Source organism: Labeo rohita, chromosome 13 (assembly GCF_022985175.1).
Source record: "Labeo rohita strain BAU-BD-2019 chromosome 13, IGBB_LRoh.1.0, whole genome shotgun sequence".
Lineage (NCBI taxonomy): Eukaryota > Metazoa > Chordata > Actinopteri > Cypriniformes > Cyprinidae > Labeo > Labeo rohita.
In genome coordinates this window covers 2,449,285-2,593,463 of record NC_066881.1, presented here as the reverse complement: position 1 = coordinate 2,593,463, position 144,179 = coordinate 2,449,285, and the positions used below count along the sequence as shown (strand labels likewise).

The 144,179-nt window shown below is 36.5% G+C and overlaps 9 protein-coding genes across 12 annotated transcripts in view; 3 read left to right on the top strand and 6 right to left on the bottom strand.

Moving 5' to 3' along the window:
• Window positions 1-4,102, bottom strand: part of plpp4 (phospholipid phosphatase 4) — a 230,496-nt gene extending 226,394 nt beyond the window's left edge. The window contains exons 1-2 of the mRNA XM_051126733.1: window positions 3,937-4,102; window positions 3,698-3,810 (exon numbers count right to left, since the gene is read on the bottom strand). Coding sequence (XP_050982690.1) covers window positions 3,698-3,786 — 89 coding nt within the window. The 5' untranslated portion in view covers window positions 3,787-3,810; window positions 3,937-4,102. The remainder of the gene's footprint in view (window positions 1-3,697; window positions 3,811-3,936) is intronic.
• Window positions 4,103-18,820: 14,718 nt separating this feature from the next.
• Window positions 18,821-19,739, bottom strand: lhb (luteinizing hormone subunit beta). Its single transcript, XM_051126735.1, has 3 exons — window positions 19,627-19,739; window positions 19,342-19,528; window positions 18,821-19,198 (listed from the first exon to the last, which is right to left on the bottom strand). The coding sequence occupies exons 1-3, from the start codon at window positions 19,641-19,643 to the stop codon at window positions 18,959-18,961; spliced, it is 444 nt and encodes a 147-aa protein (XP_050982692.1). The 5' UTR covers window positions 19,644-19,739; the 3' UTR covers window positions 18,821-18,958.
• A 635-nt stretch (window positions 19,740-20,374) lies between these two features.
• LOC127175584 (cytochrome c oxidase assembly protein COX20, mitochondrial) lies at window positions 20,375-22,067 on the top strand. 3 transcript variants are annotated; one of them, XM_051126736.1, is made up of 4 exons: window positions 20,375-20,456; window positions 21,183-21,297; window positions 21,411-21,474; window positions 21,831-22,065. In XM_051126736.1, exons 1-4 carry the CDS (start codon window positions 20,430-20,432, stop codon window positions 21,958-21,960), a joined length of 336 nt encoding a protein of 111 aa, XP_050982693.1. In that variant the 5' UTR covers window positions 20,375-20,429; the 3' UTR covers window positions 21,961-22,065. The 3 variants fall into 3 exon arrangements, with proteins under 3 accessions (XP_050982693.1, XP_050982695.1, XP_050982694.1); XM_051126738.1 differs by having other exon boundaries at window positions 20,378-20,445; window positions 21,831-22,067; XM_051126737.1 differs by having other exon boundaries at window positions 20,384-20,472; window positions 21,831-22,067.
• A 10,895-nt stretch (window positions 22,068-32,962) lies between these two features.
• On the bottom strand, window positions 32,963-83,070 carry arfgef3 (ARFGEF family member 3). Its single transcript, XM_051126740.1, has 35 exons — window positions 82,666-83,070; window positions 81,231-81,286; window positions 80,747-80,824; window positions 79,444-79,575; window positions 79,042-79,110; window positions 70,848-70,970; window positions 70,477-70,522; window positions 68,958-69,042; window positions 67,876-67,980; window positions 64,353-64,680; window positions 64,109-64,221; window positions 62,842-63,821; window positions 62,125-62,291; window positions 61,863-62,028; window positions 59,670-59,777; window positions 58,634-58,849; window positions 58,376-58,486; window positions 57,671-57,821; window positions 55,973-56,272; window positions 53,819-53,952; window positions 53,482-53,627; window positions 53,168-53,347; window positions 52,871-53,012; window positions 51,380-51,502; window positions 51,091-51,194; window positions 50,836-50,980; window positions 50,556-50,684; window positions 50,283-50,459; window positions 48,788-48,902; window positions 48,164-48,266; window positions 46,559-46,690; window positions 43,989-44,119; window positions 42,982-43,324; window positions 37,799-38,683; window positions 32,963-35,569 (listed from the first exon to the last, which is right to left on the bottom strand). The coding sequence occupies exons 1-35, from the start codon at window positions 82,748-82,750 to the stop codon at window positions 35,378-35,380; spliced, it is 6,600 nt and encodes a 2,199-aa protein (XP_050982697.1). The 5' UTR covers window positions 82,751-83,070; the 3' UTR covers window positions 32,963-35,377.
• Window positions 83,071-83,712: 642 nt separating this feature from the next.
• fbxo9 (F-box protein 9) lies at window positions 83,713-91,438 on the top strand. 2 transcript variants are annotated; one of them, XM_051126503.1, is made up of 13 exons: window positions 83,713-83,892; window positions 84,499-84,573; window positions 85,673-85,795; window positions 85,934-85,991; window positions 86,903-86,999; window positions 87,634-87,764; window positions 87,847-87,961; window positions 88,102-88,220; window positions 89,192-89,282; window positions 89,867-89,962; window positions 90,081-90,174; window positions 90,271-90,422; window positions 90,972-91,438. In XM_051126503.1, the coding sequence occupies exons 1-13, from the start codon at window positions 83,890-83,892 to the stop codon at window positions 91,078-91,080; spliced, it is 1,263 nt and encodes a 420-aa protein (XP_050982460.1). In that variant the 5' UTR covers window positions 83,713-83,889; the 3' UTR covers window positions 91,081-91,438. The 2 variants fall into 2 exon arrangements, with proteins under 2 accessions (XP_050982460.1, XP_050982459.1); XM_051126502.1 differs by having other exon boundaries at window positions 83,714-83,892; window positions 90,268-90,422.
• Window positions 91,439-95,359: 3,921 nt separating this feature from the next.
• elovl5 (ELOVL fatty acid elongase 5) lies at window positions 95,360-110,296 on the bottom strand. The gene is made up of 8 exons (XM_051125369.1): window positions 110,115-110,296; window positions 108,780-108,846; window positions 107,826-108,013; window positions 101,277-101,354; window positions 99,438-99,609; window positions 98,858-98,982; window positions 97,473-97,607; window positions 95,360-97,384 (listed from the first exon to the last, which is right to left on the bottom strand). The coding sequence occupies exons 2-8, from the start codon at window positions 108,835-108,837 to the stop codon at window positions 97,265-97,267; spliced, it is 876 nt and encodes a 291-aa protein (XP_050981326.1). The 5' UTR covers window positions 108,838-108,846; window positions 110,115-110,296; the 3' UTR covers window positions 95,360-97,264.
• Window positions 110,297-112,221: 1,925 nt separating this feature from the next.
• Window positions 112,222-129,046, bottom strand: gclc (glutamate-cysteine ligase, catalytic subunit). Its single transcript, XM_051125368.1, has 16 exons — window positions 128,546-129,046; window positions 127,261-127,373; window positions 125,794-125,976; window positions 124,076-124,189; window positions 123,568-123,626; window positions 121,874-122,010; window positions 121,681-121,755; window positions 121,163-121,279; window positions 119,065-119,203; window positions 118,666-118,778; window positions 118,415-118,507; window positions 117,975-118,079; window positions 116,941-117,022; window positions 116,681-116,793; window positions 116,438-116,558; window positions 112,222-113,316 (listed from the first exon to the last, which is right to left on the bottom strand). The coding sequence occupies exons 1-16, from the start codon at window positions 128,693-128,695 to the stop codon at window positions 113,135-113,137; spliced, it is 1,896 nt and encodes a 631-aa protein (XP_050981325.1). The 5' UTR covers window positions 128,696-129,046; the 3' UTR covers window positions 112,222-113,134.
• A 1,541-nt stretch (window positions 129,047-130,587) lies between these two features.
• On the bottom strand, window positions 130,588-135,025 carry klhl31 (kelch-like family member 31). Its single transcript, XM_051126606.1, has 3 exons — window positions 134,888-135,025; window positions 132,459-133,661; window positions 130,588-132,381 (listed from the first exon to the last, which is right to left on the bottom strand). The coding sequence occupies exons 2-3, from the start codon at window positions 133,631-133,633 to the stop codon at window positions 131,649-131,651; spliced, it is 1,908 nt and encodes a 635-aa protein (XP_050982563.1). The 5' UTR covers window positions 133,634-133,661; window positions 134,888-135,025; the 3' UTR covers window positions 130,588-131,648.
• A 696-nt stretch (window positions 135,026-135,721) lies between these two features.
• Window positions 135,722-143,326, top strand: eloal (elongin A, like). The gene is made up of 11 exons (XM_051125370.1): window positions 135,722-135,864; window positions 136,880-136,936; window positions 137,055-137,167; window positions 137,316-138,015; window positions 138,362-138,464; window positions 138,581-138,742; window positions 138,829-138,926; window positions 139,379-139,559; window positions 141,525-141,648; window positions 142,748-142,842; window positions 143,207-143,326. The coding sequence occupies exons 1-11, from the start codon at window positions 135,793-135,795 to the stop codon at window positions 143,266-143,268; spliced, it is 1,767 nt and encodes a 588-aa protein (XP_050981327.1). The 5' UTR covers window positions 135,722-135,792; the 3' UTR covers window positions 143,269-143,326.
• The last annotated feature ends 853 nt before the right edge of the window (window positions 143,327-144,179 follow it).

Sequence of the window (144,179 nt, the reverse complement as noted above, 5' to 3'; positions counted from 1 at the left end):
GTGACATCTGTCCAGAATTGAAGAACGGGTGGACATAACCAGAGGGCAAGAAGGTAATAGCCTTGTGTATTTAGATTGCAGTTGGTACATCTGTTAGAAATTCCTAGGCCCATTTCAAGCATCTTAAGTTCTATCTTCTTGTTCTACGTACAATTTTATACTGAATTAATTGGATATCTGTGTTTGTATTAAAAATAAACATATTTCTGCAAACTGTTTTCCAGAATTTCTCACCTATGTTGATATTGAGGCCTTTCTCCCATTGTTTAACTGGTGCTGCAGTATTGGTATTTATAGATAATATTAAAGTGTATAGTTTTGTAATTATTACTAATTACTAATTGTTTTAATATGTTTAAGAATTGGGGGAGGTTATGCAATATCTTTTTAATAGAATTGAGTGAGAGAGTGATGGAAGATCAGATATATAGTTATATTATTGATCCTTCCCCTGATGTTTGTTTTGATTCCCCAAACCCCTTTAATAAGAAAATGCTGCACATTGTATTCTGTGTTATTTGAAATGGTCAGTTACTAGTTACAGCATTTTCTGCAGCAATTCAGGGCCCCTCTCTGACTGTCAAAGTGAAAAAGGGTTTGCTGCTATTTTATTGGATCTTGGTGGGCTAACAAACAAATGTCCATCAGATAAGGCTGCTAGGACAACTGCCAGTTGCCCTGTAGAGGGCAAGAAGAAGACCTCTAGTAACAGGAGCGGAAAGGACATGACTTTTCTTCTAAGGAACTAACGGCCCTTCACCCATTATAAAACTCATTCCTAAGGGACTGCCCTAAAAATGATTTCTGGATGCAGCAGTAATGGGATCCAGTGATAAAACAAAGAAGGGTCACAAAGATCTATCCAAATCTACTCATAGCAATTTTTGGAACCCTAGATAGAAACTGCAACACCTCCACCTTATACTTAATCAGAGAAATAAGTATTCCCAATGACAGCCATGCGATGTTTAACAGTCTACACAAATGCAACTGTTAACATACAAATGGATATAACATGATAGTTCAGTCTTTTGTCTATCATGTTTAGTTAGCTTTCAGATCATTGCTAAAGGTATTTTGATGGTTGTTTGGGAAGTGAATAATGCACAGATGAAACTTTAAAGACACTGTTCTAATGGCATTCTTTAGACTAGTATACATGAATTTCAAATGGGGAAGATTGGGCCCCACCTGTAACAACACCACTGATGCCAACAGCTAATCACAACACTGCAAACTCCACCTCATCAGAAAGGGATAAATCTACCCTTTTAACAGATACTCCTCAGAGTCTCAAGCATGTAAGAGGAGAAACATTACAACTGAGTTCTGAGTTGATCAAGTATGGGTCAGAAGACATAGACCCATTTGCAATCAGGTTTAGCTCCAGCAAGCAAACCTTCAGGTCTACTTTCATCTGTTTGTTCCAGATTGCTTTGTTCCAGTTCGTTATACGCAAGTGGAACAGATTCCAGCTTGTTTCCCACTGCACTGTTACCTAGAACAACCAGTGAAAGATGTCAGCCAGTGAAATAATGACTTTCAACATATAGACACTTTAAGTGTAAGAAGTTTGTGAGATTTCATAGAGGTCTAAATATGCAATATTAGATCCATTACAGCAGAATTAGTCATAAGTAGGAATATTCCAGGATCTGTAATACACTTTCTTGTGCTTCAAAAAAAAAAAAAAAAAACTTCTCAAAAATCTTTTCACTATGGATCAGCATTCAGAAAGCATGCTGTCTCCTGATGGCTAGTATTTCAGGGCACATCAAATCTGGGCCAGGTCATGGAATTACTGACAGGCAGCAGATGTTTTGCTGGGAGGCCAGTTTTTCTATTCATGGACTCATATTATAAAGACATTTTACTGGAATCTTGTTGCAGCAGACAACACCTGGCAGTTACAAAATAATCAAGTGTCAGAAAAGAGAGCAGATATTGTACAAATGCGCTAACGTTTACTATACTGGGTTACACATCAAGAACATAACAATTAGACCTGAATATCAGTACACCACAGTAACAACTTGAAGAAAATGAGAGTGGCACTTGCCACAAAAATAAGAGTGTTATAAGTGGTCGTCAGGGTATTGCCTTGCAGTTGCTAAGGTGGTTTGAGTAGTTATGCTATAGTGTGTTCTAGGTGGTTACTAGGTGGTTACTTACTGTCTCAAGTCACATGATTTTCTGGTTTCTGGAGATGACTTGGGTTTTTCCTTTATTTAATCCTCAAAGTGTCATTTACAGCACAAATGTTGCAGGATGAGTCATAAGTAGTAATAGTGATGTTTGCTTTAGTAAACACTACTGGCAATCAACATCAGCATGAGGCAGCAGGGCTGCTCTTTATTCAACCCTGAAACTTCTGTCTTTTTTCTGGTCCTTCTAGGCAAAATATTATATTTCTGTGTAATGTTTCTTTGTTCAAGACAAAATTAAGATCCCAGTCCTAAATGTACAAATAAGGGTGACCAGACTTCCTCTGGTCTAAGACATCACATTTATTCCCTGTGTGCTGACTACAGCATAGACACTTGCATGCACATCCAAATTTTCCTTTTCAAATTGCAACATCACAGTTAATTCCAGGAGACATGCACACATTGCTTAGGTTTATCTGAACACATATCTGCAGCTATTTCAATCAAACCATGGAATAAACTGAAAAATACAGCTGATCATATTTCTGTGAGCAGCCAGTACTGTTCTAGGGACTGAAAATGATGTAGCATTGCAGGACATTAGGCCATTTACCCAAAAGATTAATGAAACTACAGCAAATCGTCGTTATGTCTTAAACACCTCACCCAAACCATCTAATTTCATTATTGCCAACATATTATAACAGTAAGTCATCTTCATAGGATATCAGCTCTAGATATAGTAACAGCCTAATTAAAAGAAAATCAATAAAAAGGTTGCTTATATGTCTAAGAAATCCTTGAATTAAGAACCCCATCAACCTGTTTGTACACAAAGCACAAGACTGTTTCTTTCTATAGACAGAATTTCTCATCTTATTCTTTCTGCAGGTTATGTTGATGCTTGCCTTTGTACAGTGCATTTCAAGAAATCTCCTTGGTAACACTTACTTGAAGCCTGTATGTAGGCATTATAATGATTTGATAATCTTAGAATATAAAATGTAATCCCTTAGATGGTTCCATGTTTATAAATAATTGTAATAATCCGTATTACCACACTTCCAGTTTTGTTTTATTTTTTATAAATAAATAAGCATGTTATAACTGTGGGTATAGTAATTTACAATTACAGCTTATAAGGTGCATTATAAAGTATTATCAACGCATTAAGAATGCTTTAAAATCCATTAAATTAAATACAATCTGCATATAAAGTGTTACCTTCTACCCTATTCTTCGCCTTGGTTTTTCAAAATACATTTGATAAAAAACTTTGAAACACTTGATTAATCAGATATACCATTGAGTAAAGAAAACAAGTATTACATTTTAATATGAAAAAAAAAAATCATGCTGTTATATATACGATTTTAATGTTATTTGTTTACAATTATACCAGTTTAATCGTATGGATGTCTTGGTTGATTAAGCCACGTTTCGACTATCGCGTGATATTTTTTACCATATATTGCACATCTTGCACATGACATTGCATTATAATGTGCACGCATGAATGCTTGTCTGGCAAATGCAGGTAGCCTACTTACACAAAAACTCCAAAGAGCAGCACTCTTATGGCAATCTCCAGCGCCAGATCACGCACGTATTTCCTTCGGTCTGGGGGAGACATCTTCATGTTGTTCACACAATCGAATTTTGACTGAAAGAAATCAAAAGCAGAAACCAAAGAAGTCGGTGGTAGTCCACTATTGTCCTAAATACGCGACACACTTTGGCGTCTGGCACCTGAAGCTGTTTGTCGCTTCGTGTTCATTTAAAAAAATACCCGGTACTGATGAAATGCTCTTGTTGCACTACAGTTGTAGTATGTACAGTACGGAAGTTCTATTCCTTTTAAGGGTGCAGACGAATCCTGTAGTGCGATGAGTGAACGCTGACGCGTCTGTGAGCTGGACCGAACCAGACAACAGCATCTAAGCCAGGTGATGCTCTCTGATGAAAGTGTCTAAGATGAAGTGCGTTCGCTCTCTCTCTCTCTCTCGCTCTCTCTCTCTCTCTCTCTCTCTCTCTCTCCCTCCCTCTCTCCCTCCCTGAGATTTACATTACCATGGCTAATGAATTTTTCGTTCCTCGCCTTTGGATCTTCAGATATTTGTATCAAAAGTATCTGAGTCTAGACTGTTAGTGTACCATTGTAGGAACTGTGGAAATACTATTCTATAGTGACGATCTCAGATGGCAATAGCTACTGAAATATTACCGTGTTCGTGATTAGACATTAGTTTACAGTGCTCCGTATTTATCCATTCACAGTCATGCATAATATTGCACAGTATATAGGGTTAATTTTGCATATGCATTACCTTTTGAAAATAAATCCATCAGTCACTGCTGTTTTGTCAGAGCCAGATGCAGTTTTATTCTCTTATTCAGTGTTCGAATTGTTTCAAAGCTCTTGGGGGGTCCCCCTAACCAAACAAGTTTAAAGTGATTTTTTACCGTTTGTGGGCACTTTTTTAACCTTTATAAAGCCATTCTTTTTTCTGAAAGTGTGCATTATCTTTTGTGTCAAATTCTTAGATTTAATCAATAAAGTCACTTAGAATAATAAGACATTTTAGGCTGTTATCACACAAATAAAATCACTATCAACAAAACTCACCTTTTCAATATAGAGGAAACACAAACGCTGCATCTGAATTGGCATTTAGATGTATTTACCCACTGTTTAATGCAGAACATGAATGCATTTAACCTGCAGTTACAAATGCATGAAAATGTTTTAATTTTTTAATCCTAAAACGTTTGAATGCTGATATTTCAAATAATTAAAAAAAAAAAATGAAAAGGTACTTTAAATGTGGAATTACAACCGCCAGTAGGTGTCAGAAAGTCACATTTAATAAGTGAATCATTGCGATTGAACCGAATCATTTAAACGGTTGATTCATTCAGGAACGAAACACCGTCATGTTGTTTAGAGACGCAAAACAGTGCAGTGGCTGTGTTTGGAATGATTTTTGTTGGCGAAACACAGCAAAAATAGGCAATATGGTGTCTAAAACGTAAGTCTCTTTAATATTAACTTCTAGCTTATTGAACTGAATAAAATCAATATCACATTTGTGCTTTTTGAAAAAAAAAGGCACTCTTCGTGTGATATTGATTAACTATATGAAATTATATAAATATACATTTTCTGCTCCCATAGCCTGAATTTTTGGGAAAATGCATTTTATTAGACTGAATCACGAAGTGAAAGAACGCACTCGAAATGAGCACAGTCAGTTTAGCGAGTGTTTAAGCACTCATAACTTCTCTTATAATCAGTAAAGCTGTCCATACACTGTATGATTAATAAATCTCTTACTTACATAGTTCGTACATCTGCACTTTGTTGCTTTTAATGAGGGAATTCGCGAGTTCAATCTGAACAAACAACTGTTCTGAACGCCTCTGATTGGCCACTGCATTCTAAACTCAACAGAGTCGTGTGTGATTGGTTATAATGCGCAACGCTGTGAAAACGCGTAAAAAAAAGATGATTTAACGTGAGCAGGTCTAAATTTAATATAGCAATCGAATTTTTTCATTTTAATTTTCACCATTTTTATGTTTGAAGTATTATATTTTTATTGAAAAACCAGGGGACCCCCCAAGTATATTTATTTGGGTGTTATGGGAGGTCCCTCAGATTCCATATATTCCAATAGTTGTACCTTGGTTAAATATTGTCCTATCCTAACAAACCAAACATCAGTTGAAAGCTTATTTGTTCAGCTTTCAGATGATGTATAAATCTCAATTTTGAAAAATTGACCCTTATGACTGGTTTTGTGGTCCAGGGTCACATATATATATTTTAGGATTTAGGATGTTGTAATTGTGTTTTTTCTTTCTTTTTTTTTTTAAATCAATGAACAATAATTTCATTAAGATATGTATGAAGGACAAGGTTCTTTCAAAAAAAAATTCATGTTTTGATGCATTTGCATAACTACTGTGTAATAACAACATGTACTGTATAAGGAATTATTGGTCCCACTTTATATTAGGTGACTTTAAATACAACATACTTTATAATGAAATAATAAATTGTTTGTTACAATGTACCTATTGTTTTCATGTTGAATTGCAAAACACTTTTGCTGCTACTGAAATGGAGAACAAGTAAAGTTAGAAGTGGGTTTGGTGGTCTGGGGCTTGTACCATGATGGTTGCTTAACAAACTCAGGGTTACAGGATTAGTTTTAAGTTGACAAATCCAAACCAGAAAAGAAATATTATGCATGGTTAATAAGTTTTGTGAATCATCCTGCTTACTCATTCATAAAACAATATATTGACATGTTTTGTGATAGAAAGCCATATGCGACGGAGTGACAATGGCCATGAATATTTATTGATTCACACCTGAGAGACAAAGGGCCATTTTTTTTTTTTTTTTTTTTTTTTTTGAGGCAGCTGCAGCAAGGAATGTGAGGAGAGTAAAATAATGGGGTGGGGGGGGGTTGATAATTTGTATAATCACAGTATAATCAAAACATACATAATGAAGGTCAAAGACACATTATTTTACACACTGATCTAACCACAGAGATGTGAACAAACCTTTTGTCATTCCTGAACACTGAATCTGTTCAGCAAGTTAAACAAGTATACCACCTTATTTTTTAGTGTTTGCTGATTGGAAAAAAAAAAACATCATCAGTAGTCATGGAGCTTACTTTACCATAGAATATCAGTGTTTTTGAACATCTGATGTTGGTACAGTGCTCTCAAACAGTTTGAAGAGACTCAAATGAAAGTCTGTTGATTCTGATTTTGTCTTTATGAAAGCTATTGATTCTGAAACTTCTTTATATATTTATATAAATGAAAATAAATGTTTAACAATTATTAAACTAAACTGGCTTGTGTAATGGATTAATGGCATAACAATTATATAAATCATATAGCATAATTATAACAAATAATCATCTCTAAAAGCCAGACGATTTTATCTTATCCGAGTCTTTTTGGAATTTCATTTTGAACACACCACTTGCATTACATATTCTATAAAACAGCATAGAATAATGTATATATTTGCGAACTGGGGCGCACCTATTGTAACTTATTTATTGTAAGCAAAAACGCTATATTAACACCACTTTTAAATTAGTCCTGCTTGCTATTTACCCATGCACCTAATGGTCATAAACCACTGTAACAGATGCAGGTGGAGACCACAGATCCCTGTGCATTTCTTCATGTTGCCTATTAGTGAAAGAATAAAGTACAGGAACTACTGCATGGAGACAATGATGGAGAAGCCCAGCAGATCTGAGAACCAAACCTGCAGGCAACAGCACAGCTTTGTTCCCACTTCATACAACCTCATGAATATTTTATGCAATGTTAAAACAGACTGCCTGTCTCCTTCCTGCTTCACTACAAAAGATAAAGAACTTCTCAGGGACATTTTATTGCAAAGATTCCATCAAAAGATTTTCAGTGGTGGCAAAATACATGTTAGAATGTGATCGTTTATCAGGTTCATGCATAATTTTGTATCCTCATGTTTAATTGGTGAAGGCTAATGTCAGCTCCAGTGCTTTTTACTCCCCCAGATTCTCACATTTCACTCTGCTGGGCCCATTTTCTGTCACCTTTAAATTTTAATGTGCAATCTCTCATTATCTACCTGTTTTTGTAGAGGCGTACTAATAAGAAATGGGTCAACACTTGGTACAAAACAAATCAAAGTGCAAGAAAAAAATATAACCTACTTTAGAGGATGTATACAGTTATGGTAAGTTGTATGGTAAGATAAAAATGACACATTAAAAGTCTTATTATTGACACTTTAAGATGCTTAATGAGTTTAATGACGTTAAGCAGTTGCAAGGACATGTGAAAATATGCTAATAGAACAGTTTTTGTGATCAGTCATCAGGTTATAGTAATGTAAATATTTACAATACACTGTTTTTGTGACTTTACCTGCATTTTTGTGTTTAGCAGCAAAAGCCTGACTGTCTAACCAGAGTAGCCAGAGTATATTTTGAAAAGCATTGCTATATTCCTCATGCTGTTTCTTTCTCAAATTAGTTTGGGTTATGGATACACAAAGCAAAAAAAAAAAAAAAGATATGTTGTCAATTGTGTGACAACTATTAATTTACCAGGTTTCACTAGGGTCATCTTTTACAGTAAGATTCCAAACACAAATACTACAAAAGCTTGATTTTGTCTTTTCACTGGTGTGTTCCAACAACTGTCATACCACAATTTTTGACTTTTGCATTGCAAAGCATAAAAAGTTGTAAAAAACAACGTTTATTTATAGAGCACATTTAAACACAACCAAGGTTGACCAAAGTGCTTTACAAAGAAGAAAACACAAATAAAAGGAAAACCAGAGAATCAACAGACAAATAAGATCACTGGAATACTACAGGAAACATACTAAGAAGTGTTATAAGCCATGGTAAAAAAAAAAAAAAAATGTCTTAAAATAGGATTTAAAAACACTAATAGAGGGAGCACATCTGATAAAAGGAGGAAGGCTATTCCACAGTTTCAGTCCCGCAGTAGCAAATATTTGAAGGTTTTTTATGACCACAGAAACGTAAGAAAGCACATTTAGTATGTTCAAAAGGACAACAGTGCTGGCAAAGCAAAGTTTGTCTATTTGTGTACATTATGTATGTTGGTTATGTACATAATGTTATTTAAAAATGATTTGTTTTCATCAACATCCAAATAATTCCTTGTTCAGTACCATATGAATGTAAAAAAGACCTCTTTTATGACCTATAAAGAAAGAATTTGCCTACGGTTTGGAAATGCTAAGCCTTGTTTACATTTTTAACAGAATGCTGATTGTAGCAGCCATAATATCAGTTATATCGTTCATGAATTTTATATATAGACCATGCTCTTATTGCACTTTCAGCTGTCTGGATATTCCCAGTTGAAAAGCTATCTATGTGGAATATAAAATATTCACACATGCTTGAAGCGTCAGTTCCTGAACATTTCTTCTTCCAACTCAGACACCTACTCACATCAGATTAGCTCGCTTTCTTCCACGCTGTATCTGCAGATGGATTCATTCACTGTCTTTACTTAGAGTCCTAGAAATAGCCTCCGATTTGAAGCCAACAAAGGATGTCCCATGTGCTAGAGAACACTTAAAACAGGGACTTTCTCTACAGACAGTGTTAAAAATGGCAAGCAACAATGTGATAGTTATCCCACACATTTGTACATAAACAATCAAGTGTAAACCTGAGCTCCATACAAGCGAAAGTCCAGTGGTGGACGAAGTACACAAGTTGAGTACTTGAGTAAAAGTACAGATACGTATAATAAAATATTACTCCAGTAAAAGTAAAAGTGCTCCTCTTTCAATTTTACTCGAGTGAAAGTACAAAAGTACCCGATTTTTTATGTACTTAAGTAAAAAAGTACTGATAGATTAATTTTGCAATTTTAAATAGGCTACTTAATTGAATTTTATATTAGCACATATTTGTTTTTATAATCCTACTGCTCAAAAAACCTGGGATTTTCCCAAAAAATACATTTTTGTTGTTGATATGGACTATGTTGACGAAAGTGATATAGTAATATTCAATGTGTAGCTTACACTGCAATGTACCGAGACAAAACAGATTTGACAATCATATTTTCAACAGTAAGAAAAAAAAAAGTGTTTTAAAGCTTGTTTTGCATAACGTCACGGTTATATATGACATGAGAATAAGGCCTAAAGTTAGGGAGAACATTTTAAGGAAATATTTACATAATGATTATTTCCTTTCCTTTGATAATTACTGTAGTTACCATGATCTGAACATCACATCCTTTCTTTTTCCCTCGGATGTAATCTATCTAGGTGGTTGAATAAAAATATGTGGACTTTATATCTAAAAATGATCTCAACTTAGCACCAGCAAGCAGCTAGACAGTTAGCATCAGCTAACAATATTTACTTATTTTCAGTATAGTTAAATAAACATTATATCTGTCTACTCTAGCTGATCCAAACAATATAAACATTTATACTGTTGCAAAACAATATATAAACAGACGTCACGTAGGGCTAGCATTTTAATAAAACTGCTAACGTTACATCAGCGAGGAATATGAACGTGCATGAGTTATTTTATTTAAGCTGTTATTACAATTTTTCGTTTTTGATGTGTCTGAATTCAAGCATTTCAGTGCGCTTAAACAGATCACCTTTTACAGCAGATGTAATTCACAAACAACGGACAGCTTTGACCTAAATATGATTTTCAGTTATAATAATTAATACGAAACAGAGATGCTCACAAGTCTCTGAGCTAGAGTCCAAGTCAAGTCTCAAGTCTCTGAGCTAGAGTCCAAATCAAGTCTCAAGTCTTTCAGCTAGAGTCCAAGTCAAGTCTCAAGTCTCTTTATTATATTAAGTCTCTGGTTATAATAAGTGTTGCATCACGTACAGCGACCCATCCAACACTGCATAGCTATATATAAGGAACTCAAAGCATGTAATATGTTATAATGACTCCTTTATCTATTAGCATACAGTATCCGCTTTGATTTTGGTATATAATCAGTGTAAACAGGCTATTGCAACATGACAAAAACACCAAGAATGCTTTACTTTTAAGTTAATATCTATATTTTGCCTTGTAGCATGAACACACAGTACAGTACAGACCAAAAATTAAGAAAGACCAAATATGGTCAAACATCACATTGTGCTCCTAATTAAAAAAATTAGTAGCACAATCAAAATTTTAGGAGCACATTCTAAACAATAATCCAAAAATCTGATAAAAAAATTTGCCTTCCCATTATGAGGTGATATTTGACTCCTTAAAGTGATTTACAAGGGAATTTAACTTTTGTTTTTACCTTTTCATATGTTTAATGAGGCTCAGAGGTGGCAGAAGTGCAATCATATTCCTAAATTCATTGTTGAGATTAATGTTTTAAATCAAATTGTTTTAATACAGAAATGTTAAATGATTTAAATAACTGCCAGCAGGTGGCGGCAAGAGACTGATTTAATTACTGAATCATATCATTCATTTGATTCGTTCGAACTGCTGCTTCATTTAGGAATAAAGAGTGACTGTCTTTATGAATGGGAAATTGAATCATTTCACTAGAAACGAGTTCATTCATAAACGAAACACCGCTGTGTTTGAATGGAGATGCGCAGCGGCTCAGTTGTGACTTGTTTCAGACTACTTCTGACGACGAAATAGAGCAAAATCAGGCAACAGTGTTACAGTCAGACAATGAAAGTCACTTAATAATAACATCTTGTTTATTTAACTGCTGTATTAAATCAGTATCTCATTTACAAACTCCCTTAAAATTAGTAAAAGCTTAGTTCGCGATATCACAAAGCTCTATTATAATCAATGACGCTGTCTATACTGAATCTTTTATCCTCATATCACATATTTTGCATTGAGCACTTCTTCTGTTTGGGCCGTCTTGTTTGAAGTTTTAAAATCCAAAGCTAACGATGAATGGCACAGCAGTCGACATGTTTGTTCGTTGTCCTCTCATGTGTGGCGGCCGCGCCTAAAATAAAAAAATAAAAAATGTGTGGCGCGCGCGCGCCCGCGCGCAGCAGATACACGTCGCGTGTTACATGGGCAGGTTATAGGTAATGGAGGGAGTTGAATAACAGCGAGCTCATCAGTTGTTTCCTAAAAATAAACATTGTTCACGAGTCCCGCAGCTCGAGTCCGAGTCGAGTCTGAAGTCTTTCGAGGACGAGTCTCAAGTCGAGTCTGAAGTCACTGTGTGTGCGACTTAAGTCGCACTCGAGTCCGAGTCTCAAACTCGAGTCCCCATCTCTGATACGAAAATTCGACCTTGGTAACTTACTTTTCGCAGCATCGGTCGCGCGCACAAAAGATCTCCCGGTTTTTACTTGTGAATTCATTTGACTGGAGACTCGCTCTAAACGGATCACTTGAATCAATGAGTTGTCGATTCGAGAACAGCTGCAATCGGATCATTCCAATTCGTGAATGAATCGTTTGGTGCGATTGGGGAATCAGTTTAACAGGTTCATTGAAAAGAATCAGTTTGTTCATGAATCAGACACCGCTTGTGCGTCTCAGAGCACGTGATATATTATAAGGAGTAACGATAAGTTTATGAAATGTAGTAAAGTAAAAAGTACGATATTACGCTTTGGAATGTAGTGAAGTAAAAATGAAAGTTACTCAAAATAAAACTACTCCAGTAAAGTACAGATACTTGAAAAATGTACTTAAGTACAGTAACGAATTACAACTACTTCGTTACTGTCCACCACTGCGAAAGTCACATTTATTTTGCCAAGCTAAAGGTGAAAAAGTATATTGCTTCCAGAAGTCATACAATAGTTTTGTGCACAAAACAGCCTCAAAGTTTAAGTTGTTGTCGCTGATAAGTTTTCATTTCACCATAGTGCTCAGATCTCATTTGTGGCCATGTTTGTTAAAACGTATCACAATACAGTCTTTCACGTGACACACAAGTAACATTTGGCTTTAGTGACATCAAATCTGGTGGGCACATCTTAAGTGGGCACATTTTACATTTGAGATCTAATGCTATCCACTTTCCTTAGTTTTTCTGAGTGCAGACTTTCTGACATCTCATTTTGTGCTTAAAAAAATACCATAAATAATACAGGGGAAAAAATGACATGAGTATGAGAACATTCAAATTTTTTGCTGAATCCTTTAAATCAAGTTTAGAAATGATTTATGACTCGGGGAAGCAGCAGGCTGGTATGTGGATACTGAAGTAAAAGTGAATGCTTCAGAGAAATTCAAAGATGGCATTGGCTCATGAGCTTTTGTTTTGTGCAAGCATGTGTTGGAAATAGGAAATGCAGATCTGTGGTCTGCAGTAAGAATTTTTTTCTGCAAAGGAAAGAAACAGAATAATAAAGGTTCTGCCCCGAAAAACATTTGTTATAATATAAAACTAATTTCCTGCAAATTCACAAAATTATTAATTAAAGGCACAGCTGTAAAGCAATAATGGGATGACAGTTGTAATTACCAGGTGGTCAGTGCATTTATAAGCTCTGTTATAAAGGTCAGCTTGACAACGCTGCAGTTCTTTTCATTCCTGTATATGTAAACCACAGCTAACTATGAAAGTCTGACAGGCCTGCCAGCTACATAACAGCAGTGCAGAGTGATTCCTATTAATCATAGAAAATCATTTTCAAAAACATTCTGGCTGCAAGTCACATGGGCCTTATTCCAAAACCTAGCAACAAAACCTCAGAGGCAAAAAGACACTTTCTTATATCGATTGTCTAACACAAAGTGGAGTGATTACTGCAGAGAATTCCACAATGCAATGAGAAATATTGATTACAAACATTTGTTTAGTACTAAAATGTATCAATAACAGTTGCTCAATTTGATTTAAAACTATTTAACATCTTTTTATTAGGGGCCAAGCACTGAAGGTGCAAAGGCACCTATTGTATCCGTTGGCGTTCTTCTTCTTCTTCTTCTTCTTCTGTTGAGTCTATGGCAGCCCATAGAACCGCTTGCGGGAAAGTTGTACAATTTGGCACACAGATAGAGGAAAGTCCCAACATTAACCATAGCAAGTTTGGAGTCTCTAACTCAAAATTCTTTTTTCCTCTGATTCCTTGGCTCATGCCAAGTCAAATGGACACCAAAATTTAAAAATCAAAAAATTTTCGCTATTTTTAATTGTTCATAAAACCTACTTTTTCAAACTCGTCCTAGACAGTTTGTCTGATTTTCACCAAAACTGGCTCAGATCATCTTGAGGCCAAGCTGGCCAAAAGTCGAGACTAAACTTCGTTTGTGTTATAACAAGCATGGCCTGAGGCTATCTGCAGAGTTTTGGTGCAGTGCCACCTAGTGGTCAGGAGATATGAAAAATGGCTATTTTTGCTCATAACTTCTGAATGGTTTGGCCAAAAACTGTTCTCTTTAGATTCGGTGCATCATGCTGAGTCCAGTCATACATAATTTTCCTATGTCAGCCATTTTGGGGCGTCAACCATTTTGAATTTTGTCAAAAAATGCAATATTTTACTAACGCATTGGTGTATCACTTTGAAACTCAGTATGTGTCTTCGGCACCATGCCCTGACAGTATTCAAAAAGTTTGGGGGCAGCTCCACCTTGTGGCCAAAAGTTATAAAGAAATTTGTAAAAAGGCTAATAACTTTTGTTTAAATTAGCCTATTGTAATGAAAAAGTGGTCTTGATCCTTAGATCATGCCGGCAACATTGATACCAATTATGCCATAATTGGATGAACTTCCTGTCCGCCATTTTGATTAATGTTGAAAACCTACTTTTTCTAACTACTCCTAGACCATTGGTCTGATTTTCACCAGACTTGACTCGGATCATCTTCAGACCATGGTGGCAAAAAGTTATGGATTTCATGTCGATATATAAAATGGTTTTCGTTTAACACATCAACGAATTTGCTGGAAAGATGCCAAACTGCATCTGAGGCTGTGTCTCTGCAATGCTTTGACATATTTACACCAAACTTTGTATGTGCCATTGTCACCTCACACTGACCACATCACATCAATTTGGTAACAGCACCACCTATTGGTCATAAGTAATAAACCAAGCATTAAACATTAATAATGAAATTTCCAAAAATGCTAACTTTTGTTTGCATTAGCCTATTGTAACGAAACTCAAAATATTCCTTAGGTCATGACAACACCATACCAATTATTTGTAACGCCAAGCCAGCAAAGGGAGCCCTCACCCTAGGACTGCCTGCACGCTCCCTCTGCTGCTTCTACTGCTACTCCCTGTTTGTCACTATTTAAAGACTGGCCATGTGCTTAAGACTTGGCGAAGTATTGCCAGTTTAACCTGCCTTACCGAGCGTTTACATTACTCTGTTGGATTACCTGTTGCTATCTTGCTTTGTTTATGGACTATTGAGTTTACGGATTACCCCTGTTGGATTGTTTGCTATTTCTGGACTGACTTTACGGTATTCGACCCACTGCCTGCTTTATCTCTCTGCTGCTTGGATTACGATTGTGTTGTGTATGCTATTGGACTGCCTTTCCGGTATTGACCCTCTGCCTGTTTTCCTGTACTCTGTCAACTTTAATAAACAACCGCAAATGGATTCTACTTCTGCCTCAGCGTCCACGTTACATTATTCCATAATCGGCCATACTTGATTTATGTTGAAAACCTACTTTTTCGAATTCCTCCATGACTGTTAGTCCGATTTTCACCGAAATTAAGTCAGATCATCTTCAGACTGTGACACAACGTTATAGATTTTGTGTTGATAGATGAAAGCGTTTTTGTATAGCAATGCAACAAATTTAAGCCATGATGCCAAAATGAATCTGAGGCTTTATCTCTGCAAAGCTTTGACATATTGACACCAAACTTTGTGGATGTAACTGTCACCTCACACTAAAACACACCACATTGATTTGATAACAGTGCCACCTGTCTGTCAAAAGTGATGCGCCATTAAATCACATAACTAGGAGTTCTACATTGTTTTTCTGCCACTTTGACTGAAATCTTCTCAAAGTGGCTTCCTTAACTCATTGCTGCAGTTGGTCTAATGATTCCTTGCCTAGTGCTTGGCCCCGCAATTGCTGCTTGCAGCTATATTTTTATTTGCACTTGTGCATGCTATATATTTTTATATATTTTATATTTTCATATCATGTTATCTTGCAACACGCTAACACAAGCAGCTTTAATAAGAGCTGCACAGTATTAAATAGAAAAATAATGTGTCAGTAATGCAAAAGGACAACACACGCTTTTCAGTTAAAGGCAGTTCATCATTGAATTCAGTGATGTCATCATCCAGCTCAGTTCAGGTCAAATAGTATACGGTATTACTGGAAATTAAGTGTCCCCAACTAAGCAAGCTAGAGGCGACAGCGGCAAGGAAACAAAACTCCACTGGTGACAAAAATGGAGAAAAAAAAACCTTGGGAGAAACCAGGCTCAGTCGAGGGTCCAGTTCTCCTCTGGCCAGACCAGACCAGCAGTTCGTTCCATGCTGCAGCAAAGTCAGTTTGTGCAGAGGACTCATCAGGTTCCCGTGGTGTTATGCCAATGGCCGTCTAGGTGACGAGGTCCTCACTGGGGATCTGTCTCTGGAGCTCATCTAGTTGACGTGGTCTCCGCTGACATTCAGGGCTGTAGATGTCGTCTCTAGGTGCAGATCCACCATCTGGGCTGGGTACGGACTGGATTCGGGGGACTGCAGTGACCATCTGATCTGGATACAGACTGGATCTGGTGGCTACGGTGACCTCGTAATAAGAACAAAACAGGCTAATATTAGCGTAGATGCCATTCTTCTTATGATGCAACAAGTACATCAGCTGTTATACAAAGTGTTCCCAGTTCCAGTTGACCTAATTAATGCAGCCTAGCAATCCAACAATCAAACAGATTTGATTTATAGAAATGTGTTGGTGTGTTATGTGTAAGCCAGGTTAAAGCCAGGTTGATCTAGATTTAAACTGACAGAGTTAGGTAGGTTAGGTAGATCTTGAGTTTGGGCACTAAATAAGAAAATCATCTGCCGCCCGCAGTCGATTTTGATATTCTAGGTATTATCAAATTGCCAGAGTTTTGAGAACACAGCGGATGTGAGGGACTGTACTGAGGTGCTAAAAAGCATAAGCTAAAAAAAAGGATCTAGGGATCCTTGTATGGAAATGTGTGTTGCATCAAGAGCATTTTCTTGTTTTTATTCATTTATAATCCTTTATTCATATAATCGTATAATCATTTTTTTTATCATTAGCCATTTATATAATTTATCATTTGATTATTTTTTTTATAATTTATTAATTTATCCACTTATTTTATTATGCTTTTATATTTTATATTTCTAATTATTTTCTTGCTTATGCATTTCTATTATTGTTCAGTCTCACAATTGTGGGGATTCATGAAAAGTTTTGTCTGTATAAATAACAGATAAGAAGGAATGTTTATGAAAATTCAAGGTTTATGGGATGTTGTTGTGAATCACTTTGGTATAATACTACTTGTTGAATTTGTTTTCATTGGACGAAGTCTGAGCATTGAGACATACACAACTAAGACTCTGCTCCTTTTTTACCATCATCACTTTCTCTTTCTGCTTCAACTTCTTGGCTGATAGAAGACTGTTAAACACTCGTTTTGGGTACCAGACAAGCCTTGCTATCAACAGGTTTTGTATCGACAGCTCTTCTGACTTCATGTTCTGTTGCCAGACAAAACTGATCTTTTCCGACAGGATCTGGCATCCGGGGCTGGATCTTAATTATCAGGCGTGGAGACTTGATCAAACATACAATACCATTAACGTTGGTATCTGTCATGCCATCATTACGAAACTAACATAATTACTGTAATAAGACAATGAAAAGCATAATATTACCACAAGTGGAACTGATTATTAATTATGTAAATAACAGGATAATTAGTGTGAGATGGCACAATTTTCTACAAATTTTCTCAATATTAATCTTTCCTGCCATCTTCTGGCTAGACAGCATTATTGATGCAGTCCTCCAGACTTTTATGCTCCATCTGGTCTCGTGTACTTGAGCTATAGCAATATTTTGCCTCCTTTAATGGGAAATGGGAAATCCTCTCTGGAGTGTTTGGGGGAAATTACTATAGGATCTAATGTTTGATTAATTTAAAGTGCATTACTATAATGACATTAGTGGTATACAGTATTACATCGCTTGCCAAATATTTTGTGAAGTCAGAATTCATGTTCACTTCTGAATGACCTTCAGCAATGCCTTTAGCATAAGCCTTTTATTTGTTTTTTAAGTTTTTTATATCTCAAAAAGTGGTGCAGTTATTTTAATTCATCATGGTGATGACCAGCGTTGGGGAAAGTTACTTTTAAAAGTAATGCATTACAATATTGAGTTACTCCCTAAAAAAGTAACTAATTACATTACTTAGCTACTTTTTATGGAAAGTAATGTGTTACTTCACTTTTGCATTACTTTTTAAATCTGGGCAGGGCTTGCTTGTTTGTTTTTAATATAAAAAGTTAGGATATTTGAACGATAATACGATTGTATTATTTAACATATTTAATTATTGCAGGTTTGCGTCATATTCTGAGTTGAATTTTACTGTTTTTATTTATTTTGAGGAATACTGAATCTGTTTTTTTGTGAGTGAGATGAATTTATGCATGTTTATATTTATTCTAGAACTAACATCTTACTCCCGATTTCTCTCAGCATGGGGAAATCTGAGCTTTTAATCAATAAATGGGGGGAAAAGTAACTGGCATTACTTATTTAAAAAAAGTAACTCAGATATTTTCTTGTCAATTAAAAAGTAATGCGTTACTTTACTAGTTACTTGGAAAAAGTAATAATATCACGTAACTTGCGTTATTTGTAATGCGTTACCCCCAACACTGGTGATGACATACCAAAGTCAAAGCCATAATCATGGTTTTCACATTTAATTAACCAGCTTCTGTGAATATGTATAGCTCAGTTGATTTTCATTTGGCATTTGTACATTTGTATCGGTTAAACTCTTGTTATTTTTCTTTCTGGTCATTGGTTTATGTTTTTTCCGACAATCACTTATAACCATTTGGTCTCGGCTCAATATCCATCCCAACTGCTCATTTAGATTGCAGAGAATAAAATGTATTTGACTTTTTGAGAATGACTTTAAGAAGTATGTACTTTTTATTGATATACATCTATTCAACAATTATCCGATTTAGAGTGAGAGTTTGTTAGGTTGTGTACACTTTGTTTTGATGCACTAAACAAAGGATAGTAGCCTTGTGGTTACAGGGGGCTAGTATACAAGGAAATCCTCTCTCTGAGACATGCAGTAATCAGGCTGCAGGCTTTCAATCGTACAGTCGGATGTGTCCATGGTGCAGAGGCTGCAGTCGCAGCTGAGAGCCACCGGGTAGGTGATATGGGGGTCCACCCCCGGAGGACAGTCTGGCAAGCGGACGGTCTCATAGCGCACATCCCGGTAGGTGCACACGTGTTGGTAGACAGTGGAAAATGGGCTCTTGTATACAGGCTCCTAGAAATGTAAGATAATACATTGTCAACACTGGAAATCATGATGCTTGTACATTAATATGAATTTAAATTGATGTTGCTAAAAGATGTTTCCATGCAAATAAATGGGTTAAAAAAAAAAGACACTGATGGGAAAGTAAGCACCTTTGTCAGGCAGTGACCACTGCAGATGGTGGTCTGAAACACCAGACATTTTGGACATCCCTCTTTTTCCACAGCTACAGTCTCATTAACCGGCTCACAGGGTGGAAGAAAAGAGCTCTGAGCAACGACAAGTGGGACGATTAAAGAGAAAAAGAGAAGGAGGATGTTGTTTCGAACAACTAGCATCCTGTAAGAGGAAAGGAAGGAAAGCAATTTTATTTACTGTGAAATTAAAAAAAAAACCTGTAAACAATGTTACTGCATTAAAATATTTATTGGACTTACTTGACAGGTGTCTCCATTGCTCAGCAGGCTGTTATAAGTGGCTCTATGTGTGGGCAGATTTATATAGTGCACTGAAATCAACAATTAAACTAAAAACTGACCTTAAATTAATCACACTGATCTCAAGAGGATTATGTGTTTCCATTCTCATGTAACAAATATCTACATTTATCAGGTCAGAATGAGCAGATAAAAGACACCTGCTGTTCATTCAATGCACATATATTATATAATTTATCTAATTTAATCACCTGCATGGAACAAAATTAGACTCCAAGGTTTCTGTGTTAAACACAGGTACAGGGTCCGGAAATAATCAAGGTCTAACATTCTCAGGTTTCACTGTAAGCAAGTTCATTACTGTTTGCAAGGCAGTAAAGACTGAAACACTGCATCATACAGCATCCTTTAACACGGTGATATCCTGTTCTCTCAGAAATGTAGTATTAACTCAAAAGATCAGGGCAAATTCCTCAAGGAATGACTCATAAACAAGTGTTATTTTACTATCATTGAAATACTATTATAGATTTTATGAATAACTTCATATTAAGTTAATTACATCTCTTTTGTGCAAATATTTATTTTAAAATTAAGACAATTACATTACTATTTATTGATCTGGATATACACAAAAAGGAAACGTTGTATCTTAGTTTACAATAGTATTTTATTTTTGCTTGTTAAGCTACTGCTTTCCTGGGTCTCTAAACGCCGGAACCAACAATCGTCAGCTAAAGTGTGCCGTCAGGAAACATTTATCGGCGCACCAAAAATTATAGGGTGAACATTTCACAACGAAAATGACCGAGGAGGGCGGTAAGAAGCAAGTGGGTGTTGTTTTATGTAAGAATTTTAGTTAGATATTACGCTAGGGTAAAGTTCATAAGAGAAGGTCATGTAAGGCGCTCACCACAATTATTGTTACCTAATGAATACAGGGCATTAAGAGTTACAATGCTACAATATTATGGTTGTTTTCATCTGATTTTTTTTAGCAGAAACGTACCACAGTATTGTCATGTTTCTTGTACATGGTACCATGGTTTTACAATCTGTTACGTAACATGGTACTACGTAAACACAGTACTTTGTTATAATTGTTGTGAGCTCCATTATTGTTACAGCACAGATACTCATATGAGCATGCTGTTAAGTGTCAGTTCATATTAGGATGTCATGTTAATGTGATGTACATGTATTCAGTGATCCTAATATAGCCTTCCCTTACGAAAATTAACCATGGTTTTACTTCGAATAAAACATGGTTACTATATTTAAAACATGATAACCATAATTTAACCATGGTCTTGTAACACTAACCGTAGTTTAACCTTGGTATTTGTAATAAAACTGTGGTTATACAAAAGGTAATCAATGCACCTAAAAAACATGGTTACTACACTTTTACTACAATAAAACTAGTGTAAACCATTTAAATCAGTGTAGTTAATGAGTGGCAAAGACACACATTGCAGGTTTTGTAATCAGTGGACTTTTTATAAAAATCAATATGTTCAGCCATTAATTCCATTTTAACATTACAACATGCACAGGGCATGAAGGTCATGGGTATCCTTGATATCCAGAATACACCATGTGCTCGGGAGTCTCTTCTACATGGAGCGGGTGGTTCACTAGTGGCAGGATTAGTGCACTTTTTGGCAACAAGTAAGTGCGTGATTCAACTTATCTGGGCTGTAGTGGTTTGCATGTTGATAATGTGTCTGTCACGTGTTTCTTTAGTGTAATGGCTTTGTCTGCTGTTGTCTTGTCATTCACAGGTAGAGTAAAGAGGTCCTTTGATGTGGGTGTTGCAGGATTCATACTTACAACAATGGGTTCATGGTATGTGCTTCAAATACAGACAGGAAAACAGCATATGGAGAGTGTGACATGCTCTAACATGCTGCTGCTGTCATTATAATGGTATTCTCAATACCATAAAACAGAAGGGTTTTTAAATTTACTGTAAGAAGTATAATGTATTTTTTTAAATCAGTATAAATGAAACACAGTACAACAAATACTACTATAATGTAATAATACTATTACTACATTAGTAATTGGAATGGGGGACATTATGAGTAATTGTCATAAAATGAATGTCACAATTCCAAAAAATGCAACATAATCCATAAATGTTAAGATTTGATGATTATCTGATTAATGATTTCATGCTCATGTATCTTTTTGTTATACAGGTTTTACTGCAGATATAATAATGCCAAGCTGCGTATTCAGCAGAGAATCATTCAGGACAGCATAAAAAATAAAGTAATTTATGAAGGCACAAATTTAGACCCCACACGGAAGAAGACAGGGGATCAATAAAATAAAAGATCATAATAATGCCTTTAATGTGAATGATGATTTATTTATTGTATAATTGAATGTATTAAATGTTTGTAATAAAATTAAATTTTTTTTAAATAAATCAAGTAAATGCTCTTCATTTTGATCTGTGAATATGTTGTAGTCAGAATGTCTATGATACACATAGCAAGTCAAGTCACCTTAATTTATATTGCGCTTTATGCAATACAGATTGTGCCAAAGCAGCTTTACAGTGTAATAAAGTCAGTTTTAGTTGTTAATTTGCAACAACATAGCAGACAGCAGTGCTTGTTGACAATGAAAAGTGTTTTTCTCAAGCTCTAATTTGGAGTAAAAATACAAATTAAAAAGAAAACATGCTAAATAACAGCAATATCCTTTTTCCAAGCTTATTAGCATGTTTCAGTGGTGTCATTCAGTTCCAGTGCGTAAACACACGTCGCTTTACCACACTTGAATGTAAATTGAAATTTCTGCATTATTGCATCATTGCACTGAAGGTACTGAAGCAGGTTCCATCAAGGGGGGCACATAAATTTTTTTTGTGTTTGTTTGTTTGTTTGTTTTTTACCTACAAAATCTGCATGAAAATGTCATTTAAAGGAATATACAGTAGCATAATCACAGTTTTCAAACAAAGTTTTTTTTTAGGTTTCAATAACAAAACATATTTGTGTGAAAAAGAAAAATTAGTCTGAAATTTTCTGGTAATTGATCAAATGAACTTGAAGGACAACTGACATCATACCTGTGGCATCTACCATCATAACTTCATTAAAATGATAAATTGTTTCTTCATTTCGTCATACTTAATTTCTTCACTCCTACAAGATATTTCTTAGTAGGAGTGTCATCTATACACTGATTAAAGACGCAGTTCTTTTCAAGAAATCTGAGTTTGCTCAATACTGAAGGGCACAACAGTGACCAGGAACTTTTGGAATATCAGTTGCTCTCCACTTTGCACCCACAATACTTGGTTACAGTGAAGACAACTCTGTATTGTCTGTTCTGAACACTTTAACCCCAGATAGTAAACTTGTGCAATTATTTTGGTTGGTAATATATATACAGTTAACAATTTAAAATATATAAACATGAAACATAAACATTTATTTATTTGTATTCTTTGTACAGATAAAACATGAAAATGACCCATTGACTTACATACCAATACATCTATCTGCATGATGAATTGTGATTGAGCTTGTCTTTCTTGGCTCACATGGTCAGGGTCCCACAATTTGACCTGTCAAATTTACGTTTACCTCCTGTGATCAAAACAACTTAAAAGAAGATGGAATTTTCATATGGTTAAAAAATAACAACGTGTTCTTTTACCAAGTCATGCCTATGATATACAAAGATAAAGGAATTTATCAGTAATTCAGTTTCTCAAACCAATTAGCATGGTAATTCTATTTTAGTTTTACTAGGTGAATTTATTATTAAATATTGCTGATATTACCTGTCATTATAACGTATGAACTTGCACATTCATGAAATGCAATGCATTCACAGAAAAAAAAGGAAAAAGGGAAGGGTTTTTATATATTTTTCCCTTTAATTATTATTATTTCACTGTTGTTAACACCTATTCTTGATGAAAACATTTACATTTACATTGTGCTACAAAAGAGAACTAATGACATACAAGCAGTTCCAAACTTTAAAAATGGTGCATACAAATGGTGCTTTTAAAAGCATTTGACATGGTGGACAAACAAGACTATAGTCTATGTATATACACACTTTATCATATACAATACTATAGAATTCAAAATCACTTCATTATGGTAAAGTTAATAAAACCATTTTGCCATTTTTACAATTTTGTTAAAGATTTAAAAACAAATCTGGCACTGTTGCCTTACAAACACTGGTGTGCTGGAATAGTATCAGATAGCACTAATGTATGATATACACTAAGTGGTACTGAATGATAACCCTATCCATGCACTGTGCTGTCGATTCCAAAGCACTTCAAAGAAAACAATGGTGCTACCATAGTATCATGCACTTTTTGTTAGGGTAATGCATTATGTGGATCAGTACACGTTTTACATGAGAAGGAAAATATGATCTTTGAATTCTCATTCTTGATCATTGGAGTTCTCTGTGTGTAATTGCACAATCTCCACGTCATTGTGGGAGCTGGAAGAGCTGGCAACACGTGCTATCTTTGTCAGGGTTTTCTCGTATGGGGCCGGCAGATAAACCATCAGAAAAACCCCGTCGTTCCCATCTTCTGCGCCATCTCCTTCCTCCAAAGTGGACAGAAATTCAGCAGTGCCATTAGCATCGTCAAAATCCAGAGTTATGACTTTGCTTGTGTTTTCTTTGACCCTGAAACATCTTTTGTAAATGAAGATTGCAATTCCACCGAGGAAGAGCAGCGAGCCTGTTACTATGACAACATACAGCGTTACCTCCGGTCTGTCTTCGACCTTGTTTGAAGTCAGCTCGTTCCAGTAACCCTGACAACACATCAGAATAGAAACTTAAGAAATCACATGGTGATCATAGGGTCATATTCTCTGAGGTCTGTTCCATCAATTCCATTCAATCAAAACCACCAAAATTATATATATATATATAATTTTATATATATAATTTTATTTTTATTTAATTAATTTATTTATTTTTATTCCTATCAAACAACAAAGATCCAATCAATTCCTGATGGACAAAATCAAGCCCTGTCCTACATTTTCTTGTTTGGGAAGCTGTTTCACAGATGTACATCACAATAGGGAAGAACAGATGATCACAGTTGAAATGATTTAAGCATTTCGATATGAAGGAAGTAGGTTTCTCACCTACTATATAGTAGGCAAGTATGCAAGTTCATCAACTTTTCTTTTACGTTTTGCCTGGAAGTCAGGACAGAGAGGGATCGGCTATGATCATTATAAATTTATTTAAAACACAAAATACTTTTACTTGCATATTTGATTATCTATCTATCAGATATTTTACAACCAGCTTTAAAAATGTTGGGAATAATAAGAAACACTTAAGCCAAGTACTACAGGAATGACATACTTTTACAAGTGATTGGGTTAATGGTCAGTGGGTTTCATTTCTGAAATAAAGTCTGTGGTTAACACAAGTTCATGATATTTTCACATTTAATTCTATAAAATTCTATAAAATAAAATATGCCAGTAATATATCCTTGTGATTTTTGAAGGGTTTACTTGTCTTCAGAGATGTAGTTGCATAAAGTGGCTAAATGAGACTACAGAAGTATTCATTCAGATAAATATCATCACTTCGAACCAGTAAAGTGAATTGTGGTGTGTAGTTTGTTTATAGCCAACCATTAGCATTTCACTTCTGGCAATTAAATGCACACTTCAAAATTCATAAAAAAGTTATGTTCATTTGTGACTATCAATAATCATACACTTTTTAGTGGTCACAGAGCTTATATTTTGCAGTAATCCAAAAGCCAAGGGAAAAGTCTTATTGGGTTTTTGTCGAGGGAATCAGAGTGCTGCTATCGTCAGGTTGACCTACAAAAATGCATCACTTTTGAAATTAGTTTTACACACAAGAACATTTCAAGGTTTAGAAACTTGACATTGAACAATGCCTTGAGGTAGCCATGCTATGAGCAGAATAATTGACTCTGGTGTTTCATTCACTGTGTTTAGCTCCGCTTTCATTTGTTGCTATAGTTACTCACTGGTTGATTGATTAGTCCCATATGTCCCTTGCTTTCTCCCTCATTCATCCTGTGTATTTACAGTTTATTCCCCTCTATGATTCAGCTCCCTGTCTGTTCTCATCTATGGTTTGGTTTTCAGACATGTCTGTATTCCTGAGTGCCTTTGTCTTTAGATTTGATTACTTTGAAATTTGTCGCCTTAGGTCTCTCCTTGGCTGCAATCACACAGTGACATGCTACAGTATGGCTGTGCCCAGTGATGCTAATAGTTTTCTTTCTTTCTTTCTTTCTTTCTTTTTTTTTTTTTTTTTTTTTTTTTTTGCCATAGATAAATTAAATTACATTGCAATTGTTAATAATCTGTTTAGTCAACTATGTGAACATTAAAAATACCTGGAACGCTCCTTCTCATATCGTACCCACACAGGGGTGCGTTTTCCAAAAGCATTGGAACTTTACATAGAACTTTTGAAAACACTGCCCAGAGCCTTTGAGCTTTTGGGAAACACACCCCAGATTGGAGTTTTGCATAACACCTCTTAAAATGATCTGTTATATTTAAGGTATAAAGTGCCCTCCGCAAATATTGGCAACCTTTGGTAAATATGAACAAAGGCAGCTGTGAAAATAAATATGCATAGTTTATCCTTTTGATGTTTTATTTTAAAAAAATACACAAAATTTTAACCTTTCATTTGACGTAAAACAATTGAAAGTGGGGGGACAATTTTTTCACATTGTTCACATTGGCCACAAGTTCACATTGGCCACAATTATTGGCACCCCTAGAAATTCTTTTTAGTACACCAGGGTGACTAGGAGCATGAAATTGTTCAGCCATGACTTCCTCTCGCACAGGATTATAAATATGAGTAACACAAAGGCCAAATTCCCTTAATCATCCATCACAAGGAGTAAAACCAAAGAATATAGTTCTGACGTGCAGAACAAGATTGTTGAGCTTCACAAAATAAAATGTGGCTGTAAGTAAAGAAAGTTGCTGTAAGCATCATCCAGGTGGATGCTGCACACTGGTGGGCAATAATCAAGAAGTTCCAACAAACAGAAAATGTTACAAATCTGCCTGGAAGAGGACATGTCTATTTATCAACCTATTTGCACAGTGAGGAGCAGAGTTTGAGCGGCCACAGTCTCTTCAAGGATCACAGCTGGAGAACTGCAGAGATTAGTTGAGTCTTAGAAATCGCAGAAAAAAAACAAAACAAAAAAACAACTGAACTAGTCCCTACATCACCACATGTTGTTTAGGGGGGTTTCAAGAAAAATCCTGCTCGCTCATCCAAAAACAAACTCCAGCATATTCAGTTGGCAGATACGACTGGAACTTCAAATGGGACTGGCTACTATGGTCAGATGAAACAAACAAAAGGGCTTTTTGGCAGCAAACACTCAAGATGGGTTGGGTGCAAACAGGGGTAAAAAAGTACCCCATGTCCACAGTTAAATATCTCGGATGGATCTCGTTGTGGGCCTATTTTTCTGCTGGAGGTCCTGCACATCTTGTTTAGATACATGGCATTGTGGTTTCTGTCAAATACCAACAGATAAAAAAAATATAAACCTGACTGCCTCTGCTAGAAATCTTATAATGGGTCATGGTTGGATCTTCCATCAGGACAATGATCCAAAACAAACATCAATATGTGTCACTGAGGACAAAATTAAGCTTCTGCCATGGCCGTCTCAGTTCCCCTGACCTGAACCCTGTAGAAAATGAGTGGGGTGAACTAAAGAGGGGAAGCACCAACATGGAGCTGGGAATCTGAAGGATAAGGAGTTATTCTGCAAGAAATAATTGTCTCTGATCTCTTGCCATGTGTTCTCCAAACTCATCAGGCATATAGGAGAGACTCAGAACTGTTATCTTGGGAAAAGGACGTTACAATAATTGGGTGCCAATAATTGTGGCCAACGTGAACTAGAGAAAACATTTATTTCATAATGAGATTTTCCCCACACTTTCAATTGTTTTACTTCAATGAAAGGTTAGAATTTTGTGCATTTTTTTGAATGAAAAATCAAAAGGATAAATGATGCACATTTATTTCCACAGCTGCCTTTGTTCATATTTACCAAGGGTGCCAATATTTGTGGAGGGCACTGTATTTATGACATAACATATAATATTAATGATATAACATATAATATTTTCCTTGTAAGTGACTGTGCTGAAATTATCACATGGATATACACTACCGTTCAAAAGTTTGGGGTCAGTAAGACTTGTAATAGTCTTTAAAGAAGTCTCTTATGCTCATCAAGGCTGCATTTATTTGATTAAAAATATAGAAAAAAAAACAGTAATATTGCAAAATGTTTTTACAATATAAAATAATGTTTTTTATTTTAACATACTTTAAAATAGAATTTATTCCTGTGATGAAAAGCTGAATTTTTATCAGCTGTGACTCCAGTCTTAAGTGTCACATGATCCTTCAGAAATCATTCTAATATGTGGATTTATTATTAGAATGATCAATGTTGGATAATATCAACAGTTGTGCTGCCAAATATTTTTTGGAACCTGTGATTTTTTTTTTTTTTTTTTTTTCAGGATTCTTTCATGAATAACAAGTTTAAAAAGTACAGTGTTTATTCAAAATATAAATATTTTATAACAATGTAAATTATTTATTATTAACTTTTAATAAACTTTTAATTATTAACTTAATACATCCTTGGTGAATAAAAGTATTAATTTCTTAAAAAAAAAAAAAAAAAAAAGAAACAATAAAAATGTACTGACCCCAAACTTTTGAACAGTAGTGTATATATGTATGATAGATAGATAGATCTTAAAATTCTGCTATTACAATAACTGTACATAAGGCAGAAAAGATACATGAACCATAAAAAAATTATTTGAGTTTGTACTGGCATATGGTTAGTCTGAAACACAGTTGACAAATTCACCAAGGAAAACGCCCTTTCCCTTGTAGTATCAAAATGGTGAATAATGATTAAGCTTGATTTTTGAGTGAGCTATTTCTTTTCTCTCCCGTACACTAGAAATAAATGTTGCATAAATGAAATGAAATGTGGAATGTGTATACAATGTTAACAGTGATGAGATGATGCCTACTGATGGTGCAATGATGCATGTGACTATTTGACGAAGTGGTCCATGGTTTCAAGATTTGGTAGTTCTTTATCTCTCAAACCCTGACTACTCTTTTGCTATTCACTCAAACTGGGACTCAGTCTTTACTGTCTTTATGAATAAATGATGTATTTCACAGTGATATGAATCATTCAGGGGAAAAAATGCCAAAACTGGTGGTTCTGCTGTGGCTTTGTTTAAGAAGTATTATAATGGGCAGAGCATAAACAAAGTAACTGACAATATTGTGTTTAAAATTCCTGTTTATTCAACTTTCATGAATTAAATGAATAATTCACAGTTGTGAATACTTCAGGCTACATTTATATGCAACCTAAAAATGTTCAGAACGTTATATTGCTGTTATATTACTTTCTGTTACATACGAGTTTAATGACATCACTTTCCTTCGGCTGTTACCTTCCTGATAACATTTAATCAACAAGTCATTAATGATATACTGTAATGTTTGAGATCAGGTACATCTATATATGAATAATGACTATATGCAAACAATACTGTATGTATTATTTCAGAACATTTATTAATGACATGTTAAGCATTTTTTTGATATAAAGTTTTGATGTAATGCCCTTACAAAAAATGATGACAGATACTGAATGATTACAATATTTCCCATGGTATGAATGAACATGGTATACATTAAAGCATTAAACAGAATAGAGATGCGATAGACTACTTAAAGGATGAGTACACTTTTATGAACGCATTTTTTATTTACGCAGTCTACTAAAGTGTTTTACCTTAAGACGATTCTCAGTTGATGGAGGTGTAGATGAGGCTGTGCCCCAGTCATATGAGCCTCGTCCTGCTGGGCCAAACTGAATCCAGCTGCTATCCATAAGTACACGCATGTTTACTCTGTAAGATTCGCAAGAGACTGCTGATCATAAACTGCAGCTCACATCTAGCTTTAATGGCTTATCCTGTGGACGTCATTTGCAAGTAGAAACAGTTTGACACAAGCAGGGATCAAGAGTTTGTGCCAAAGCATCCAATCAATGGGAAATGAACGCTGAAGCCAGAGTCTTAACACAAATGGCCTACATTGCACAGCTGTGAGGTTATCTGGGTCCATTCTACTGCTTTGAAAATAGGCCTAAATTGTGCTAGCTGCTGAGCTCATTCCCCAAACATCCCCCCAACGAATAAACTAAAAAGAGCACAGAACTTCATAACTTGAGCTGTATAAGGTTTTTTGCTACAGAGATTGGCTTATACATAGAGTGGCGAGTTTATTATTTTAATTGGTCACAATTATACCCTATTGAAAAAAAACAGCATTTGCTGGTTAGGTATGTTTTGAAGCATGGCAGCTCGTTTGAGTTGATTTAAGCTGGTCCTGTGCTGGTTATAAACTGATTATGAGCTCGTTTAAGCTGGTCCTAAGCAACTAGCTCCTGCAACTTATAACCAGCTCAGGACCAGCTTAAACCATCTTATGACAAACTAAGGACCAGCTTAAACCAGCTGCCATGCTTCAAAACATACCTAACCAGCATACAGTCATGGCCCAAAATATCAGCACCCTTGCAATTCTGTCAGAAAATGGAACACTTCTTTCAGAAAATTATTCCAGTTGCAAATGTTTTGGTATTTACATGCTTATTGTTTTTGTTTACACTGCAAGAACACAAAAAAAAAAAAAAACAGAGAAGAAAAGTCAAACTTGATAAAATTTCACACAGAACTCAAAAATAGACGACCAAAATTATTGGCACTTTGTCAAAATTGTAAGAAATAATTGCTTTTCAAGCATGTGATGCTCCTGTAATTTGTATTTAGACACACCTGTGGCATTAACAGGTGTGGGCAATATAGTAATCACACTTGCAACTAGTTAAAATGGAGAAAAGTTGACTCAACCTTTGTGTTGTTTGTCACACTGAGCGACAAAAAATGTGGAAAAACATGGACAGTCTCAAGGCTACAAGTTGATCTCCAGAGATCTTAATGTGTCCACTGTGTGCAATATCATCAAGAGGTTTACAACCCATGGCACTGTAGCGAACCTCCCTGGACATGGACAGAAGAGCAAAATTAATGAAAAATTACAATGAAGGATTGTTCGAATGGTGGATAAAGAACCCTGATTAACTTCCAAACAAATTCAAGCTGATCTGCAGACACAGGGTCAGTTCGCACTATCCGTCACCATCTGAATGAAAAGGGACGCTATGGCAGGAGACCCAGGAGGAAGCCACTGCTGATTCAAAGGCATAAAAAAGCAAGACTGTGCTGGCACTGGATGCCTTGACTGTGTGAACAGTATCATGAAATCTGATGATTACCAAAGAATTTTGGGGCGGTGTCAGAAAGCTGCGTCTCCACCAGAGGTCATGGGTCTTCCAGCAGGACATTGACCCGAAACACACTTCAAAAAGCATTAAAAATGGTTACAAACAAAGCGCTGAAGAGTTCTGAAATGGCCAGTGATAAGTCCAGATCTGAATCCAATAGAACACCTGTGGAGAGATCTCAAAACAGCAGTTGGGAGAAGGCATCCCTGGTCAAAAAACCAGCATATGCTGGTAGGTATGTTTTGATGCTGGAATGCTGGTTAGGTAGGTTTTGATACTAGTTTAAGCTGGTCCATACCTACCAGCATATGCTGTTTTTTTCACCAGGGATCCTTCAAATCTGAATAACCTGGAGCAGTTTGCAAAAGAAGAGTGGTCCAAAATTCCAGTAGAGTGGTGTAAGAAACTCATTCATGGTTACAGGAAGCGATTGATTTCAGTTTTTTTTTCCAAAGGGGGTGCTACCAAATATTAAGTTAAGGGTGCCAATAATTTCGTCCAGTGCATTTTTTGGGTTCTGTGTGGAATTGTATCAGATTCTTCTCAGTGTTTTTGTGTTGTTCCAATGCAAACAAAAAAAATAAAAAAATAAATAAACATGTGAGTACCAAAACATTTGCAACAGCAACAATTTTCCGAGAGAAGGGTTGCATTTTCTGACAGAACTGCAAGGGTGCTGATATTTTTGGCCATGACAGTATGCTGTTTTTTTTCAACAGGGTAGACAAACACAATCTGACGAACAAAACACAAGCAGCTGTCCGTTAATGATTTTACTGAAGACGCTGAGTGATCATTGACAGGCAGGCTGGAAAAAGTATGTGAACATCTGTGTTACACCTTCATTAAAAGCTAATTGGAGTAAAAAACACTGGTTAAAAAAAGAAAAAAAGTTGGTGTGAACCATGCCTCAGTCCCATTATAGCTTAAATTCAGTACAGATGGAAGATGTGATGTTCATCAATCCAAAGTATGAGACCCTGTCTACAAAGGTGGAAAATTCTGTACTGTTGCTACTTTCTCCAAGTATCCCAAATATAACAGCAAATAAACTCCAGAAAGCTCTACTGTGAATATCTTTGTTCATGTGTCCACTATCCAAAAAAACTCTGAGCAAGCATGGTGTTCATGTTAGGACAACACAAATGAAACTGCTAGTTTCTAGAGAGGCTGGGTGATGCAACAAGACAAGGACCCCAAATCACACAAGTAATACTGACTAAAGAAATGTTGAAAAAAAAAAGAAAACAGCATGTGTTTGTTCTAAATGCTAACCTTAAACTAGTGGAGATGCTGAGGCATAACCTAAAAAGGGCTGTGCTATCAAGACAACCAAGCATTACTGATAAACAGAAACAGATCTGTGGGGAGGGATGGTCCAAAATTCTGCTGAAGAAAGATCTACAAATTAGTAAATTTATTTTTTACACTATATGCTTGAATGAATGTTGTGCAAAATTAAAAATGTTATTTAGATTTTATCTGGTTTTTGCATTAAGATAATACAACCTGTAGAACAATAGACATTGTTCAAAATGATCAAAAAAAATGTTCTGATGACAAAGAAATGGGTTTGATATTTTATTATCTAATACAATTATATGAATGCATTTCTTAATGTGTCTGTATTTGAGGGCCATCTATGTTTTATGTATCTATTTTTATGACATCAGGATTATATCAACATCTGCTTGGTTACTGAAAAATCTGCAAATCTCCAATTTTAAAAAATCAGTGATGAGATAAATGAAGAATCCAATCAAAAGAAATTCAAATAAGTTAGCAGTGTATGTGCATATGTGATGATGATGATGGTCTTATTATTATTATTATTATTATTATAAACTGTCCCAGTCATTTAGTAAGCAACAACACAGACACAGCTGGTAACTCTGCTTATTTATTCTACAACACTTACAACATAAATGATTTAACAAACATTTCAGAACACATTTAGCGTAATGCACATGTACTGCAATTGACTGATAGAAGTTTAATAATAAACAGCATGTAGTAAAGTAAGTACTGGTACATACTGAGCGCACTCCCTCCAGAACAAATCACACAAGTATTATTCTTGCCATGGTACTTGAAAGAATATATGCATTGTACATTATGGGATAATTCATGTTGGTGTACTGTAAAATGGAGTGGCATTATGAACTGAACATATGTTAGCAGAGCTAAAATGAAGAACTAAGACATGTATTGAGTATTAAATGGAAATCTGTTTTAGCTTGCATTTGTCGCTTTAGCTTAAGTCTGCACAACATAATCCATAGTGTTTTCCTGTGGATTTAGACCAGGTGCTGCAAGTTTAGATTCACTTAATTCAATTCACTAAATTCAATTAAATTCAATTAAATTCAATTAAGTCAATTGTTAAAAAAAGTATCTAAAAGTACCCCTTAGTTGTTTATAAAGTCTTTTTGCCTAGACAAAATATTGTCTAAACATTTTCACAATCTGATGTCACACTGAAATTTGTGCTGTCTACTACTTACAAAACCAGAACTCAACAGAAAGCAGACAAATGTAGACTACACCTCAGATTGTAGCTACCTTAAGAAAAAAAAAATCTAATATTTTCATACTCTAGACAAATTAGGCTTTTAACCATAAAAAAAAATGAAAAAGGAAAAAAAAAAGTTTGATTTGCTAAAAATAAAGTACATAATAGTTTTTCAGAACACTCTTATATTTTTAAAAATAAACTTGTCTTTGGTCCCTTGAAACGTCCTTTTTAATCTCCTCCTGTTGTTTATGCAAAGCAGTTGCCATAACCACAACAGAATATGAGAAAATGCATCTAAGGATTATACATTCTGACTGATTATGTAACACAGGCTGTGTGCACTGGATATAAGTAAAGAATATCTGTATATGGTTCCCAGTTTTCTATAACTCCAATTGCACATGATGTACAGCACAGTAGCCTTTTTTGAAAAGTGTATATGATTTAGATACAAACAGTTTCTTTGTAGCTTGTAATTTGTGTTTCTCACAATAACACAAAATTGTAGGCATCGCAAAATAAATAAAATACATATCCTTTTTTAAACACACACACACACACAAACATAATACATGCAGAAGACTGAGGACAAAAAAAACAGCTGCAGTTCTAGTTCAAGAAATATAACGTATTTGGAATAAAGCGATATGCCTCCAAAAGTGCAAACATATCCAATTTTAATAAATACAGACTATAAATAGTCTTCATTAAAAAATGTACCTAAATTTGAACAGTTTGAATTAATAGCTTCAATGAGTTCAGTAACCTCTCGCATTTATTATTTTAAGACAACATATGGCGCAGCAATGAAACATATATTACTGTATATTTTATTTCTCGCTACTCAACTTCACTAAATTTTCTTCAAGTTTAGTCAGATGTAGTGTTGTTTGGTGAATACTAAAACCAGTATCTGATGTTTTAAGCCATAGATTCCCATTGGATTGTGGGTAGTGGGAACTATGGCACACAGTGTCTGGCTAAGATGATAGACGGACATCGGATGTTTAAACAGAAGGAGGTTTATGGGTATTTTAAAAGCGAGTGCAGTGTTTGTGGATCGCTTTTCTTGTGGTGGTTAAACGTGACTCCAATGCTTCCAGATTTACAGACAAAGACTGAGATTTAAGTCAAAATGTCTGGTCTACTGATTTTTGGCCTAATACTATATATGATTCTTTTTCAGTACTCTCCGAGTCTACAAAAGGATGTGATGTTTTACAGTGTTTCATCAGAGTAAAATATAAATTAGACAAAGTAGCTTGAAATCTTCCCAGTTACATGTTATAAACAATTGTGTGCATTGTGTATTATGGTGTTGTGGTAATACTAGCAACATAAAACTGCATTAGCAAAGCATAAGTTCGTGCTTTAGATATATATTAATCAATGCATTAACGAAGGTGCATTAAGTTCCATATTTCATTGTGCAATGATTTTAACTGGTTGAAATGTTCAGGAGACTTTAAAGTTTACGTTTTAAAGGGTTAGATGAGAGAGAAACACCCTGAAAAACAACGTCATTCTATATATGGCAAATGTACACAAAGCCAATAAACTTTCAGAGGAATAAATAAATAAAAATATAGATTCTGACTGAATATTGAAGAACATTCACAAAAGGGATTTGTATTACACAGATCGCTGTGCACTACGATAAAAAAAGTTGGCAAAGTTAAGCAGGAAATAGCATCACAGAATTATGAGCATATGCAAAGGCAAACAGTAAAGCACATGGAAAAGAGCTGGAAAAGGCCATTGGAGATCAAAAACGAGCCAGGTCGTCACAGGATGATGTCATAAACGCGTCCCACTCGTCCAAGCCACTCGCGCACTGCTTGCCGCACTCTGAGGTCAGTCACGTGACAGGTCAGCTGACTGATACAGGGGAAAACCGCTGGCTGGAGGGCAATGAACGTGGGATCCGATAAGACCTGGATCTGATTCAGGATCGTAAGGACCATGTTGGTCCAGGCCTGGGCAGAAAAAAGGACAAATACAAGTTTACATAAAATAATTCTGTTAACGATTCTGAATCTTACTCCTAAGTTAAATTGCGGTTAATTTGCTGAAAGCTTGTAATATTGTTTTAATATTACAATAATGTTTTATTTTCCACACAAAGAAATGCATGAAATACCACAAATTCAAAAAACTATTTTCTACAAAGTCTAAGTGGGTCAGTTTGTGTGTGGGATTGTAAACAGACCCTCTAAGGGAGAACTCCATTAGTGCAGTGTGTTTTTGGCTTTTTAGGTTTTGTTGCGCTTCTGTTGTGCTTCTGTTGTGATTAAATACTGCCTTGCAAAGTATTTCCTTTTTTGTTCAATTCAGCCATTTTTAAAATCATTTAGAAACTATTATAGTATTTATTACATTTTCAGTTTTTATTTTAATTTTAAAGGTTTCCTAATTGTTGTTTTTGTCATTTTTATTAGTTTTTATTTTTATTTTAACCTTTCTATTTAGCTTTTAGATTTTAGTACCTCAGGCTACTTTATTTCAGTTAGTTGCTATAGCAGCACTTCTCATTTTTTAGTTTTTCCATCTAATATTTTAATTTTATTTTAGCTTTGTTTAAATGAACAAAAAAGGTCTGTAATAGTTTTAGTTTGAGTGAACAATGTCCCATGTGGGTTTATTAAGAACAAAACATCACACGCAATCCCTGACACAGATTCACTGTTCTGTGTTTGATTTATTTGTGAACATTGTTATTTTTTTCATCAATATGCCTCATAACACTCTCGCCTACTTGCAATGACATGCACAAGTGCATCGCCACAAGGGTGCAACAATAGTCCCTCCTAGGGATGCTTATTTTAACCGGTTAACCATGAACTGACGGAAAGAATTTTGACCAATTAAATCAGTTAAACGGTTTAAAAGGTAATTTAATTTCTTTTCTGTAATTTATCAAAATATTTTAAAACGTTTGCTGGATAGTTAAAATAAAATTGCATTTTTGAGATAAAACAAGATAAATCGCGTAGGCCTATAATGTTAAGTTGCATTTTATTATTACATTCATAAATAGACCTGATGTTGACGCGAAATGTTTACAAACATTATAAACATAGGCTAGACTATTTTAGTTCCCCTCACTCCACAAAAAAATCCTTTCAATTTAACAGGATTTAGAAAAGAACAAGAATGAAAAATATAAGAAGCTAGGCTATATAAACGACAAGCCAAAACAAATTAATTTAGGCTAAAGCGAAACTGAAACTAAAGTTGGGTCTCTCATATGACACAAATCCAAATGTTTCTGTACATCATTCGCATTCCCATATCCACATACAACAAATTATTTGGCATAATATCACAGCAGTACATTAAAAACAGTTAAGCAGTGTGATTTTTTCATATGTCTTGCTTACTGTATTTTAATATGATAGTGGAAAGGCTGCATTGTCAAGTTGGCAATGCTTAACCTGATTTTTTTTTTCTTCTAGCAGTGGAAACGATTCCTTTTAGTCATACAGATAATCGAAACTGTAATCAGTTTGCTATTATTTGTGTACAATCACAGTAAAAACAAATCTTTGTGCTTTTGTAAAATAAAAAAATAAAAATCAGGATGGCGCTTTCAGCCGTCTTCCTTTCACGCAGCCCAAAAATGAACCAAAAATCTGCATACTAGCTACTTGTTGGAGTTTTTTCCTTTGTTTTGTTAAGTAAAAATATTTATCGTATAGGCCTATTTATTCATTATATATATAGCCTAGCTTTATTATGTTCTTCTCCGTTCGCAGAAGCGCTGCAGGTGTGTGATGTGAATGTGTCCATGTGAATCCTCATGTTCTGTTGTTTGCTGCTTTTTGCATGTAAAATTAATCCCTGGAAAACAAATTTTGGTATTTTTAACACTTATCCTTTCTAAAATAATTCAATTCTAATTTAAAATAATCTTGTCGGTTAACGGTTAATAATTGCTTAACGAGCGTCAGCTGTCGGTTAGGAAAAATAATCAAAATGAACTTCCCTAGTCCCTCCCCATCAGACCTGTCAGTCATGTGATTGTAGCGAACAACAATTACCCAACATTCTTGCCTTACGTTATTTCTCATTCAAGAACAAACACTACTTCTGTTTCATGCTGATTTTAATGTCAACACTAAATGCGTTAATCATGATTTTAAAATGTCAGTGGTACTTGTTTGTGTGATTTTGGTAATTGTACATTGTTTCCTGTCCCGTCTTACCTGTATCTGTGCCTCAGAGTCTCTGAGTGAGATGTTGTGGGAACTGGTTGTGGATCCCGATCGAGGTCTCTTCTCCTGTCGCAGTAGCTCGGGGCCCGCGCTGAAGGAGTGACGCATGGGCCCCTGCTCTACTAGTTGCTGAGGCCTCTGGGGCCCTGGGGAGTCCGGGCCACGCAGGGTCACCGTCTCGCCCCTCTTCTCTCCCACTTTCACATCTTTGGCAAATGTGGTGTGATTGTGCTGCTGCTTGCGTTTCTTGTACTCGATCATGAGCTTGGTGATGGTTTTGTCAGTGGCAATGGTGTACAGCTTGTTTCCCGCACTCTCCCACCATTCCTTCTTACGTCCCCCATCCCTCCTGTCTCCTCTCAGCTGGGGGAGGGTTGCACCCAACCCACCAGGGCTGTGGACCTCCTCTGAGGGCGTTTCGTCAAGGTGGAGGCGGAAGCTGTCCTCAGGGGGCGTTCCGTGGCCCGACAGGCCCCCGGGAGAGGGCGTGGAGGTCTCCGAATTAAAAAGGGGCAAGAAAAACAGTGGGTCAGCCCGGTGGGTGGGCTGTTCTCCTACACTATTCTCCAGGTCCAGGTGCATCTGAATGTAGTTGTTGCACAAGTCCATGCAGAGTTTGTGCAGACGTTTGATAAGCCATGCCCAGTCCACGCTGCTGGCGGGCTGCGTGCTCAGCGACGGGATGCGAGCGTGCCACTGACGCTTCTCACGTGCACGTGGAGGACTCACTTGGGCCATCTCCTCAAAGATATCTTCATCCTCAGAGGAGCACTGCTGTGAAGAGTCAGAGCCGCCCTCCTCTTCCTCACTCAGGATCTTCTTTACTTGATCCACAGTGATGTTCTCTTGGTTTGTCAGCATTGCACACAGCAAAGCCTGAAAACCGTACAGGAAAACATATTGAAATGATCCATAATACAAAAAGAATATATATAAAGGCCATTTACAAAAAAGTTAAGACACAGTTATGCACATCCAGAATATGTCAACAGCAGCAGCAGCAAACATTTATTATCAGTGTTAAAAAAAAACAGTTGTGCTGCTAATTTTTTTTATTCTTAATAAATACAGTAGTTCAAAAGAACACAAACATGTTTAGCAATGAACGTTGTTGTCAGCACTGATAATAAGAAATGTTTCTTGAGCACCAAATCATATTAGAATGATTTCTGAAGGATCATGTAACACTCACTGGCTAGTGAAAATTCAGCTACAGTGCATAGCATAAATGAGTTCACCCCCTGTAAAACTTAAAACTCTTACTCTTAGAAGACATGTTAGGGTTCTTTGGAGATATAATGTTCCAACAAGCTTGCTTGATCAATTAGCAAAGAAGAATGTCAAAATTATTCAGCAAAATAAGATTTTTTTATTGAAGTGATAAATGTGTTGCAAAAATGAGTACACCCTCCTGAAAGTTACTAAATAAAAAAAAAGTGTAGGTTTAAGTACATTTTTGATCAACAGGTGAGTACATTAAACCAAAAGTTTTAAAGACAAATAATTTCCTGACAATTAAAAGTCTTAAATAGCCTACTGAATCATACTCAGACTTAATGCTGCCAACAATAAACCACTTGGGAGAGAACTGCCAGGTGACTTATTTCTTAGCATAAAAGAAAACAGTGGTACAAGAGGAATACCAAATTATTGTTTTAAGTGTGAAATTATAGCAGAATTAGCACCCATATTCAAAAACAATAAACAAGGCTCCTGAAATAATCATGTCTTCACTTTAAGTTAAGTTTTCATTTAGTGATGAGTGAATTTTTGCTAGAAAAAGAGCAGGAGAAATACCATGCAAGTGTCTTAGAGCCAGCAAAAGCTATGAAAATAGTGACACTTTGTCTCAGAGTATGACGCAGCCTGCAGGAGTGACATGCATGGTTGTTGTCACCACTAGAATGACCTACTGTAGCCAAAGCACAATAAACTCATTTTACCTCTTCCAAGGCCCATATTTACAAAATATAGACTTCTGGGAATCCATAATCTGGTCTCAAAAGACCACGTCAATCATTTCAGATCCAGAAGCATCCAAAATGTTCTAGTGTTGCTAAAGGAGGAGTACAGTGAGAAGTGCCTGGTTCCTAAAGTGACGTTCAGTGATAGTAAAGCTCTAATATAGGGATGAGTGCTGAAGGTGTGAGGGAGTTGTGCTTTATCAATGCTGTCATTAATTCACACACCACTGTGTGATGTAATACAAAAACCTGAAACAGAAGATGCTACCGTCCCCTCATTCTCGGCATTGTTGGGCATTTTTTCAACATGACAGTGAAGACATTCAATCTCCCAAGGTGAAAATCCTTCAGTGGACATGTATTTCACTCAATCTTAACACTCTTGAGCAGTGGGGGATTCTGCAGAGACGAGCTAAGCAACACTACCCATCAAAGACCAGGGCATTTAAGGAGATCGCCCTCCAAAGAGCACAGATGTGGCATTTTGTCATGAACTACACTCAGTGCCAAGAAGGGTCAGAGCAGTATACTTAAAGATCTGGAGAATTCAAAAGTACTAGAATATTATACATTTGCTGAATTAAATCTAGGTTGTACTCATTTCTGCAATCCTTCATTTAAACAAAATTGGCTAATTTAATTATTTTACAGAAAATATTGGCATATATGTTTTGTTTTTATTAAGTATATGTTTCATACATTTCAATTTTGCTATCTTTCCATGAATTATATTAGTGATCATTAGTGCTGCACGATTAATCGTATCGCAATCGCGATGTCTGTGCGATTATATGACGGCAAAATGTTGCGATTATATTAAATAAGTGTGGACTTGAGAACACATACTTTCTGAGACAGTTTGCTGATTTTCCGTACCGCTAACAACACAAACAAACAAACAAAAAAGATTAAAACAAAAAATCTGACAGTCTCTCAGTATACAGGCAGTGCACGTGTGGCGTGCGCGTGTGCGTGCGTGTTCACTTGTGTGCGCAGCGTGGATGGATGCCGAGGAGATCGATACTAATCTGGTAGCCAAAAAAAACAAAACAAAACAAAACAAAACAAAACTACCTGTTATATGGCAATATTTTGGATTTGAGATTACTGCCATTGACCAGAGAGAGGTACTGTGCAAGAATTAGAGGCCCTGTTTACATCTGGTATTAACATGCGTTTTCTGATGCGTCGATCTGATCACAAGTGGACAATGCTAAGTACAGGTGTAAATAGGGGCGTAAAATGTTTTCAGCTTGTCCACTTTTGACCACATCCACTTTTCAAAATCCCGTTTGTGTCCCCCTCACTTTCAAATTCGTTTGTTAAATTAATGTCTTGTATCAGGACCGCTGAGAATTCGCACGATCCTTAAAACGAAACCGAAAGTAAAACGCGCACGCGCCTTCAAAAGCAATTTTAATACGCGCTTTTAGAGAGCGGTTCCACAGTGCGCGCAAATTAGGCTACATAACATACATATGTTGTTAATTGTATGTATCCTATAATAGGTTGTGTAATTGTCCATAGCTCTGTATCATGCTTGAAAAAATTGGTCTCTATTTGCACTTTGAATATTGAGAGAATAGCCTAGCCTACTTTGATTACTTAATACAGTAATCAAAGTCACTTAATACAGCTACTTTTTGTTTAGACTATTTTTATTTATACTGTTTTTATTTATATTTGTAAAAAAGGTCGTCAAACGTTCTAGAAGCTCATAATTCATGTACAGTTCTAATGTCTGAAGAGAATCATACAGACATACTAATGTCTGACATTAAATCATACAGGAGAGACGCCAGTCAGTTGAGTTTGTAATGTATGTAAATGCAGGAATGTGGTCAGAAGTGGTCGAAAGTTAAAAGTTAATTTAGCTTTACTTTTGAGAAAATAAGTTTACATTAATGCAAATGCTATTTCATTTGCTAAAAATAATTTATTTGAAACCATATCTAGTTTTACAAATACACATTTCAGCATTATCATTAATCTGTGTGTGCATTTTCCTTAAAAACCCATCAAGTTGATTCACAATACCATTTATTATAATCGCAATCGCGTATTGCAATATTGACGTCAATAATCACAATATGAAAATTTTCCCAAATCGTGCAGCCCTAGTGATCATTAATAAAATACATATTTTATGTATATTCAGGAGGGGGTGTACTTATTTATGCTGTGCACTGTATGTAAATGTACTGTACTGTACTGAAAATGTACTGCATATGAGTAATTAACATTAACCAATATTGTTCAGTGTTAGCTTTTATATGTTTAAAAAATGGCCATTCATGATTGAATTGGGAAGTCTTTTAAGTAAGTAACTGGCAATACTGTGTGTAAAATGTACACTGAAATGCTTATACTCATTGTTAACTCACTGCTCATTGAACTGTTATATAAAATCAATGTCACATCAGCTGTTGTTTTAAATATTCTTATGTGTCACTTAAAGGTATTGAGTTCACCAGCTTTACATAGTCATGGCGGTCTCACCAGTGTTGTTGTTTTTTTTTTTTTAATAAACACATTTAACTAATTTCAGTGTGTATTATAATGAATGTCCTGCCCCTAGATGAAAGCATTTTGGATAGTGATATCTGAGAAACACTGCTGATATTTGAAATCGACACCTAAATATACACACCCCTACCCAAAAGAAACACACCCCTCCCATCATTGCTCCGCCCCAAATTCACAAACACTCAATGCAACACAACGATTAACAGCTGGTGCATCAGACAGCCCATGCAAGCATGGATGAATCAGTCCTGTTACAATAGCTAATATTACAAAAATAGTATATCTTGGATCTGGGAAAAATAGCAAAACTACTGTTACTTCTATGTCAAGCAATAACAAAGAAACTCAGCACCTGTGAATTGCTCTTGGCTGACCTTAGCCCCTTTTTTTCCAGTGATATTCCTCTGGCATTTCTCCTCATTGGTAATATCTCAGTCATCTCTCTTTCTAGTCTTTCTACAAATCTCCCGCTTGTTCACTCTCCCTCCTTCCCATCATGAAGGTAAATGGCCCGTATTGCTGATTTGCTATAAGAGTGTTATGGTGCTCCTCTGATTATTCCCATCTACTATGTTTTTGAATTTTCAACAGTGTTTCTCAGAAATCCATTGAATGCTCATACTTTAATGTATTTTAAGAACGTTAATTATTGATCATCTATCATATTTAGGACTCTAAACATACCTGAAAGTAGATATTGAAGCTCATGGCAGATTGGCGGTATAAGTTAGCAGCTCCACACACCCCTGATACTTTCATGAGAAGATACTTGAGTCCTGGACGGGTGTCAAATTCCCGCGCTGTGCGGTACGAGTCCAGCAGCAGGTCAAAGATGATGGCCAGGTTCTGCATCGAGATGTAGCGGAGAAAGCCTGCGGGTTTCGGCTCCGACACTGCCGTGGTGATTCTGCCCTGCCCTTCGGAGCTCCCAGAACCCTTCACAAACTCGTCTAGAAGGATGTCATACAGGTTCTGCAGGAGCACTTGATGGGACAGTAAACTTACCACCAGTGTCCTGAAGGGAATCCTGCACAGTGACAGAACAGAATATAACAGCACTCTGATCCATTCGATTTTATTTAAACAGATTGATTATAGATAGCGCTTTGTTTAGGAACAGCAGTAGTACAAATATATGAAAGATGCATGTGCCTGTATGATCATTTATATGATAATCAATATGAACTTTGAATATGAGCTGCTATTTCCATGCCCCAAAATCAAATCAAATACAAATCAAACAAATGCAGTGTCATGCAGTGCATAACCTGGTTCTGTAGGTAACAGGCCACTGGAAGAATAAGAAATACTACTTAAAAACCTAAAGAACAGTAAGGCATGCAGATTCTGTTTGCAGTGGCCTTACCCAATTTTTCTGTGTCAAGCACAGCAGGAAACAGAGAACAAGAAAAACATACAAGCAGATTACTGTATGGTTAAAACAATGTTTTCACTTTTGATTTGAATTTATCTATTTATCTTACCTTACATTTTATATTGCATATTTTATATAAATCTGTTCTTTAATGTCATGTCTACGAATAAATGGCATTTTATGAATTAGTCTCTAAAACCCATATCAATCAACCACTAAATTTTCTTACAGTCCTGTATCACATTATTATAAATAAAGTATTATTCAAATAATAAATATCAGCAGTCTGAGATTAAATGATCAGACATGATCTCACCTCTTCTGGGCTTGACCATTGGAGTGCTGGTCAGCAGGAAGCTCAATAATCAGCACACAGGACTGAGCGTGCTCAAATCCTTCCTTGTTGCTCGGAGTTTTAGGGGAGCACTGTGTATCTAGCATGAAGACCTGGAAGAAAAAAAAACATCCGATCATTAATCATAATCAATTAATTATACACACAAAGATCCAAGTAGGTGTTTAGTAAAGCAATACATCACACCACATGAGACTGTGCATTACAGTGTCTTTATCATGAGCTATAAGTGATTTAATCATGATTTTAATCATTTTAATCTTTGGTCTCATCTTGAAAATCTTAAAAATATATCTTTGGCTTTGTAGTTTTAAAAATTCCTCAAGCAAATGGCCTAATGTGAAGAATTGCTTTAATAAAACACCAGCTACCCCAGTGTTCAATACATAGTTTAATTTTAATTACTACTTTTAGTACCGTTATTATCATATTAATACTTCTCAATATTCTCAGTTGCACTGGTAAGTATAATTTTCATTTTTTAGAGCCCAAGCACTGAATGTAGGCCCTGGCAAAAGATATCAGATACATTTCACAGATTTTATGAAAAGTGCAAAAAGTACAAGGAATTCATGCAATTGTCACCAAACTTCGTCAAATTTATGTCAAGAAATTAAAGATGCTAAATTGCGAATAGATTATTTATAACTTGGGGGCTGATAACACGGATGAGGCACCTGTAGTTTACAATCACAGCGCCACCAGCTGGCAGCTGCAAGTGTGACATGTACAGTACAACAAGCTTTGAAATAGCCCAATGAAGTTGTAATTATAAATGAAATGATTGACTGATGATTGAAGAACTTTCTGCTACTACTACTTTACTACTATAAAGCTTCTTTGAAGCTATTTTTAAAGTGCCCCTATATATTTTTGTATATTGTTTTTGCCTTTCAAAAGAAAGAGTCGATTCTGAGCCATTTTAAACGAGTCGTTTTTGAAGGAACACGACTATTTATTTATTTTTTTTTAAATAGGCTCATTTTCCAACTCCCCTAGAGTTAAACAGTTGAGTTTTACCGTTTTCGATTCCATTCAGCCGATCTCCGGGTCTGACTCTAGCACTTTTAGCATAGCTTAGCATAGATCATTGAATCTGATTAGACCGTTCGCATCTCTCTCAAAAATGACCAACAAGCGCAATGATATTACACAGCGCCTGAAATTAGACTAACTTCTGTCAGCATAACCAACGTGACCACCTGCTTGCACAGGGAGACTATTTTCAGGCACTGCATAATTTCATTGCGCCATGGTATGGCAGCAAAGTTCCTTGATTATTACGCCGGAATGAGAGTATACTTCCTAGCCTTATCGACCTAGAAAATTGCAACTTTTCATTTTTCGTCCGTCTTTGTACATGATGTAACTACAGAAGAGTCAAGTTCTAAATAGGAAAAATATCAAAACTCTTTGGTCATTTTTTAAGCGAGATGCTAACGGTCTAATCAGATTCAATGATCTATGCTAAGCTATGCTAAAAGTGCTACCACCAGACCCGGAGATCGACTGAATTGATTCAAAAACGGTAAAACTGTTTAACTGTAGGGGAGATGGAAATTGAGCCTATTTTCAAAAAAAGTGGAGTGTTTCTTTAAAATGAATCCCAAGCTGTTTTAATGCTGACGTCAACATGAAACATTAGCATACTACCCGCCCACTTGTTGCATACGCAGATTTGGGAAACTTGAAAAACCTTAAATTCTTTGCGACTGAGGAAAGAAAGATATGAATATCTTGAATGACATGGAGGTGAGTAAATAATCAGTAAATTTTTATTCTGAAAGTGGAGTAATCCTTTTAAAATTGTTGCTCTCATGTACTCTGTAGAATGCAAAATATGTATTTAGTTGTGTGTGTGTGTCATGTTTGTGCTGCGCAGCTTGATCCCTGGCAGCAACAGCGATATCTGTTGACTCGCAATTATCTAGAAATGTGTTGATGAATAGTGAATGTTTGTCGTTGTTTTTACTTGGAGTTCTGATAAAGAATAGAAAAATACGTTGGTGTTAAAACTGCAGTGCTTTATAAATACGTTTCTCTGTTGGGCTAACGCATATACCATGGCTGTTTGGGTGTTTAATGTATGTGTCATGGGCGTTCCGTTTCCGACATGTGCTGCACACAGTAGACCAATCACAACAGACTAGGTCATCGGACCAATCACTGCAGATTAGCTTCATACAAAGGAGGGGTTTGGAAAAATAAATCATTGAGCGAACCTCTTGGGAGTTGATGAGCAAATAAGCTAAAAATAAATGCATATTATAAGACAACAGTTTTTTTGACCTTGCATGCACGTCAACCTGTTGTTGGGGATTCCCAAAACCAAACTATGAACCTTTCATAATCCATAATAGGGACACTTTAATCTATAAACTACTTGTCTTCAGATTTCAAAGCCGTAACTATCCATTTTATACCTATTCCTCTGTTTTCTCACAGTATCAATATGTTTCAGAAGAATAAGTCGGTATGGTAAGATGTCTGGACTAATGCCCAGTTGTAAATGACAAGAGGTGTGCAGGTACCTGTTGAGCCATGGCTCGAATCCTCATGTACTCAGCCTCGGCTGAAGGGGAGTGTGAGGGGGCCGCAACTTTCACTTCACATGCATCTCCAGTGAAACTGTCTGAACCGCTCCGGAAACAAGCAAGCAGATTCTATCAGAGGGCACAGAAGATATGTGGGAAATCATAACGATACATTTTCTTTTCACACTTTTAGATTAAACTTTAAATCAAAGCTTGCACTGGTTTAAATTCACATGTGATGAATAAATCATTTACCCATTATAAACATCTCGTGTTGTAGAGAACGGAATATGCTTTTTACTATAAGCACTTGCTTGAATAAAGCTGTCTGTCAATACTCTGTGCTTGTCCTATATTAACATTTTCTATAGTTGCAGTTACACAACAGCAAAAGATCATCAGCAAGTGAGCAGGATTTGTGTGTAAGTGAAAAACCATTCATTCTCTACACCAGATACTATAGTATATGGCACTCTCTAGTTGAGTGCCATATACCAGGGTTGGATGATACAGCTTAAAAGAATGCCTCAAAAATTTTCAGCCAATATTCAATAAAAAATGATGTATTTGCTTTGATATGGCTTAAAAATCATTTTTTATGCATTAGCTGATTCATCATTTCAACCACAAAGACATTGCAGCTAAGTACATTAACAACGTTTACAACTCAAATAAACCGATTCATTGAAATGAATCAACCCCCCCATCACTATATGAGCATGTTTACTGCTTAAAAGCCTTTATTTTTGTGCCATCTGCAACACTGAACAAAATGCTAAATGCTCTCGCCATCTGCCAAAGGTCAGGCAAACAGATCCAAGTCCAGGGGCCAATTCTATTGATCGAAGCAATGTTGTTTTCGAAGCAAACAAAAGATTACTGGCACAACCTAATTGCCAAATACAAATTACATTGAAATTACTGCAATCTTCATGACAGCTTCATTTTGTATCAAAAATAATATTAGCATCTATTCACTCTATCATGAAATAGCACAACACTAATCCGTAAAGAAGATTACATTAGTTAAGAAAGCAAAGACCACATGTGGCTGCAAACATCCTAAGCCTGAAGTTTCAATCTAATGTTGTGAACTATTTTTTACATAGCATATATACACATATTTGACAATGAACTTTCCTGTTCAAACCAATGTAGCAGGAATGTGATTTTCAAAAGCTTTACAAAGGAAAGACTTTTCTGTTACTCCTGTGTTTCATGCTTGACAAGCATTTCATTTTCATCGGCTTAGAAACAACTTGCATGACTTCAGGGTGATCGCAAAGTCTAGACGCCTAAGAGGCAGATGCAGAGCCTTAGAAATCTGTTTTAGAAGATGTCTTTCTATGGACATTTCTTATTTTTCACTTTTCATTTCGTCAACGAAAGATTATAACATTTCAGTTTATAACATATCAGTCCATTATATGGAGAAAAATCCTGAAATGTTTTTGTCAAAAAACATAATTTCTTTATGAACATCTTGGATGACACGGGGGTTGAATAAATTATTTGTGAATTGTTGTTTTGGAAGTGGACTTCTCCTTTAAGATTTTTGGACAGTGGAGACAGAGCTTCAATAGATGTTATTGTGATAGTCACCTTCACAGGCTCCAGGGTAGCCGAGAAAGCGTCCTGCAGGGCACAGCATGCTAACCGCCACATCTCCTCAGTGAAAACAGGCCCTGCTGTTACTAGAACATACCTGGACATCAAAAACAACAAACCAGATCTTAATACACCCACTGCTACTATAATGGAGACGTAAAATAACTAATCTAGTCATAATTTGCAAAAACTTCAAAGCTTTTTCAATTAATTGTGATCTTGATAATAACCTGTTAATCACCCTAAATACACAACACTACTTAACCATTGTTTTTATTTAACTAAATCTCTACTGCCTACGGCATCTAAATGTAACATAAAGTGAGCAATTTGGAATGCTCTACATCACACAGACTGCATTCTTCACATGTTGCACACGGTAGAGCGGACGCTGATTTCAGTAGTTTGACATTAGCATGTTGTCAAGCTAATGATGCTCAAGCATCTACCACCTTTTTTTCACTGGGTTCACAAGGCTTGTTAAGATAGTGCCTTACAATTTGGCCATAAGAATAATGATGCTAGCTAATTTTGGAACAACCTTCACATGTCTTTGATGTTTTAAGATGCTGCCTAGTTTGTAGGCAGTTCAGTACGTTTTAGAACACACACACACACCTAATGCAGGAGCAGCCCACTCTGGAGATGGTCTCGGCTGGTTCTGCCACACAGGCCACCAGCAGTTTGAAGAGATCTTTCAGCATTAGGTTAATCAGACTCTCATAGCCAATATCTGCAAAATAAACACAATATATATTTCATTTCATATATATTACAATTTCAAACTTCAAAGTCATTACCAAGTTAAAACTCCTGAACATATCTGTATTAATTATTACATATTGTAGACATCAGGTATTAGTGGGCTGAATCTCATGAAACCTGTAAGACTGTCAATGTGGTACTTGAAAACAAAAAAATAAGAAATAAGTGATTTTTTGTGCAGTGTTATTTAGTATTACCCATATACTATTGTAGTATTTCCTTATTTTATGTGTTGTTTTCACTTATATTTCAGTAATTTTGTTGTTTTCCCCCTTTTTCTATTAGTTGTATTTATACCTATATAGTCTTTTCTTTGATATTAGTTTATTTAATTTGAGTTATTTTAGTACTTCAAGCTACACTAAATGAAAATAATAAAAAAAAAAGTTGCCTTCAAAATGAAAAAAAGTATAAAAAAATAACTGAATAACCAACTGAATAAACCGGATAAAGCAGAAAAAAATAATAATAATAATAATAATTTGACAATTTTTTGCATAGTGTGATTAATTTCCATGGTAATTAAAAAAACGTTAAAAATGTAAACACATTTGCCCCGTAACTTTCATTACTCTAATGTGAAAAACTAGATGAGGTAAAACGTTTTTGTACATAGTAGTATTACTAAAAATGTCCTTAATTAATGTTCTTTAAATTAAAAATAAATAAATAAATAAACGAATAACAAAAACGATATTGTCTTAAAAAAGGCAAAATTTCAATATGCAAATAATCATTTCTTGTTTTGTTTTTTTTTTCTTTCATTTTGTAGTGATGATCCAAATCCAGATCCATGCTGTTCATAGGACTGAGGAAAACATCTGAGGATTTCTCTCCATATAGTGGACCTCTGCCCATGAGTTTCTAGACAATTCCAGCCGAGGAAGAAGGGTCTTATCTAGCGAAAGGATCGGTTACTTTATAAAAAAGTACAATTTATATACTTTTTAACCTCAAACGCTCGCCATTTTGAAGTTGGAGAAGAAAATGAGATGGGAGTTTTTCGACATACCCTAACTCTCTTGAATTAGAATGCACACGTAGAGTTAGACAAGACGAGAATTTGAGGTTAAAAAGCATATACATTTTTTTTAAAATATGTGATCATTTTGCTAGGTAAGACCCTTCTTCTTGGCTGGGATCATTTAGAGCCCTTTAAGAAGTCCACTATATGGAGAACATTCCTGAAATGTTTTCCTCCAAAAACATTATTTCTTGACGACTGAGGGTGAGTAAATTATCTGTAATTTTTTGTTCTGGAAATGAACTTCTCCTTTAATGTGCTTTGAAATAAATAAGACTCTGTATAAACATGTATGAGTTATAATTATTAATGTGTTAGTTTTACCTGAATGTATGAAGCTGTGAATATGTTCCACCACCAGTTCACAGGACAGTCCGATAGCATGCTTGAAGTTTGCCGCAGCAATGTCCCAGTACGAGTGGTCACCATGGCTTCGTTGTAGCCACAGTGACATGACAGGAAGAAGGAGCTGGATGACAGAGAAAATTGCAAAGCCAGGCCCTATGGAGGACAAAGACGCAATGTAACATGCCAAAGCTTTTGCTTTTGTATCTACAGCAGTGTGATTGTGAGTAGTGTTAATCACAGGCATCTGACCTGGTATCTTTGTGACTTCACGCAGAAGTTCAAACAGCAGCTCGAGTGTAGGTGGCTGATGCTGACGAGGACAGTTTGACACGGCTGCCGTCAGCTGCTCCAACAGAAGAATCCACACCTGTATCAGACCTGCACACATGCAAAACTGATCGACACTGTGTACCAGTAATACCTTTTTTTTTTTTTTTTTTAATCTCTAAACCTGTACTCCACCATGTACTTTAACTCAACCCATATAATTTGTGCAAATAATACCTCAAAAAATAAATCAATAAATCACCTGTGTCATCGTCAAACTCTGCTAAAACACAGTCCATGCCATCCTCACTGCTCACAGACCTCTCTTGAACTCTCATCGGGAGGCTGGCCAGCCGCGCTCCCAAGAAAACCGGCTTGGATGGCATCTTATAGATTTTGGCAAGCAGCTGAAAATGCAAAAAAAGACATAAAAACACCAAGCTTAATGTTTTTTTTTTATTTATTATTTTTTAACCTATCCATCTATTATGGATAGAAATCTGTTCATTTGACGCACCTGTGAACATTTCCTCAAATAGTCCAGGGCAGGCAGGCACAGATCTGTTGAGCTGTATCCACTAGCATGAACACAGTCCCCAATCTCCTTATAGTCCACTTCTCCTACAAATCACACAGCAAATGTAATTTATTATACAGAAACAAAATGATAATCGGTTTGACTTCTATGGACCCTTTTCACATTTCTACGGTTCTCAGAAGCAGAAGTCGTCAGCTGAGTAAACATCTGCATTGGGGAATGAAGACTACAATAAATATATTTTATACTGTTTAGAAGACCAGCTCACCTAAACCTTTCACAAACTTCATAAGGCACATGATGTAGTCAGTGGCCGCGTTGGCAAACACCTGAATGTTGTCTGTGTTAATGAAGGCTTCAAAGACATCAAACACAGGTGCCTGTGACTTCCCTGCATATATAAAGAAGAGTGAAAAAATGTAAACAGAAATGAGTGATATTTGGTTGATTTTTCTCATTCGTGAAGACTACAAACTTTCAGCCCCACACCAAACACTTACATCTGTTAATACATGATTCATTAATGACATTTATCCAAAACATATTACATAGTGTAGCTTTTAGTGTAGTGTATTCATTGAGCATTTGTACATAAAAAGTACAGAACTATAATTTTTTAAATTAAACATTGTTCCTTCATTCTTTTGACATTTATTTTTATTATTCAATTTTTATTTACTTATTTTTTTCCAAAATCCTTGACTATTTGTTCATTGTGAAATATTTGATGGTAAACTAGTTTGTATTTAAAATCTGATTGAAAACTTTTGCACGCCTCTAAATCTGAGCACAATCTGAGACACCTTTTTTATGGAAGCCAGTTTCCACCACTAAATAAAAGATAATAATAAAAAAAGGTTATTGCATTTATTCTGACTTGTTATAAAGTCAGAATTTAGGAGTATAAACTTGCAATTCTGACAAAAAAAAAAAAAAAGTCATAATTCTGAGAATTGTGAGATCGCAATTGCGAGAAAGAAAGTCAAAATTGTGAGATACAAAGTCACAATTACCTTTTTTATTTTTTTTTTGGTGGCAGAAAGAAAGAAGAAAGAGAGAGAAAAGGAGAAAAAACTGAGAAACAGGAGACTTAAGACTTGTATGGATTAATATAATGTAGATTCTGTCTCTTATGGAAGTATATAGTAGAAAACCCAAGGGGGGGGGGGGGGGGGCACCATTATTTTGGTGCTATTTTTACTGCAACAACATTCAGAATATAAAATTCTAACATGATGCCACATTGTGCGGCTTTTGGTTTTAATTCTGAGTCTAAGAGCAACAAACGATGTAAGCGATGTGACACTTTCATGTGTTTTCTACTACATATTTCAGTAAGAGTTTTGGTAAGAGACATCATTTACATTATATTAAGACATACAAGTCTTAATACCCAGGGTTCCCTTAAAGTTGCTGTGTTGCTTGGCAGTCTACAATTACACTAATGAACACTATTACCTAACTAAATAATTATCTATTCAATTAAAATAAATGTAACTATTTATTTGTTAAAGACTTGTGTCTTTTTAAATATTTCACTTGTTGTTTTAGTTTATATATGCTATAGGAATATGTTAACTATTTTATGTTAAAGAAATATTATTTTATTGATGCTTATTGCTATGAAAGCAATAAGCCACGAGAGGCTGTGTGGTAAAATCTCTATATTGCATGTTTTGCATTAATGCATCCTATATAAACATAATCAGAGAGAAAAAAAATTGCACAAACAACTAACAATACAATAAATTTCACAGACCCATAGAATATTCTCCTATCAGGTAATCCTTCATATCTGTTTTGTTTCCATGCACAGTTCGGAGAGCACTGAACAGTGGTCTCCAGCCGGACTGGATCTGAGCTGAACACATCTCCACTAGCTCTCCAATGGATGTTATCACCTGCACCACAACAGACAGATGCACAAGACAATGCAATTTACTAACTATAGAGTTTAATATAAACAAAATACGTAGCACTGAGACAGGTTTGTTTGAACAAGGCTCTGTTTAAACCACCCTTCAGCTTGACTGCATCATCGTTCAGAATGTCAGACCTGATCTTGGACGTCTTCATCACAGAGCTCCAGCTGCATGATGTGCTCAAAAGGCCTGAAGAGAGCTTCATTAAAATGAAAGTGTGGCAGCTCTGCCCAGCTGCTCAGAACCTCCATCAAAACATCATGGATAAAGGACACAGCCTTCTGGGACACATGTCGCTCCTTATGACAGGCAGCCTGTAGGAACAAGAATAAAAAAAGAATAATCTGTTATAGTCTGTTACAAGCTATGAGTCACAATACACAAAAGGCAATGAAACAGTAATGGTGACAGAATATACTGGCCACATGAGGGGTTTGTCTGTTTATACCTCTACCAGGTGGGGCGCCACCACACTCCAGGCTCTCATCATGTGCAGCAGCGGTCTACTCTTGTTCTTTACAATGCGAAGCATGGCCTCTCCCAGCCGGAAGAGGTGGAGGGCACTACGCTTGTCCTGGGTTGACTTTGCCTCCCCTGTAATGAAAACCAAATGAGGCGAAGGAAAGAAAAAAAGGACTCTTAAAATAGTCTAAATGTTTCAAGCGTTGATTAAATAATCTGCATAACCTTTAGAAAATCCAGACTTCAGGATTTCAGACTAAATATTATGTGAATATTATGTTTAAAAAAGTATTCTGTCAGTGGAAAATGTAGTCTTTGGGTACCTGGCATGGCTAAGGAATAGTCTCCAGTTTCTGTGACCGAATCAAAGAGTTGAGACTGTGAAGCTTTTCTGAGCTGATGCAGGAAACCCACAAGAGCCACGAGGTTGAGTTTACTCACTGCATCCTCAAACAGCCTGCAGGACACACACACATCAGCTGCATGTTTAAGCTGACATGTAAGAACAATAGTAATGGACAAATGGATACATATACAATGCGGCACAGTGCACAGCATAAATGAGTTCACCCCCTCTAAACCATAACAAATTCAGCATTTACTCTTTGCTTAGAAGACATGTTAGGGTTCTTCTGAGATATAATGTTCCAACAAGGCTGCCTGAACAATTACCAAAGAAGACTGTCAAAATTATTCAGCAAAATAAGATTTTATTATCAAAGTGATAAAATGCTGGGTTGCAAAAATTAGTACACCCTCATGAAAGTTACTAAATAAAACTAAAAAGAAAACATTTAAGGTTTACATATTTAGGTTTAAGGCTAGTTTTTTATCCAACAGGTATGTGAATTGAACCAAAACTTTTAAAGACAAGTAATTTCCTGACAATTAAAATTGTTGTATAGCCCACTGAATCATACTCAGACTTAATGCTGGAAACAACGAAACCACTTGGGAGAAAACTGCCAGGTGACTTATTACTAAGCACAAAAGAGGACAGTGGTACAAGAGGAATACCAACGTATTGTTTTAAGTGTGAAAATCTTAATGCTTTTGAGCAGTGGGGGATTCTGTGGGAGACAAGCTGAGCAACACTCCCCACTAAAGACCAGGGCATTTAGTGCTTTTAAATTTGTCATGAACTTGTACACTCAGTGCCAAGAAGTGTCAGAGCAGTATACTTGGAGTTCTGGAGGACATACTAAGTACTAGAATATTATACATTTGCTTAATTAAATCTAGGGTGTACTCATTTCTGCAATACTTCATTTCAGCAAAATTGTGTAATTTACTTATTTTACAGAAAATACTGGCATATATTTTATTGTTTTTATTACATACATGTTTAATACATTTAAATTTTGCTATCTTTCCACGAATTACACTAGTGATCATTAAGAAAATACATATTTTTTCAGAGGGGGTGTACTTATTTATGCTGTGCAGTGCACTGTACGCTAATGGACAACAAATAGTTCTAGTACTGAAAACTGGTTGGTTAATACAGTGTTACAGCCATGTTATAATTCACTATAAATACAAGCCGCATTGATCACATCAGAGCACATAATTGAGGTTTCCAACTTGTCTTTCACATCTGTGTCAAACTAAATTTACAGAAAGTAAAGTAAAATTTGCTTGGCTTCTGATGTGGATGAAATGTTCACTCTAGAAACCGCAGATTATGTTTCTGCCCATTGGGCATAACACATATTTAAGAGTAAAGTCTTGGTGCTATAGTGCGATTGAAGATCGTGTCTTGCAAAGACAAACACATGGACTGCAAATACATTACCAAGAGTCAAGTCATCAGACAGTCAGCAGTCATAAATATTGACATTAATACACAGGAACAATGTGTAACGGATACCGTGCAATGCAGACAGGTGTAAAAAAATGTGTTTGTGTTCTTCTTATAATTATGTTAACAATGGCTGCATATCATGTCATTTATCATGTCATATGTCATTTATCATGTCATATCATTTATTACTATTAAGTGAACTTAAAGGACAGGACTGATAAAAATCACTTTAAAAAACGTAGCACGATGTGCACACTGATTTTAACTCCTACACTTTTATTTTTCTTTATCGATTTTTAAAAAGATGCTATATTTACTTGCCCTAACAGAGCACTGGATGGACCAAATAAAAGGAAAGAAAAGCCTACCAAATCATGACCTTACAGGTCCCCCTAGTGGTCATTTTCAACATAACCCCGGTTAGAAGTCAAATGTTTCAAAAGGTATTTGGAGTTTTGTTTGAAAAAAAAAAAGGAAAAAAAAAAAGGATTAACTAGATAAATCACAAACAGAACTACATATTCCACTTTGTAAGATATTCACATGAAATAATCAATGCTTATTACTTTTAGGTGGACACAAATTAAAACAAAACAGCAGATGAATTACAACTGAATTCCAACAGGTGGGAAGATGCAGACAGTGAAATAAATATCTTATATAAGCCTGGTACCTGTCAGCTTGTGTGGAAAGTGTGCAGACGGCTTTGGCAGCACTGGTGCCCGTGAGAAGACTTCCTCCCCGCAGGTCCAATCCTTTACCGCGACTGCTTTCTCTTAAGAGTTCCTGGATGGAAAGTGGTTGGATAACTGGATGGCTGAGGCCCAGTTCAAGCTCCGGACTGGCCTCTCCGCTCAACTCCAGCTCCAGATCCACCGCCACGGCCTGCTGCGCCTGTGTGATGGTGATGGGAGGCTGGGAGCCGCCGTCACTGAAGTGTGTGTGTTCCAGTGAACTCACATACTCAATCACTCTGAGGAATATTAAAACAAACTCAGTGTGTTTTTGAACAAACAAAAAAAACAAAAAAACAAAAAAAACAGACAGAAAGAAATTGTATTTAAATTTCAAATGCAAATATGTTTAAACATTAACTACTAATGCAAATTTTTCATTTTATTAAATATGTAGAATGCAATTTTATACAACATAAAAAAGGAAGGTTCAAGCTCTGCAAATCACAAAGTGTTGAACGTGCTGTTCCTTTTAAAATCATTTTCAAATTTTAAGATAATTCGTTAATTGTTAGTTCTAGCAACTAATTAATTACTAAAAGTAGAACACAACTAACAGTGAAATACATCTTTAATGAGAAGAATTAAATGCACTTCAGGATTTTGAATAGAAAATGTATATTTTAAAAGTCAAATTTCAGCAATCCTCAATACTTGCAAACACAGGGCTCTACAGTGCATTTGCGATTGAAAACTACTGCGTGCGACAATGAAAGAATATTTAGGAGCATCAGCGCGACTGACCCGATCAGCATATTTGTGTCTGTACTGAGGGGAGCCACTTACATTGTCTGACTATAACACTATTGCCTGATTTTGCTCTATTTCATCGTCAAAACAGTGTTGTTTCCTTTATGACTGAATGTGCATTTTTAAACTAATCTAGTGAGTTAATGATTTCATTTCCCATTCATAAAGACAGTCACTTGTTTTATTCCTGAATGAATCAGCCGTTCGAACGAATCAAATGAAAGATATGATTCAGTAATTAAATCAGTGACTTGCCGCCACCTACTGGAAGATTTAGTTTCATTTTAAAGTATCTTTTCAGTTATTTACATAATTTTAATATTTCTGTATTCAAAATTTTATATTTAAAACATTAATCTCAACATGAATTTATGAATTTGATTGCACTCATGGCACCTCTGAGCCTCATTAAACATTGGAAAATACACTTACAAGCCACTTTTGTGTTCTTGTGCCATCTTTGTAGTACAAATTAATTTTGTTAATACTTATTTTATTTGACTGGTAACTTATTCTTATTTAGAAATTTAGAAATTTTAAAAAGCTTATAAAATAAAATTGACATAAAAGATGATGCAAGATGACACACTTTTAATAAAGTCAGAAAAAAGTCATTACAAAGGTAAAAACAAAATTCCCCTGTAAATCACTTTAAGAAGTCAAATATCACCTCATAACTGAAAGGCTAATTTTTGATCAGATTTTTTGATTATTGATTAGATGGTGCTCCTGAAAAGAAAAGTAAGTGTAGAGCCCTGAAACAATTAATGAGTTATCATGATGAATTATTTTCATCTAGTGACAGTCCAAAAAGTATTTTACTTACTTTAATAAAGATTTGACAGTATGATCACACCATGGTTCCCAAAGAATGAACAGAGGTGTACCTGAAGACGTGAGGCCAGCAATCGTGGTTATGGCTGCCCATTTCTAGCCCCACATTGAGTATAGCATCCATGCACAGCACATGGGCCGTGTGCAGCCTCACGCCCTGACAGCGGCCCATCTGTTCAAGTTTCTGTTCAACGCGCTGCTTAACTACAACACAGACAAATTCAAGTTCACCTAAGGTGATTAAACATAAGTACAGCAGAGTCTGAACTGAAGAGCTGAAGCTAGAAAGTTGAAAGCTTTACTCAGCTGTTTAACTCCTCTATTCATCTAATCAATAACAAATGCAAATAGTTGATCACCAAGGAACCATATAACAAAATATGCCATCTTTTGTTAAAGTAAACAATACGTTGGGTCTGACATATTTTCATTATGTCACTAATGATGTTATGAGAACTTGTAAGGATGTAATTAACTGGAATGGATGTAATACAAATTTGTTTCAGATCAAAACAATTACGTTCCCTTTCCTTTCCCATAAATGCTTTTGTGTGTGCTCATTCACTCTGTGCAACAGCAGCTCTATGCAGGTATGAATACTGGCACTGAAATGTTTACGTAACATAATTTACAGTATGAAACATATGCTGCATATGATCTGTCAGAGAACAGTAATGGATGCAGTACCAGTATGATATCAGTGCATCCCATGACACATGACTGAATAGAGTGATGCAAAGTGAAATATGTTTGAATACCTTGAGCAATGGCATCTCCAGTCTCCCCCATTTCCTTCTCCTCTTTCTCCTCCTGAACACATGATGCTGCTGCCATCTGGGCAAGTGCTGAGGCACAGTTGGCCGCCACACCTAAGTGACCCAAGAGACATACCATTTCCATTAATGTCCCATCCTCCACTACGATGGAGCGTATACAAAAGTTTACTGTGTGAGGGAACAGTATAAGTGAACTGTAATAAAAATGAACAAGGTGAAAGGAATGATACGTGATGTTACCCAGAGCACAACTGAGAGCTGCAGCCTTGCGTAGACCATCCAGGCTGAGGCAGATGGTGTCTCTCTCCCTCTGAGTTTGCTCTTTAACTCCCTCTGCTCCAAGAATGAAGGCAAGACCCCTAGAGCTTCCCGCCATGCGCCCGGTAAGTGGTGTGGACAGCGTATCGATCAGGTTCTTCCAGCAGCCGGTCAGGATATAGCGGGCAAATACCACACCTGTCAAGAATGAAGCCACAATGAGAGAATGACAGCTTGATCCTATGTTGTCAATTCAGATTATCACAAATTATTCAAGACATTTCCCTCTGACCCTTCATGGTCAGAGAATAACAAGCTAGACTGCAATCAGTCAATTCTTCAGCAGAGACTGCCTTGCTATCTGTCACTGAAGATTATGCATATGCATTCTACTGGATTTTTATTGTTGCATAATACACAGCAAATCATTACCTCCTCTTGTCTTCCCTCTCCATACTCGACATCTAAAAATCGCATTAGTTTGAGTCCTCAGAAGTAGATTCTTCACTTAGTGTCAGAGTGTCTAAGTGTCTAAGTGTCACATCAACTAACCACCAGAGCACCTCAGGGTTTGGTACTTGGCCCCCTCTTCATTTTGTAATACACAACTGGCACACTAGGCAAATGGATTTTCCAACCACTGCAACCCCGACAATATGCAGCTCATCTTGTTATTACAGAAAGAGGATCCCACAGCGTCTGCATGGATTTCAGCTAGCCTGGTAGACATCTCTGTCTGCATGAAAGAATACCACCTCCAGCTCAACCTAGCAAGTATAAAACTTGTTGTCTTCTTGTCTGCCACCTCAGTAATTAAACATAATGTCACTGTTCATTTAGGCTGATTACAGACAATGCTATCCACATCAGCCAGGAACCAGATGAACTTCACGAACAACAATGAAAAGGTTACCTGGTCAGACCGTTCCTATGTAAATATGCGTCAAAGAGCTGAGAGCTGGCAAAGAAACCTCTTTGCAAATATGTGTGTGGATAAGCAGAGTTTCTTGCACAGTACCTGCCACCAAGTTGTCACTGCCATTCTTGTCGCAGATAAAGGGTGACTTTGTTGAGGCCTTTCTGATCAGCTGACCACCGATAGCGCTGCTGCCCAGTCCATCAATATCTGATAAAGCAAAGGATGGGAAAGAAAGAAATACAGTACATATTTCTTATTTGTGAATAATCATTTAGTCGGCGTATTTATCTAAAGGTCCTAGAGCAACTTGAGGTTATTGAGGTTATAAACTTAAATATATGCAATTCTTGGAGAATCTTTACCCAGAGTGATTGTAATTGTCCCTTTGAGGTGTGCAGATAAAGAAACATGTCAACGTGTACACAATCAACATGGCTAAGGATCAGTACTTTTGTGAAATACAATGGCTGTGTCTGAAACCCTAGTCAGCTGATTTGCTGCCTCGTTGCCTTAGGCAATGACTTCAAAGGCTGCGAAGGCAACTCCGTTACTAGGTTACCTAATGGTTAAGCTTTAGATTTTGGAGAAAAACAATCTTATACAGTTATGTACAAATGCTTTAATAATACATAAAGACCTCGATGTCATTGCCTGCCGAAGGTGTGTGCGTCAGAGAAGAAGACTGAGAATTTAAGCAGAATATTTTTTGCTTAAAAAATTAAAAGCACTGATGCAAGTATTACTGCAGAACAATAATACTTAGTATTTTATAAAAATGTTAAAGGGCTCAAATGAGCTTGTAAATAAGAATAATATTTACAATATACTACTAATAATATAATAATATTATTACAAACATTATTGGTTACGTTTTTTTTTTTTTACTATTCATAAAGTATATCATGGTCAAGATCTCATCTATTATAAAGTAACAAGTAATTTTAACAGAATATCTTTATTTCTATAGGCTATATGACGCACGGGATTGTGCGAAATCGAAGGCAGCGAAAGGATACATTCATGCTGCCTTGATGCCTTCCTGCCTCTGAAAGCAGTGTTAATATGTGGCTTTATGTTTGCTATTTCAAAATACATGTGGTCAGCATAGCAATTAAATCAACAGAGAGCTGAGTCGTTGGGACTGTTGACAAACCCCGAGAGATGTGACAACACGCACTCTATGAAAACAACGCCTTCTCTCATCTAGGAGGATGCCTGCATTAACAGCCCTAAACTTTAACTTGTGACTGTTGTAATTCTGTATCTGTGCGTAGCTAAGAAATATTTGGTTATTGTCCGGCTGGTGAATTCATGCCTTAAGGATGTTATCTTACAATTTTTTTACAAATCACTAGGATACATTTCTTAATACTTAGGTCACATTTTCAAAACTCTTCACAGCACAACATCAGTCTATGTGGGCTAAACTGTGTATCATTTATCATTGCTTTGGCACAAAGTGCATTCAATAACTACGTCATTCAAATTAAATGATTTTCTCACAAAAACAATGGCAAAACTCTGTGTACCCACAAGTCAGTTTGCACCTATTTACATACTCTTTACAAAACTGTTAAGCCTAATAACATACATACATAAATAAATAACACAGAAATGTATTATATTTCCACAGTAATGCCATATTAAAATATTCTGAATATAAAAAAATGCAATCAGAGCAATCTGATATAGTTGAAAACCTACACAAGTGTTAGTTTTTTTAGTTTTATTACCATCTACACAAAAAGAGGAAGCTTAGTAATAATTTTGTATTTTAATGCAAACATTAATTCTGTAACATATTCTGTAGTGAATTGAGTGTTGTTAGTGTTTTTTGGGTCAGTGTTTTATGAGTGACAAAGTGTGTTTGTTAGTTGATTTGTGACATATATGAAATATTTAGGTAGTTTTAGTGCATTTTGAATGTGAAATTAAATGCTATGCCAAGCTGACTTAAGTACTGAGAAATGTGTCCTAACAACTGTAAAAAACTGTAAACTGTTTTGATTAGTGGCTGAGAAATAGTGTGTGATATTAAATGTTTCTTGAAGAAACTTTTGGGTTATGTACAGGTTTAAATTAAGCTTTGAATCATAGATTTTAATGTGGTATCAGTGGTATCATCTTTAAAACAATTGGTCTGTATAGCTGGGCTCACTTTTGAATATTTTCAAACAGGACTGACAGGACATATATTTTCAATATTTCAATAAGACATATATTTTATACATTTATTTCTTCACACGACAGATTTATACCAATAATTGCTCATCTGACACAAAGAAGTATTACCAGTGAGCATGGTGATGAGAGGTAAGGACTGCTCCTCGGCTGAGCCCCAGTATCCTGCCTCTCCCAGCAGGTTTCTCTCCAACACCTGGTTATAGAGCTCCTCGATCCAGGCCTGTGACAGAACCACCAGAACGCCACTGCTCTGGATCTGACGCACAAACTCTTTCTGCACATATAGACGCAGCTCATTCAGCATCACCATCAGATTGCATGGGCTGGTAAATCAATGGTACAAGTTTATGGTAAAATAATGCAGGAATACCAAAGACACTAGAGCACATGTGGGTTTTCTGTGGTAGTAGTCACAGCAGCACAGTTTGAGGTTGAGCAGTAGAGCATAATAGGAAACCAGGTACAATCCGTCTGCATTCATCAGAGCCTGACAACTAAGGTTTTCACTGCCCTCGAAACCTGGAGAATGAACCCCACCTATAAAACCACAGAGTAACATCACATTAACTTCAAGTGCGGATATACAAACATCTTCTCACTGGTTCTCACAGGTCAAACGCACACTGGAGCTTCCATTTACCCAATGTGCACTATGTACAGTGGAGAGAAATTATTTGACCCCTGCTGATTTTGTACATTTGCTCATTTGACAAAGAAATTATCAGTTTACAATTTTAATAGTAGGTTTATTTTAATAGTAAGAGACAGAATAACAAACAAAAAAACAAAAAAAAAATAGAAAAAAATAAAAAAGTTATAAAGAACAATGAGTAAATGATGATATAATTTTTCAATTTGGGTGAATTAATAGGGAATTCACTAAATGGTTTCTCCATAAATTAGCCTGGTTGAAAAAAATTATATATATATATATATATATAATTTTTTTTTTTTTTTGGGGCCACTTTGAGATTATTTGTGTTAACAGTGAATATCATTTTAAAAATTGCTTTAACAAATGTGTGTATATCATTTCCTTTCTTGCATATCATATTATCAATCTTGTATACAGCATTCATCAAGTTACCTGCTTGCAGTCCGGAACAGAAGGTGGATGAGAAATTCTGCAGGGACACGTCTACATCCGTGGTGCTGTGCAGTCCCAGCAGCCGTGGCAGCAGAGCAGCTAGAGACTGCACAAAGAGCCGGGCGCTACGTTGGTCTGCCTCCTGATTCTTCAGCAGTTTTAGGGACAGAGCAGCTGTCCGTAGCGTACGGTGCCCGGGACAGTCCCGTGGCGTCTGTTCCTCGTCAGCAAGAGAGCAGTTATCAGAACCCATATCGGAGACGTCGGAGCGTCCCGAGTCCTTTTCTGCAGCCATGGAGTACTGGTCGCATGAATCAAACTCTGTTCGGGACAGCTCCTGCTCGTCCGCACTGAAGTTACTTTCGCTGTAGCGTGAGCCATGCGAGCGTGTCCGAGACTCGACAGACAGGAAGTTGGTGATGTCAGGGTAGGCCAGGCCGTGACTGCGCTGCACTACATCCGGAGGGGCCGTACTGGACGGGGCCTCTGTGGCTCCACTGTCTCGTACACATTCTGGTAGGTCAGGGCGAGCTCCTGCTGCGGCCCCACAGGTAGAAGGTGACGGTAGGCGCGGTTCCTCCCCACAGTCCTCTGGAGTGGTATGGCCCATTTCCCCTTCCAGAGTGGTCTGACCCACGTCCCCCTCCAAAGTGGTCTGGCCTGTGTCGGTGGTGACGCTGATGCTGATGTCAGGGCTGCGTTCAGTAATGCTCGTCTCCCAGGCGGCGTTCTCAGAAGAAAGCACACGCCGCTGCCAACGGAAGTCAGCTTCGTTGAGTTCTACAGACTCACGCATAGACTCCACCCCTTCCTTAAGCTCATCCAGTCGCCGCAGCAGCATGCGGGACTGGTCTTGCTGCAGGCCACGCCCCTGACTGAGCTCATCTAAAGCACCCAATAGGGCACAAGCACAGGAGACAGAAGAGTAGCAGGCCTCAATCCCGCCCTTCATGCATGCTTCCGTTATACCATCCATTACCCTGAGAAAATAGGAAATATGCATTAACTGGTACAATCTGCTTATTAATGAACAGTGCCGACAGACTTAAGACAAGCGTTTAAGGCTAATTCAAACTGCACAGACAGATGCCAATAGACACGATCATCCGTGTTTTTCAGATTGGTGTGTTACCTCTGTCGTTGTCTGATGGAGTTGGTCAGTTCATGGAATGTCTAAGAAGTGACATACTGTAATCTGGTGATTGTCTGTGTTGGTCACCATATGTCTGTGCAGCATGAATTATAAGAAACAAAATATCATGCTCACAGTTTGAGAAGATCAAGATGTGACTTCCTTTTTGAGAAAGACCTCTTTCTCGTCTCAGGCTCAATGACGCATGGGCCGGCCAGGTCAAACAAGCGCTGCGGGCTTCCCACAATCTATGGGGCGAGGGGAGTAACAGCATGTTTCTTAGAACAGAAAATCCTGAGTACTTGAGGAAGAGATGTTACACTGGAAGTAGTATGACGTAGTTTAGAAGTAGAACACTCTGTGTTCGTGAAGATCTCACCTCCTTCATAATCTTGATGGCCTCCACTCTGTGCTGGGGGGGTGGGTAGAGCAGAATACGGTGGTACAGGGACTGCAAAACAGGTTTCATGGACTCGACACATCCCACCAGACGGACTAACTCTGCTGCCACATAGCAGATGGTGCGAACGACTGGTCCAATCATGACGGGAGCACTCGATGAGCAGCCAGAACCCCGGCCTTGATCCAAGACCGCTGTTCCTTGTGCCGCATCTGAGTCCTGGGATTGCCCACCATGGGCTGAGGTGATGGTTTTATCACTTGCTGGGTTTCCCATAATCACCACCAAAGTTGGACACAACTGCTTCCTGTGTGTAGACAGTACACACTGATGATGTATAATTGCAGCATGTTTTTCCAGAATCACAATAATCACTTTGTAAGACCAAAGTAACCCAGATTAAAATAACATTGTTTATTGGATATTACATACTTGGGAAATGGTTAGTTGACATATAGGCAGTAAAAATGCTTTCTTGTAAAAGACTTTTTTTAAAGAAAAAATGCGTATATTTGACCCTGGACCACAAAACCAGTCTTAAGTAGCATGGGTATATTTGTAGCAATAGCCAACAATACATTATATTGGTCAAAATTATAGATTTTTCTTTTATGCCAAAAATCATTAGGAAATTAAGTAAAGATCATGTTCCATGAATATATTCAGCAAAATTCCTACTGTACATATATCAAAACTTAATTTTTGATTAGTAATATGCATTATTAAGAACTTAATCTGGACAAATTTAAAGGCAATTTTCTCAATATTTAAATTTTTTTTTGCACCCTCAGATTCCAGATATTCAAATATTTATATCTCGGTCAAATATTGTCATATCCTAACAAACCATACATCAGCTTATTTATTCAGCTTTCAGATAATGCATAAATCTCAATTAAAAAAAAAAAAAGTATGGTTTCAGTATATGACTGTTTTTTTGGTCCAGGATCACACATATGTAGTGTGAAGTCTGAACTTTCAGAAAATATAAAGGGTCACTAACTTTGTCAATTCTCTCATTGTTTTTGCTTGTTTGTTTGTTTGTCAAAATTAACGATTTGTCTTTTATACTAAAATCATTAGGAAATTACAGTTTTTTCAAAACGTTGCCTCTATTTTTCACTTTACACACAAATCCAAGAATTGCACACACAAAATGCAAAATGCCTTACATCTCTTGCAAAATGAAGTACACATTTCAAAAGCAAACATTTGTCATATGCTGCAAACACCTTTGCCTTAATATATTTTTGGCTATATCATATACACACAGTTATTCAAAACCTAAAGCTCTGAGTCCCTATGTACATTTCTGTACAAGATTGAAAGTAATTGGCAGAGAGATGTTGAAAGATTCACAGTAAACAAGAAAGCAAGATTGAAACCAAGATTTATTTTTTTTACTGTAAGCATTTGTGGTTGTGAATAAAGTATTACACAGTACGAAAGAAAAGAAATACACTCCCAGTCAAAAGTTTTTTTTTTAAAGAAGTCTCTTCTGCTCACCAAGCCTGCATTTATTTGATCCAAAGTACAGCAAATACAGTACATTTTTAAAATTATTTTTACTATTTAAAATAACGGTTTTATATTTAAATATATTTTAAACTGTAATTTATTCCTGTGATTTCAAAGCAAATTTTTAGCATAATTACTCCAGTCACATGATCCTTCAGAAATCATTATAATATTCGTATTTGCTGCTAAAAACATTTATTATTATTATTATTATTATTATATTGAAAACAGATCAGTGGAATATTTTTTAGGTTTCTTTGATGAATAGAAAGTTCAAAAGAACAGCATTTATCTGAAATAGAAATCTTTTGTAACATTATAAATGTCTTTATTCTTACTTTTGATCAGTTTAAAGCATCTTTAAATAAAATTATTAATATCAATAATTTCTTTCCCCAGTAAAATAAAAATACTGACTCCAAGCTATTGAATAGTGTATAATGTTACAAAAGCTTTTTATTTCAAATGCTGATCCAGTGCTGATCTTTATGTCTTTTGATTCAAAGAAATGTACTCAACTGTTTTACATATTTATAATAATAATAAATGTTTCTTGAACAGCATACTAGAATGATTGCTGAAGCATCATGTGACACTGAAGACTGGAGTAATGATGCTGTAAATTTAGCTTTTTGTATATATTACAAATATAAAATATATTAAACTATAAAGCAGTTATTTTAAATAGTAAAAATATTTTACAATATTACTGCTTTTGCTGTATTTTGGATCACATAAATACAGGCTTGGTAAGCAGAAGAGAATTATAAAAAAAAATAATAATAATAATAAAAAAAAAAAACATTAAAAACCTTACTGTTCAAAACTTTTGACTGGTAGTGTATATCAACCATGTGTAGATGGACAGAAACCAAACATAATTTTGAAAAAGGTGATTATTCCAAGGCCTATTCTAAAGCCATGATTGGTTTGTGTTAAGTAAAGCAATGAGTGTTTGCACAAATGAGGTGTTAGTGTGAGGCACTGATGAATTAGTTCGGCATTTTGACTGGTTGTGTTTAAAAAAGGAAATCAAGATAATTCCTGTTAGATTTTTGTGTGTTGTGTTTTGCAAAAAGAGTTTTATGAAATTGAAGAGTCAAAGGTCGAGAATTAGTGTATGGTTTTGCAGATTTGGTGTGTGGTTCTGGTGTTTGAATGTCAGGTTTCAGAAATTGTGACAAGAAATGATTTTGTGTGTAAGCAGTTGAAAAAAACTATAAGTAAAGATCACATTCCATGAAGACATTTGGTAAATTTCCTACTCTAAATATATCAAAACTTAATTTTTGATTACTAATATGCATTGCTAAGAACTTCATTTGGACAACTTTAAAGGCAGTTTTCTCAATATAATGATTTTCTGCACCCTCAGATTCCAGATTTTCAAATAGTTGTATCTCGGCCAAATATTGTCCTATCCCAATTAAAAAAACGGACCCTTATGACTGTTTTTAAGGTCCAGGGTCACATATAGTGTTATTTATGTAATATGAAATTATAATTACAATAATATTTTCCCCATGAACAATTTTAAGACAAACTTTGACAACAAAACAAACCTTGCTATCATCTGTTCATAACTGCTGAAAATTATACCATTTTAAGATGAGTACTATTTCTATCTCCCCTACTGCAATACTCACCTGGGTTTTTTTTTTTTTTTTTTTTTTGATATTTTGAGATAAAATCTGTGGTTCTTTTATGTGTGTCACACCATAGGACATTACATTACACCATAGAATAAATGGTAGTTATTAAAGTATTTCCATTTAATTTTGAACATGTCAAAGGAAAAAAAGTTTCATTTCGATACACACAATATCAACATGTTTTTTAAACAAAACTAAAATTGAAATAACATTATAATTTTACATTTAATTAAAATAATAGCACTTGTCCCTAAGTTGAGCTACTCTCAACTACGTAATGTGCAGGACCCTTGATTTAAACAATGTGCAAAGAGAACAAAGACATATCTCACCAGATGAGGTCAGCGAAATTACGATGCAGGTGCATTGTGGGAGGACAGCTGCTCACCATGGACAGAATACACTCCAGGTACAACAGCTGCAGCAGCTGGTTTTCACTAAAGAAAACATACACACACACACATTAAAACACTAGATACACATCTGAAATCACATACCCCCTGAGTAAGCAAAAAACTTCAGGACCATTAAAAACATATTTTTTTATATTATGAATGTGCACAATATGAATTAATTAAACTAAATCAGAATATACTACATCCACCATGTTGGCTTTGTCATGTGACCTATGCCGTCACTTTACTGCTATTCCCAACTCCTCTACCGTGGCTTCAAGGTATAGTAAAGTGTCCACTGAATGCTCACTTTAGAATCTTGGTGTAAGTATAGGACATCGGGGGTACTTTTCACCCACTGTTTTATACTCTGATTCGGACATACAACTCATTTCACATACTGTTTTTCACATACTATATAATCAAGAAACTAGGCATATTCTGATTGACTTTTTGAGTTCTTGCTCTAAGTCTGTATAAACTATACTTTATTTTTATACTTTATATGTGAGGTGTTTGAAACCTAATGTCACAATGCTAATGTCCTTGCTATGAAGTTTACGGTGGAATGAGTGATTTTTAACATTTTATCATTTTGGATGGCTGAGCCCAAGTCTTCTTGGTCCCTATAGATATTATTTTTGTTCCTCCTTTAATGCCTTCTATACTCCTTGAAATTAACAGAATTTCTTTGCACTTTTTTGTTCATCAAGAAAATATATAAAACAGACTGGAAAAGTATTAGCACACCTCTCTTCAACAACACATGTGACTTGAGACATCATTCATGCCTTTTTCCAGATGTTTCTACAATACTTAGAGCAGGGGCATCCATTCCTGCTCCTGGAGAGCAACTGTCCCTAGTTTGCAGATAAACTGCAAGACAGTGTCCCTCCAGAAGCAGGACTGGACACGCCTGACTTGATGCTAATCTGAATAAATGGCACTAATAATAATAATCACTAATACTAGTCTGATAATAATGACCCTACAACAAGTTGACGATATGTAAAGCTTACTTTGAGACAGACTCCAGTTTGTCACAGAAAACAGTGAGCACCATAACAACATCTTCATACAGTGCATCAGTAGTGGGAGACAGATCTGAAAACATGCATAAAGATATACATAACTTTTAGAAAATGCTACATAAAAACTGTAAGCAAGCAATTAAATCACTACTGTATGCAAACACCTTAGCCAATCATTCCCTTCCTTACTGCACTCAAACAAAAATTGTGAATATTAATTATAAATCTGACTCTGTATGTGAAACACTCAAGAACTGTACCTAATGAGCTCTATATCTCATCAGTGATGTATTTTTATACTTAAAGGTTCCACTTCCCGAACAAAAATGGACAGATAATGTACTCACCCCTTGTCATCCAAGATATTCATGTCTTTCTTTCTTCAGTCGTAAAGGATTTTTTTTCCATATAGTGGACTTCTATGGTGCCCCGAATTTGAACTTCCAAAATGCAGTTTAAATGCGGCTTCAAACGATCCCAAATGCGGTTGTAAACAATCCCAGCCAAGGAAGAAGGGTCTAATCTAGCGAAATGATCATAAATATAATAAAATGTATAGACTTTTTAATGTCAAATGCTCGTCTTGTCTCGCTCTGCCTGAACTGTATTTGTTCCGGTTCATGACAGTTAGGGTATGTCAAAAAACTCTCATCTCATGTTCTCCTTCAACTTCAAAATCATCCTATATCGCTGTTTTACCTTTTTTGTTAAGGGTGTTTGATCTTCTTTGCATGTTCACTTTGAAAAGACTGGGTTGGTTCTTCTGCAGCGATTTAGGATGATTTTGAAATGATTTTTGTAGTTGAGGGAGAAAATACGATTGGGGCTTTTCGACATACCCTAACTTGAGCCGGAATACACAAAGTTCAGGAACAGAAAGGCAAGGCGAGTGTTTGAGATTAAAAAGTATTTAAATTGTATTTTTTAAAATAAAATAACTGACTGTTTCGCTAGATTAGACCCTTCTTCCTTGGCTCGTTTACAACCGCATTTGTGATCGTTTGAAGTCGCATTTAAACTGCATTTTGGAAGTTCAAAATCAGGGCACCATATCAGTCCATCATATGGAGAAAAATGCTGAAATGTTTTCCTCAAAAAACATAATTTCTTTACGACTGAATACAGAAAGACATGAACATCTTGGATGACAAGGGGGTGAGTACATTATATGTGAATCTTTGTTCTGGAAGTGGACTTCTCCTTTAATAAATTACTGTGTTCATATCTTAGCAATATGCTTGTGAGGAATATGACTGGTGAAAAAGGGATCCTCTCAGAAAAAGCTTAATGAGACACATACCTAATAAGCAGATTTTAGAACAGAGCCATAATATTAGCAGAGCTAAAATCAGTGGCAGCTGCTATCATCAGTAAATGTTATATACTAGTTGAGGTATAAAAATTGTTGTGGTTTATCAATAAAACAATAATTATGCAACTGCTAGTTCGACGGATGAGCCATGCTGGAAACCTAAACATGCTTTCATGGCTTATTGTTTTAGTGTACCTTTGCGCTGGTGGACAGGTATGCAACGTTCCTCACCATCAACACCCTGTACAAATTCAACCAGACATTTTCATAACATCAGTTCATTTTTAAACATTCTATGAGAAGTCTGAAAAAAAGAAAAAAATGAAATAGTCACAAGAGAAATTGGGAACTTTTGCAGGAAATACAACAGTACTGCACTTTGTAAAAAAAAAAAAAACAATAAATCTTGTTTTGAGTTATGAATATTATTTATTATCTATTACTTATTATATATTTGACTACAGAATGCCACCATTGACCAATCACTAGAGCGGTGTAATAACAGAGTATAGACATGTGCTTGTGTTTAATAAAGCTCTGTGAAACTGTTGTGAAACATGACTCACTGTGTTTTCTTGTCTATGACGCAGTTGTAGGGTGAGATCTCCAAGAATCTGACTGAGGGTAGCCCTGACTGCTGTGTTGATACTGCGCTGATGACAACTCGATATGTATGTCTCAATACACACCTGTAACGCACAAAGGTGCAACAGAATTTTTGAGTAAATGCTAAAATCCACCACAACAAACTATTTTTGTTTTGCTCACTGTAGGGCATTGCAGATATTTTGCATGCCGAATGTGATTATAAAATGCCTTCAAATCCTGTCAGAGCCTCCATATTTTACAAGATGAATGCGCGTGAATGCTTTAGTGGATTGATATGTCAACTTATGAGACAACCGAAGTTACAGTCATGTGAAAAAGTTAGGACACCCTATTGAATTCCATGGTTTTCTGTATCAGGACATCATTAAAAAAAAATCCTTGGCTGGTCTTAAAATTTCGAAAATAAAACCTCAGATGAACAACAACAAATGACAAACTGCACTGTATCATTATTTACTGAACAAAAATAATGCCAAAATGGAAAAGCCATGTGTGACAAAGTTAGGACCCCCCTACTGCTAACATTGGAATTTAGAGGGTAATAACAGTCAAGCACTGCTAATGAAATACATTTGATTAATTGATCATCAGCAAGTCTGAGCACCTCTATAAAAGCATAAGCTTTGGCAGTTTGCTGGTCTGGAGCCTTCAGGTGTGTGTTAACACAATGCCAAAGAGGTAAGACATCAGCAGTCATCTTAGAGAAACAACTGTTCCTGCCATCAATCTGATACAATTTGAAGTTTATTCACAAGTGGAAGACATATAAAACAGACACCTCTCCTTCCAGGATTGGACGTCCCAGAAAAGACGTCCCAGATGACCCCAAGATCAGACTCTACAGGCCTCGGTTAACATAAAGTTCATGACAATATCATTAGAAAAATATAGGACAAAAATGGCATGTTTGGAAGGCTTGGCAGAAGAAAAACCTCTTCTATCTAAAAAAAAAAAAAAAAAAAAAAAAAAAAAAACATTGCAGCACAGTTTAGGTCTGCAAAGTTGCATCTGAACAAAACACAAGTCTTCTAGAATAATGTCCTTTGAACAGATGAGACCGAAGTGGAGATGTCTGGCCATAATGCACAGCGCCAAGTTTGGTGAAAACCTATACAGCATATCAGCACAAACACCTCATACCAAAAGACAAGCATGAGTGTATTTCTGCAAGTCTGTTTGGAACCACAGAAATTACACACCTCAATGACAAAAATAGAACACTTCATAAATCTGTCTCACAAAAATAAGGGAAAAAAAAAAAAACAAACAAACAAACAAAAAAAAAAAAAAAAAAAATATATATATATATATATATATATAGTGGGTACAGAAAGTATTCAGACCCCCTTTTTCCTCATTAATGTACACACAGCACCCCATATTGACAGAAAAACACAGAATTGTTGACATTTTCGCAGATTTATTAAAAAAGAAAAACTGAAATATCACATGGTCCAAAGTATTCAGACCCTTTGCTCAGTATTTAGTAGAAGCACCCTTTTGATCTAATACAGCCATGAGTCTTTTTGGGAAAGATGCAACAAGTTTTTCACACCTGGATTTGGGGATCCGCTGCCATTCCTCCTTGCAGATCCTCTCCAGTTCTGTCAGGTTGGATGGTAAACGTTGGTGGACAGCCATTTTTAGGTCTCTCCAGAGATGCTCAATTGGGTTTAAGTCAGGGCTCTGGCTGGGCCATTCAAGAACAGTCACGGAGTTGTTGTGAAGCCACTCCTTCGTTATTTTAGCTGTGTGCTTAGGGTCATTGTCTTGTTGGAAGGTAAACCTTCGGCCCAGTCTGAGGTCCTGAGCACTCTGGAGAAGGTTTTCGTCCAGGATATCCCTGTACTTGGCCGCATTCATCTCTCCCTCGATTGCAACCAGTCGTCCTGTCCCTGCAGCTGAAAAACATCCCCACAGCATGATGCTGCCACCACCATGCTTCACTGTTGGGACTGTATTGGACAGATGATGTCCAGATGATGTGGTTTTCTCCACACATACCGCTTAGAATTAAGGCCAAAAAGTTCTATCTTGGTCTCATTAGACCAGAGAATCTTATTTCTCACCATCTAGGAGTCCTTCAGGTGTTTTTTTTAGCAAACTCCATGCGGGCTTTCATGTGTCTTGCACTGAGGAGAGGCTTCCGTTGGGCCACTCTGCCATAAAGCCCCGACTGGTGGAGGGCTGCAGTGATGGTTGACTTTCTACAACTTTCTCCCATCTCCCGACTGCATCTGTGGAGCTCAGCCACAGTGATCTTTGGGTTCTTCTTTACCTCTCTCACCAAGGCTCTTCTCCCCCGATAGCTTAGTTTGGCCGGACGGCCAGCTCTAGGAAGGGTTCTGGTCGTCCCAAACGTCTTCCATTTAAGGATTATGGAGGCCACTGTGCTCTTAGGAACCTGTGCAGCAGAAATTTTTTTGTAACCTTGGCCAGATCTGTGCCTTGCCACAATTCTGTCTCTGAGCTCTTCAGGCAGTTCCTTTGACCTCATGATTCTCATTTGGTCTGACATGCACTGTGAGCTGTAAGGTCTTATATAATCAAACACAGCTGGACTCAAATGAAGGTGTAGAACCATCTCAAGGATGATCAGAAGAAATGGACAGCACCTGAGTTAAATATATGAGTGTCACAGCAAAGGGTCTGAATACTTAGGACCATGTGATATTTCAGTTTTTCTTTTTTAATAAATCTGCAAAAATGTCAACAATTCTGTGTTTTTCTGTCAATATGGGGTGCTGTGTGTACATTAATGAGGAAAAAAAATGAACTTAAATGATTTTAGCAAATAGCTGCAACAAAGAGTGAAAAATTTAAGGGGTTCTGAATACTTTCCATACACCGTATATATATATATATATAAGAGAGATACAACATGCCAAAAGAAAAGTTGTTTATAACCAAATGGCCAGCTTTAAACCAATTGGGCATCCAAAGAATGATTTCATAATTGCTGTTTACAAGCAGTCTTTATCAGGCACGATGCAGTTGATACTGAAGTATGGATAAATATTGCATTTGCTAGACATGGAATGCTAAGAGAAATTGACCTAAACCAGGAAGGATAAAATAGTCTCATGGGCTACTTGTTTGACAAATAAATATAAAGTTAGAAGCAGGAAAAATGGCCAAGTGTAAGGATTTGAGCGAGTTTGACAAGGGCCAAATTGTGATGGCTAGTTCTTGTGGGGTGTTCCTGGTCTACAGTAGACAGTATCTATCAAAAGCGCAGAACATGCAAACTTATTAGCAGCATGCACAAACTGGATGCAATCACGTTTGTTTCTGCTTTGTAATAGGATGTTAGATTACTCCATATTAAAAAAGTAAAAATGTCTAGAGCTTATCATCGTTATCAACAAGAGTTTTATCATGATCTTGATATAGTTTATCATCCAGCTCTAATTCAGGCTATTTGTAGAACGTGTCCGGCGACTCATAGACTATATGCAGGCATCATGTTGGAGACCTAAACAGACAGCACACAAACTCACAGATCCAACTGCTGGTAAAAGATCTGTCCTATAAAAACAAAAGGATGGTAATGTGAAATTTGCAACAGACACAACAGTTGGGTTCTAAAAGTATAAATCCCACTCACTGTCAATGAAAAACTACTACCCTTATTCCAAAAAATGATCTGATGAAGAGCTTATGGACACAAAATCACTGAAATAGTTGGCATTCACCCTTGTGCTCTATAAATAATGGTTCTATACCTCTTAACATTTGAATGTAATAGACCAATTATATGTTTGTAAACATTTGGGATGCGAGTGCAGTATGGTTGCAGGAAACTGGGGAGAGAAAGCCTTTACAGGTAGAGAATTACATGGATACGGTACAAAATACTTTCATTTAAATAGAATATAGGTTATATTGATCGGATGTCATTTTCAAAGCACTGTTATTCAACGAAATTCACATTAGACAGTTGGGATAGTCTTACAGATCCAAAACAGGGATCAGAATTAACAAACTCACTAAGTCTGAATTAGGAGATATAAACTTGCATTTGTGAGAAAAAGGTCAGAATTGTGAGATATAAAAAAAAAATGATGTAAAAATGTTAATAGTTGGTTTAAATAATATTTCATGCTGTAACTGTAGGGCTAATACAATACGTCTCCTATGAACACCATATGTGAATATTATGTATACCTATTGTTTAAATCAAATGTATGCTTTAAAAGTAATCATAGCAGTTTTCATCCATAGTATGTCCGTTTAAGCATCTGCATTTAGCTTCAAATGGCATGTTTGATGACCGTATTCAAATGATTTGCATTCAGATTTTGACATCAAAAGGCACAAAAATATATATTTTTCTTTTATTCCATGGATTTTACCCATTTACCTCCACTGGTTACCAGTGTTTTTATGCAACCACTATGTGCACGCAGCTGCAAGTGAGATATATAAAAAAACATCTGATCAATATAATCTATATATAATCTCCCTACTCAAAATTGGTCTATAAAGAAAGAAAGAAAGAAAGAAAGAAAGAAAGAAAGGCAACATTTTGATGAAAACATAACAATTTTGTTCGAATATCATAGATATGTCATGACTGATTGCTAGAATTAAAATAATAATCCTGCTTCAGCATGAATTTATGTCACTAGGTCTCTGTTAGGCCTGTCACTAATCAACTCTGAAATGGAATCTTTCATCAAGCAAACAGAATGACTGACCATAGAGCATCTGCCACTCTGCCATGCTTGGTCATGGAAAAAGTATCTAAGATGTGGCATCTGTGACCACTCTTATCTGTAACCATAGCAACGAATGACACACTCTTGGAGGCTAGGAAAATTAGTTTCATGATGGAAGTGAGATGTCAGGGAGAGGGGTTCACTGTGAGCTACTGTGCTATTGTAGGTACTTCTACACCTAACAAAAATCTCCCTTGTGCAAAATCAGAAGACAAGAGTCTTGTGAATTGAAAACCACTTGCTTTGATATTCTGTTATCAAGTGCGGTGACATTCAGGCATTGTAAGCGTCTAAATACTTAATGGGTCTGCCGTGTGACTGGACATGCTCTGTCAGAAAGTGCTTGCTTCAGCCTCATTGTTTACAGCCCGTTCCCTGCGGCTCTTTGGAACAGACCTGTGTGAAAATCAGAGAAGTCTGGCACAACCAGACCCATTTACACATGATGCTGTGCTTTTATGAGCTGTTTATGGACAGCCAGGGGCAAGATAACACAAGGGAGGGGGAGGAATTGCTGTGAGTTGCAACACATATCAACCATCTTCTCAGATTTGTAATAAGAATAATTTATTAATCAAAACACAAACATCAAGGTCTTCCCTGTGGTTTTCTGCAAAAGCAGAAGCTCTCATGTTACATTTTGAAAGCAAGGAAAATTAGGACATCTGTAAATATTAGCAGTGTAATTTTGCTCTTGTCCTGCAAAATAATTATTGTTAGTATTAGTTAAAAACTATTATGCTTGATTTTTATTTTACAGTATAATAACATTAATACTATAGCAATATTGTTTTTTTTTATTTAATAAAATAAAATAAAAATATTTTAATAATGATAATTATTATTGTGTAATAGTATTTAATGAGTTCCATAAAAATAACTGTATACAGTAAACTATATTATCTATATACATACACTTTCATGCAAAAGTTTGGGAATCCCTTGCTGAATCTGAGAAGATATGAATACTTTGAACAACATAAGAGAGATCATACAAAATGCATGTTATTTTTTATTTAGTACTGTCCTGAATAAGATATTTTACATATAGTCCACAAGACCAAAAAAAAAAAACAGCTGAAATTATTAAAATAACCCCCTGCAAAAGTTTAGGAACCCTTGGTTCTTAACACTGTGTGTGGTTACCTGGATGATCTATGCCTGATATGGTGCCCCGAGTTTGAACTTCCAAAATGCAGTTTAAATGCGGTTTCAAACGACCCAAATGCGGTTGTAAAGGATCCCAGCCGAGGAAGAAGGGTCTTATCTAGCGAAACAATCGGTTATTTTTTTCGTTAAAAAAATACAATTTAAATACTTCTTAATCTCAAACGCTCGTCTTGTCTTGCTCTCCCTGAACTCTGTGTATTCTGGCTCAAGACAGTTAGGGTATGTCGAAAAACTCCAATCGTATTTTCTCCCTCAACTTCAAAAATCATTTCAAAATCATCCTACATCACTGCAGAAGTACCGACCCAGTCTTTGCAAAGTGAACATGCAAAGAAGATCAAACACCCTTAACAAAAAAGATAAATCATCGATATAGGACTCCCATTGAAGATTGGAGTTTTTCGACATACCCTAACTGTCATGAACCGGAAAAAACAGTCCAGGCAGAGTGAGACAAGACGAGCGTTTGAGATTAAAAAGTATATAAATTGTATTATTTTTATTAAAATAACCGATCGTTTCGCTAGATAAGACTCTTCTTCCTCGCTTGGGATCATTTACAACCGCATTTGGGATCGTTTAAAGCCGCATTTAAACTACATTTTGGTTCAAACACGGGGCACCATATCAGTCCATTATATGGAGAAAAATGCTGAAATGTTTTCTTCAAAAAACAATTTCTTTACGACTGAAGAAAGAAAGACATGAACATCTTGGATGACAAGGGGGGTGAGTACATTATATGTGAATTTTTGTTTTGGAAGTGGACTTCTTCTTTAAGAGCTGGGGGTGAAACTTTTGAACAGGATAAAGATGTCCACATTTTTCTTATTTTGTTGAAATATAATTTTTATAATCATTTTTTTTTTCCATTTAGTGCTGCTCTTCGGAAGCACTTGCATGTTTCCTGGAAGACAAATTATTTAATTAATTACAATTTACATTGATCTTCAAATTCAAAAGGTTTGACCCCTGACTCTTGATGCATCGTGTATATGGTATGGTATTATTTTATCAACAGCTGATTTATATGTCGAATAATTTGATGATGAAGTAGTGAGAAATCATGTCAGCTGTACTCATAATAAGTACTCAAAATAAGGTTGGCAGGTCTGCAGAAAACACATTGTCCCTATTAAATGCAGAAAAAAACACAAATTACATTTAGGTTCTTGTGCATTGATTCTGCACTGAAGTGCCAGACAATGGCAAAGTTGTGATTGCATATAGACAGAACCAGAGCCACCTCTGATAATAGGGGGGTGAGACACTTCAGCAAAAAGAGTGGTATTCAATACTATCATGACGCATAAATACCTTCAAATCAAATTAATTATAATTGGAATTTTTAGTGGTAATGTGCTTAATTGCTATGAAAATAATGAAATAATACAAAAAAAGATTATGTAATGTTCTAATGACAGAAAAAAAAAACACTCAGCAGGGGACACAAAAGTGAGGGTTCAATAGCAATAGCTATCACATATAGGGGCCATATGAGGGGAACCACTGGACAAGTTTAGTTTCTGTAAGTAGGCTCTTATTTTGTTCAGGCTGGACAACTGCAGTGCTCTCTTGGAAGGACTTCCAGCCAGTTCTATCCAGAATGCAGCAGCAATAGTAGTCTTTAGCGAAAAGAGCACGTCACACCTCACTTTCACAAAGCCACTTTCACAGACTTTTACCTAATTCTTCTCTGCTGGTGGAATGACCTGCCCAACTCAATCCGAGCAGCTGAGTCCTTAGCCATCTTCAAGAAATGGCTAAAAACACATCACTTCCATCTACACTTGACCCTCTAACACTAGAAATCACTATTCTATTTCTAGAATACACTTGACCCTCTAACACCAGCTTTATCTATTCTATCTCTTTCTATCTTTTTTATCTTGACTCTAATTTAAATTTAAAACCTTGCTACATGTACTGCCTTAGACTAACTGGGACTTGTCACAACACTTACTGTTGCTCTTTTGCTGTTTTGACTGATTCTATTGTCCTCTTTTGTAAGTCGCTTTGGAAAAAAATCATCTGCTAAATGATTAAATGTAGATGTAAATGTGTGACCCAAAATGCTGTGATACCAACCAAGCCGCCGCATCGTCCTCATTAAAGAAAAGCATAACAGCGCAGCAGACTTTAAGAATAGATGCCCTTTGACAAGGACTTTAATGAGAGGGTTGCCAGATTCACTTTAGATGAGCAATTTTCCATTGGCCATCTCATTCTGTCAGTTAAACGCCAATCAAGCATGTCTTACCTCAGCGATTCTCAAGATGTTGTGCCCACTGATCTCAAAGGTAGAGGAGTAGGTGACACAAAGCAGGACCTACAACACAAAGAACTACAAAACATTACCCATGTAATCTAACAGCTGTTTGGCAGCACCTCTACTGAAAATGATTTAACACTTCTGTATTAAACAGGAGATCAGGAACACAGTGTGTCTAGGGATGCATATGTGCCAGTAATGCTGCAAATGCATCCAATTAGGCAACGGGTGCAGACACTGAATTGATTAAGCCTGCTAGATGCAGCAGATTATTTCTGACACTGACTATTCCAGCTTAATACTGGCCAAACATTTTCTCCATAAACCATTTCTAACAGATCAGACATTTGTGACCTCACACTGATGGTGAAGGTTCAGACGAGCACGGACCTTCATGACCTCGACCTGCAGGTCTTCATGTAGAGCGGGCGTCACCCTGATGGCCTCCAGGATCTGACTCAACAGCTGCTTGTCTGGAACCTCTGTTTCCACAGCAACAAAGCAATCCTCACAAAGAATCTTCTGTCAGGGCCACAAGACAAAAAACATGCAAATTGCTGAGAAGAGTACGAAGAGTACTGGTCACTTTCACATGTTTGTAAGCTGAATTATAAATATACTGTATCAAATGTATTTTTACATTCTACCAAAAAAAATAAAATAAAATAATATTTGAGTAGTTTCACAAAACTTGCCAACACAATGGCAGGTGCTCACTATAATAATAATAATAAAAAAAAAAAATTAAATTTAAAAGACTGTAAAAATGCTATAAATGCGGTAAAAACCTGTCACGGCAAGAGAAACTGTAATAGACCTAATTGTCTAAAAAGAATGGTCTAAATTGTCTAAAACCTAATTATCTACATTTAAGGTAATTTTACTGTACCATAATTTGAAATGTACAGTTTTTAAAAGTGAAAAATAACAAATCATCTTATAATTCACAGTAATAATAATAATAATATTAATAGCGCAAAAGTCTGTGACACTTTACATTTGATGGTTTTTCACTGAAATAATCATGTCTCTTCTTACTTTTTCCATGTAAGTTACATAATTTAGTATGTAATTAAGAGTTTTATGTTACATTCTATTTTCTTAAATTATTTATTTCATTATGCTAGTGTCATATGTGTTACCATGATGGTGTTTTATAAAGGTGAAGTCAAGTCACCTTTATTTATAAAATACAGGTTGGGTCAAAGCAGCTTTACATAATGTGTAGATAATGTAGGAGGACAATAGTAAACAGTCAATTTTCAGTTAAAGTCAGTTAATGAAATGTTTTTTTTTTTTTTTTTTTTTTTTTTACTGTAAATTTAAATTCAATCTGTAAAACTTAAAATATTTCTATAATATTTTTATGGTAAAGTTCAGACAACCATAGCTGCTAGATTTCTTTTTTCACATTTTTTCACATTGTTCAAGTGACTTTATGAGTTCATGAGTATTTATGAGTATTTTGAGTCTCTACAGTATTCTGGTGCCAGGACAGTCCTTTCATGTCCATAACGGAAACATTGCAAAACAAGTTACAAGTCTAACATGCTTTGCTTGGCTTAGCAAATACCATTAAATAAAACAGAGCCAAAATATATGTGGTACTGATTTAAGTCGACCTAAATCATTTTTGTGTCTGTGAAATGTATGTCTTTTAAAACCGTAAAATATTTTTTAGTAAAGAGCCCACCTGCATTCCAGTGAGGGCAGTCTGAGCCAGTTTAGTGTTTTTAGACTCCAGTGCCAACTGAAGAGGGAATAAACACTTCTCTCTGCACAAAAATAGTTCACACTTAACACACCAGAACATGAAAGATTCGACTCACAAAGACATTGCATTAAAGTGCTGTCTAATGTCACTCTTACTCCTTCTGAAGATTCAGAAATCATCTAGATAAAAGCATCTGCTATATGAATAAATATAAATAAACCTAAGACAGTAACCCATTTCAAATGTATAGCCATCAAAATGCTGTGGGAGAAGAATGTTTGTTCATTCTAATAGTTTATTAATTCATTTTCACTGTGTACTGAAAAAGGTTTAAAAACAGAAGGTGTTACGCAAAACTTGGGTTTCATGGATTGTCTGTATGGATCATGAGAATTATGTGAGAAAGTATGTCCAAGAAATACAAACACTGACAATACAAATATTGTACATGGAATCAAAACACTTGCCTGAGCTTAGATGGTGGCATTTTAACTGATCCATTCTGAGCCTGAAGGGTCTCTGTACAACCGCCGGAAAAAAATAAGAGAAAAAAAAAAAAAAAGGTTATATAATATTTTAAAATCAGAAGACAGACAATAAAACAAAAAATAAACATCTAATTGGTAAGAAAACGAAAAAAAGCACAAACAAATTAACACATGAATAAACTTACTAACTTACTAACTATTCAAAATGAAACAGAAATCCAACAACCTCACATTAGAAAATTATTCCAGATAAGGCCTTGCTATACTGTCATCTGAGCAATTCATCGATCCTGTAAAATGAGCCAGAGTTACCCGGCACAGCATCAGTTTTGACCACCTCATTTGTTGGCACAGCATGACTGACAGTCTGTGAGATATGCAATGCAGAAACACTGAAAGGTCAACTGAGTTCTTGAAGCTCTCCATCATCTTAAACTATAGCAAGCGGAATTAGAAGTACAGAATTAGAGCTGCTCTTGCCCATCCACTAAAAGCCTATTAGTTTTAACAATACAAGAACAAGCCTAGATCATCTACAACACTTTAAACATTTGTTATATTAATTATTACAACACATAAGAATATATATTACAGCAAATACACTGAAATAATCAATTTTCATTTATTTTCATCAAATATTCTACTACTACTAGTATTACTACAATACGTCTTTTACTGCTTTTATTTTATACCTTACTGCATTATCTTTAAAGTAAACAACTTAGGTGAAAAAAACTCTTAATCTCTTAATTACAAAGAAAATTACAATAAAAATTGTAATGAACTGTTAAATTATTTAGAAAGTACTGTGTCTTAATCATGCCTTAAATAATGGAAAACCATGCTAATTTCATATGTACACTGGCACTGAATGATAACCATATTCCTGCACGGCTATGCTTGCATGATATACCACGGTAGATGTCCAAAAGCATATTACTAATATTTTTATTTGTACGTTTTTTTCACGTTGAATTTTGGAAATAAACAGTGTTAAAGCCAAACCTTTATAGCCAACACCATAACATTCAGATAAACACGCACAGGTCGCATGCAATGATAAACTTCTCACATCAATAGACTCATTGCATGAGCGCCCACTGGAAATAAACCAATTTCATTCTATTTCACTTTGCGTGTTTTCATTTCATTCTTCGTGCTGTTCTAGAAACGAATCTGCAGTTTGGCAGCTAATGGAAAACACATATCTACTGTAACAGCTGTTATATTAGGATTCAGCTGCTCTAAATAAACATCCGTGAAAGGCGGGCACACATGTGCTCTGACGGTATACTTTTATTATTCTTAAACATTAAAACAATGTTTAAATATGTTGAACGCGCGTCCCTCTATTTTTCATCCGCATTTCATTTCTTCTTCACAGACTGTACACGGACAGGTGCATCTTACCACAAGCGATACTGCATGAGTCCCGGATCGCTTTATGTTTACTGCCCGATGCCTCCTTCTGAAGCTTTCGTAGAATCTCTTCCATTGCGCTGAAGATGATTGATAAATGTTACGTTGGTTCGTAGGTAGGAAAATTTCGGTTTCAGGCCTCCTGCCTTAGGCTCAGCATCCCTACAGTAAAGATGATTCACTTTAACAACAGTGATACGTCACACTGTACGTCAATTATTATTATAAGCGGGGAAGCCGCTGGTATTTGGTAACATTGGAGATAATATAAAGGAAATATAAAGCCTTCGACAAAATTAAAGTGGACATCTAGTGTTTCAACTGCTTTCTTGTGCAAGCATCTGATTTGTAAGGTGGGTGCGCAGCGCTTGTGTCCAGCGACTTCCCGTCCGCGAATTAGGCTACTATGACGAGGGATTAGTACTTAATATTCATAAGCCACGCCTTCGGTGTTGAAGGGAAATAACGCAGCTACACCATGATCTAATTAATATGCTATGACTTCACCTTTGCCATTGGAAGGTTACCGAGCAAATTTGCTAAATCTGATTAATATTTATGATGTAACCTTCGCCATAGTACAAGTGTAATTAATATCTTGATTTTTCCGCTGGATAAATTAAATTGAGGCTCGATTCGTAATGATTTCTACATTGTTGTCACGTTTGAAACCTTTATTTTATGTTTTATTTTATTTTATCTACCTTTTTTTTAGCAAATTTAACAAAAATAGAATAAAACAAACACACCAACAGATTGTGGCACGAGCCGTGTTGTTATTCCCGTTTAGACGACTCTAGAGGAAAACACGTGTAAAAATGACAGTACAACAAAAAGTATGAATTTTCGTGGTGTGGTCTTTTACTGGACACATTAAAATAAGTTGATACTAGTAAAATAAGAAAAATCCGATTTCACTTTGACAAAAATAAAGAAAATACAAAGTGACGGGATTACTCATGCGGTGCCGAGGCTTAACGAAGAGACAGACGGGCAGACTTTTATTTTTAAACCACAGACCGGATGTTGTTTTGTCGCAGCAGCTCAAGTGTCTCCGTGAGCTCTCCTGTCACATACTCATCGTGATGGCTGCCGTGTGGCGAGCTCGCAAATTTGCCCGTTGTGTCGTCCGCTTCTCTGATCGTGATCTGTAAAATATTCGCTGAAAGCACGTCTTTAAACGCGACATTAAAAGAGATCGCAAAATAAGTTGATATGGTCAGTAAAAGCTGTGTTTTTAAGATTAGCGAGACTGCTAATCAGGTGCTAACATTAGCATGCTAGCAGTTATGACGTGTAATAGTCCTGTCATCCACATCTGAGTGCGTGCGTGTGTGTGAGTGCTTTAAAGACTGAATAACAGTCTTAAATATTCAGTCTTAAATATCGTTTAATAACACATAGGCATAATTTCCTTGTGTATATGTTGAAAACATAAGTTGAGTTGTGTATGCGTGTTTACAAAGTTTGGAGTTCTGCAAATCACGAAACAACTTGACTTGTATTCAAATGCAATCAATAGGAGTTTTACTTTATAGTCGATCATTTGTATTTTGAAAGTTCAGTGCAATGATTTTCTGCTGCTTCGGGTCCTGGTCAGTAATTCACGTCGAGCTCTCTGTTAGTCTCTGATTGGTCACTCTTGTTTTCCACACCAAACATGGACGTGGTTATAGTTTTTTTTTTTTTTTTTTTTTTTTTTTTTTTTTATTATCAGGGCTTTGTGAGATCTGCGTCACTTCTTTTTGAACTGTGTGTATGTATTTTTATCTACTTAATATAAAAATATATCATTTAAAATGACCAAATATGTGTTATTTCTAGGCTGAAAGCAACCAAAATACTGATGGCACTATTGAAGAAGGGGAAAATGAAAATACAGAGGATTCTAATCTGCAAGTTAGTGAACCTGATCTCTTTTTTTTTTTTTTTTTTTTTTTTTTTTTTTTTGTTAATTATTATTATTATTATTATTATTATTATTTGCAGTCCTCTTTATGTAATAAATTGCCTTCAACTACTTTCACCAAATTTTTGGAATATAACTGCCACATAATAATTATTGAAAACCTGGATATATCATTCAACATGTGACCAAATACACTTTCCTGTTTTTATTGTGCACAGTTCATCAGTGCATGCTATCCCAAAGGGAAAAAGTTTGTAAATCTTTAATGAAATATAATTTGTAATATTTAATTAAATATGATTTACTCTATATCTGAAATGATCTCCCTTTTCAGATGACATCACAAATCTCTCTTACTGTTTAGCCCCTCCCCTCCAGCTATGGAACAAATCCAGTCAGCTCTCATTGGCTCAAAAAAATCAAGTCCCACCCTCCTTTTTTCTTTTTCTTGTCAGAGAGCTCAAGATATTTTCTTAGTATAATAATTTAAACCATTTAATTCCAATGATTAATACCTGAAATAATGCTAAACATCTGCACCACTGTCTACAAAATTATTTTGAGTATGAAAACTAACTAACAAACTATTATAATACCTTCCTGGTTTTTGTGCATAATTCATTGTTGCACGTTATTTCATAGAAAACATTTGATAATTTTTAATCGAAATGTATATTGTTCTGCTAATGAAAAGACTTTTCTTCATGGCTAATGTCACCAAGTCAAGTCATCTTTCTTTATATAGTGCTTTATACAGTACAGATTGTGACAAAGCAGTTTAACTGTGTTAAACAGGAAAATAATGTCACCATGTCCACTAACTATTGAACCCCTCTCACAAGTGGCTCTTTTCTATTATGTTATGAACTCTACTCTTTTATGAATATAAATGAATATGAATAAAATTAAGTCTAATGATAATCTATTGGATGGTAAATTAGGTTCTGAGGCAGTTTATTGTTGAGTTCAAAAATTCGTGAACTGGAAACGCTGTGAAAGCCCAGTGGTCAGAGGGTGTGGGAATCCTGATTTTCTTATGAACAGAATCTACAATCAACAGAATTCTGTAGCTGATTTTTGATGTTTCAGATGGAGCTCAGTGCTTTTCGGGCAAAGTGGATGTCTGAGCTTCAACCCAGCTCAGGTGGAAAGAAAAGTGCCCTCAAAACTGCTGACCTGAAGAGAAAACAGGAAATTGCTAAAGAAGAAAAGGTGTGAGCTCACTAATATTTCTAGATGTACTATGAGTTACATGACCAAAATAAATCTTTGCTGTCACAGTGTTGATCTGTAATGTTATACCCTTTACTTGAACATGTTTTATCGCTGATTGTGAATGTGTGCTCATAGGCCCGAGAGCTGTTCCTGAAGGCTGTTGAGGAAGAACAGAATGGAGCAGTTTATGAAGGTTTTTATTTATTATTTTTGATTAGACCAGTGTTTCCCAACCCTTGGTGGCGTCTTGGCGAGAGCAGCGGTGGCGTGTAAAAAAAAGTCTTATCTGTTTGGACCAGGCCCCACAGTTCGTCATGCATGTGATTAGCAGATTAGATGCAAAGTTTAACGATCAAAGATCGAAAGTTTTTTATTTGCGCGTGTTTCTAAGTCTTGTGCGTGCACAGAGCCATGAACACAGATTGCTCTTGAACGGACACATACACACAAAATTATCTCAAAATACCCCTTTCGGTAAGTATTCTTGTAAACACAGACTGTTATGTCTTAAGTGAAATGAACATAAACGGAAAGAAATCAGATGGATATTATTATATTGGATCCGTACATTCATTCTTAAAGGGGCAGCAGCCTATTGCCGTCTGTCATTAATGTTAATCAAACAACATAACAGAGCTTTAACAAAGACTAATCCACATTTAATTGATGCAGTGAACACGTATAGTGTTATCTTTCATTTAATTATTATTTCTGTACCTGAATACTACTGTTTTCTTATTTAATTTGTAACTTTGTTCTGTTTATCTATGCTTGTAATTTGAGTGTTATTGTATTACTGACTGTTCACTTGTCAGTTATAATGTTTGAACTTTATTAGTATGGCGAGTAGTTTTTACTGTGACAAGAAGTACTTAAAGTGTTCTTTGAGATGCTTTTGAACAGTTCAGTTTCATTGATCAGTTTCATCTCTATGTAGCAGTCCAGAGCGGGTAGACTGCAGGGCCTGTAGAGCAGTGTTTGAGTGGGGTGCCACAAATTTTTAAAGAAACTGAAAGGGTGGGGAAAACGGTTGAGATTAGACAGTCAGACCTGATAGATTACATCAGGGCTGCAGGTATAACTTTCCCTATTTTGATTTTGCAGCCATCAAGTACTATAAAAGCGCAATGCAGCTGGTACCGGACATCGAGTTTAAGATCAACTACAGCAGAACTCCTGATCCGGACCGTGGCGGGAGCTAGTAAGTGGTCGGACGCAGAATGAACTGTCGTGGAATGAATGATCATGGACAGCCTGGGTATACATTAGGAAATGTTGAAATTGTGTTTTCTAGCCATCTAAAATTTGTGGAAATTCTTTTAAAAAATAAATAATAGATGTTTCTTTGGTTTCTATGGTATTTTCCTGGTTTAAATATATTTTGTTAGATATGGTTTTTCTGTAGACCGCAATGTAGTTATGTATAATTTGCATTAAAGAAATGAAGCTTTTGTGCAAACAAATGTTTATCTTTATGACATTTTCTCATTTATTGTAATTAATCTGGATGATGAGCTTTTTGAGTTGTTTTGAACAATTCTGATTGTTCTTGAAAGTACTTTACGATTTAAATTATATATATTTTTTGCATTACAAACATGATAATACATTTTTTCCTGTTTTATTTATTTATTTTTGCATTACAGTAATGACTGGTGGAAATGTGCCATTAATAATAATAATAATAATAATAATAATGTCACAATGCAACAAAAAAAAGTTTTTTTTTCTATATGCACAATACTTTACAAGTTCTTATTTCTTTCTTTTGATTTGCCATCTGAAGTTTGATTGCATTATTATTTTTATTATTACGTTATTTTCCCACTCTTTAGCTTGGAGGACAATGAGAACAATCGGGAGATAGACGATCTACTGACGTACTTCCAACAGCAGCTGACACTGGGGGGCGACACCATGAAGCTGTGTGAGCCTGAGACAGACACGACTCAGGTGCACATCTCAGGTAATTCTCACACGTTAACTAGTCTGTTTGGATTTCTAGAATTTACCCCTTGCACTGAAAGTCCATTTTTTCATGTCCACAGCTTTGCCCTTCGAGGTGCTCATGTATATCTTCCGCTGGGTGGTGTCATGTGACCTGGACCTTCGAGCCTTAGAGCAGCTTTCCCTGGTTTGCAGGGGTTTCTATATCTGTGCAAGGTGGCTCACAAACTCATCAAATATCATTAAAAAATCAGCTTCCCCACTAGCATTATAGTGGATTGTGCTCAAAGTCACCACTCAGATTTTCTACATTAAAAAATGTAGTTTGCCATGTATTTGTGGGTGTCTTGTTACAGAGACCCTGAGATTTGGCGGTCTGCCTGTTTGAGGGTGTGGGGGCGGAGCTGCACCAAAATGCTGCCATTTTCATCCTGGAGAGAGATGTTTTTGGAAAGGCCACGTGTACGCTTTGATGGTAAATGCATGTGTTGGTGCATGTTTTCTTAAAGGAGAAGTCCACTTCCAGAACAAAAATTTACAAATAATTTACTCACCCCCTTATCATCCAAGATGTTCATGTCTTTCTGTCTTCAGTCGTGAAGAAATTATGGTTTTGAGGAAAGCATTTCAGGATTTTTTTCCAAATAATGGACTTCATTGGTGCCCCAATTTTGAACTTCCAAAATGTAGTTTTAATGCAGCTTCAAAGGGCTCTAAATGATCCCAGCCGAAGAAGAAGGGTCTTATCTAGAGAAACGATCTGTCATTTTTTTTCGGAAAATAACAATATGTATACTTTTTAAGCACAAAAGCTTGTGTAGCACAAGCTCTAGGATGCGCGTCCACGACACTATACGTATTATTGAATCACGTCGAAAGGTCACACGTAACATAGGCAGAACTACAGACCAAGTGTTTACAAAGTAAATGCGCAAAGACTAAGGTACAATGATGTCGGACGATTCTGAAGTTGTAGGAGAAAATGGGATGGAGTTTTTTGCCATACTCTACCTTTTTGAGTCGGAGCACACAGACGATGAAAGATGTGATTGGTAGTGTCGTAGACGTGCATCCCAGAGCCTGTGCTACACGAGCTTTTGTGCTTAAAAAGTATACAAATTTTAATTTTTGGAAAAAAATAACCCTGATAAGACCCTTCTTCCTCGGCTGGGATCGTTTAGAGCCCTTTGAAGCTGCATTTAAACTGCATTTTGGAAGTTCAAAATCGGGGCACCAATGAAGTCCATTATATGGAGGAAAATGGTTTCATCAAATGCTTTCCTCAAAAACCATAATTTCTTTACGACTAAAGACAGAAAGACATGAACATCTTGGATGACAAGGGGGTGAGTAAAATTATTTGTAAATTGTTGTTCCGGAAGTGCAGTTCTCCTTTAAATATGTGCTGCATGTACAGTATGCATTAAAAGTCAGTGGTTTGTGCAGGTGTTTACATCAGCAAAACGTCATACATCCGTCAGGGGGAAGAGTCTCTTGATGGCTTCTACAGGGCTTGGCACCAAGTGGAGTACTACAGGTGAGCTTTGGGCTCTAAAGAGAAACTCCACTTAAAAATTAAAATTCTGTCAGAATGTGGTTCCAAACCTGTATGCATTTATAGCGATTCTTACAGGATTTTGTTAGACCATGGAACTTTGTATTGACTTGTACCTGGACTTTAAAGTGGACTCAACCCTCTTTTAGTTGTCAAAGTGTCTGTCCATATTACATTCACACTGATGTCTTTAGGAAGTCAAACTAATTTAATATAATAATAATAATTAATAATAATTCCTTTAATAATAATAAACTAAGATAATAAATAATTAAATCAAAACCTTTTGCAGTTTAATAAGCAAACTTAGCTATATTGCAATTTTGATTTTAGTTTAATTAACAGATGCTTTGCCAAAGCAGTGGTGAAAAACAATGTTAGAGACCTTTTGTATTATGGGACGTTTAAAAATAATTTCAGTTCGTTATGAAAGTGCATTTTTTGGAACAACATAAGGAGGGGTAAATGAAGACAGAATTCTTTTGGGTGGAGTATCCCTTTAATGTCCCTGAACAAAATCTGTTTTGCTCAGTGTTATGAGAGTGTGACGAGACCTGATCTTTTAGGTACTTGCGCTTCTTCCCTGACGGTAAGGTGATGATGTTGACCACACCCGAGGACCCTTTGGTCACTGTCCCAAGGCTGCGTAGCAAGAACTCCAGGTACAATATGCGTCATGGGCCTAAATAAACTACATCGGCTCTGAACAGAACTTGGCCGAAAGCACTTTTCCAGGCCATGTGCCATCTTTAAATCGTTCATGATCTTTAATTTCCACAGGATGGATTCCATCATGTTTGGCCATTATCGGCTGTCCCAGGATACGGACAATCAAACCAAAGTTTATGTTGTTGTCTCCAAGAGAAAAGAAGAGGTCGGTCTGCCTGTTCAAGTTTACGGCCCCTTTTCTTTTACAGTGCTGTTTTATTTGTTTGTGCTTTTACTAGCAGTTGTCATCTTTCAACAGAAGGTGGTGGAGTACCAGAGGAGCCGGTTCTGCAGGCGGAACCCAGCCCCCGAAGCAGAGCGCGCCTTCCATGTAGGACTGCAGCTGTCCTCTGGGGGGCGGCAACGCTTCAACAAGCTGGTGTGGATCCACCATTCCTGCCACATCACCTACAGGTATCTCACCAATCTGCATTCGCCAACACATCTGATGAGTCCAAATGAAATTGTAAGCCACGCTGCTCAAAAATCTTAGAAAAACATATATTTTTTGATGCTCTTTTTTCCAGCAAGCTAACAGATTGCAGTTTGGATATGTTCATCTCAGAGAAGCTGACAGTCTCTAAAGTTTAATTTGGCTACATCAACAAATAATCCAAATCATGATTATTTGTCTGTCGTTTAGTCAATAGGATCTGTTGTTTAAACCATTTATGTAATTAAATAAAAATTATAATTGTAGAATATATAAAGTCATATATGATTTGTCTTTTCTGTCACTGAGAGTTTTAGTGAATTTGGTAGAAAATAAGATATTGTTGCAACCATGGCTGCCATCAGAGGGGTCCAGTCGGGATCATTGTCTTGGGCTGTGTGACGAGTCTAGCCTTCAGGTCCATACCACTTGTGTCCTGGTGGAGCAGTCAGTAGGCAGTAACCACTTGTGTGACTGCGGCATGCTGGGAGATTTTGTACATTTCCAAACTCTTTCTTTTTCTCCCTTAGATCGACTGGAGAGACCGTTGTCACCGCATTTGATGTCGACAAAATGTACACGCCTCTGTTTTTTGCACGAGTGAAGAGCTACACAGCCTTTTCTGAGTGTCCACTGTAGGACGACAAAAGCAATGCATGCAGTAACTTGACCCTTGGCCCCTCAAGGTTTACACCTCACTGCCACCTCCATCTGCTCTCCCTACTGCTTCCAGGCTCTTTCTTATGAATGTACAAGAACGGTGTGACATTTTTAGATTCCTACAGTCTTAACTGCAGCTCACAGCATTGTGTTTTGTTTTCCTGGTAGTGTAAGATCTGTCTTGCTCGTATTGTAAAGATAAAGATACAAAATATATATATATAAGATTGTCTGTAAGAAGTTTCGAGTTGACTGTGATGAATGTTCACTTGTGAATTTCAGTGAGGGAATATGTCTGCTGACAACTGGAACACCCTAATAAATGAGCTATATTGCGTTTTGCTGTCTTTTTCTTTTGCATGTGTAAATTGTGTTGCATAATACCGAAAGTCAAATTGAAATCATAATATATATATATATATACATTGGTATTTACAGTTTCATCAAAACGTTTCCTGTATGACTGTTGTCCCTCTCTTTTCAACATATGTGACCCTGGACCCCAAAACCAGTCATAAGGGTCAATTTTTAGGAATTAATAATTATATAAACAAGCTTTCCATTGATGTATTGTTTTTAAGATAGGACAATATGTGGCCAAGATATGACTTTTTGAAAATTTGGACTCTGAAGGTGCAAAAAATAAATAACAACAAAATATTGAGAAAATCGCCTTTAAAGTTGTCCAAATGAAGTTCTTAGAAATGCATATTACTAATCAAAAATACACAAAAAACTAAATATCTTCGTGGAACATGATCTTTACTTAATATCCTAATGATTTTTGGCATTTTTGACCCATACAATGTATTGTTGGCTATTGCTACAAATATACCCGTGCTACTTAAGACTGGTTTTGTGGTCTTGGGTCCCTTTTTTTTTTTTTTGGTTGAATATTTTGTTTTGTTCAGAAATACAGGAGATCGGTGTTCTAGATAGATGTCAACAGATTTGTTATACCATCATTTTAGTTCAGTTTATGTTGGAATGCCTTTGAACCAAGCACCTTTCAGAAATCAGGTCTAGACTTTGATAAAAGAGGACAGATATAATCCAACTATAACATGCTCAGAGATTTGGGGACTGGAAGGGATTTAGTTCAAGGGGAATTGGATCTGTGACAAAACAAGGAGAACATAAGGTAAAGTGATGATAAAAGTCTCTTTTAAATCCACTGATAAAGCTTTTCTTTAGGTTATTACATGATTATTTGTCCTAGTTTCTCATGGCTATGATTATGGAATTCAGAAATATCAGGGAAATTTAAATTTGTGTTTTCTAGGCCTGAAGAAGTGTTTGTTGTTGCTTAGTTAGCTCTTAGTTAAGGAGTAGTTCACTTCCAGAGCAAAAATTTACAGATAATGTACTCACCGCGTTGTTATCCAAGATGTTCATGTCTTTCTTCCTTCCGTTGTGAAGAAATTATGTTTTTTTGAGGAAAACATTTCAGGAATATTTTGCATATAGTGGACTTCTATGGTGCCCGTGAGTTTGAACTTCTAAAATGTAGTTTAAATGCAGCTTTAAAACAATCCCAGCCGAGGAAGAAGGTATCTAGTAAAACGACTGGCCATTTACTTTTTTTAATTTTTTTTTTATACTTTTAAACATCAAATGCATGTCTTGTCTAGGTCTGTCATGTGCAAGCGTTCTCTTTGCAGTTTCCATTCAAGACAGTTAGGGTATGTCGAAAAACTCTCTCATTGAGGATGTCGGACAATTTTAAAGTCGGATGAGAAAATGAGATGGGAGTTTCGACATAACCTAACTGTCTTGAACCGGAATGCACATAGTGCTGCCACACTGTAAAAAAGCAAAAAACACAATTTGTTAAGTCAGCTTAAAATAATTTGTTAAAATTTTAAGTTCAGTCAACTCAAATAAGTTTAGTCAACTTGAAATTTTAAGTTGTATTAAGTGACAACTTAGATATTTGTGTTTGTTAAAGGGGTCATCAGATGCAAATTTCACTTTTTCATGTTGTTTGAACATTAATGTGTGTTGGCAGTGTATGTACAAATCTACCCTATGATGATAAAAATCCATGCAGTGGTTTTTAATTAATCTGTAAAAATATTATCCCCTTTTTCAAATCGAGTCGTTCTCAGATGCCGATAGTTAGAAGATGATAGTTGATTGACATGAATGTTTTACCTCAGACCAGCTGTCACAGTTCAGTAACTTTCCTTGTTTCGATGCTGGAGCAGGGATGTAAGTTAGACAAGAATATCTCCGATTGAGCGATTGAGGTGTTGTGTTGCTGGATGTAATAATGAACATAGTGGTCGTCACTTACTCCCGACATCTGAAACACTGAAAATGCAGTGGATTACATTTGTTTGTGAAGGGAATGCACCTCCCGATCTACATATATCAGTCTATGTTCGCGCGAATCAATCATGATCCAGCTTCACTTACAGCAGAAGTGAGTATAAGCTTTTTTTATGAATCTTTGCGATCACCTTTCCTTATAACGTGCTAGTTGGGAAGTTTAGCGGCTAAACGCGGCTAAATGCGGCTAAAGTAAACAAGCTGGTCATTCCACAGAGAGAAGAGAGAGGCGGGGTGAGCAGAGCTCATTTGCATTTAAAGGAACAATCCATCAGAATGAGATGATTTTTGCAGAGCTGATTCTGACAAGGTAAAAAGGGTGTTGTTTTACACTACCATTGAGAATTTTTAATCAAAGTATATTAGAGACTTTTCATTAAGACCCTAAAGAATCATATCAACTTGTGGAAAATGTGCATCCGATGACCCCTTTAAACTTAAAAGCTGGGTAAGTAACCCAGCTGCCTTAAAATTTTAAGTTGAATCAACTCAAATATCTAAGTTGTCACTTAGTAAAAATTAACATTTCAAGTTAAATAAACTGTTTTTGAGTTGACTGAACTTAAAATTTTAAGGCAGCCAGGTAACAAATTATTTTAGGTTGACTCAACAAATTTTTTTTTACAGTGCAGAGCTAGACAAGAAGAGCATTTGAGTATAGATTTGTATTTTCTTTTAGAAAATGACTGATCGTTTCGCTAGATATGGCCCTTATTCCTCGGATGGGATCGTTTGAAGCTGCATTTAAACTGCATTTTGCAAGTTCAAACTTGCTGTTACATAGAAGTCCACTATATGGAAATAATTCCTGAAATGTTTTCCCCAAAAAACATAATTTCTTTACGACTGAAGAAAGAAAGACATGAACATCTTGGATAACAACGGGGTGAGTACATTATCTGTAAATTTTTGTTCTGGAACTGAACTACACCTTTAAGTGCCTTTATTAGGTAGAAACTGTTTTTTGTCAGCAGTTTGTATACAAACAATTTTGGGAAATAGATCCTTATCCAGGAATCACAAATGACTGTAAAAGTCCTGGAAATTCATTGGTCAAATCGTCAGTGTTACTGTGATTTATTACAGTAGATTTCAGTTAATGCCAACAAGACAAAACACTGAGTATTTAAAACCTCAATATACAATCCCTAAAATCCAAAAGACAAAAAGACTCATTTATTTCCAAACAAAAATCATTTTATTGGTATTGTGTCTGATGTTAACAGCCTACGTCTTGTATTAATACTTCCAGTATTAATTCTGTGATACAGCATTAATTCTCTACTGTGCTGTTAGCAAATGGTATCTTGTACATAGGTCTATACTGTATGTCTACACTGAAACCATGAATTAACAGCATTCTGTTATTTACCAGGGAGGTACTACAGTAATGCAAAATTGTATTACTTTTCCTAAATGGAATACTAACAGAGAGAATAGCTTGATTATTATATTATATGACAAATTGGAATTATGACCATGAATCAATGTTACAGAAGTTGCACAGTAGTAGCATTGTTTTCCTGTAGCTCTTTGCTTAATGATTTAACACACCTAAATTACACTGTAACACAGGCTAGATTAAGGAAACAGTCTGTTCAAACACAAGGACAAAATTAATGTTGCTTAACAAGGTCTGGAATGCTGGCACAGAGAATGAGCATGTTAAGCTGTTGAAACACACTGGAAACGGATTTCATGTTTTAGCTGACTCAGTACAGGATAGGGTCTAAAGAATTGTGCTCATTCCCTTCCATGCCTAACATGCAGCACGTACAGTGGAAAAAGAAAGTGTTACAGAGTTATAAATGTGCTTTGTAATTACAGTGCCAGCCATTGTTCATTGTTTTGGTAAAAGTGAGTGATGTGCTAAACTACTGACTCATTATGACATTTTGACACCAGAAAATAAAACAGAAGCTATTAATTTCTTCTTCTTTTTTTTTTTTTTTTCCAGCAAATGGTTCATATAAGACTAGGCAGGTAAACCGAAAAGCACTGACGAGACAATACATTGACATCTGCAGGCTGGAGATACTGTAGTGGAGACAGATGCTTCAGTGGAAGTTTGAAACACTGATAAACTGCACACTGCAATGAACACAATGTCTGTACAATCTGTGCCAACAGCTTCATATACAACAAACAATTGTATATTTGTGATCTATTTTTTCCCCTCCCTTTTACAGTTATCAATGCATGCACAGGGCTATTTAGATGAATTTCAAACCCTGGGTCACGCCTGACTCATTTTTCACCAACAAATCAAAAGAAAATATAACAAATAATTATACGCTTAAAAATGTTTTTTACAACTATTAAACACGTAACATTATATTCATGAAATTTTAGCACATTTTGGGTGGAAAAGAACCTTATTCTCACCGGTGGCGGCTCGTCAGGGGTATTTTTTTAGCTGTAATACCATAACATGTTGCTGAATTTGGACAGTGGTGCTTTTCTATCGCGAATGTGCCGAATCTGCTGATTTAATTACAACCGCTAAGTGATACAGAAAGGAAGGGGGAGGCCAGGGGAGAGCTGTTATTAGCCAATCACCATCGAGTGTTCACATTCAGCGCAATCATTACAGAGAAGTAAATTACATGATATTAGTTTGAACGTCTCCCGCTGCACTGATTATGTACCAAGTACTTATGAAGAGTAGCGATATTGAATATTTGATCGACAGATTTACCAAACTGTCATTCAAACAGTATATATACAAATTAAAAATAAAGGGAGAACACGCCTAAGCTGGATATAGGCTACAGCAGTCGGCTTAATTAAATGACACAACAGGCAACTCTCTTTTATCACAGACTTTTAAGAAGGGATGGATGTTTGCTTCAAGTAATAGACCAGATAAGTGAAATTTTATTAGCTTGCTATAAGTGTGTCGTATTCTTTACGATTTCTGACTAAAAGCAACCATAAAGCCATTTTAAAGTGGTTAAGCAAATAATAAAAATAATAACAACAATTGACAGGGATCTCCGACCAATACAACCAGTGTGCCTCATCTATTTTAAAATCCACGAGCCGCCACTGATTCTCACTACTCTAATGCAACATTACATATTATTTAAACTGTAAAGTATCTACATATCGTGACATTGCAGTACAGTAAAGTTTTCATGTGATCATGTGAAAAAAATCTAATGGGAATAATGAAAAATACACAGAAAATATATAAGTTGGGGTAAAATACAACGTGGACATGTTTCCATTAGATTCAGCTATAATACAGCGCTACAACAAATTAGGCTACATCCGTGTTAACAAACAAAACAATCCGTTTTCTTTTGTAAACATTCAATAATTCACTAAACTCACTCGATTAGTCCATATAACTTATTAGCTTCCATTTTTCTTAGTATTTCTTATTTCTTATGTATTGTTAGTTATTATCTTCTAATGACTAAGATTATCTGTTTGTGCTGTAAAAAAAAAAAAAAGAAACATTGTATAGGCTACTACTGTTTAATTCAGCTCATAAGTGTGACATTCTTCTGCATACTTGGTAAATTCTTTTAATACATTCTTCTTTATGTCTGCAAACAAGCTTAGAGAAAACACCAGAGCAAATCAGTACAGTATTAATGTTAGTCATCTTTGTATTTCAAGAACAATTTTGTATGAAAAACAACAAATACCCTAGCACACTAACTTGGACCCTAACTGTAGCTCTCTTTTCTTAATTTTTGGTTTCAGTATGAATAACATGAGGTTGCAGTGTGCAAAAATGTAAGGAGTCTTTTAAAGATAAGTAGTGTGGTAAGTGGATAGACATACATGAAGCTCCTCTACTGCGTCAATGGATGAAGTGTCGTCAATCTGCGCGTGGTTTCCTGTATTTAACCTTCTCATTGGATGTCACCCCATTAGTGTGACCATTTATTGATCCATTCGAGTAATCGGTCTTCCGGGATCCCGCGTGTCTCTTATAGGTCTGAGGAGCAAAGAAGATGAACATTTTCAGCAATTTTTCAAGCCATACTCTCATAAAATAATATCGTCCATGCTGAGAATTTGTTTACCTTTATGTAGAAGTTTGTGAAGAGGAAAATAAGAGTGATCATATAACTGATTTGGAAGTACAGCCAGCCCATTGGAAAACCGCATGGCCAAACCACAGCGCAAGATGTCTGGAACATGGTCAGGACAAACTGGACCTGCAAGAGGAAACAGCCATCAGTGATCTTCTACTGATCATTCCTGAATATGGTGATTCTTTAGTTAGGTTAAATAAGCTAATACAAGTTTGCTTGTGGTGAATTGATCTTTAAAGGAGAAGTCCACTTCCAAAATAAAGATGTACTCACCCCCTCGTCATCCAAGATGTTCATGTCTTTCTTTCTTCAGTCGTAAAGAAATTATGTTTTTTTTAAGGAAAACATTTCAGCATTTTTCTCCATATAATGGACTGATATGGTGCCCCGATTTTGAACTTCCAAAATGCAGTTTAAATGCGGCTTCAAACGATCCCAAATGCGGTTGTTAATGATCCCAGCCGAGAAAGAAGGGTCTTATCTAGTGAAACGATTTGTTATTTTCATTTAAAAAATACAATTTAAATACATTTTAATCTTAAATGCTCGTCTTTTCTTTCCCTGAACTCTGTGTATTCTGGCTCAAAACAGGTATGTCGAAAAACTCCAATCGTATTTTCTCCCTCAACTTCAAAAATCATTTCAAAATCATCCTACATCGCTGCAGAAGTACCGACACAGCCTTTGCAAAGTGAACATGCAAAGAAGATCAAACACCCTTAACAAAAAAGGTAAAACAGCGATATAAGATGATTTTGAAGTTGATGGAGAACATGAGATGGGAGTTTTTCAATATACACTAACTGTCATGAACCAGAACAAAAACAGTCCAGGCAGAGTAAGACAAGACGAGCGTTTGACATTAAAAAGTATATAAATTGTATTTTTTTTTCTTAAAATAACCTATCGTTTCGCTAGATAAGACCCTTCTTCCTTGGCTGGGATCATTTACAACCGCATTTGGGATCGTTTTGAAGCTGCATTTAAACTACATTTTGGAAGTTCAAACTCGGGGCACCATATCAGTCCATTATATGGAGAGAAATCCTGAAATGTTTTCCTCAAAAAACATAATTTCTTTATGACTGAAGAAAGAAAGACATGAACATCTTGGATAACAAGGGGGTGAGTACATTATATGTGAATCTTTATTTTGGAAGTGGACTTCTCTTTTAACTTAAGTCTAAAAACTTGGTGTCCTATTTTCCTTGTCATTCAAACCTATTAGACTTTTTTAACTGAAAATAGCAGTAAACGTATATTCTATTACAACAATGCACTTGGTATTTTAATAAAGTAAAAAAAAAAAGTATAAGAAAGGTAAGAAAGTATAAATGTCCTTATAGAAGTTTGGATTAAAAGCGTGTACTTGCCAGCTGCCCTTGAGTGATGTACTTTTTCCACCACAGATACGGTCTGATGGCTGGGACAGCAGAGAGGCCGTAATACGAGTACATCAGGACATGAATGAAGCTGTTAAATGTGGCGCCAAAATAGGCTGATGAAAAGAGCAGTAATATCAGTATTAGTCAATTCATTTGCTTCAACTACTATCAATCACAAATTAAATCAACCACTGAAGAATCACATTAGGTTCCCTATGATACTACTTTATATTATATATAAGTAATTAAATCTCACAGATTTATTATGATTTGTAATTTTTTTCACTCATAGTCAGCATTATGTACCTCAATCAATAATCGGTAACTACAATCTATTCTAAGATGTGAATGGATCCTTTAATGCCAGAGATTGACTGAACAAACACCTTGAAATACCATGTTGCATTATGCAAACAGTTATTTAAAGACCACCTGGACAAGCATTTTTAGCCTGTTCTGTTTGCTTTGTTTTCATGCATCTGAATAATTCAGCATATAAAATGCACCATAAGCTCCTTCAGAAACCTTTGACTGCAAAACCAGTGGAGTTTCTCTGTGAGGAACTTACAGTGGCCACACGGCACCCAGTTCATGACGAACCACCAGATGTTGAGCATGGAGGCGTGATGGTAGACGTGCAGGAAGGTGATCTGGTGATTGTTCTTCCTCAGAACGAAGAAGAAAGTGTCCATAAACTCAATGAGTTTGGAGAAGTAATACCACCAGAGTACGTTCATCATCTGAGGAGAGATGAAACGAGAATGATTCACCCAAGATTTAATTTCACCAAGGACATTAAAAAACATGCAACATCAGATGTTACAAAAGTCAAGAAATCACTATGATTCTCAGTCCACTTCTGATTTACAATTCTACAGGTTTTGATCAATACATAATATATTATAACTGTTTCCACACAATATAATATTAATTAAATAGAAGACCACTTAAGTGCAATTAAAGAGAGTACAATTTCATGACAGTTTCTTAACACACTTTTAATTCTGTTTTTAAATTGCTGTTATAATAACCTTTTGTTGTGCTTTAAAGAAGTACACTTACTTTGATGTGTTGACTATTATTCTAACGCACCGTAGAGTACCGTAATTTTGATCCTTGACCAACAAAACAGTCATAAGGGTCAGTTTTTTAAAATTGAGATTTATGCATCAGCTGAATAAAAAAGCTTTCCACTGATGTATGGTTCGTTAGGATAGGACTTATTTGGCCGAGATGCAACTATTTGAAAATCTGGAATCTGAGGGTGCAAAAAAGTTTTAAATATTGAGAAAATCACCTTTAAAGTTGTCCAAATGAAGTTATTAGTTATTATGTTATTATGAAGTTTTGATATATTTACGGTAGGAAATTTACAAAATGTCTTCCTGGAACATGATCTTTACTTAATATCCTAATGATTTTTGGAATAAAAAAAATGATCATTTTGACTCATACAATGTATTGTTGGCTATTTCTACAAATATACCCGTGCTATTTGTGACTGGTTTTGTGGTCCAGGGTCACAGAAGTACTAAACTGCAATTTCATCATTATAAATGTGTAATTACAAATATATTCATATACACTACATAAACAGAAATTAAATAAAAGTATATTTTGGTTTAACATAAGTGCTTGTCAGTAGTATACTGTAATCATATTTCACAGACAGTAGAAGTAATTATATTAAATTACATATTCAGATGGACTAAAAGTCAAAAAGCTAAATCAGTTATTCACATTTAATATAAAGTTAAACTATACTGAATTTTCATTCAACTTTAATCAACATGGAATTAAAATGTCTAAAAACATTACATTCACTTAGCACTTAAGTATATTTATTTTAAGTATATTACTTCAGTAATAAGCACTTTTTAAAGTTTACTAAAGTGTCTTTTTTTTTTTACAAGGGTCAAAAGAAGACTCTTCACTAAGCTCTGTTTGAAAAGTTACTGACCAATTTACAACTGTTTCCATTCACCATATATTCAAATAACCTTTCCTCTTTTATAAGGTTAGAAATTTTATGATTACATTTGCATAGGATACCCAGAGAGGAAGCATTTTTAAATCTTGAAATAAACCATCACAGGTCTATGCTGTGGATCATGAGGTGACTCCACAGAGCATCAAACCTAATGACCCAGCACCCTGCAGAGCCAAGAGGTTTTTCAAGTACATGCTGACATAAATTAGCCTGCATATACAGAACTCTTCTAGAATCACTCTTTCTAGCTCTTTCAGGAAAACTTTTTATACCCAATGTGTGTAACAGAGCAGCCAGTTTAACAGTACACTCACACATTTCCCCCATGGGGAATATTGTGTCTTTAGTAAGAGTAAAGCTGAATCTTAATTTTTTTTTCAAATCTCACACAATATAAAACTCAGTTTGACATTTTACCCTGTTGTCGGCCTCTCCTCCACTGTGGGTGTTCTGGCAGAAGAAGTTGTATCCGCCTTGATACACTGACATTACCAGCTGCAGACACAGAAAGATAACAGAATGAATCATCATTTTCCACACCACTGCTTTAACCGTTCCTCCCAATTTGTAAAAAATTGTAGAATTAGTGCTAATGCTTGCCTATGCAACCTGCCAATACTTTTTAAAACAAAAAGGATGCATTGCTTTACATTACACAAGGGAAAGTTATGTTCAAAGCGCACAAAATAGTGCTATATATTAAAACTACAAGATTTCTTTTTTACACTTTTAGCTGGAAATACAACTATAAATGTAACTCATGAATTCATGCACACTTGCTGAAAACTGACAGCATATAGTTCAAAACATTACAGATTTGTTTTAATGTTTCTTATTTATCACACGTTTTGCAATTTCAGCAAAGCAGGCCATTAAAAGGATTGAGATGTTTAGAACAAGGCTCATCCTTATTGTGAAGGCAGCTTTGAGAAAGTATATGAAATGAAAACTCTTTCCTAATAACTGAGCGCAATATGAACAGCTGCAGAGGCTTGCAGGTGTAAAGCTGATGCGTGGAGATATTTTACTGCTGACGTGTAGAGAAAAGTGGACAAAAGTGCTTAATTTTTCATATTTTCATTCTTTTGAACTGTCTTCCATGATCGTGTTCTCACCTCTCTCTGAACACTGTGCAGACCTCCTGGAAAATCTCCAGTGATCCTCTAATCTGTCATTGTTCATTGTGTCATTTTGAATAAAGCCCTTGTTCAAGTTTAGTAAACGCAGAATGAAAGCTGCACATCTGTCCCATATATAAAAATTATATTAAATCTCAAATAAGGTTCTCATTAACGCCTGATCTTACGTTACAGGTGACGGTGGTATTCAGAAGGGGACATCTCCACAAAGGACATTCAGGGCACACAAAGCGCTGCTCATCTGTCTCAATATAGCCTTAATTGCTTTGGCCTGATGGAGCTTCTTAGGGTCAGAGGGTTGATTTTGCTGTTAGAGAGACTGTCACTGAGCAGCATGCACCACTGCCTCTCTCTAAAGTCCTAAAGTGCAGTCCCAGCATTCACTTTCTAACTTGGCTAACTTCTCTTTAAATGAAATAACTCACAAACAACTCCAGCATCCCTACAAACAGCATAAGCACTTTGGAAAATGGATAGTTAATGCATTGACATACATTTCTTAACATTTGTACATGTTAATTTATAAACATATTCGTATTTATTGTTAGTTCATGTTCACTCTTAATTAACTTACATAACATTCACTTACTTTAATGTATACTTACATTTACTTTTAATTTAATTTAGCAGATGGTTTTATTCAAATTATGACATTAGAAGCAATCAAACCGACAAAAGAGCAACATTATGCAAGTTCCGGTTAGTTAACGCAGTACACACAGATAGAGTAGACAGAATAGATAGTAACAATAGAACAGAAAGAAAAGACAGAATGCTAGTGTTAGAAGGTCAAGTTTTTATATAATAAGAAAAGAAAACAACTAGATAGAATAGAAATAGTACAGAGAGTGCTAGTGTTGGAGGGTCAAGTGTAGATGGAACAGATGTGTCTTTAGTGTGGGTAGTGTAAAAAACACCCTTTTCACCTTGTCAAAATCAGCCCTGTTTAGAGCGAGCCATTCTATTGCATGTTCCTTTAAATGCTAATGAGCCCTGCTCACCCCGCCCGATGAGCCGGTCTGTTTACTTTAGCCGTGAAACTTCCTAACTGGCACATTATTAAGAAAGGCGATTTGCAAAGATGCATAAAACCCTTATACTCACTTCCGCTGTAGGTGAAGTTGCATCACAAATGATTCGCACGAACAGATGCATTTATGTAGATCGCCGAGCGCATTTCCTTCTAAAACGAAAGTAACGTTAATCCTCTGCATCTTCAGTGGCTCAGATGTCAGGAGTAAATAATGATTACTATGATCATTATTACATCCAACAACAGAACACCTCAATCACTCAATCTGAGACATTCTTGTCTTCCCTTGTTGAAAATATGGCGGTTGGAGTCGGACTGTTACAGCTCAGCCAGGGCGGGTCTACGGTAAGACAGTTATGTCAATCAACTATCGTGAGAATCTGAGATTGGCTTGATTTGAAAAATGGGATATTTCTTATAAAGACTACAAAAATACCACTGGGTGGATTTTTATTATAATAGAGTGGTTGTGTACACACACTGCTAACACACATTTATGTTCAAACAACATTTAAAAAGTGAGTTTTGCATCCGATGACCCCTAAGGTAAATGTCTGTGAAAGTGATTTTGTGCCTCTTGGAGATGACACTATAATGCGGCGTACACTTGCAGAATACAAGCTTCTGTAGGGTCTGAAATCTGAAGTAGTGAATTTAGGTAAAGTGGTGCAGAGTGGTTGTTTTCTAGGCCGGGGGTGGCGAACTTCAGCTCGAGTTCAGCTCCAATCCTAATTAAAACTCACCTGCCTGTTGCTTTCTAGTAATCCTTCAGACCTTGATTAGCTTGTTTAGGTGTCTTTGATTAGGGTGGAAGCAAAACTATGCAGGGCTGTGGCTCTCCAGGACCGACGTTCGCCACCCCTGTTTTAGACAAACATTTATGCCTTGAATTTTATCTGAGTGGCTATTGGTAGCAAGGGCAAAGTGATAGACAGAGGTGTGACGTGCTCTTTTCAGATCGTTAAAGGGGTCATCGGATGCCCATTTTCCACAAGTTGATATGATACTTTAGGGTCTTAATGAAAAGTCTATAATATACTTTGGTTAAAAATTCTTAATAGTTGTGTAAAACAACACCCTTTTTTACCTTGCCAAAATCAGCTCTGCAAAAATCATCTCATTCTGGTCGAGGCTGCTTTAAATGCAAATGAGCTCTGCTCGCCCTGCCCCTCTCTTCTCTGTGGAAAGACGAGCCTCTTTCCTTTAGCCACATTTAGCCACGTTTAGCCACTAAACTTGCTAACTAGCACTTTATTAGGAAAGCCGATCGCAAAGATTCATAAAAAAAAAACCCTTATACTCACTTCTGCTGTAAGTGAAACTGGATCACAAATGATTCACGCGAACATAGACGGCTATATGTCAATCAGGAGGTGCATTCCCTTCACAAACAAACGTAATCTACTGCATCTTCAGTGGCTCAGATGTCGGGAGTAAATGACGACCACTCGTTCATTATTACATCCAGCAACACAACACCTCAATCACTCAATCAGAGATATTCTTGTATAACTTACATCCCTGCTCCGGCATCCAAACAAAGAGGGCGGACTGTTACAGCTGATCTGAGGTAAAACGCTCATGTCAATCAACTATCGTGGGAGCGGCCTCTGTGGGTGTGACGCCACAACGACAGGCATCTAAGAATTGCTCGATTTGAAAAAGGGAATATTATTTTTACAAATTAATTAAAAACCACTGCATGGATTTTTATCATTATAGGGTAGATTTGTACATACACTGCCAACACACATTAATGTAAAAGTGAACTTAGCATCCGATGACCCCTTTAAAGACTAATCTTGCAGCTGCATTCTTGCATTCTGGATTAGTTGTAGAGGTTTGATAAAACTGGCTGGAAGACCTGCCAAGAGAATATTGCAATAGTTCAGCCTGGACAGAACAAGAGCTTGAACAAAGAGTTGTGTAGCATGCTCCAGAAAAAAGGGCCTGATTTTCCTAATGTTGTATAAGGAAAATTTGCAGGTTCAGGCAGTTTTAGCATTGTGGTCTGTGAAGTTTAGCTGATCATTAATCACAACTCCAAGGTTTCTGGCTGTCTATGAAGGAGTTATGGTTGATGTGCCTAGCTGGAAGTAGAAATTGTGATGAATTCTTGAGTTTGGCCGAAACCACAAGCAGTTCTGTCTTGGCAAGGTTGAGTTGAAGACGATGGTTTTTCAGCCAGCAAGAAATATCTGTTAGACATCCTGAGATGTGAGCAGATATTGTCGAAACATTAGGATGGAATGAGAGGTAAAGTTGAGCATCAATTAGCATATCAGTGGTATGAAAATCCATGTTTCTGAATGACAGAACCTAGTGATGCCATGTAGACAGAGAAGAGAAGTGGTCCAAGATCTGAGCCCTGAGGCACCCCAGTAGCTAGATAATGCGACTTGGACACTTCACCTCTCCAAGATACCTTGAAGGACCTATCTGAGAGCTAAGTCTTCAACCACTGAAGTGCAGATCCTGACCTGCCCTTTTCCATGAGGGTTGACAGGGGGATCTGGTGGTTAACCGTCAAAAGCAGCGGACAGATCCAGCAAGATAAGTATTCAAAGATTTGGAAGCCACCCTTGCCAGTCTTAAGGCTACAATAACCAAGAGCAGGACAGCCTCACTTGAATGTCCACTTCTGAAGCCAGACTGATCGCTGTTCAGGAGGTTGTTCTGTGTGAGAAAGGCCAAGACTTGATTGAACACAATTCGTTTAAGTGTTTTTGCAAAGAATGGAAGAAAGGGATAACGGTTTGTAATTCTCTAAAAGTGCTGGGTTAGGAGTGGGTTTCTCAAATGCTGAGGGAAAAACGCCAGTGTAAAGGGATGTGTTCATGATGTGAGTGAGTGAAGGAGAAATGGCTTGAAAGAGATGAGATGGAATAGGATCAAGCGGACAAGTTGTAGGATGATTGGAAAGGATGGGTTTGGAGACCTCTGCCTCTGAGAGTGGAGAGAAGGACGTGAGTGAGTGTATGTGTGCTGGTAAGATTGTGTTTGACAGTTTGTGGTGTGGAGAATTGTGCACTGACGGTTGTAATTTTACTCATGAAGAATGTTGCATCAGCTGTTAGAGTTGATGAAGGAAGAGGAGGACAAAAGAGGGAAAATTTTAGACAAATTGGTAATTTTGTTGTGGTAGTATGTCCTTTTAGCTTGGAGACATTAGCAGAGAAGGAAAAGTAGAGTGACCGATACACACTAAGGTCAGCAAGATTTTTTGATTTGTGCCACACCCTCTCTGCAGCCCTGAGTTTAGAACGATGTCCGCAGAGAACATCAGACAGCCAATGGGCAGAAGGGGTGGTTCGGGCTGGCCTGGAAGAAAGGGGGCAGACTGTGTCTAAACAAGGCATCCGAGTGGAGCAGAGAGTGTTGATAGCACTTGAAATGTTAATGCATGAAATGTCGATGAATTGAACATTTACTGTAAAACCAAATAACCACTGACTGCCTACTATTGGAGGAACATTAATCTGTACATCAAGACAATAACTCTGAAGGCATAGTTCAGCCAAAAATGAAAATTCTGTCCATTTTTTGTCAAATGACTTCCACATCAAGCAAGAACATCTGAGATTTGCTTGACCATATTTCTTTTGCTCTATGCAACTGCGTTGATCAGTGTTTATACGTGAATAAAAAACTAAAATAAATCTATTCATGATGTAAAGCTATTGTGTCTCTTCACAATGTGGAGCAATCTTCAAAGAAAAGGTTCTGATGTGTTTGAAATGACACGAGAATGAGCAAATGATCACAGAAATCTTTATTTTTGCGGGAACTATAACATTAAAAGAGAAAACATGGACATTTGTAGCCTAGAGGTTTCTTTCTCTAATAAGACTGCAGTAAAACAGGTTATTGATGGCTGAGACTAAAGGTAACTTGTAGCTAACATATCTGTGAGCTTATCCAGAATTTAGAGTTAATTGTATTTGGAATGCTAGGCAATGTGTCGGTTTTGCAATGCAGATAGTGCAAATTAGGCAAGAAAGGACTCTGAACTTTAAGGTGCACATGGACTGTGTTTCATCAGTTGGTTGGTCCTGCTCAATTTACAAAAAGTCAAACCATCAGTATCAAAGTGCATGTCATTTCAATGCCAATTTCTAAGGTCCAAGCCACATTCAAATATCTAGATCTCAAGGCTTCCAAGCCCACTCCCCGTATATGAAACATATATACAAACGTTTAAATACAGTTACATTTAGTTGGTCATTTTGTATTTATTTATTTATTTATTTTAGGTACACTAAAATTTGAAAAATGAAATAAAAATAAAATAACTCGCTGAAATAAAATAAGTCAGAGCCTATATTGCTGTACTTAATGTGAGGAAATGACTTCAGAAATAATTTTAGTTCCAAAAACACTCATATTTTCTTTTCTCATTCCCATTTTGCAGCATTTTTCTGACCTTCAGATTTAAACAAGCTACTTTTTTTATTGCTGCATGGAAATGCATGTAAAACTGCAGCTGTATACTGACAGAAAACAGTCTGCACTGAAGTGTGTCATAGTTTACTCTTGTTTTTCTGGAGTTTAGGAATAATAACACCTCACAATGACTGGCAAGTTTCTGATCACATAGCCATAGTCAGCAACATGTAAACACGAACGGTCAAGTTTTAATAATTGCTCTTTTTGGACTGGGTCAGAAGATTCAAATTCTGAGTATGTTCTCACAGTTGATCACATTTCAAAGTACATTCAAATGAATCAAATTTTCAAATTTCTAGTGATATGACCTCTTCAAATAAACACATATTTTCTATATGACAAGCCCACCTCATAGAACATGTAGAGAGACAGAAGCGTCAGGCAGAGGTTATATGGCACTAGCAGTGCTCTGCAGGAGTATGGCTGTCTATTCTTCATGTATCTTGGTCCCATCCACACAATCAGAAGGTACATAACAGTGAAGGCAAAAGTGGGGATGTAGTTGTCCAGTAGAAGCCATCCTCTAACCCGAGAATCTGTAAATGGTAGAATAGAATCACCTTCACACATATGCAATGGCATTAGGAAGTTCAGTAAATAATCACAGTTGTTCCTCTGAATGTTCCTCAGCTTTAAATGTGGCTTATGCAATCAGAAGTTTGAGAATTTTAGAATGCTGATTTTTCCCCCCACAAAGCCAGGTGCTGCTTTGCCTACTCACAGCACAGGCTACAATTGCTTCAAATCTGATCAAAAAAATCTGTGTTAATACTATTTTTTAATGAGTCTGGAAAAAATGTTTCCAATATACTGGGTTGATCTAACCAGCATATAATCATTGGATTTGTCAAAATTTGCCAGATTGACAGGCAGATTATTTGTTTAAACCACTTGCATGGCTGCGTGACAAACAATGTTTTAGTTATGAAAATAAAGTAAGAATATGAAGAGCTCAGATGCAAAACCAGCTAAAAGCCATCTCGGTCAAAAATGAGATAATGATACTGAGTGAATTCTCCTGACACATAGTATACGTCCAAATACTTTTACTTCAAACTGGCTAAATTCCAGCCTCAGCCCAACCAGAAGTACCGGTACTTACATAGAAACCTATACAAAGTAGCCAGAAAGAAATGCTCATTTTAAAGAAATACGTCAGATGGATTTAGGGGCTTTTGCATCTGAACTCTTCATATGTTCTATTTGCTGAACCTGCAACGTTTGATCAGACGTTTGCTATATAGGAACACAACAAAAAGAACAGTTTAACTAAGGTGGCAAGAAATACAAGTAAAGTCTTACCTCTGGGTCCCATCCAAGAGTCAATGTAAGTGTTAACTCTGTGATTAAAGGCCTCCATCTCCAACCTCTGAGAGAAATCATATAAAGATTAGTTCAGCTGTTTACACGAGAGTCAGCGCAAATATACATTCAGCCTGTCTGTGAAGTCTTAGAACATAAAACAGTTTTAAAAGGGCAATAGAAGTTAACCTTATAAATCCTTATGGAACCTTTATTGATTACAGCAAAAATGGCTGCCCACAGCAAGGACTGCCAGCCATCAGGTGAAATTCTATTGATCACCTGTTTGTAGCTCAGTAAAAGTCAAACATGGTGCTTATAATTCAGAAAACCTTTTTGTGTGTTAGCAGTACTAAAGATGAGAATAAACACAGAGAACGTTAGATTATTATGAGACATTGTTTCCAGCAGTCTGAGGAGGCCTGAGGAGGAGGTGTTTCTTAAAGGAGCCTGTCAAGTGTCACTGCTGTTGCCATCAGATATGTTAACTATGAGACTTGAGGAAGAAGGTTTTCTATTAATGGTCCTGGTAAAAACCAGTGGCTCAAACACATAAAGCATATAATGGTTCAGACACACTTACAAAAGTAAATATTTATTTAAAATATAAAAAAATGTCCTACAAATGGGCTTAATTGTCTTCATTTGATTTTGGGATGAAATTGTATATGCTTTTGAGAGGTTTTCATGTAAATATCTTAATATGAAAATGGTACATCTCATGACACCACCAATTTGGTATATTAAAATGGTACAGTCGTGTATTGATTATGAACAATTTGTAAATGTGCATGAAAATGATCGCAATTTGGAGACATAATGCACTCAGAAACCATCGTACAATAACTAAGCACCTAAATAAACAAATAAAGTGACAAAAGGTCCGAATGTATAAGTCATAAAACCTTGACATAAGTATTCAACGATTGGTTAAAAAAATAAAAGCAGATTATTTATAGCATGTCTCACAGCAGTACACTGCTGTCACTGATTTACATGCCATGTCAACTACTCGATAGGATCGTGTTGTCGCCTTTAAACAACAGATCAAAAACTTCAACTGCACATTTCAAGACGATTCAGAAAACGTTTTGCTAAGTCTTCTTCATCAGAACAAATAAAGAACGGCTTCGTGTGACATAACGTAAAAGCTAACGCTTCTAATCTTTGATAAAGTCATATGATGCTAGACACGCCGCGAACAGTATCATCCGCATTCGAGAGGTCGCAGGCGAGTCATTCTGCCCCAGACAGCGCAGTTTCCGATGACATTTTGGGGGGGTTAAATCTCTTCGGCGTGATGGCCAGCAGCAAGACTATTGAAATGCATCTTACCTTAGTCTTCAGGCAGATGTTTTCTTTAGCGCTCAGTCTCGTACGGATGGTATCGTCAGTGTGAAAGAGTGGAAAATGCTCGTGAACTAATGAGCGTCATGAGTGTCTGTAGTCCACCTTAAACTGATGCGTATAACGGGACGTGTTCGAATAACTCTCTTTATACTGCCACTCTAGGGCAAAGTCTGCGAGCACACTGCGTCCCCATGTGCACTTTTACTGTCATGCAGATTTAAAAAATTCAGACCATAAACGAAAGTATGCATCTGGAACGTTTATTACGTCAGGGTCATGGATGGAGGTGTAGTTTTAAAACAAACTTTTTAAAGTGGTGATTTATTCACATTTAGGGTTCGTGACACTGCACGACCGACTATTGTGCTTCAACTAGATTTAGAACGTAAACGTATCCGTTTGGGCTTCCATTATGACGTTATAAGAGAAAATCGCGCGTTCTGGCATCTTGTTTTGAGAAATGTGGTACACGACTTACAAGGCGTGAACTGTTTCGCGACCTAAAAGTCACCCCATTCATCTGAAGTTAAAACTGACCAATCACAGCGCTGCTATGATGTGGAGCCAAAATGAACCAATCACAGAGCTGCTCTGATGTGGAACCAGATCGGTCCAATCACAGCGTTGCTCTGGCGCACAGAGCGCATCAAGGGGCCCAGGTTAAAGGGAACAATCGCAGGAAAAGTGTCACAAGCTCCACCAAACGTGTTCACGTGGCCCACACAACAATCATGTAACATTTTCTTTTTGAAAAAACAGTGGTTAATAGTTAATCTCTTTTTATATAGGTATTGCAGTTTTTAGTTCTTGTAAATCGCATGCTATTTTGTCACTTGGCTACACACTGGACAGTATTAAAATTATGTCTGTAAGCCTAAAAAGTCATAAAGCTGAAAAAGCTGATCTCTGGTGTATCTGGTCATAGTTCAGTGTGCTGATTCTTTATGATACAGTGTGATACAAAGTCCCACTATTGTGCATCATATGTCGAGCAACCACATTTGCAAATGTTATTCACTGTTACAAACAATCTACAAGTCAATACACACAATTAACATTCCCTGGCATCATTAGATGAGCACAACTGGGTACATAATTACAGTATAGCCTTCATTTTGGACTCACAGGAGGCCTGTCCATAAAGATTTCGTTCAGGGCCCTGTACATTTCAGCAGTGTTGGGGAAAGTTACTTTTAAAAGTAATGCATTACAATATTGAGTTACTCCCTAAAAAAGTAACTAATTATGTTAGTTACTTTTTATGGAAAGTAATGCATTACTTTACTTTTGCGTTACTTTTTAAATCTGGGCAGAGCTTGCTTGTTTGTTTTTAATATAAAAAGTTCTATTTTTGGCAAATGTAAAAGCCTTTTCACACCAGAAAAGTAAATTCACATCTGTACAGTAAACCACAGAAGAAAAAATATAAACTCTTCAGCAATAAAAAAAAAAAGGAAAACAAATGATAAGAGTATCTTGAGTAATTTTTGCTGATTAGTATGGTTGAATTGGATCATCGAAGGTTGGCAGCAACGTGGTATGAAATGCATAAAGGATATTTGTATTATTTAACATATTTAATTATTGCAGGTTTGCCTCATTTCTGAGTTGAATTTCACTGTTTTTATTCATTTTGAGGAATACTGAGTCTGTTTTTTGTGAGTGAGATGAATTAATTAGATTAACAACTGCATTAGATTGACATGTAAGGCAGCGTTTGATGCACTGTTTAATGTTTCTTTGATGAAAAACCTGAATTAGTTTAACTGAGAAAGCCCTACATCTAATTTCAGCTGTAAGCCTCGATTTTCTAGATTATCTAGTCTTATTTTTTATGCATTTCAAACCAGTATTAGCTATACAAGGGTTATTGGTTTAATGAAATTCAGGTACAATTAAGAACTGATAGTAATTCTAAAAACTCGAATAGTCACCAAGCACATTCAGTCCTCTGTCCAATAAAACAAAGCAAACAAAAACATTTTGTGTCAGACAGTCAGCGAACTTAAACTGCCAGTGGGCATGTGCTTGTGTAACAGCTTTTATTGCCAGCGTGGCAACGACAGCTCGTAGATACCATCTGCAACAATGATCTGATGCTGATTAAATGATTTAATGAATCGAATTTTATAGAACAAACCGTCCACGCAAACAGCATTTAAAGAATTGTTTCCACAATGCATGAATTTTAAAGAAATGACAGCGCTCTGTTAAAGGCATTGCAGGGGCAGTTTCACTCAATAAGCTGAATATGTACAGGAATCACTTTATTTGAAGCCATATACAGATATTAAAGCTAACAAACTATAGCTTAATCTAATTCCTCCTTTCATTATTTTAATAAAAAAAGATCATCTGCACCCTCTAGTGGTGGACCTGCTATGTAAAGCTTAACAAAACAGCTAGGAAATTTCAGATGGTATAAATTTAGCTGTCCTTCAAACACTAAAATGACCAAATATAATTTGTTAGTGAAAAGCAACGCACACCACACCACTACGGTCTTCTGCTTATCCCCCATTTAAATTCCTACATCATTTAAGTCAGTGCTGCAAACAGATTTGCATCAAGACCAGTGTCTTAAAATCTTTTCTTAATTGGTACAATATTAAATGCCGAAAAACAATAAGAATCTGCAAAGCAAGTCAACAGTTTCATCCATAAAAAAAGAAAGTACACTTGTTAATGCCCGATGAAGTACAGTATTTACATTTCAACAATGAAAATATTACTAATGTACAATTTAGTGTTTGCTACATTTACATCATCTCTCACAAACTCGGACCGACGTGAAATATGTACACATCAGAGTACAATTAACATCATGGATCTGTTTGAAGCTATTAAAATAATTTGCGAATAATAAAAATCTGCTATTTACAAATTCAACAAACCTTTGGCTGACCTCAGCAATCAACACATGCTATTTTAAGTATTTTCTTCAAACTTTTGTCTGGACTGCTGTGGTCCTCCGTTCTCATGCAAAGGAGCGGTTTGAGCAGCTTTTATTTTCCTCTGTTCACCGGCTCTCCGATAAGTTCCGGACATTTCTCTTCCCCCTTTGCGATTCTGTCGCACTTGTGCAGCAGGTCGTAGTTTATTTTGTCTGTAATGACGCTGTCCTGCTTGTACTGAGGATGTTTGGCAACAAACTCCCTCATCCACTTAGCCATAGTCATCAGTTCACCTTAGAACAACATGGCAGTGAAAACAAACATTAGAAGAAATAGAAATAACACAAAATCCAAAGTAATGATTGAACTAGTTTGCCTGCAGTATAACATTCTTAAGTTGTCAACACAGGGGAAAAACACACAATTAAAGAATGGAATTTTATAACAACATGTGTAACATGTTTGCATGTGCATTAGAATTAGAATTGTCCAGTGAAATTAAATGAAACTAAAACAGTTTTTTGTAAAAAAAAAAAATAAATAAATAATAATAATAATAATAATAATAATAATAATAATAATAATAAATATATATATATATATATATATATATATATATATATATATATCTCAGATTACAAAAGACAAATGATACACAGAATGTTTAAAGGCCGGAACACACCAAGCCGACGGTCGGGCATCGGCCAGTGTCTGTTGGGCTAGTTTGTTGATGTGTTCCACACGTCGGGCTCATGTCGGCAGGAGTTTACCGGCTTCGGGGTAAAACGAGTAAGTAAATGAGTAAGTAACGAGCAGTGTTGGGAAAAGTTACTTTTAAAAGTAATGCATTACAATATTGCGTTACTCCCTAAAAAAGTAACTAATTATGTTACTTACTTTTTATGGAAAGTAATGCGTTATGTTACTTTTGCGTTACTTTTTAAATCTTTTCAAATTGCTTGTTTGTTTTTTTAATATAAAAAGTTATATTTTTAGCAAACGAACACACCAAAAGCCTGAAGGAAAAGTAAATTCACATCTATACAGTAAAACACATGACAGGAAAGTTCAACACTATTCAGCAATTAAAAAAAAAAAGAACAAATGTTAGTTCATCTTGAGTCATTTTTGCGTATTGGTGTGGTTAAACTGGATCATTGGAGGTCAGCAGCCAAGACACTGGTTAATAAAATGGGATTAAATACATAAAGAATAATTGTATTTTTAAAAGATATTTTGATATTATTTAACATGTTTAATTATTGCAGTTTAATTGTTGTCATATTCTGAGTTACATTTCACTGTTTTTATTCATTTTAAGGAATACTGAATCAGTTTTTTTACTCGCACTACTTGTAATGCGTTACTCCCAACACTGGTAATGAGTAAGTAAATGAAGGCGGCACAAACAGAAGCCTGTTCCAATGTTACATGATCTTACCCAAACATTCCAATATGTGAATATTTTCATAACAACTTGAGCTGCTTAAAATGAAAAAAAGTTATTAACGTATATCTGGGTATAGCTCGTATATCCTTGTTTTCGTTTCTCCTTTTGAATCACGAAGATATGAAGAGTTCATTTGCAAAAACAGATAACTCCGTTTTTTAACAATTTTCAAAAATCATGTTTTTTCATTGTGCATCACAATTAATCTCAATCAAAGTGCAGTTGGGTTATTTTGATTAAAATAAAATAAAAAAAAATACAGCTTCCGACAATAAAAACATAACATGATGTTTGAAAATTTTAAAAAACAGTTATCTGTTTTTGCAAATGAACTCTTCAAATATACTATTGATAGCTGCTGTTATAAGCTAATTCCTCTCACGCAGGCACAGAACGCACAAATTAGTTTGCGGGCGGCCGTAGTCTGAGCGGTGTGTTCAAGTGCAGCTATTTGGTCCAGACACTGCCAACGTGAGGCAACAACAGTGTTACCAGAATTGGGCTACTTTTACACTGTTGCTGCGGGTTGTTTTTCATGTCCGCGGGGTGATGCGCCCCCAATAACATGATATTTAGCACCTGGAATGCAAATTTTACAGAAGGAACCCTGCTGAAAAACGTGTATTTCACCCCTGGAACGCAATTTTTACCTAGGAACCCCCCTCTAAACATTATTGGGCAAGTTTTAAGTAGCAATTGACTACATGCACACATGACTTCCTTGTTTTAGACAAGTCAGCTCAGTCATTTCCGGTCAACTATACTGTCTCGTAATAGGAGTGTCTTTTGCTTGTTTTCTCTACATAATCCATTCACAACTTGAAGAAAAGTTTTGTTTGTCTAAGTGGACCAAATGTCCATGTATACCGTTTCAAGAATGACAAACGCGAGTGTAAAATATCCGTGTAAATCCGCTAAATATGCATAAATAAGTCATTTGATATGATTGACAGTAATAACCGAACCAAACATCTGACAAGCCGATGTCAAAAATAGAGCCGTGCTTTAAAGGATTCAGACTAAATTCAGAGTAACAACAGCAGTACCAAGTTTGTGTTGGTTGAATATAGGCTATTTGAAATGTATGTAAAAATATGTTGTTATTAAAATTAAAATATTTTAAATTCATATTGACTCATATTGAATGCATTATTTAATTCTTATACCATTAATATTTAACTTATTTAATTTGTAGTAAACTGTATATAATTTTTTTAAATAATTCACCCTTATAGGCTGTTTGTGTCTGAGCTTATTTATTTATTTACTTTAATGGCTTTCTGCACTTGATATACTATATACTTCAGTGCAGAAAAAGTACTAAAATTTGTTGTACTAGTAATTTTATAATAAATCATGTCATTTTTATGAATGAAAAGTGAATCTCTGAAGTGAATTTTACTGCACAGCTGTAGAGTTGAAAAATAATAAAGGCTTTAAAATATTACAAGATTTCAAAAATGTGTTCATGACTATAAAGGCAAGTTATTGATTATCAAGGATACTATTAAGATGTCACTGAAGAGAAGCATCTCTAGCTGTACAGCTGTACAACTATGTGTCTATGTACTCTTCTGGGATTACCAGGCTCAGAATTTAAATTTATATTTATACTATGAATCTGAATGTTCATGCCACTATCATTATTTACGATGTTGCAATTATTATTTTTCTCAGGAGGCGGCAGGAGAGCAGTCTCAAGAGTCTCCACCTATATTTAGCACATATAAAATGAGCCACACCGGAAAATTATGAGCTGACTTATCATTATGCGGAAGTTCTAAAGAACACTTTGTGCATATGGTCAGTTTGGCGGGTTTTGTTGTGAAAACCTGGCAACCCTGGGCGACAACATTGATGGCTTTTGTCGCCACTAGTTCTTCGAAATCGGCTTGGAGTGTCCCGGCCTTAAAGGAGAGAAACACAGCACTGCTGCAGCAATGAACCTAAAACCATTTGCATACCAGAAGCACGCTTCTTAATGAGTTTCAGGTAGTTGAGAATAGTGCAACGCGTGTCGACATCCACCTCCATGTTCTCAAGATAGCTGTTCAACATTGGTATCAAGCCATGAAATACCCCTTCCTAAAAAAAAAAAGAAAGAAAAAAAGAACACTAACACTCACACCAACACACAATAAAATGGGAAGAATTAAGTATCATTTAAACCAGTAAGCGTATCATTGAAGCTACATGAAAACACACACCTTCCCATTGATGATGGTGTCAATACTCATCAGTGTGAACTCTTCACCGTCATTAGCTTCACTCTCCACTCCATTCTGAGCTGTGGAGGGTGGATCTAACACTGGGTTGCAGCCTGAAAATAATAATTTTTTTCTTTTAATTACCAATTTGGAACCAACGTGCAGTGTCAAAAATGACCACATTATTTTAGTTGTGCCCTCAATACAAATGTATCAGAGTTAACTGTCTATATGAATGATAATGACCTCTATTTACTAACCTTTAAAGACGTCCTTCCGAAAATAAAACATGCCTTCCTGCACTGCATTTCGCTTCTGGGCTACTTTCATGTTTTCATCAACCTAAACCAAAATAAAGGTGCATGCAGTGCTTTAATGAACAGAAACACAAATGTCATGCATGCACTTGTATAATTCTTGGTGATTGTCACAGGTTTACGAATGCTTAGGTTTTTTTTTTGCCACTTAATGTCCCGTTTTTCAGCTGTGCAGGGGCGATTCTAGGATTTTCATTTTAGGGGGACTCAGCCCCCAATGAGGGTATAATAACAATAAATAAATAAATAAATATATAAATAACTAAAATAAAATAAAATATTATTTGACTAATAGGGGTGGTATATTATACTTATTGCAATATTCCACTGTATTGTATAGATTGGTCTTTCTGATCACACACACACACACACACCTGTTTACTGTACAAATACAAAATTTTATTGTTTGTATTTCTAGTACTAGCCTCCTTCCTTAGCTGAAGTATGCAAACCTCTTTGCCACATGCATCAAAATTTCATCAAATGAAAATGGCAACATGATCGTTTTATAAAGTATGCATTTATGTGCTTCATTTTTGCTGGAGGAAACAGCTGTGGTGTGATGAGGGGTGAACACAGCGAAAACGTACGCTATAGTAGATGGGAAACCGATTGCTCCCCATGATATTTTATATACTGTATTTAAACTGCACAGATGCAGATATTATAACAATCTATCGATAAACACAGACCTTGTCCTTTGTTTTTCGCTCTGTGCCACCGTGGTCTACAAATTAAAGAACGCGCTGAAAGAAAGACGGAGCAGCCGATTGTCGGCTGCAATTTTTATATGAATTTTAAAGGGGACTGAGGAGATCACGAATCCGTGTACAGCTTATGGAGCTAATCACAAAATTTTAGGGGGGGCTGAGTAGTCAGTTTAGGGGGGGCCTAGCGATGGCCATGCAGCTGTGTAACAAAGAGTTAAAACGCTATGTGTCAAAACACACACACACAAAAAAACAAAAAAAACAAACCTTTGACAATGGAATGAGGAAATCCAATTTATAGGACAAGATCACACGGGTGAGGAGAACGATAAACACGACATAAGCTGAGTTTTCAAAATCTGTCAGTTGAACCTGTTAAAAAGAAAAACACATATGACAATCAGATACAAGAAACATGAATTCAAATGACTGCATAAATGAAACAAAATCAAACCTGACCAGATGTCCACATTGTATTTTTTTTATTATGCGAGTTACACATATTATATGAAATCTATATTATATAGTGTGTGTGTGTGTGCGTGCATTCTGTCAGTAGAGAATTATTAGTTTTGCATGTTGTTCTTGAGTAAACCGTAGATGGCCGAGTACGGACATTTGCTTTGCTAAGCACACAGCCAGTCAAGCCACGTCTGCTTGCATCATTTGGCACACAGACAGCGGGCAGACTGCTGTTTGTTTAATACCTCCATTGGACGGAACTCGACTCTCCATCCGATTTCAGAGTTTGGAGGAGGGGGCTTGAACCTCATTGACTGCCAGTTGGTTGACTGAATGTTCTGCAACATGCAAAATAAACTATAAAGGTTAATTTTCACATGCACTTTTAGCTAAAATTTTTCAAGCCACAAAGTGTACACTGGTCTAATATTGACATTTGTTGCTGCCGAGCAATTTTCAGTTTGCTTGAACAATAAAAATCAGATGTTAACTTTACCTCAAAGTGGTCCGATTCGTTTTCATCATCCAAATGAATCTTCTCCTGAAAGAGCGACAGCGGGTCACGGATGAAGAGATGTGCAATGTGCTGTGCCAGCAGTTTGTCAATGCCTGCAACAGTGCAATACAGCGCGCTTGAAAATACTGCAAACAGAGCTGACAGGTGCACCGACTGCGGCGCCCTGCTTCAATGATTTTCACACCCCGTCTACACCGGATACGAGTGCGTGTCGCGTCAAAGGCAAACAGAAACCATTATAAGCAACGATGCTGTCTACAGTTAGGAGAAAAAAGGAATCAAGACTTATCATTTGAGGTGATCTTTTTGAACCGCTGGTTTTGACGCGTCAAACATACAGAGCCGCTGTAGACGAGGTGTCTGTGCGTGTTTCTTTACCTGCATCTAGGAGCTGTTTGTTGATTTCTTCATCTATGGTCAGCTCAATGTCATTGTATTTGTCACCACAGCAGGAGAGGTAGCTGTCAATCGAATCATACCGTGATTTATGGATCCTGAATTTGTTGTTCTTCAATGGCTACAGAGACACAGAAACGCATTCATTTTTAACCATGTCTATGAAAGAACCAGAAACACACAAGGACACGGGCAGTTGACATGATGTGACAAATGCCATGCAGCATGACGTGCCCAACTTAAAGTAAAACTAGTGATATCCAAAAATCAGCTGGTTAATCAGCTTGGCTGATATATTAATCTATTGAGAGTATTGGCCTTGGCTGATAACTCTTGACATCAGAAGTAGTCAGATTTACCGACAGCCTTGTTAATTATTATACACGCAGATTTCATTGGCATTTGACAGTAAAGATTTGTACTTTAACAAATATTGTTAAAAAACAACAACAACAACAACAAAAAAAACATTTGTGCCAATTCAAAATGTAGAACAATTTTAAGATGAGAATTCATGATGAGAATATTTATTCACAAATATCATGTGTGCAAACAGAGTGTGATGAGGTTTTCCTTTTTTCTTAGAGTTGGGCAATATCTAGAGTGAAACACTACAATAACATTGGGGGGTTGGGGTAAGGCATGGAAAACGAATAAAGCATTCTGTGGAGCCACTAAAGGGGCGTGATTAGCTGCTCGCTAATGGCAGCCAGTCACATTACAGTACATAAAATTTCACCTACTACATAAACAGAGGAAGGAGAAATGACTGATAGAACAATGGCAAATGGCATATCCAGAGCACCTCTCACAAACAAATAATTAACTGAAAATATTTCCTCGAGCAACCCTTTTTCTCAGTCACACCTGTCACACAACCAGTTTAAGAGCAGTTTTTCTTCTTCTTGTAATTAGGAGCACTTGTCCAATGCAAACAGCATATGGTGTTCTGTGTCAGCCGCAACACAAGAATATGTTGTTGTCGTTCAAATCAACGTGTAAATAACTGCACAACTGACATAAAACTGTTTGCGTTCAGGGGATACTATCCAAAACGGCACTAGGGTGATGCGGAGAAGACAAATTGTTAAATAAAGTTGTTATTTGTTGTTTTCTTTGCGTACAAAAAGTATTCTCGTAGCTTCATAAAATTACGGTTAAACCGTTGATGTCACATGGATTATTTTAGCAATCTCTGCTACATTTCTGGATGCTGATCACATTAATTACATTGCTGTCTATGGGAGGGGCAGAGAGCTGTCAGAATGCATTAAAAATATCTTAATTTGTGTTCCGAAGATGAAGAAAGCTTTTACAGGTTTGGAACATCATGGGGGTAAAGTGATTAAGGACAAAATTTTCATTTTGGGGTGGAATAGCCCTTTAAAACAAGGACAAATCGACTTAAACACAGTTTTTATAGCTGTACAAGCTGTAAATGCCTCAGGCATAATGTGAAGTAAGGGATTTGTGTATTTAGCATTTGCGCTGGTGTTTTTTTTTTATGGGATTTGTGCACTCGTTTTGGACAGAGAGACTAAAATAGTTTTCATTTGAACTGTTGGACAAACGTCAATAAAGGTGTTTGTATTTGTGTGACATTGTGATGTCTGTCAGCCATTGGCGATGAACGATGGCATCGTCTTTCGGCCTAATTTTTGGCCTATTTTTCCTTTTACATATTAAAAAAAAACAACAACAACAACAAAAAAACATCAGACCTTATCTAAAGTGTGGTCGTATAAAAAAAAAAAAAGTTTGAAAAAAATTTTTTTACTAATCAGATAGGATTAGTTTTCTTTTAAAATTATTAACAGAGGCTGTCCATTACTCCTTCACACAAGTCTGGAATGTCTGTAATCATTACTGAATTGGTAGTGTCTATTGTTTGGATGTGGGCGTTATAGAACATCATGTAGCCTATAATTATACAATTATTTATATAATTAAGGAAGGGGATTGGGGCCAAAAACACTGCATTCCTTGTTTCATAATTTGCCCCAGACATTGCACCAGGAAGGGTAGGTCCATTTGAGGAAAACTATTACTATATTACTGTAAGATAGGATCCTGTTCTCACCTCCAGGCCCCTCTCCTCTCGGGTTCTGTCATCCACAGACGCCGAGATCACACCCCAACGGCAATCAATGTCTGATACGTACCCCCGATAGAACGGTGAGGCAGCGCTGAGAGCCATCTGCACAAACACAAACAGCAATACTAAGAACTAAAAACATTTCTGAAAACATCTGACAGGATGGTTGTACAACTACACAGGAATGTGAAAAGATGAGAATGGGTTATACATTACTTCATGTGTGGTAAATCTGGTCAATTTTCAACTAAGGTCAAAGTTAGAAGATGCTTTTCAAAAGCTAGACATGGTTAGACAATTCTCTTAGTTTGGGATTTTAAAACCAAATGTTATTCTTCGTCAGTTTTCTTTTCTTGTATGAGGTAGTGTACTGCCTGCAGCAATCATCGACACACATTTATATACAGTTTACTTAACAGCGTAAACACACAGTGATTAATTATCACTTTTTACAAGAACAGCCTGTTGTGTTGTAACAATTCCTGTAACCCGTGGTCTCTTACCACTATGGGACAGAAAGTGGCCAGTTGGTCGTAAAGGTAGCGCGCCTCTTTGATGCTGCAAGCCTGGAAGGTCACCTGCAACGGCAGCAGTGGACAACATCGGTCCAGTGTCAACCACTTGACCCAAATCTCCTCAAAGCAAATCAGTAAGAGGCAACAATGATCAGGTTTCTGGGAATAAAAATCATTTTACCTGCAGGCAACAGTTTCCCATGCCAAAGCCCATGGCATCCATGTAGATGTGATCAGGCAGGGCTCCCCGGGCAGCTTCCCCATCATCCTCTGGGAACGTCTCCACGAAAGGAGATGGGGTGTTTTCATCTTTAAAAACTGTTCATGACATAGAAATTCAAAAGAATACATCTTGATTTTGTTTTTAATGATCACCTGCTAAAACAAATCTGGCATTTTTCAGAGTAAAAACACCTCCTTCCACATAAATCTTAACTTGCTGCAATATAAAAAGAACCATTCCCCATGTCATTTGATTTCACTTTTACAGCATATCACTGGGCAACACCACCCGCTGTCAAATCTCATTTGCCCTGTTCTGAGGGAAATGAGAACTGGTAACAACAGTCAAGTCATCTTTATTTTTATAGCGCTTTATACAACACGGATTGTGTCAAAGCAATTATTAAACAAGAAAACATCAGAATCAAATATGGAAACTCGACTGTGGAGACAATTCAGACTCTACTCTAAAGCAGCTCTAAAAGACAATTACTCAATGTTTATTAAGTTCAGACAGGGCTGCCCGATGATTCAGATTTTAACAGTAACCACAATCTCTGCTTATCTTGATATATTAAGCATAATGGTTTGCAATATTTACCTGCTGGTTAATTACCCTGAAAATGTTTCATTTTACTTTTCCATTTGCATTATCTTGGATTGATCAAGCTTTAATGGCTGTGGTTGCCAGATGTCCCCCAATCAGAGCTTTTTCTCAAAATGAACACATAAACATCATGTTCTCATTGACTGTGATTGCATCACATCACATAGCAGCTTTGCGTATATAGAATCTCATAAGTCGGGTTTCCATCCAAAGTTGCAAAAATTGGAATACGGCATAAAACATTTGCGAATAAGCTCCGTTTTCATCCAACAAGTCAAAGAGAACAAAATCATCACTTCCTGGTAAACTGACACTATATATTACTAAGAAAAGTAGAAGAAGCCACTGAATATAGTAATTTTCATATATAATAAATTACTTGCACCTCAGAGCGAGCAGATGAAACACAATAAATGTGATCATTTCTTTCAATGGTGGATGCCTGCTGTTTGGGAACGCAGTCGTGTGAGACAGTTCTGGGAGGCAATTATACAGAAATACCTTGACGACAGACTTCGCTCAGGCATTGCAGAATGACAATGACAACAATCAGATGCTGTGGAACAAGATCGGTCCACTGGTTAGATGGGTTTTGCCGTCCCATAGTGCACTTTTTGGATGCATATGGAGGAATTGATTCGGCAAATGCGTTTCCATCTCTCATTATTCGCACAAGTCAAAAAACACATCAAGCGAGCGTATAAACTTTTTTTGCGAATTAAGGGATTTTTATTCTAAATGTGGTGTTTCCATCTGATGCGATACTTCAAAATGCACATAAAAACAGGGTGATGGAAACATAGCTATAGTGCTGCATCTGGTTAGGACACATGTAGCATTATTGAATTATATGTTGGGAACATCTCCAGTGTATCCACTGGGTTGTGCTCAAATTTCTGGATCATAATATAAACTCATTTACTCACATTAGGATTAGTTCACATGAAACCAGACATACTCTGTTTATTTTATTTCCAGAGCAAGACTGACTTTCAACAACAGACACAGAATTCTATCATTTAGAAAAAACAATTCAAAACACTTACTTGGTACATTTATCACCACCTTTTCTCCCCTCCGGTGGCGTATGTTTCTGGTCAGTGTGCTGTAACACATTAACAAATCTGTTAGTGATGCATTATCTAAAAGATCCATACCTTATTCAGCTGCAATAACCATGCATTAAATATTTAGAAACATTATGAACTGCATGCTTAGAGTTTGCTAAAATCCTTAACTTACTATAAATATGAGTGACCATAATAGAACTACCAGATGAACAGCACTTTGTAAAATGCTCTTGGCTACTGGTATGTGAACGATCATTGTCTGATGAACTGGGCTCGCCATAATCCTCTTGTAATGCCTCTAAGCTCTAGCTTACGTAAACAACTTCACATTGTTTGCATCAGATGTCACTTTAAACACTTTTAGTTGCGACGTAAAACTTGTAAACTCACAACGTCCCATTTGGACATGAAATCAGAGACAATCTCGTTAGATTCAAGACCTGAAACTAATCCGGACAGGTCACCGGGACACATGATCTCTCACCTGAATCTAGGGTGTCTGTTGATGGCCTCATCGGGGAAGAAAAGCGATTTGGACACCCCTTTTTCAACAGGTGTGGGTTTGTATTCTGGCTGAGTGAAGCCTGGGCAGCCTAACCTAAAACACACAAAACACAAAAGAAAGTTATAACCATGCACTGCAATTCAGAACTGCACACATTTGCATATGACACTGCAAACTCTACAAATGACTTAATAGCATGGAAAGGCAAATTTAAGCCTGTATCTGTTATCAGGGTCATTAAAGTGTTTGGGGGTAAAGGGTGAATGCTATCTACAAACATACAGCACACCCAACTCATGCATAAGAGCAAATGTTTGAATTTTATTATTATTTTTTTTTTGTAACAATTAATATGTTTCGAATAAAAAGATTACTGTAATATTTCTTTAACTCTAAAAGCATGATATACTTCCAGCAAAATCGAAAAACGAATGGTGTGATGTCAACAAAATTTGAACAAAACAAGTTAATTTTGAAATTAATTTTGGTGGTTTGGAACCGCTAACTCATAATAATGCATTATAATCTTCTTTTTGCTCCAGAGCAAAGGACAAAAAAAGAAGAAATAAAAAGAAGAACTGTACCATGACTATATTGGGGGCTGTACTTTGACTCAAGTAACTGAGTCACTTACATAAGAACTTCTTCAGAAGCAGCCCTAAAACTGGTTGCTGTTGTTCATTCATTGGGTTCCATTTACATTCCATTCCATTTACACAAGAAAAATAAACAAACATGCCAAGCATGCAATCTAGATACTAGAAGCAGGCCTTATAACCACTTACACCACTTTCAAAGTCTTTTATATAATTGTTTATGTCATAACACTGCAAAAATGTAGGTTCGTAAGTAATGATTATTTTGATAATTGATATTTTAATAATTTTGACAATTTACAAACAGAGAGACAGACACCGCATTTTAAAAGGTTAAATCATTAAAAAAAAAAAAAAAAAACACTCAATTTAAAATGATAAATGGAAAAAATAAATAAATAAATGAAAGCTGGAAAAATATTAATTGGTAAATTGTATATCACCTCTTTATTATAATTATATTTATACCCTATTACAATAGTCACTTTACAGTAACTTCTCTTATCCAAATTCAACTACCTGAAGGTGTTTAAAATGCTACGTGTAGGCAAAATGTATTTTATAACACTCCCTTTTTAATACATGCTGTTTGAAGTGCATTTGCACGCCGGCACTTGTTCAGTGAAGTTTGTGATGTTAAACGGAGACTTGCTGGCTTTCAGGGCAAACCTTGCAAAATGGAAATACTTGCAGAATTTTCTAACATTTACAGATAAATTTATAAGCATAAAATCCGAGTTTTGCACTGAAGAACAGCACACACATCTGCCCACAGCACTTGACATGGTAAGCCACGTTCAACTGCATGCTTACGTCTTTGTTTGAAGCCCTCTTATGTTTTGGATAACTTGGGTCATTTCCCGCCACAGCTCACTATTTCAGATCTGTTTTGTCCACAAAAATGCATCATTCACTACTGTTAACTGTTACGTGACTGGTCCATAATCTGGTTTCTGCATCTCTGAACCCTGAATCTAAATGCAAAGACATCTTTAATGGACATTTGCTTACATTGCTTACACAGCTTTGGCTTGATATGGATATTATTACTGGATTACAGCTAAGTACTGGCTACAGTTTATTGAATGATGATATAACTACCTGGGAAATGATGTAACGGCGAGAAGAGTCTCATTCTTATTAAGCACAGATGCGGCTTCCCTCCTCCGCTTTCCCATGTTGTCTTCTACCGTGTTAAACTCTGACATGGTCCCTCCGTACGGCTGCCCAGGGGTTCCTTCGATCATGTAGCTGCCGTACTCCGGCCTCCACAGGGTGGGGTGGCTGCAAATGTGCAAGGTTGACAATCAACTACTAAGAAAACTCAAACAATGCAAGAGATCAATATATTGTCTTGTCATCCAAAGGGACATATAGAAAACTTTTTTTAAACTAATGGTCAACAGACATGGTTTATATTTTAATGACTGATAATGATAAATAAAGAACAGTGTAGCCAATGGCCATTAACAATGTTCAAAAATCATGTTTTTTCATTGTGCATTCCAATTAATCTCAATCAAACTGCAGCTGTTGTTTTTTTGATAAGGTAAAAATAAAAAAAACTAAAAACTAACATAATAAAACATGATTTTTTAAAATGTAAAAAAAATAAATAAATAAATAAAGTTGTTTTTGAAAATAAACTCTTCAAATATACACTTAATTTCCTCGAAATTCACTAAACGTTTTGCCGTTTTTTTTATTATACTTTGACGACTGGATTCTAAAGTTTGGAAATTACATAGGAAATGAATTCCATATCAAAAAAGCATGTTAAAATGAGGAAATATCAGTCTGGCCAATACACAGTATCAGTCTACTGCTGATGCAATAGTTTTAATAGATGGCATCTCAGATTGTCCTGTGCCGGGACGGGGCGATACGCTCTTCAGTATGTGCAGTAGAGAGGAAGTAATGAGGAATGCCACGGCTCTCTCATTTCCCATCGCATGCTGCTATTTCCCTTGAGCTCCAACAGCTATACAACATCAGTGGCACCTGGCTTGTGTAAACAGCTTTAGAAAAAAAAATTAAAAGGGCCATTTCTCTCAGCTTCAAAAAAATGCTATTTAAATGCTTATGCTATCTGAGCTAACAGCTTCAATTGATTCTTATGAGACAGTCATTGAAAAAAATACAAGAAGTACAAGTTCAGAAGGTACGATCAGTCTTGTTGACTGATTAGACACATGCATAAAAAGAGGGATTGGCTGCAAGAAATTACAGCCCTGTAGGAGGTTAAAGTGTACAAAAGGACAAACGAGCTATGTTCAGGTCACCCAGTTTACAAATAAATCAGCAATGGGTGCAATAAAGGCCAGAAGATTTAGAATACATCTGTGGATTTATTGCAAAAGCGCATTCCCCTTTTTGTCTGGCTTTTTACGCACAGCTGCAGCTAAACCTGCTGTTTTTAAAGTCATTAAGTTTTTCAGCTACCCAGTAGCAAAACTCTGAAAATATTAACCAAACATGCACGTTCTGATGAATAAATCAGGCCTGGTTTTAAAACTTTTAACCTATTTTTTATGATGCCCAATAAGACCCCACAGGATGGTGACTCACTTGGGGTTGATCTTTTCACCCTTTTCCTGAAGGGTTTCCAAAACATCCTTCCCGTTCAGAACCAGGCGGACTTTCTCATTGCTGTCATCCATTTCCACCAACATGTACTCCACCTGCAAGAAGTTTCAGACACAGTGTGTCACGTTACCAACAAAGCCACAAATATTACCCACAGGTAAAAATAGTTTCTGTGAGCACTGTTGCTTTCACGGAGGTATTATGCATATTTTGTGTTGAGTGAATTTGCCTTGCAAACTCAACAATGACAAAGCACATTATTCTTGTTTCTCCAAACATTCATTACACATTCATTATGAAAGCGAAATCGCAGTCATTTCTAGACCGATGCCATTCCATTCTTTTTTCCTTTTAAACCCACTAATGCGGAACAAAGGATTTATCTAAACCAACAACATTCCAGCAGGTTTTTATCATTAATCCACTGACGTCTTCTTGCCGAGCAAAGGTATTGAAATGAAAAGCCATTTCAAAAGGAGGTTTTAGAAACTGACATTAGCCTGTTGATCCTACATGAACTGCAAGTTTATACACAAAAACATGTTTAGGCACCGTTGTTTGTACAGAGGTAAAAAGATTTTAAAAAAGCAAGAGCTCACTAAAGGATGACGAACTGGAGCCCATCCAAAGGAAATGGGTTTTGTAGATATCATCATTCTGTCCATCTGTGAACAAAAACCCCTGGCAGAGGGCAGACCTTTACATGTCTGGGCATATATCATTCATACCCTTTTATCAGTGGAAAGTCTGCACACACCCACTCATAATGCGATTTTCTACATTTTGGAATGAGAGGAGCATGTTTTATCTTTTATTTGAGCTTCCACTGTGCACTGCCTCAACCAAGCTCACCCTGGGATCGTTTTTAAACATCACTGAAGGAGGTCTTGTGTAGGCTGGACACTCGTTGGCCGCTTTCCCTTAAACTATCGAACGGCAGATGGAAAAAGCGCTAAGTTTTAGTTTGAAACTTAGCACGAACTGAATTTGTCTACAAAACGAATATCGAGATTGTAAGCATTAGCCTGTAGATCACAAGGATTTTAGGGATCGTACATGCAGTCACGTGTGTCTGTCCATAAGTGTCAATGCACAAAGTAGAGAGCATGCATAACACAAAGTGAGCTGAACCGGTGCACCTGCTCATAAGCAGCATCCAAATTCGGTCCATTGCATCATTGCATGCTGCCTCAGAAAACGTAACCACGTGTTTCTCCATCATAAGCAAAGATAGCATGCATTTATGAAAACAAAAAAAGCGCCTCACCTCGTCTCCCCATTTCAGCACATCCTTCTGTCGATCTTTGACCTTATTGTAGATGTTGAGGAACTGAAGGATGCCGTGCTTTCTAACGTGGTCAGCATGTTTCTTGGTCTCTTCCCAGTTAAGCGGTGACCCTTGTGACAGTAAGCCCATAGCACAAACCTACGATCCCTCGCTTATTGTTATGGACTTGGACTTCAGCTTCTCCTCCAGCGCCGCGCACCGCGTATCTCAATTCACGTGCAATACTAACGACAATTTAATGCTAGCGATCGCACACGTTAGGCCTTATGTGATTCGTTTTAGACACGGATATATTCGCTCTTCGCTTCTTTGCGGTTCCGAGTTAAGTGCGGGTTACGGTTTCAAGCCTCCTCGACTATAGCGGAATAAAACGGTGTCGAATTGCGAGCGGCTGATATTTGATCGGAGTGCGCGAGCTATGTCAATCCCTTCCTCTCGCACAGACACTTTGCTTGGACTGAGTACACGTGACTGTGTCGAGGCGGTGACGTCATGTTATGACTCAGCAATCCTTTCCCGGTACTGTATTGTGCTCGGTAGATGGTGTGGGTAAGGTAACAACGAGCTGCTGTAGAAGCCTATCGGTTTGAATGTGCTTTTGTAATCATGACGGAGCAAAATTTAAGAGGCGCAATGAAGTGTTTGTTCAGTTACGGCTTTCGTTTAGCTTTTGGTTTTTATTAAATGCGTTATTTGTTTTCTTCTTTTGCTGTTTCTTTTTCTTCTTATATGAAGGTCACGTTTATTCGCTGTTTTCAGCAACGTTTGACCATTGTGTTAATGTACACATTATTTAATTGGATTTTTTTGGCTGGCCGTGAAATTAACCTGGGCAAGACAAACGTTGTATTTCATCAAAGGTTAAGGGTTGGGGCAACACCGAAGTCAACAAACACAGAAGGGTCTTCTAACATTAGGGGAACGAATCCAATAGTATTTCTATATAATAATGATTTTTACAAGTAACTTAGAACATTTTCTATTTGTTATTTGTAGGTTTTATTTATACAACCATAACTGCTAACCATTAAATTACTTATACAGAACATTGCCTTTTACTTATTTATTTTGTTAAAAAAATAATAATAATTTAAACATTGCAGTTGTTTTTGTATGACACATATAGAGCTTTCTCTCTCTCTCTCTCTCTTTAGATATTATATTAAGGAAATCAATGATGTGAATGATTAAAAGCAAATGGGGTTGTTGCTAGTAGGTCAGAAGTCACTACTTTTCCATTCACTTGTCATCGTGAAAGTTATAAATTTGCATTGTCATACTGTCTATTAGCTGGCACTAGCTCCAACGCCCATTATATTTACTGTAACGTCTAAAGGTTTACCAACCAAAAAATCTGTCATCCTTTAAGCTGTTCCAAAGCTCTATGAAATTCTTCTGCTGGACACAAAATAAGATATTTTGAAAAATATTGATAACCAGTTAATCAACCTCATTGACTTCTATGATATGGAAAAAATACTATTGAAATTAATGGCGACTATCAACTTTTTGATTAGCCATATTCTTCAAAATATCTTATTTGGTGTTTGGAAGAAAAAAGAAATTCATATCAGTTTGGAACATATTGAGGGTGAATAAACGATGACATGATTTTCATTTGGGTGAACTATGCCTATGCTTTTTTTAGTGTTTTGCAAAGTCATTTGCAAAGTCATTGTTTTACTTTCTCTCTCTCTCCTGCTCTTAACCTCTCACTCTCTCTCTCTGCTCATTGTTCAAAATAGATTCCAAAAAAAAAAAAGTCAACAGCAACATTTTTTAAGAAGCTTTAATAAATATGCAGAGCTTTATTATCTGACAACATTTATTACAGTATGTATATTGTGAATACAATCCATTGATGTACCTTAAACAAGCAATACCTTATTAAAGTAATAAATCAGTAGTGTGTCCAGTTGTCACATTTTTTTTTTTTGGACTATCATAGTGTTTTCTAACCAGAATTTTAAAAATCATGAACCATCAGAAAACAAAGCAGATTTTATATTGATCCACTAGACGGTTCAGGCCAAAACTTTTTTTTTTTTTCACAATTATTTATTCTTTCGATTTACAAAATATGCCACCACTGTAAATCCTTTTATTCAGTGTTCCTCACATCATCACCCACATCATCATAGTATCTGTTTTTGTCTTTTTCAGTGTAAACTGAGTTATAAACAGGGTCACTGCTAAAATGCTACAGGGCCAGGGACATGTGCTCCTTCTCCCTGAGGCCTAGTGATTGAGAACTAAGGAGAATGTTCTCGGTTATTCTTCCTGCCAGCAACCTTGCTTATAATTAACTTGCTTGATTTTCCAAGAGCCAGCAGCACTTTATTGGTGTATTACATGATTAAATAAACCGCCTGGCTGTATGATCACGTACCTCTGGCTTTATTAGGCAATCTATATAATCTATGCACCATTTTGTATTATCCTAAATAAATATGAACTACAAGCTTACATGTGTACAGTGCAATAAAATTGGCATCATTGGAAAATAATGATGTAATAAGTATCTGCAGCAATTTTTAAAAGATTATTCCATTGTTTGTTGATCAAAGGACAATGTCTAATATATCTGGACAGCTTGCAATGTTGCAGTTACCTCATTTTGCACATTAAGGGACTAATTGAATCATAACTGAAGAATTGGCCCCACTTGGAAAATAATTTCCCAATGAAAATGATGACTGCAAACTCTTAATTTTGCAAATATGTGTTTTTACGCGTTCCTTTTCCATAAACATAATAAACAATAAACCTACCTCCAAGACAAATCTCTCTCACTTTTCCTGTTCCCACAACCTATGAACCATCTTTGAAATGCATCTAATTTTAGTTGTTTTCAAAACACTTCAATTTTAAACATAGTGGCTTCTATAAATAATTATTCATATGTATGCATAATTGTTTTTTTTTTTTCTGTGTTGTGATTTGACATTCAACATTTCTGAGATTGCCATGAACCGACAATTAATCTTGGCATCTGTGAGAAAAGTTGACCTTAAGCAAATAGTAAGATAAAAATTGGTACATTTAGCAACTCAAATACATTTCCCCACTATTCTCTAGCTGCCTATATACTAACTGGCGCAGATGATACGGAGCTGGCCCTCGACTCTCGTGTTTTGCGTGTGGGGGTGGTGATGACGCAACATGAGATACCAACCGTCGCCTCTGGCAATTCGTCATCCTCAGTCCATTCGTTAATATCGGGGTTATACACTTGAATACATTTTTTATACTTCTTCTCAATCTCGTTCCAGCCACCAAGGAGGAAAATCTTGTTATTCAAGGTGGCAGCACCAGCTGTGCTCACTCCTGTGAGCAAGGGGGCAACGTAGCTCCACTGGCCGGAGTGAGGGTTGTAACATTCAACCGGCAAGACATCCACCCTCTCGCCACGTCCGCCCAGTTGGCTGCCGCCGAGAACGTAGGCGCGATCTCCAACGGCGACTGAACAGTGCCATCCTCTCGGGGTGCTCAGGCTGTTCTTATCCTGCCAGCTATCGGTGGATGGGTCATAAGAACATACAGAGCGAGAGTAGGCGTTGTTAATGTAACCGCCGCTAACCAAGATCTTGCCATCAATTACCGTGCTGGCATGGCAACATCTAGGGACTTCCATTGGCGCTTTCATTTGCCATTGGTTAGAGGACGGAACGTAGCACTCGACCGATGCCTGGCAGCCGTCAGAGTTACGGCCCCCTACAGCGAACAGGAGACCATTGAAGGTGTTGAGGCTGAAATGAGTGCGCTTTTGAATCATGTTCGCCAGGTGGACCCACGTGTTGAATCGGGGGTCGTATCTGATGAGGGAAATACTCGTAAGTGGTGCATCGCTTCCAAAAAAAAACCTTTGCAAAGAAAGGACATTGGACCTTACCTGATGAAATTGCTGACGGCATGTTTCGCTTGGTTCCTAGCATCATTCTGGTCCTCGCCACCAGCCACGTAAAGGAAGCCATCCAAAACAGCGACACACTGATTGAAGCTCTTCGCGGGCATCTCCGTCAGCTTGTTCCAGACGCTGTCCTCGTCTCTGTAGAGAATGTCCTTGCTGAGAGATTTTTCGGTTAGGGCAGGCCGCCCGCCCACTGTGATCAGTACTCGCTGGCCGCCGCGGACCTTGGTTCTTCTGGATTGCAGGATGTTTTGCTGGTATGGCAGCAGGTGGTAATTCATGGCGTCGACCAATAGACGGTGGCACTCGGCGTCTTGCATCATCCTGGGAACGATCTGCACATGACTGACAAGGTCCTGGGGCGAGATGGTTCCAAAGCGGATGTTGGACAGCAGATCTGGAGCATACTTCAGCCTCTTCTCATCAAAGTCTAACCACTTCATTGCGATCTGGAAAGCCGTGAGCTCAGAGGGCAGCTGAAGCGAGTCGTCCGTGAGAAATTCGCTGATCTGCTCGTAGGTGAGCTTTAGGAACTGTTCCATTTCGGAGAACTCGATGAAGTTCTCCCGCATGAACTTCTGAGCAGCCTCTTTCGTCTCTTTCAGATTGTACGTGTCGGCGATGTTGACAACGTACATACAGTTCTCCACGCTGATCTCCCGCATCAAGAAATCGCTGCACATCTTCACCAGAGAATGGATCTGCAACAGCATGGCGGCTGATATCGTGCTGCCAATGGTGTACAAAGACAAGGTCAGTTTTCCAGAATAGGCATATGTGATGACTGTAGCCAGACCAACTGGGGACAAATCATTGAGTTCAATCTTCTTAAGGGATGGGTCCTTTCTGAGCATGTTTTGGATGTACTCACTGCAGGAAGCCATCACAACCTTGTGAACGTCAAAGGATTTGGACTTGGTCGCTACAGTCAGATCACAGAGGAAGCTGTCTTGCCTCATGTGGCCGAGACCCTCCAAGAGATTCGGTGCGTAGACAGGGTCAGTGACCTCTGTCGAGATGCAACTAAAGCCATTTCCACCTTCCAGGAGAGTGTTGAGCCCGTTGATTTTGTTGGTGGGACTGTCTTCTACCATAATTGTCATCTCATTGATGTCAGCTTTGTTCTTCTTAGCGGCCTTGCTCTTTTTGGGTGCCATGACTGTAGTGATGGGTCACAGCCAAGACCTAAAAGGAATTTTGACAAAATAAGAACGCATAATGAGTTGAAGAACAAATGTTCACACATATAAGTGCGTAAAGCCAGATCTGAACAAATGCATTACTCCCAACCTGTAAACATGCAGGAGGTCACAACTTTCTATGTTTACATCTGTTTACAGCATCATTTAACCAGCCTACTAAATCCTGACAAAATATACACTTCAACATATGACTGTAATAATATATATCTATTAGCAACCATAATCTCGTATAAAGGAAGATAACAAATATTCCAGACTGAGTTTACCAAAAGTAATAGCACAAAAATACATTTTTGGAAACAACAACAAAACATTCATTGATTATATGAAAATGTATAGTGATTACAGTCCTGCTCTCAAACAATGTATGCAACATTTTAATATTGTACAAGAGATCTTTCATTTTTCATTAATTCAGCAATTTTGCTAAATATTTCACATGTTTTTAACAACAAAACAACACATTCTCTGACTGAACTGAAGTCTGTAGTGTAGTGACACACACTTCTCTCATATTTCAAAACCATGTGCAGTGTTGCTTAACTATTAGGGTCACTCTAACAAGAAGGAAATAAAAACACACATAAAACCAACTCAAAAACAAAAAAGTAATCTCAGAAGTGTAAAGCTATATGCTAATGCTCTTTAAAATACCAAAATTAACTCTTAAGAGTTGTTATCGCAGCATATCACCTCGACATTCCTCTCTTTGCATCTGTCACAAGTTATCACAACTATGGCCAAGAATAGAAAGGCAGTGTACCATTGCTCTAAGGTTCCTTTTATAGACTCTAAGTCATTTAAACCCATCTGTCCTTTCAGTACTAAAACATATTACTTTATTTGTGAGGAACTGTTGTTTTGTTAAAACTAAAAATAATACTCCTAAGGTTTATGAGTGCTGTATTTGTACCAGGTTCACACACACGTATGTATGTGTGTGTGTGTGCGTGTGTATGCATGCATGTATGAAACGTTTCCCACTAAGAATAACTACATTGTTCATATCTAAAGTATTTTTTGCTTTAAAAACCAGAACCCAATACACTGATCTGAAGAACCTAACACAATTCCCAAGATTTATATAGTCAACTCAAGAACCCCCTTCAACCAAAATGGTAATAGATAAGAAGATAGTTGTTGTTAAACTAAGGTGCTGTAATGAATCACTGTCATATTTTTGTATAAAGACAAGTATAACGCACTTACCGATGTCGAGATGAAGTAGATGGAGGAGAAGGACAGACTTGCACCTCCAAGTTGGTGTGCAGGAGAGAGAGACGTTCCGTCAGAGGTCCGAATAGACAGCTGATTAACTCCTCCTCTCCTGCTCAAACAGAAGAAGTGATTGCGCAAATAGTGCGGAGCGTTTGGTGCACCGTTATTTCACCAATAGGTCATAATTAACCCCCCATAACCCCCCTTCAACTATAGAAATCTTAAAGGGTTCCATGTATATTGATGGTTGTCAATAAATTGATGGAATGCATATAAAGAACCTTTATTTTTAAAAGTGCAAGTTTAATTTTACGCTGGCTAGCATAATACTGGACAAATAACAGAGGAGGATCAGTCTTTAAAACACTATAATATATAATGTGTGTGTGTGTGTTTTTTTTTTCATTTTTACCATTTGATATTATTATCAAAAGGTGGACCAATTTAAATACTATTAAAATGCAACATTTTAAACTGGGGTTTTGAGGGGTCAGACAGCTTAATGGATTTAGCAGCCATGACGGCTCTGTCCGTATAACTACTCCACGGCCAGGCATCTGACCAGAATCTGGCGTTTGTATAGGCTACGCACACCAACAGTTAAATGCAATCAGTAGGATATGCGTTTTGTCTTTTCAGCGTGCTGCAGATTTGATCATTGCACATTCAGTGATCAGTGTTGAAAGATGTGGTTGCTTGCGTTTGAGGATTATTTGGTATAGTACTCCTTGCGGTGGGTTTGTATTTGCCAGATAGCTTGTGTGCAATGACTCTGAAAGGACTCTAGCCCTTCCAAAAAAGTAAAATGCCTTATATCGTCTCCGCCCATATAAAGGTGACGAAAAAATATGGCGAGACTTTAGTGAGTGCAGGTCAGGCGCATGTGAGGAGGTGACATGGCCGCAGCTGATGTGAAAAAGGTTTTGCAATTAAAACATCAGCTGAAAGAATCCTGTGAAGGACACACGGTAGGATGCTGTCTATCGCTGTGCAATTATCAGCAAAAAAAAAGTTTTGTATTGTTTAACTCAAAAGTGTAAACGGGCTAAAACACAATTAACATCAATCTTAAGTCAGACGTCCAGCTGCATAAAGGTTTTTAGCAAGCACCTTATTAAACCTCTTAAAATGAGGCTTTGACTTTCTTTCCCCAGTCATCCAGACAAAATTTTATACATGCTTTTAAATAAGTAGCAGACGACACAATAAAACCACAATAGGATGCATTTAAACAATAGTCAACTGAACAATACACATTTTAAAATGTTGAACTGTGTAATCAGATGCATATGTCACCTTTTCCATGTTTGCATGTGTTTCCATGTGTTTCTTTAATGTTTTATCCCCCCCACATTGTTTAGCTGGTTAAATTTCACTGAATACAAGCCCAGTAATATAAGTGTGATAAACAAGGCCTGGTCTGACCTTTGACCATTTAAATGGATGGTATCATATTTATTAATTTATTAATTCATACTCTTTGCACAAAATGATGATGAACTGTGAATAGAAAATGTAGTATGTCAGCAGCTGTTGACAGAAAGGTGGGAGGTAATGGGGGTAGGCACTTGAGAGGGGGTCTTTCTAAAAATAACACTGCAGTTGTCTCTCATGTTGGCTGTCTGTCAATTTAGGCCATGAAGGGGCAATGTGGGAGCACTTATTTTATGTAAACTTAACATTCAACATGTTGGTGACTTTTGTAGTGTATTGTTAAAGCACTGTATTGTTTGATGCGATTGCACAGTGCAGTAACCCCTCTACTGCACATGTGCAGTGTTGTATTTTACAACCGGTGGGTGGGGGTTATTTCATTGCCCATTTATAGTACCTTAGCTGAGGTTTCCCTATACATAGAGCCTGAGCAGAGCGCTCGCTCAGCAAATTCACATTTTTAAACAGCCATGTAGAAATGGGTGGGACACTCTGGTCTATAATGATTTCTTTGGCTTAAATTATTTAATTTACCATGTTCTGTTTCAGCTGCTGAAAATCTTGAAGAAACTTGAAGTATTGGATATTACGCTTGGAATTCTCGCTGTAAGAGATTCATGTTGTTGTTGTTGTTGTTGTTGTTGTTTTTAAATTAAGTAATTTTCAGTTATTTTTAGTGAACTATTTTCCTCTCGAGCCCTGAATGTTTGTATTTTCTTTGTAGGAAACAGGAATTGGAAAAGTTGTCAACTCCTTTCGGAAGCATGATGAGGCAGGAAAGGTGGCAAAAACATTGGTTAACAGATGGAAATCGCTTGTTCCGAAAGACTCTACAAGGTATCATCTGGCCCTACAAATCTGTAATTGAAAACAAATGTATTTGTATTTCCATGTGACATACTGTACTTATAGGCTCCATTTTTTTTTATTATTATTATTATTATTATTATTATTATTTTTTTTTTTTTTTTTATTATTATTGCAGTTCGAGTGGTGGAAAGCCTGATGACTGCCTAACCCAAAATGAAGAGCTTAATAAAAAAGTTCAAGAAAGGAATAAACATGAAAACAGCCAGTTGTCAGAGGCTGCCAATTCTAGAAAGAAGCCTAAAAATGAGAATTCTAGTACTGAAAAGAAAATGTCACAGAATGCCGACATTAAATGTAAAAACAAGCCCAGTCAATCCAAAATCTACTTGAATAGTGAAAAAAAGGATGAGGCAAAAAAACATTCAGGTTTAAACGAGGGCTCATGGAGTCACGGGACAGACCATGGCAATGAAAAGACAAGCAGCGAGCACACAAAACATGAAAGCAAAAAGACTGAGAAGGTTTCTGGCATAACAAAAAAACAGGAGAATGCAAAACTTGAAAAATCTCTGAAAAGACCTGAAGCGACGCAAAAGCAGAGAGAGAAGACTGGAGATGCATGCAGGAAAAAAAAGATGGAGAAGGCCAAAGACAAATTAGTAGCAATGGAGACTGACAAAGAGGCTGAGGATAGCTGTGAAACACCTTCCATGTCCTTTGAGGCCTACCTGAGCTATGACCTTGAGCCTCCCAAACGCAAAAAAACTTTTGGTGTTGCTAAGAATCCGAAGAGGCTTAAAACTGCCCACAAAGAAAACTCTTGTGTGTCTGTTGTGAAGTCAAGCAAGGCAGTGATGGAAAACCCAATGACAACGGTACTACAAAAAAACCTGCACCGTGTTCCTTGTTTTTCTCCAGTCCTTTAAAAAATGATTGTCCCAAAATGAAAATGTAGTTCAAAGCCTGTATGATGTTCTTTAGTCTAAGAAAGAGTCTTATACTCTGCTGTAGCTTTCAGATCAAGTTAGACTGGATCAGTGTGCAAAACACCAATGGCGTTTAATGTTGTTGATATCAAACCTGACACGTGTCCTGAATGTTGTTCTATTTGATTAGAGATTTACAACTTTATAACCCACTCATGTGTCATTGACGACAAAGTCACTTAGGTATAAATGATGTGAAAGAATAACATGATTTGTATTTTTGAGTGAAATCCAGGTCCCTGAGCGGTCAGTGATGGACTTGCTAAACGTTCCATTGCCAATCAGTTTTCCCGATTGCGAGGACGTTTCTCAGTATCAGTACTTGAGTGAAAAGAAAGGTGCATCAAAGCTTTGCATCTATTCTCATGTTTGTACATAAATGCCAAACCTTGTTTTTAAAGCTTGACAATGCTATAATAGAATTTCTCTCATTCATATATTCATTCATTCCTAGCTGATAAAAAGATCGTTGATGTCTGTGAAGAGGCCCCGCTCTTCATTGGACAGAGGCTGAAGAATAAGATGCAAGTGTACTCTGGGAGTAAGATGACGTATTTGCCCACAATGATGACGCTGTACCAGCAGTGCATTCGAGCGCTGCAGAACAACATTGACTGTGTGTTACTTGACATTATGATTTTGCTCTGAATATCGTAATTGTTTGAGGTGAGCTTGGTTTTAAAGATGTTGACTGTTTTGCAGCTCTCTATGAAATTGGAGGGGTGCCGTTTGAGATTTTGGAACCAGTACTAGAGCGCTGCACGCCTGAACAGCTCCTCCGGATTGAGGAGTATAACCCAGTAAGAAGTTAACAGTAGTCTTCCTTAGTGAGAATGCTGGAAACGTCAGAGATGTGGATTTGCTCTACCAGTCAAGCGTTTGGACACCGCTTATTTTTTTATTATTGCCATTTCAACATTTTAAATAATAGTAAAGTCATCAAAACTATGAAATAATGGCACTGAAGTATGGGAATCGTCTAATGAAGAAGTCATTTAAAATGTAAAATTTGAGTATAAAATATTTAATTTTAAAGTAACCACCTTTATCTAGATTTCAGCTCTACACATTCTGAGGGTTCTTCTGCACTGTTTTTTTTTTATTTATTTATTAATTTTTTTTAAATAACATTTGTCTGTCTACAAAACAAATTGCAAGCTTTTAAACAAGTCTTAAGTTTAAAAAGGGTTTGAGAATTTTTTTTTTTTTTTTAAGTGACTTCCAAATGTACATTTTAATATTTCTGACACAGGTGTACATTGGGGTGACAGACCACCTGTGGGAGAGACACTGCCAGAAGGACTTCAGAAACGCCCAGCTGGAGGAGTATGAATCTTGGAGAGAGATGTACCTCCGCATGTCCGAGGAGAGGGAGAGAAAACTAAAGCAACTCACAAAGAGCATTGTTTCTGCTCACTCCGGGAAGCCCAAAGGTAATTGGATTTGTACTGTGCTTTGTATTTTCCCAGTACTCCTTGTTCAGCACTCGGTACTGAGTATACTCCAGTCTTCCTTGCACATGTTACAGGAATAGTTCATCCAAAAATGAACATTTCCTGAAAGCTTACTTTTGTTCCTGAATGGGAACCGATTTCTAGAAATGTAGCATTAAATCTCTGGTTCGCTAATGAATCCTTTGCAGTGATTGGTTCCCAGAGTCCAAATGACTGATAAAAACATAACAATCCACACCACTCCAATCCATCAGTTAATGTCTTGTGAAACCAAAAGCTGCATGTTTGTAAGAAACAAATCTATCATTAAGGCATTTGTAACTGTAAACCAATGCTTTTGGCCAGAATACGAGTCCATAATCCATAATAATGCTCCATCCAGTGAAAAAGTCCATCCCATCTTGACTGGAAGCAATGGTTTGAAGTTAAAAACATGCAGGTTTTCAATTCACAAAATGTTAATTGATGTACTGGTGTGTGTGTGTGGATTACTAGTGGATTATTGTGATGCACGTGTGTTGTTGTTGTTGTTGTTTTTTTTTTTTTGTTTTTTTTGTTTTTTTTCCTGTATTTTTCTGCAAAACCCACTCACTGCAAATGATCCTTTGGCGAAATAATGATAAATGCAAAATTTTTCCAAACCTGTCCCGTTGAAGTTACAAATTCATCTACTTTTTTGATGTCTTGAGGGACAGCAGATTTTCGTTTTTGGGTGAACTGTTCCATTAATTTCCCAAAGCAGTTCTGAACACTGATATCCCATAAATTATATTAAAATACAGTAGTCAATCTTTGAAATGGATAAAAAAAAAAGTTCATTAAAGTTGTCATAAGTGGGCTATTGAATGGGTGGGTCATTCTACAGAAATGTCCACTTTTGATATGGCAAGATGTCTTAAAATGTATTTCTTTTCTAATATTTAAACTTAGACCGCATTATTCGGTTTTTGACTTTTGACTTTATGAATACACATCAATGACAGCTTAATGATCTTTTTTTTTTTTTTTTTTTTTTTTTTTTTTTTATCGTGTGTGTTTATTTAAAGACCATATGTACCATTTTTGTCACTGGTGTTACCTTACTACTTTAGCAATAGTTTTATAAAATATAATTTCATAAAAATTGACATTTCCCTAGAATGACCCAGGTATTGTTTTGATTTTAGGATAACTTTGATGAAAGGTTTTGATCCACTTCAAATGTTGACTATTGTACATACTGCTCTACAATAATGTGATGCTGTCTAGTGCTAGCTTGTAGTACAGACTTGTCTGATTTGGCTTCCAACTTCAAAGTTGCTTCCTCCTACTGTAGATTGTCAGCTAAGCCAGTACTTAAGACAGACTTTGACTGACTACTAGGAGATGATTTGTAAGTGTAAGTCTTATCTTTAAGTTTCTCCGGAGCGGGAGCAGTTGTTCATTGGTGAGCTGAGCTTGAAGGCTCATAAATGCAGTTGGCCTCTGTGGTAATATGGCTCTAACCATCTGTCTGCTCAGACTATGAATAGATTTAGAGCGCAACTGTGACTTTGGGGTTAATTGCAAAATAGTGGAGTGGATGGATAATGTTGAATTCTAATGCCTTTGAACTTCCTTTTTCATCTTCATTAATCAAGAAGAGCCTCATTTGATTCTCTGCTTAATCTTCTAAATGATTTTTAGCATAGATGGGATCATAGCAGTTGTGATGTACTGTACTCAAACCTCTGAGCTGTACATGTAGTTTATGCTTTAATATGTATATATATAGAGAGAGAGAGAGAGAGAGAGAGAAAGAGCGTGTTTGTGCCATTCAAATCTAGAATGTCTGGGGTTTATTTATTTATTTCCCCCCCCCCCCCCTTCCACCACTCCAACAGTTTTAACTGTGCTCTCACACTTTACTTTGAAAATGTTTATGCCTAATGTCACACACACTTTTTGGTACTTTTTCTCTTTTAGGCAGACAGGTGAAGATGGCTTTTATTCACTCAGCTGCTAAGCCACCTAGAAATGTGAGGATCCAACAGGAGATTCACGGCACAGCCGGCCCCGTGACACTACCTCACCCAACAGACAGAGCCAGGTCAGTTCAGACCAGATTAGGCTGGAAGGGCCACAATTAACCCTTTTGGTGGGAAAAAAAACAGCTGTGTCCATTTACTTCACAGTTATAGAAACAATACAGCAACTGTGTAAATGTTATCATGCAGTCTAAGAAAAAAAAAATCTGTTGAAAATGTACTCAGGCCATCGAAGATAAGGTTTGTTTCCTCCTCAGAAAAGATTTGTAGCATTCCATGTAGCATTTCATCACTTGCTCACCAATGCATCCTCAGTAGTGAATGGGTGCCGTCAGAATGAGAGTCTAAACGGCTGATAAAAACATCACATTAATCCACAAGTAATCCACACCACTCCAGTCAATCAGTTAACCTCTTCTGAATCAAAAATGTGTTTCTAAGAAACAAATGTGTTATTATTATTATTATTATTATTATTATTATTATTATTATTATTATTTATTTATTTATTTTTGTTTTTTGTTTTAACTTTGCTACCATTTCTCCATCCATATTAATGCTCTTAATGCTTTATTTTCTCTCTCCCTTTTTTTTTTTTTTTTTTTTTTTTAACTGGAAGAAGTGTAATGGATTATGGACTGATATTTTGACCAGAAGCATCAGTTTAAAATGCCTTAATGATGGGTTTGTTTCTTATAAACACCTTTTTACTTCACAAGATGTTTATTGACTGGAGTTGTATGGATTACTTGGTTCCAACAGCACCCAGAGGATCCATCGTTAAGGAATGTAATGCAAAATTTCTTCAAAACTGTTTTGATGAAGTAAGAAGCATTTTGAATGGTCTTAGGGCTAGTATATTTTCAGCAAATTTTCATTTTTGGGTGAACTATTCCATTGTTTATAGACATTTCCCTTTAACCCTAAAACATGACAGTGTGATGCATAATTCAGTAATATAAACACCTCTCAAAAATCAGTATGGAAAATTCCTTCATATGAACAGTTCATAGAACCCTATCCTTTTTTTTAAGAGTGGAAAATAAGGGATATTTATATTATTCAGTTTCAGTGAATTGAAAATAAACTTGTTGTGTTAGTCACTGTGCAGATAAATATAATTCTATCACCTCACATAAAATCTGTCACTTCACCCCACAGCACTGGGAAACCCAGTGAGAATCGGGGAAGATCTGGCTTCAGTGAGACCTCCACTAACAACTCTGGCCAAGCTCAAGACCCCCGAAAGATTAAAAGTGAGTTTTCACATGGATTCAATTGTGCCTTTAAAGACCACACTTTATTCAGCCAATCCATATTGCAATAATTATAATATTTGTAATTGTAATAGCAGCTGAAAGCACCACAGTATTGGTATAATACCCCTGTAATGGTTAACGGTAAAGCTGTGTGATATCAGTTTTCATTTACAACTTTTCTGGATTTTCTACATTTCTGAATAGTTTTGATTTTAATTGACATTTTTATGTAATTTAAATTGTTAATTACGTTGTTTAAACCAGCAGGTTTGGAAAGAGTTGCTTCCAAATGCTCTTATTGTTTTGCTTGGTGATTTTTTTGCTTGTTCTGATGTTGAATGTTTGTCTTGTATGTTCACAGGAGTGGCACCCATGATGGCAAAGTCCCTAAAAGCCTTTAAAAAGCAGCTTAGTCGCCGATGAATGTAGAAGGTAGCACTAAAAGTATACCATCCCCTTACGGTCTAAATAGTTTGGAGTCCCCCCCTTAAATGTAATTTGTAATTCCACGAGATGCTTACAGGATTTGTGAAATTTGATGAACTTAGTACTTGTTTGAATGAACAATAACTGCACTTTGAAATCAAGTCTTTGTATTTTTTTTTTTTTTTTTCTATCATGACAGACACAGTTTGAATTGTGAAATTAAAACTATAAATAACCACAAAATCTGTTGTTGGCTGTGGTGCTTGTCTGCCATGTGCACTGTTGAATCCAAATGTGTTTGTCTCCATCTAGTGGGTGTGGGCGACAATTGAAATTGAGTTATATCCTATCTGTTTTGATAGCTGCACACAGCAAGTAAAAAACAGATCGAAGTTAACTTTTCAGCATCATTACTCCAGTCTCACATGATCCTTCAGAAATCATTCTAATATTCTAATATGCTGACTTTATCAATATTTAAAACCGTTAGGATTCTTTGAATAGAAAACCCAAAGATTAGCATTTGTCTGGAAAAAAAAAAAAAAAACTTTTGTTTAGCAAGGATGATTCAAATTGATAAACTGATGAACGACTTTAATAATGTTACAAAAGATTTTTATTTCAGATAAATACTGTTCTTCTGAACTTTTTTTATTAAGAAACTTGAAAGAAAAATCTACTTTTTCAACAATGTTTTTTGAGGTGCAAATCAGCATATTAGAATGATTTCTGAAGGATCATGTGACTGGAGTAATGATGCTAAAAAAATCAGCTTTGAAATCACAGGAATAAATTATTTTTTAAAATGTGTTCAAATTCTTCAAATAGAAAATGTCAAAATTGTACTGTTTTTGTGGTCTTTGGGTGAAATAAATGCAGGCTTGGTGAGCAGAAGACACTACTTTAAA

Coding starts and splice junctions, on each gene's coding strand:
- lhb (XM_051126735.1), bottom strand. Junction 19,199..19,341: donor GTGGTCACTGCCTGACAAAG/GTGCTTACTTTC, acceptor TTACATTTCTAG/GAGCCTGTATACAAGAGCCC.
- fbxo9 (XM_051126502.1), top strand. Junction 89,283..89,866: donor CACCAAGTGGAGTACTACAG/GTGAGCTTTGGG, acceptor CTGATCTTTTAG/GTACTTGCGCTTCTTCCCTG. Junction 90,175..90,267: donor TCTCCAAGAGAAAAGAAGAG/GTCGGTCTGCCT, acceptor ATCTTTCAACAG/AAGGTGGTGGAGTACCAGAG.
- eloal (XM_051125370.1), top strand. CDS start 135,793: ATGGCCGCAGCTGATGTGAAAAAGGTTTTGCAATTAAAACATCAGCTG. Junction 136,937..137,054: donor TTACGCTTGGAATTCTCGCT/GTAAGAGATTCA, acceptor TTTTCTTTGTAG/GAAACAGGAATTGGAAAAGT. Junction 139,560..141,524: donor TCACTCCGGGAAGCCCAAAG/GTAATTGGATTT, acceptor TTTCTCTTTTAG/GCAGACAGGTGAAGATGGCT.
- arfgef3 (XM_051126740.1), bottom strand. CDS start 82,750: ATGGAAGAGATTCTACGAAAGCTTCAGAAGGAGGCATCGGGCAGTAAA. Junction 67,981..68,957: donor AAACTGGAGTCTGTCTCAAA/GTAAGCTTTACA, acceptor TGTTTTCTTTAG/TGAAAACCAGCTGCTGCAGC. Junction 53,628..53,818: donor CTATTCCTTAGCCATGCCAG/GTACCCAAAGAC, acceptor TTTTCATTACAG/GGGAGGCAAAGTCAACCCAG.
- LOC127175584 (XM_051126736.1), top strand. CDS start 20,430: ATGACCGAGGAGGGCGGTAAGAAGCAA. Junction 21,298..21,410: donor AGTGCACTTTTTGGCAACAA/GTAAGTGCGTGA, acceptor TGTCATTCACAG/GTAGAGTAAAGAGGTCCTTT. Junction 21,475..21,830: donor CTTACAACAATGGGTTCATG/GTATGTGCTTCA, acceptor TTTGTTATACAG/GTTTTACTGCAGATATAATA.
- klhl31 (XM_051126606.1), bottom strand. CDS start 133,633: ATGGCACCCAAAAAGAGCAAGGCCGCTAAGAAGAACAAAGCTGACATC. Junction 132,382..132,458: donor GCCGTCAGCAATTTCATCAG/GTAAGGTCCAAT, acceptor TTCCCTCATCAG/ATACGACCCCCGATTCAACA.
- gclc (XM_051125368.1), bottom strand. CDS start 128,695: ATGGGCTTACTGTCACAAGGGTCACCGCTTAACTGGGAAGAGACCAAG. Junction 123,627..124,075: donor AACAGACACCCTAGATTCAG/GTGAGAGATCAT, acceptor AATGTGTTACAG/CACACTGACCAGAAACATAC. Junction 116,794..116,940: donor TCGGAAGGACGTCTTTAAAG/GTTAGTAAATAG, acceptor TATTATTTTCAG/GCTGCAACCCAGTGTTAGAT.
- elovl5 (XM_051125369.1), bottom strand. CDS start 108,837: ATGGAGGCCTTTAATCACAGAGTTAACACTTACATTGACTCTTGGATG. Junction 101,355..107,825: donor CTCTCTACATGTTCTATGAG/GTGGGCTTGTCA, acceptor CTGTGTCTGCAG/CTGGTAATGTCAGTGTATCA. Junction 97,385..97,472: donor TCACAAACTTCTACATAAAG/GTAAACAAATTC, acceptor TTTGCTCCTCAG/ACCTATAAGAGACACGCGGG.